Source organism: Mirounga angustirostris, unplaced genomic scaffold (genome assembly GCF_029215605.1).
Source record: "Mirounga angustirostris isolate CCGP_5_RB_7025 unplaced genomic scaffold, mMirAng1.0.hap1 SCAF_3, whole genome shotgun sequence".
NCBI classification, from domain to species: domain Eukaryota; kingdom Metazoa; phylum Chordata; class Mammalia; order Carnivora; family Phocidae; genus Mirounga; species Mirounga angustirostris.
Genome location: NW_026991711.1, coordinates 5724175 through 5868353, shown reverse-complemented (window position 1 = coordinate 5868353; position 144179 = coordinate 5724175). Strand labels below are relative to the sequence as shown.

The 144179-nt window shown below is 43.6% G+C and overlaps 2 protein-coding genes and 1 long non-coding RNA gene across 5 annotated transcripts; 1 reads left to right on the top strand and 2 right to left on the bottom strand.

The window, feature by feature from the left end:
- Nucleotides 1-7531: 7531 nt before the first annotated feature.
- EFNB2 (ephrin B2) lies at nt 7532-52331 on the bottom strand. The gene is made up of 5 exons (XM_045869691.3): nt 51555-52331; nt 29058-29341; nt 13312-13404; nt 12461-12574; nt 7532-11219 (listed from the first exon to the last, which is right to left on the bottom strand). The coding sequence occupies exons 1-5, from the start codon at nt 51674-51676 to the stop codon at nt 10831-10833; spliced, it is 1002 nt and encodes a 333-aa protein (XP_045725647.1). The 5' UTR covers nt 51677-52331; the 3' UTR covers nt 7532-10830.
- A 7151-nt stretch (nt 52332-59482) lies between these two features.
- On the bottom strand, nt 59483-85564 carry ARGLU1 (arginine and glutamate rich 1). Of its 2 annotated transcripts, none has more exons than XM_045869693.3 (4): nt 84620-85551; nt 76345-76570; nt 73977-74060; nt 59483-60335 (listed from the first exon to the last, which is right to left on the bottom strand). In XM_045869693.3, the coding sequence occupies exons 1-4, from the start codon at nt 84964-84966 to the stop codon at nt 60171-60173; spliced, it is 822 nt and encodes a 273-aa protein (XP_045725649.1). In that variant the 5' UTR covers nt 84967-85551; the 3' UTR covers nt 59483-60170. The 2 variants fall into 2 exon arrangements, 1 of the variants encoding a protein (XP_045725649.1); XR_010409915.1 differs by having other exon boundaries at nt 60198-60335; nt 73977-74545; nt 84620-85564.
- A 266-nt stretch (nt 85565-85830) lies between these two features.
- Nucleotides 85831-120014, top strand: LOC135363811 (uncharacterized). 2 transcript variants are annotated; one of them, XR_010409917.1, is made up of 6 exons: nt 85831-86157; nt 96346-96432; nt 96909-97032; nt 113340-113434; nt 116040-116268; nt 117162-120014. It is a non-coding gene; the product is annotated as an uncharacterized LOC135363811 (long non-coding RNA). The 2 variants fall into 2 exon arrangements; XR_010409916.1 differs by having other exon boundaries at nt 85832-86157; nt 96905-97032.
- The last annotated feature ends 24165 nt before the right edge of the window (nt 120015-144179 follow it).

Here is a 144179-nt window from a genome sequence, read left to right as displayed (position 1 = left end):
AGGGGCCTCTGATCCACTCAATCACTCGGGACCCAGGCTGACCGAGCTCCCACTGTCTTTGAGCTGCACCCTCTGGACCTAACTGCAAGTGAGGCTGAGAAAAATAGGAGAGTATGCAAATTATCTGATGAGATCCGCTGTCTCTGCCTCAAGGTGTATTGTGTGTAGGAGCTTAGAAACCAAGTTTTGCTAGTGGGCGATGATCTAAAAGAACTATGGTTGTTAAAAAAAAAAGGGAAAACTGAATGTACCAATAAGGAAAGATCTCCAAGATGCATCATTTATTTAAAAGGCATCATGTAGAACAATGTGTATAGTGTAATCTCTATAGAGATTTTTTTAAATATGCATTTATATGTAAGAATATGCATATAATATTTTTCTGAACAGAGAGACTAGATTCTGTTTATGGTGGTTACTTTGAGGGATGGAGGAGGGGCTGGGAAAGGAAACACATATATATTATTAATATATAATATTAATATATATTAATTTTTACTTTATTATTTTTAAGGAAACATAATTTTTACCAGATGTAGGTACAGTACTATTTTTGTCCAAAATAAAAAAGCTAAAAAGATAAATTTAACAGACTAACTGATTATATCATGAAATTCTTGTTATTTTTCTCAAGATTGATCATGGTGTTAAGGTTACATGAAGGGGATTCCTTTTTACTTATATGGTAAGATGTGGGAAGGAAGTGTCAGGATGTCTGTGACTACTTTCCAATGCTCAGCTGAAGAATTGTGTGTGTGAGGGAGTGTGTATGTGTGTGCATGTGCGTGCACAGACCGCGTACATAGGGGCAAAAGGTTAACTGTCGCGTTTACATGGTAGATATATGTGAGTTTGTTGTTCTTGTCTTTCAACTCACGCTGTATCTCTCAATGCTCCAAGTCCAAAGCTAAGGAAAATAAAATGAAACAAAGTGACAAAAAGCATACCACTTAAGAGCAGAGAGGCTCATAGGTCTCCCGTCTTTCTACCTTAGGGTTGATGTGGATGGAGTCCAGAAGTAGCCGTAGTAAAATGCCAGAGATCAGACGTCAAAATCTGAAATCAAGACACATCACAGAAAACAGTGGTGACGATGGGCTGCCGTAGAATGAGTTCTCCAAGAGGATTTCTGTGCAGGCCCATAAAAAGCTGGGCGACCTTATTAGGCAGAACCAGACTCTTTAAACTGCTTAATGACCATCATAATCACGGTACCTGCTTGGCTGGCGATGTCGCTTAAAAAATTCCCTGTTTGAAGCACTTTTCCGAAATCTCTTGTTAAAGTCAGCATCAACGAGACTCTTTAAAAACAATGCATGGGGGGGCGCCTGGGTGGCTCAGTCGGTTGGGCAACTGCCTTCGGCTCAGGTCATGATCCTGGAGTCCCTGGATCGAGTCCCGCATCGGGCTCCCTGCTCGGCGGGGAGTCTGCTTCTCCCTCTGACCCTCCCCCCTCTTGTGCTCTCTCTCTCTCTCTCACTCTCTCTCTCAAATAAATAAATAAAATCTTAAAAAAAAAAAAAAAAAAGAAGTGTTTCCTATTGGGCGCCTGGGTGGCTCAGTCGGTTGGGCGACTGCCTTCAGCTCAGGTCATGATCCTGGAGTCCCTGGATCGAGTCCCGCATCAGGCTCCCTGCTTGGCAGGGAGCCTGCTTCTCCCTCTCCCGCTCCCCCCTCTTGTGCTCTCTCTCTCTCTCACTCTCTCTCTCAAATAAATAAATAAAATCTTAAAAAAAAAAAAAAAAAGAAGTGTTTCCTATTGGGCGCCTGGGTGGCTCAGTCGGTTAGGCGACTGCCTTCGGCTCAGGTCGTGATCCTGGAGTCCCGGGATCGAGTCCCGCATCGGGCTCCCTGCTCGGCGGGGAGTCTCCTTCTCCCTCTGACCCTCTTCCCTCTCATGCTCTCTGTCTCTCATTCTCTCAAATAAAAAATAAATAAATAAATAAATAAATAAAAACAATGCATGGGGGTGGGGGATGGAAAGCCATGGGACTCGACTCCCTTCTCTCGTGAGTCCTGGAGGTGGTGGTGACTCAGGGAGAAAGTATGTCCCCGCAGGTCATTCTTCGGGAGGTGAGGTAGGCTGCTATTCCCGCTGCGTGGGTCTCTCCCTGTGTCGGGAATGGTCACCACACACAAAGGTTTATGAGTCCTGCTCACTGCTTTATGCACAGTCTCTGATCCGTTTCCCACACTCCCCGTTCCCTGCAACCAAGACCCAGACCCCGCGCGGTGCGGTGAGGGAGCCCGAGAGAAGGAACCACCCACGTGTGCTTGCCATTGTCTGCCCCAGTGAATCTTCGCTTCCTCCTTGGAAATGGGGAACGGTGCTTCGACCACGGCTGGGAGACGTTTCTCACAGACCCACACGGGATGCTACACACAGTATGAATCGCTGACACACACGCTCCCGGAAAATGATGTGTGCTGGTCTTTTCTTGACCCTTGGCTAGCAGGACGGGAGGAATAAATTCGGTGACGTTCAAGTGAGATTAACACCTTCATTATTTTTATCTCAAATATTTAAGGGAGTTGGTAGGAGCTTCTTATCTTTCCTCCCCGCTTCTCGAGTAGGACACTTGAAAGGCAGAGACCCAGGCTTCTTCAGGAGCAGCCCCGCATCTGCTCGTCTGAGACGCTTATGTTGCACGTAACTTGTGGGTCCCTCTGGCAACCATCCCAGATGCTCAGACTTCATTTTTTTTTTCCCTACTGTTTTTGAGCTCAGTGCTAACTGCTGCGAGCAGACGTAAAGCTCTCTGCAATTCTTTCCTCAGAACTGGCTACAAGAAACCTACCAATTATAGCCAAGACACAGTCTTTCAAATACACATACACATGTAATGTGGGCTGGAAACCAATTGGAAATGTTTTGATTTGCCCTTTAAGGCCAGAGGCAGACACTTAAGGCAAACTCCTAAGATGTTCGGAAGAGCAGTTACACTAAATTTAGCATCCTAACCAGCCAGTTGGCATATATGTAATGAAAGATTTAAAAGGAAAGAAATTTAACCCGCACGAAGGGAAGAGACAGGTGGATGAAAAAAGCCTACTAACAGGCTAATACTTTTTTAGGAAGATGCTCCCGGAATAAAACACAGTCGCTGGAATCGTTATTCCTTCCTTTCCTACACACGTGTGAGATGTGTCATTGCTATTCGTGAAAGAGCAGGGCCGCTGAGTGGACTCTGGGCTCCCCATAGGAGGGATTTTGTCTTCCATGTCCCCCCGACCCCCCGTACCTAGCACACTGCCGTCCATACATGCAGTGCTAACTAGATGCACGTGGGATACAAACTGTGTGTGTGTTTACTGGGCAGAAGCTTCGAGGCTTGTGGATAAGCATGAGTCCGCTGGTGTGAGCTCCTGGTTAGTGTCTCGGCCCAGTCTGATGAAAAGGCTTCTGCTGAGGATGGCGTCCACCATCCTCTTCCTGCCCCTCGGTCCTCACCCTCTCCTAACCCATGTGCATTCACCACGGAAAAGCTAGATGGATACTATTTGCTGACTTGTTGTGTTTTTATAAGCTGCACTTCAAAACCAGGCACGTATAATTGAGTCAAAGCATAGGAAGTGCCCACATTCCGACGGGGTTGGCCTCGGCGAGGGGCAGCGGTGTGGTCGGCCTGGGGACCTGCCAGGAGCCAGGAGTCCAGAGAGAGGCATCCCGGCTGCCGCGGGTTGTAGGCTTTCTCTCAGAGTCAATGGTGCTTCATCACAAGGATATAAAGGAATCTGAACCGCACTAAGCTACGCACATACAACTTAGAAACTGGGAGTTATGTTTATTGAAGCCTCTCACACCGTTCTCAGCATCTTGAGTCATATGCAGAAGTAGCCAGGTGATAAGAACCGAGACACCAGATACTCAGGGACCCAAGTGAAAGATGTAGCAAGCCAGGACCCCCTCCTGTAGCATTTTGTTTTGTTTCGTTTTAATTTTCCCCACTTGCTGGAGCTTAGAGCTAGACATTAATGTCTACCGCTTTCTTTGGTCTTGCTGTAAGGTTGTGTTAACAAAGCCACTGAACACAGATGATACACCTGAAGAGCAATCTTGTTTGGGTTTTGCTTAAGATTTCAGTTGATTTTAAGCAATTTTTTTTTTTTATGACATTTATCTCCCCTACTGTTCTGGGACTTTTTAAGAGAGAGTCACCATGGCTTTAAAAACAAAACACACAAAAAACTCTAGTCATTTTATTAGGTATGAATGGCACTTGGGAAATAATAGCTCTATTATCAATTAAAAGATGTTTCTCCAGTCATACAATTCTTTGCCACAGACAACAGAAGCAGAAGTATAAGTAATAAAGGAGACAGACATAACAGGGATGTGTTCTAGATCACAGCATGGAAAGAATCAAATACGAAGCAAGTGAGTCTCAAATCTACGAGGAAGATGAAGCGAAGGTGAGCTCCCTTAGCTGGTGGAAGAGAGCACCACCCACACCTTACCCCTTGCCTGGCCCCTATTTAAATACTACAAGGTATTTAAATAGAAGTTGGGGGCCTGCTTGCAGTGACCCAAAAATGTCTGTGAGTGAAGAAAAAAGATCTACTCGACAATTAGGAATAAAAGGCCAAAACCACAAGAGCGCGGCTCCCCGTTCTGCTGGTATGTATACATTGCTAGTTATTGGATTTTTTTAATTTTCTTTCCATGCCAGGAAGGGGTGGTGAGCAGCAGAGCCCGGGGCCTGTGGGATCTTGTTGGAGGCAGTGGGGAGATGGTCAAGTGCAACCCAGAGGGGGCGGGGTGTGACTGTGAACCACCGTAGGTCTTCAGAGCTTAGCCCCCCGGGGAAGCCGGGATAAAGAGCAGCTTACATCAAGGCACTTTTGTACAGCTTGAAAGGCGGGGGGGCTTTGCTTCAAATCCTGCGGAAGTTGAAAGTGACCTTCAATGTGTTGGAGTCCTACCTTCTCCCCTTAACAGGGGAGGCCCCCAAGGCACAGAACTGGATGGGATGTGCAGAGAGACCACAGAGCCATGGGTAGCAGAGAGCCGCGAGCGAGGTCTCACCTTCCCTGCATTTAACACCTTCAGCGGTGATCTATGATTGGTCATAAACTGGGTTGGTATGATTTCCTTCGCGTGGTGTCCTTATACATAGGGGCACTTTTTTTAATGAGGGTGTTGGTTTTTTTTAAAAAAATATAATTAACTTCATGTGGAGAATTGTTTTGAAGAGGCTTCATTAATCAATGCATCACAGCATAAAAATCTTTTTTTTTTTTTTAAAGATTTTATTTATTTGACAGAGAGAGACACAGCGAGAGAGGGAACACAAGCAGGGGGAGTGGGAGAGGGAGAAGCAGGCTTCCCATGGAGCAGGGAGCCCGATGCGGGGCTCAATCCCAGGACTCTGGGATCATGATCTGAGCCAAAGGCAGACACTTAACGACTGAGCCATCCAGGCGCCCCACAGCATAAAAATCTTGAGGTGAATGCGTCTTTAGCTTCTGGGGCAGAGTTTCATCACTAAAAAATTGATTCATCAACCTGGTGTGCTATGTTTTATTACAAACAAGTATATACTTTTTAAAAAAGATTTTATTTATTTGACAGAGAGCGAGACAGCGAGAGAGGGAACACAAACAGGAGGCGTGGGAGAGGGAGAAACAGGCTTCCCACTGAGCAGGGAGCCCCGGACGTGGGGTTTGATCCCAGGACCCTGGGGCCATGACCTGAGCCGAAGGCAGACACTTAACAACTGAGCTACCCAGGTGCCCCACAAATAAGTGTATTATTTTAATCTCTCCCCGTCACTGATAAATGCCCTCCCTACCCAGAAAACCGAGTAGAATAGGCAAGACTCTTCCATTACAACACTGAGTATTTTGTCTTCAAGTACATCTGTAGTGTAAATACCCACAAACATCATCCCAAATCAACTGGAAACAAAAAAGCAGCAGAACACCCAGATCAGTGTCTTTTGCACAGTAGCAATTATGTGTCCTTTTGAGCCACCTGAAGACCTATTTGCCACCGAAGCCAAGAGGAGGATAATCATCCTTTTGAATATCCATTACGGAAGTGACTTTTCCTCCTCTGGATTGTTTTTGCCTTTGAATGATCCTTCTCTGGGTTGGGTCCAGAGACTGACAGCAAGGTGCATGACAGATGGTACTGATATTATATATATATATGTATTTTTTTTTTTCTCCTTTCCACTGGGAACCTTTCTCCCAGGGTTTGAACAGGCAACCGTTTTGCCGACAAGGACAGTGACATTAGAGAGGAGTGGACAGCAGCGGGCAGGGAGAGCACAGTGACAGTGACCGCAGGAGCAGGCTGACCCTTCAGACAGAGAAGAGCATCTGCGTGACAAGCTCTGCGAGAAGTTTCTGTAAGTTTCCTTCTCGCCAGTTAAAAAGGGTAACAACTGGGGTGCACTTTCATTTCTTCCTGGAGTTTGGCCTGCCCAGTTTGGACAACTTAGTTTCAAACACCAGGTGGGAACAATGACACGGTGTCTTTGGTCATTTAAATTGCAATAAAGGCGGCCCTGTCAGTTGAAAATGGAATCCTTGGCTGTTGTGCTTTTGTTCTAGCCTGGACTGCTCATTAGCAATATGGTACGGAGGGTGGAGCATCCCGCTTAGTCACTCGGCTGTAAATTGTGTCCTGGAACTTGGATTTGCAGTGATGGGGCGATTAAGTGTCTTGGAATAAAGAGATGGCGTAGACGGAGCTATCTATCATTCTGGCATCACCTGAAACTGTGGGCTCCTGGAGAATTTTTTTTTTTTTGAAGGAAAGCATTTATTCCACCAACCTTTCTTTAGGACGAGTAAGTCAGGAAGATGCCTCGGAGATCCCTGCTTCTAAAACCAGCCTTTCATGGGAACCTCTAGGGGGGGAGGTGGGGGGAGGTTGAAACCTACCAATTCTTCACTTGGCTGGGGCTGTGATCTGGGGCAAGTCAGTCTGGCCTGGAGCATCTGGCTCCTGGGTTGGGGCTCTTTCTCAACCCCCCCACACCTGAAGTACCTCCCTCCTAAGGATGATTTCATCAGTGTTAAAGTTTGACAGAGAACATTGGACTTTCTTCCTTCCTCCTGGGATTATTCCATGAAGAACAATGAAGCGGTCTATGGCAAACTGCTCTGCTTGAATGGAAACTGGATCAATCTGGAATTAAGTGTTGAGATAACAGAAGTGCATCTCCTTCCTTTTCCTCTCTCACCTTAATGAGGTCACGGCTCAGACGGTGTGATCCAGGTGAAACTAGAGATGCTTGCTGGTTAGGACGCTTACTTAGGACTTGATGAAACCTTACGATAAAATATTTGTGAAATGTGAGTTTGAGTTTTACGGGGAAACCAAGGGGCTCGTGGCCTTTTGCAAGATTAACAATCACATTACGTGCATGCCCTGACTTGAAAAATGGGCACAAGAATGCCCACGGGCAGGTCCCGGATAACTGTAATTATAGAGAAAACAGAGTAGAAAAGCAAATTAAAATAACAAGCGAAAAGAAAAAAGAAAAAAAATAAGAGGGAAAGGAAAAGACTTTGAAGGCGCTTTTTCCATAGGAAAAAAATATTTTATTTTTTTAAGAACAAATTCAGTTTGAAACAGACGTGGAATGTGACCTCACGGGTTTCGTTTCTGGGGGCTGACTGCAATGTGGAAGTAAAGCGGACTGAAAACCTAGGACAGGCTATTAAAATAAAATGAATAAAGAAAAAAATATTTATAACTCAAGCATAATACTGTGTTACTTACAAATTGGACAACGAAAAAATTTTAAATAAATATCCATGGTACATAATTACGGCACAAATATGCAGCAATTTGGCAACCTTTTATACCATTTTTTCCTCATTACAGTGCAAAGGGGGAATGACACTGCCGTTTAACAAGCTGTAGCTAAATACATTGCAAAATTCAGATTTTATACAAAACATCTTGCTTAGACTTTATAAAAAACCAACATTGCTCTATGTACACAATCTGGGTAAGAAAAGCCATTTCTGTCTTGTTTTCATGTGTATTTTTATTAAAAAGGTGAATAAGGCTACTGTAACACCCCAAATCCATATACAGTAAAATCTGAACCTATTTACAGCATCTTCACTTAAACATTATGGTGCAAATTCCAAAGTCAGGTGACTAGGGATGATAATACAAGCAAGGCATTTACAGTAACTTTTCCAAAGCTGAACCAACTTCAAATAAAGGGACAGTTGGTAGATTGTCATATTCTGCACCAGACACAAAACAGACGCACAGAACACTTTTCAATTGGTTGCAGGTAACTCTTCATCAATTCATCTGATTTCACAGTTTAGCATATAACCAAAACGTAGCCAACCGATGAGACACATTTGATTTCATTAAAATCAGACTATTTCCCATTTTTCCCCTTCTTGCCCCTCTCCCCCATCCTAAAGGTTAATTTTTGATGGCTTACAAGAAAATCTTGTATGGATGCACGTAAAGGAGAGGGTAGGGTGATGGAAAGAATCACATATGTACTGTGGCTGGTCGCCATGACAACCCTCCACAGACCTATGATATAGATATATATAATATATATTGTAGATATATATTATACATATATGTACACATGTATACCACTCACCCACTCACACATACACACACGCACTTTGGACCAACATCATTTTCAGGTTCAGGAAATAGAGAAGGAATAATTTTCTGTGACAACTCATTTTTGCAGGTATTCGCTGGAGGTTTGAGAACCTTAAAATGCTGTTGCTACGTTTCTTTTCTTCTTCCCAATTCAGAAAGCAAAGTGTTACCATGGTAACGGGACTATGTTAAAGATGTCTATTTTGCATAGCACATAAAAAGTAGGTTTCCTGTTTACTCGTTTTGTTTCCCAGAAGGGAGGGGACGAGGGGACTGGGAGGGCAGCGGGGAGAGCGGAGGGGGCCGGAGCTCAACTTGCCGCCGTAGCCCCTCCACATGACCCGGTGGGTGTTGGCGAACACTTGCGCCGTAAGGCAAGGGCAAACACAACACAGAGAAGAAATGCCCGGACATCTTGCCACTGTTCAACATATGGTGCGGTCACGTCCATTTCCTGGTGTTTGGGGCTTGCATTTCCTAGTCTAGGTCCCGTGAGATGCCTTCAGAGGACGGGGTTATTTTTGTATTTACTCTCGTTATTGTTATTTGGGGAGTGATGATGTTTTTCCCAGAAGGAGCTGTCCAATTTTTTTTTTTAAGCACTGAGCGCTGAGACCACGCAATTGCCACAGGTGAATTTCACATCCTCTGGTGTGATTTGTGTGCAATCTTAAAATATATATTAGTAAAAATCTTTCACTTTCTACCCCTTGTGTTCTCTATACCTATTATAAATACGTGCTATCTTCCTTCTCCCCCTCGACATCATCGATTTCCGGCTTAAGGACTCGAAGAGGTTCGCCGTGTGCTTCACCTAGACACAGAGCAGCTGCGCCGTGGCCTCGCTCAGTAGCCCCCCCGGGCCAGCACAGCACCTCCCCAAACCAAAGTGTCAGGGAGGCTCCGGGGGGGGGGGGGGGGGGGGGGCGGGGCAGGTGCACTGGGGAGGGGAGGGGGCGGGGAATCTGACCTACCTTTTATATAAGAGAACTCCTCAATAACATCAATGATGATGGAATTACAGCCTGTTTGACCTTTGGCTTTTCCACTTGTAGGTCAGATTTGGCTCTCTGCTATTCTCCTAAATGCTTTCCCTGTGTTTAATAAAATGTGATCAGTATAGCAGCTGAGTCTGCTTTAAACATCATCCAAAGCAGAGCGACTCTCCTACAGCTTCGAAGCTGTACATCTTATTGCCAGTACCACAACAGTCCTGCCCCAATCTGTCATCAGCGGCCCACCGCCCCCTTCCCTCCTGGCCTGTTCCTCTCCCAACAATGCCCCTTTGTTCTCCCCAGCCAAGAGGGACGCTGGTGTTCCTGCACGTTGCCATGTGATCAGAGCGCATTCCTTCAAAGGCACCCTCCTCCACTGCGAGTGGTGGTGTTGCGTCTCCTACTTGCCTCTTAAAATCTCAGCCAAACCAAAGTGCTGTGCTCCCTAACTGGGTTCTCCCCGACCCGACCCTCTGCTTCGCAGGCAGCGGCGTTGAACTGCATTCGCAGACAGCCCTCTTCCCTGGCCCGCCCCCTTCCACCAACTCCTCGGCTTCCGCGCTGCCAGCCCAGCCTGGCGTCTGGCCGCGAGGCTCCTTAGAAGCAAACACCACTTCGAGAAGCGTATTACCCATCCCGCTGTGGCTGCGCTTGCAAGTGCGCGGGGCAGGAGACCCCCCAAGGGGCAGGAGACCCCCCAACGTGAGCGTTCCAGCAGCGATGCAGAGTGTGGAGGGGGAGCCGGAGATCGGCAGGGGGGCGGGGGGGGTGCCACGGTGAGGGTTGGAAGCTGGACCTCTTGCAAGCCTCCCCCAGCCCGAGGTCTGTGTGTCAAGTCCGGACGCTCCTCGGGAGGGACAGCCGAGGCAGAGACCGCGTTTCCGGGCGCGGCGGCCCGGGAGGCTGGCCCGGCCCCCCTCCGGGCGCTCCATCTCCCTCGGCTCCCCGCGGGCCCGAGTGCCGCCCACGGCTTGGAGGTGGAGGGTGGGCGGCGGGCGCCGCAGCCCCAGCGGGCCCCGCCCTGCGCCCGGCCCCCGCTCCCGCGAGCGTCTGTCTCCAGCGCGGCCGGGGCGCTGCAGACGGGGTGGGCTGTGCAACTCAACAGGCTCTGCGAGACGCGGCGTTCCCCCCCCCGCTGCGCTCCAGTCCAGTCGCGGCACCGGGTCATCAAACCCTCCTCGGGCGGCAGCGGGTCCGCAGCTCCCTCCGGGAAAGCCAAGGCGCCGCCGAGCCTCAGACCTTGTAGTAGATGTTGGCCGGGCTCTGGGGGGGCATCTCCTGGACTATGTACACGGGGTGCCCGTAGTCCCCGCTGACCTTCTCGTAGTGGGGGCAGAACACGCTGTCCGCAGTCCGCAGCGGGATGATAATGTCACTGGGCTCCGAGCCGTTGTTGTTGCCGGGGCGCTTGGGGGTGGCCAGCGTGCTGAGCGACAGCGTGGCCGTGTGCTGAGGCGAGTGCTTCCTGTGCCTCCGCCGGTACTTGAGGAGGAGGACCACCAGCGTGATGATGATGACGATGAAGATGACGCATCCTGAAGCAATCCCTGCGAATAAGGCCACCTCGGAACCGAGGACGTTGTTCCCGGAATGGCCGGCGCTGCTGCCGTCCGTGCTCGACCCTGCCGGCGGGGCGACACAAGGGGCAGAAGGGTCACGGCGGGGCGCCGGGCGCGGCCCCCACATCAGCACGGGCGACCCGGGGGGCCTTGCTGGCGCCTCGCGGCCACACGCGCCACGGTCCCTCCACGGCGGGGACGGGCGGGGACGCGCGCAGGACGCGGCCCCCTGCCCTCCCGCCTTCCTCCCTGGGCGCTGGCTGCGTGGGCATCTCAAAGCCCTGCGCTCCGAACAGGCGGGCCCTGCCTACCGGCGCCGCGGCCCGAGCGAGCCCGGGACTGCGGGGCCCGGGAAAACGCTCAACTCGTACCTCGTTTGTGTTACTTGATTTACACCCAAAATATATTTGGAAGGCGGCAGAAACTCTCACACTGAACAGGCTGCCAACCCAAATGTTAAGCACGGAAAGAAAAATCGCCTGGCATCATTATATGATCCATTTATCAGTTTGTCACAAGAATTTGACACATCTTGTCATTGAAAGTTAGAAATAACAACTTCCCTCCTTGACGCTTGGAGAGACGGGGGCATATCGCTGCAGATGCTAAATTCACACGACTACCAACCAGGCGCACAGATCCCGGATACAAAACTGCTGAGGTCTGCCCAGCACCCGCCACATAAAAATTTCATTAGCGTGCAAACAAATACATAGCTATCTGTTCAAGGATTGTTAAGAAAATGAAGTTAAATGACAGCCAACTTTCTCAGGTATTCTAAACTGTGGCCCAGGATCCGTCCGGTATTTTATTTTACACTGAAAATGTGAAAAAAAAATTCAGCGGTATAACCACCTGAAAAACGCGGCATTATGCAATATTTCAAGATGCTGCCACCTAAAATGTAGAAAGCAGATCAATCGGGCTCTTTGTGGATTAGGTATAATTAGAGGAGGGATTAGAACATTAATTATATATACATTAACATCAGCTCTAAGCTAGTGTTGCAACCAGCACGATTAAGTGTCACCAATAAAAATAACTTGGGTCTGAATGAGTGGTGCTCATAACTGACACCTACATCTGATGAATTCTACTCCTCTGAATGTGAACCTTTCGCGGGAGTGAGTTATTTTGTTCTGATTGAGTACATTAAGAACAACTAACTGAGAGCAAAGATTACCGACTCCAGGAACTACAAGTTAACCCAACTGGTATCCAAGTGCTCGGACTCTGTTCCACCTCTTGGGACCCGAGGCGCCCAGAACACACAGACCTATCCACACACACTCATGCTGCTATACCTGGATTTGGTTTGACAAAGGGACTTGTTGTTGAACTTCTTCCATTTGTACCGGCTTCTAGTTCTGGGCGTCGTGTTGGATCATTATGCCTGGTTGACCCAGCGGAGCTTGCATCTATATGAGAAAGAACAGATTACTTACAGCCCAGGCGTCTAATGAGATCTAGCTCTAGGAGCTTTTGGATATATATCTCAAGAGGCATAAATAGCAATGAACGTAAAATTCTTTATGCAAAGTACTGTGACATACAAGAATATAATTTTCCTTTTAAAACAAAACGGTTATACTAGTTATTTCAGAGGTTTAGATTGTGAGGCCATCTGTGCAAACTATAGGGATTCTTGCATTTGGCAGGCAGAGCATTGCAGATGACATTTCAATTTAAACGAGCAAGTTGATTGACTACTATACCAATTTCTAATTAGAAGAATAATTCTGCACAATAGGTTATCTGTATGTGAAAAGGCTCAGTGAACTAAAGTCTTCTGTAGTCAAGATGCAGAAATGGGCAAAATGGCAGAAACTTAAGTTTTCCACTCTGGATATCTTAATTTTTGAATCAAAGAGGCCTTCCGTTTTTAAGAAGAAAAAAGAGTGCATATATACATATATACACTATATGGCAATGGACATCGGACCTGGCTGACCTTAACTTTTAGAGGAATCTCCAATAAAAAAAGTGTGTTACATTGACTTGAGGCAATCTGTCAGTGGCTCAAGGTACAGAGAAAGGTCTGCTTTCAAAACTACGCTACGAGGGACCGAAAGCGGGCATTAACAGCACCAGTGTTATACTCGCTGGGGGCCGAACCAGATTACGGTGGCTTCATGAAGCAGCAGATGGTCTTTACCTTGTCCAACTTTCATGAGGATCTTCATGGCTCTTGTCTGGCACACCCCTCCCTCCTGGTTATCCAGGCCCTCCAAAGACCCATTTGATGTAGCTGATTAAAAATAAAATGGACAAAACAAAAAAATAAAGAAAAATCAGGAAATCAATAAGCCAAGTTTACATGAACATGAAATGTCTGAAAACAATTTGAAAAATAAGAATTCACTCTTAGTCACAAGTTTTCTGAAAGTATGGAATGCTGAAAGCCAAACATAAGAAAAAAACAGAAAAGAAAGAAAAATGGAGACTGTCCACACTGGTGCGCATATGCTATCTGGTTTCAAGTTTACTTAAGCGCTTTCTCCTTCCTTCAGAACCAACTGATTTAGTAAGTAGTCCACATACATAAAAGGGACAGCATCTTCCAAAAAGCTTACTGACTATTTCAGGGTCAAAGTCAAAAGAGCAAAAGAGTTAATACAGTCACTTTAAAACGTGGTAATCATCCCACAACACCTGCTTCCTCAACTACAGATTTCCTGCTTCAAGAACAATTAGCTTGATGCTCCCTGTTTGCCAAGCATCCTAGTTCGGTAAACACTAAACGAGGAGACTCCCACACCCCCTCTCCTTCTTTGCCCAGCCTTATTTGAGATGAAGAAGGCGGCTAGGATTCAGGTCTTCAAATTCTGAAGTTTCTCTCCATCGTTTTGTACTGGACCAGAAATAGCAAGTGTGTTCTTATTACCGAGATGGACCTCAGGCAAACCCTTCAACCAAGCTACCTGCTAGAAGACAACTTGACCGACAGAGGGGACCACACATGTCCTCTGCTCGGTCAGGGCCCCGCGGCAACAACCTTGGGGTATATGGGGAGGACGTCCTGCAGCCATGGCCTCCTCTTCACCAGCTTGATTAGCTTCCCACTTCAAGAGGGAGGAGGAGGAAGAGGAGAGAGGGCAGAGCATTTGACCATTTTCAGTACTTTTTTAAAAAAACAACCTATGCTCTCCTCTCCTGAAACACACTGCCCGTCTGTCTCCTTAGGATGGTGTGTCCTCTGAATAGCATTTTAACTAAAGCTGCGAGAAGACAGGCTGCCAGGTACTTCACTGAGGAAGAAGATGTAAGTTACAGGTCAAGTTCCAGAAGAGAAAAGAAGGTGGAGAGTGCTAGACATTTTCATTCCTCCAAAGTTCAAGGGGCAAGGAACAGAAGTGTTTCATATACATTTCTGCACTGTAAGTCATTCTCTACTTGGATTATCAAAGGCTTGTCTACTAACACTGTACTTTGCAAGGCACGGAAACAGGGACAGCATTTCTGGTAAAAATAAATCTGAAGACATTGTTTTAATGGGTTGTTTTCCAAATGGCAAACAAGGACTTCGTGCACGCATAGAAATATGCACGCTACAGATAATTATTTTAGCTGCAAAATAAGGCACTTACTTACTTGTCTTTGTGTTCTTGAGTTACCAACTTTTACTTTCACTGTTTTCCTTAAAAACAATGGTTGCTTCTCGTGTGTATAAATATCTCTTTGCTTATCTGAGTGTTTCCTTAAAGTTTACAGTCTTACAACCACACCTCACTCCTCTGCTGATGCTGGCACTGAGTTTCTCCTGGGAAAATGGGCAACACTGCCATAATAATTTTGGGGGGTAAAAAGTAGACAGTATCTTCTCGTAGACTGTTGAGAAAATATCCGGCAGAGGAGTTAAGACAAATACCTATAAACTTTATATGTCTCTGTGAATCGAATAAAATCTGTTTTTCTCCCCATTTCTCCATCTGCTTTCCCTTTTCCCTCCTCTACACAGATTCCTAAATTTCGAAGTGTCTTTTCCTCCTAAAGGCATAAAACAGTGTGGCTATCTATGACCAGACACCATTTTGGGGAGCGCTATAATCTTCACTTAGTTATTTCAAGTTTTCTCAGTTGATCTTTCTCAAAAATTAGGATATGTTCTCATGTAGAAAAACGCAGAAAGCTGAGGTCTTTATTTGGCTAATGGCTTCAAAAGTTTAGTTTACTTAATTCAAATGGAATCTCCATGTTTTCTAAATCATATGGGCATAAATGTGCCCACATGCAAAAGTGCACCCAAATGCAGTTAAATGACTAACTTTTTCTGGCTAACAGCTTAACAAATACGTTAAAAATAAGATCTGAAGGATCATGCACAGAAAAGGGGGAGGGTACAGGGGTTTGTTTATCTTAACCTTGAGGTAATAAGGTCAAAGATTCAGATCTAAAAGGAAAAAATAAAGGAATGAATACCAGAACGGGTAAGACAAGGTAAAGAAGCATCACCTGGGAACAGAATTCAAAAGTGCTGACTGCTTCTCCTTCTTCAGTTTGGAAGCAAAATCACATTTGGGTGATTTTTTTTTTCTTTTGATTTTAATTTGTGGTCAACGCCCTTTCTGAATATCAATGCTTTCATGCAGAGCTCCTTTTGGTTTACGCCAAATTTTGTCCAAGTAACCCCCCAACGTAAAGAACTCAAAGTATTCAAATCAATTGCAATCTATAATCGAGCATCCACAGACTCTAAGATGGGAGGAGGAAAATTGTGCAGCAGGAGAATGAACCTGCTTTGCATCTTTAACAGTTGAAACTTTTTTATTCCTTGGGTGAGGGGAAAAAAGCCTTCTGGCCCTGAGTTGCATAGAGGGAAATGGAAGCTTGTGCCTTTGTAGGGTTCTTGGGGTTCTTGGACACCAGAGGCTGCTGCTGGTTGGGAGGGGGTGGGGCTGGTGAAGGGGGAGGGTGGGCCAGGAGGCAGAACACTGATATGCTTTCCAGACTCTGCTTTATTCCCCTTTAAGTCAACTTGGGAGCAGCAAAGGTTACTGGAAGATATTGAAAAATTTATTACTAATGTTAACATGGCATCCCCAATACCCGGTTGCTTAAGAAGGGGATAAGCTATATAATACAGTGAGATGTTCTGCCATGAAAAGGTTTTTGCCCCGCCCTCCGTTAGAAATGACCTGAGCGGTCACAGAAAACCCGGTTTTCAGATGCCAGCAACCCACGGAAACTTCAGACCGTAAACTTCAGAGCAAGTCTAAAATAATTTAGAGGGACTCGAACTTATTTTGATGCCATAATGAAAATTAACCTCACTCTTCCTACCATACCTCCTCATCAGGGAATGTAGGGAGTGTGGTTCTCAGTGTTGAGGTCCCCCTGAGGTTCTCCTTGCCTTGACCAAGGACCCTGACAAGTGTCCCGTCCTGACTGCCCCTCCTTATGGAGGTGAGCTTTGAAATAAAGCCACAAGATTAAACTCTGATTTCTGCCATAACACCCAGTCACCAAGAAGCTTTAAAAAACAGGCTTAGCAGCTGACTTTGAGAAACAACAAGAAATTGCTAATGCTTTGGGATAAAAATCTACTTTCATTTCAGCAGACAATGTTGCAATGTTTTTATTGTTGATTTGAATGTATTAGGAATTTTTAACTTAGAGAGTAAAAATAAATTGTTACCTCATTATACTTCATTTTTTTTCTTTGTGTCTCTCTGCCGGCATTAGCTAATGCCACCACAATTATAGTACTACTAAATGGATGAAATTGCATTTAATCATTTAGAGACGGGAAAAAATAACACTGCTATACCTAAGCTTTTAGTGCCCAGACATTTTTTTCCCCTTGGCCTAGAGGAAAAAAAATAGACTTTATAAAATTAAAAATTACTAGAAAAGTTTCTCCATCCAGTTAGAAAATAGGCTTAATAAAGATACATGGGCATTTTATGGCCTGCTTTTAAAAGCTTCTGCTTCGGGGATCTAATTGCATGTCCTAAGTATACTGAAATCACTAGATTGCTCCCCTGGGGCCTGATTTTCAGTGGGTGGAGATCATTGCTCAGCAAAAAAGTACCCGGAGTTCACACTGCCTGAGAGTTCTTCACATCTGAAAACTGCACCAGCCAACAGCTGTGGTTGCCCATGAATTTGCACACGGACTTAAACTTAGCTGCAGTTCTGACTCATTGGCAATCCTCCGCTGGTTATCGGAGCAGGGAAAAGAGAACCAGTGAATAAAACAGACTAAAAGGGCAAGAATCTTTTCTGGCTGTGTTTTCTAGACTGTGCCCACGGAGAGGAAGTAACAGTGCATTTTAACCTGGCTTCTTCTGATTGTTATTGCCCTGCACCCAGGGGGCTACGCAGCAGCATTGGATTCGGGCTGTTTTCAGTCTATCACATCGGGAACACTGTGCTAATCAGATGGAGAATTCGCTGCTGGGTTTGTGCCGATATATGAGCCTCATTCAAAAAGAGGTCAGGAATGAGGGCAGCACAAAAAAATTCTCCAGGATAATATATAGCTTCACTATGAAGCTATGAAGGAAAATTCTTGGTTATGCTGGAAAGGATGAAAAAAACACTGCTACTCTGGAGAGTATTTCAAACTATTTTAAAATGTAGCTTGTTGGGATGGGGCGGGTGACTGACACTCAAAAGCAAATATTTTTATCCACTTCATCAAAGCAGTCGACCAAAGAGAGACAGGTAATAAGCTATATAGGGTCAGTAAAGCGACAGAGTTCAGTTGTCTGATAAGAATAAAAACCATAATTTATATAAAGCTACACGGGACACATTTGTCTTATTTAATTATGAAACAAACAGCATTTTATGACAATTCTCTATCACTATCATCCTCCCTGTACTATTCTCTTCCACCATGTCATGATATGCTGGCCCTCCTACTTTTGATTTCTTTAGGCCAGTTTTCCTACACATCGGTCGGTCTCTCTTCTTCAGCTTAACACAGACTCAGAAGAACCAAAAGCCTATCACCTGACAAACTGAGGAACAAAAGAAGCAGAATCAAGTGAGAAACATGGAAAGTGAAGCCGTGAAATTCAAACATGGCACACAAACTAGGTTACTGCCTTCCACCAGGGCTAGCAACTCTCGGAAAAGACAAAAAAAAAAGAAAAAAAAAAGATGGAATGAGATCTGCAAGTTGGAAAACAAGGAGCCTGGTAAAAATGTAATCAGTTACTGTGAACATACAACCCAGGAAACTAAGATCTATCTCCTTAACCCCCTGACATCAATTCATATTCACAATGTGGACTACGGAAACAGGGACTCAATCTCCAGATCTCAGTGCAGATTTTAATGCCTCAAGGATGAAGAGTATCCTTTCATATACTGACTGAGGAGAAAGATTCCAAACATGGAGATGATAATGCTCACTGAATGCCAAAAATAAATGCCTTTTTCTGTAATTTTAATAAAAACTTCTGAGACAGAAACAGCTGTATAATGTGCCAAAAGGAGGAGGAAAAATTCACTTCTAGCTTCTTTTTATGCGTTTTTCTTTGTGGACTTACAGTGTAAGAGATGAGGAATGTGTCATCATGAGTTTCCAAGGGCCTCGTTATTTTTGTTTGGCAGGATGTTAAAAAAAAAATTCAGCATTATTTCAAAGCACATGGCATTTCATCCCATAACACCAAATTTGCCTTATCTTTGCTATATAAACACTTCTTAAAATGGCCTCAATTTGAAAAAGGAAAAATACAAAGGGAGATATTTTCAAAGTGAAATATAGATCCACAAAAAGGTTTTGTTTTTGTTTTAATCCCTACTTGATGAGATAGCTCCTGCTGGCATTTGATTAACTGATTTCAGTGTGTGGGGAACAGGTCACAGTTTAAACACTGTATAAGGGACTAGTGAGGTAGGATGTGTGTGTTTCTCACCTAAGGAAACATTGTTCCAGTATGATAAGAAGAATCACTCGAATTAAAACCACATCACTATGGTTGTGTTTTGAAATTTTAAAGCAGTAAATCATGCATTAAGAATTAATAACTGGCATAGCCCCAGTGACTTCTACACAATTAATTAGTTTCTCTGCTAGACAGAACTGTTTGGAAAAATGAATTTAAAAATGGAGTTACAATTTAGACTTTCCCTGTTGCATTCTAGTATTAAAATGTGAATAAAGATAGCAGGTATCAAATATAAATGGATGCTCTTGAATAAAACAGTGTAATTTAATTTTCTCAGTTTCAAAGGTTCATCATGAACAATGACAGGCTATTCTATTGACAGCTCAGAAATAAGACGAGGTATAACAACCCTGAAGCAGTCTGGTCAACTGTCTTTGTACATTTACTGGAAGATTTAACGACATATATTACTCTGCCACTTTATATTAATTTGGGGGAAAGAAGGGGGAGACAACAGGATACTATGCAGAAGTGCCAGTATATTCACTCTATCTCCTATTTCATAGATCCCATGAGACTTGGACATTGAGGGAGGTCAACCTACTGAGAAAACAGTAACAATATAAAGTAACAGTCACCACATCTAGAGCGTAAGAATTCCATCACTGCTTACTCATAAAATCTTTCAGCCATCAAGAACTGTACACAAAGATGCAGTTCGTGACAATCATTAAAGATGCTAAGAGCCACAGTTACCTTTGAGAACAGTCCTGAAGGATCACTGATTACATACCAGGCTGAAAAGGATGGGGTAAGAAGCGCTGACTGTGTGTGCGTGCATGTGCGTGTGGGTATGTGTGCGTGAGCATGCACGTGTACACACAGGGACTATATGTCAACGAAAGATCTACCCTCCAGGCTCCAGCAGTGCAGTGACATTTTTCTGAGAAAGATCAAACAGTCCTAGCAATAAATGACCAGTCCCTCTTTCCTTTCACTAGAGGCACGCTAACCACATGAGACTGATTACGGAGTGGTTTCCTCTATTTCCCCTGAAAATATTGCTTGTAACGCCTTAGTGTCTTGATTTCTAAGGAAGTCTGTTGAGGGAAAACACTTGTTTCTAAGATTTTATGGCTAAAAGTTAGGATGATTTATGCACGTGGAATCTTCCATTAGGTAAAAAAAAAAAATTGCAATAAGATCTCATAAAAAAAAGTTTTCATTTTTCATCACAATTACCTTTCTGCATGAGAGTCAACCTTAATATGGGTCAAAATCTACTAAAAGCAATTAGGTTTTAAAAACAGGTGGCTAGATGACTTCCATACAATGACCAAACTCATGTTAAAAAAAAAAAAAAATCACAGCAAGAATGATGTAAGAGTTCTAAAGATAAAATGTTATTCCCTATTGTCTATATTAGCCTTACTTAAGCGTTCAGATTTGTAAAACTGAGGCTTCCCGGTCAAGAGACAGTGATAATATCTCATGGAAACATTCTGAACCATGAAGAAGCATGTGCTAGAGTGAATTATTTCTAGCACACAATCCACTGCCCACTCCTGGCTTTTTAACAGTCTTAATCATTAAAATATCCATGCGGAGATAGGGAAATGTCTAGATAGCAAAGGGTTGGAGTAAAAAGTTCATGGCGGGGAGGGCGCCCATCCCATAACTTCTTGCTCATTCTACTGTCACTAATCGCATGCAATGATATTAATGGCCCAGTAATTGGGCATCTGCAGCACTGAAGTGGAAAATACCCATCTGAGGCTGAGTTCATCTCTGGGTGGTAGGACTTCACTAGTGACTGAATTAATGTTTGCTGACAGTTTCGCATAGAACACTGCAAAGGAGAAAATGTGCCACTGTCCACGGCATGAGAGTTTAGATGGACATGATGTTATTTGCTTTGACCATCCAGAGACCAGTGGTAACCCCAATAAAGTGTCCTGTCTGAATGTGCCCTACACATGAACCTTATTCCATTCAGGGGACACGTTCTATTCTCTAGGAATCCAGAGCAATTTTCCACATGTTTGCTTCAATCAAAGAATACCTTCATCTCCTTGTTGAACCTCAGGAACGATGAAACCGGGCTACATCACTAATGCAAAAAGCCATTTTCAAAGCAGAACTCTTGTTAGTAACACACAGCCTGGGTCCCCCTATGACGTCATCAATGCTCGTGCCTGCCGTGCTGCCCGCCCATCTGCCCATCCATCCATCCACCTCAACCACAGCACTTGTATTTGACTAAGGAAATCTGAAGTCTCATTGCCTCAGTTTGTATATTTGAAAAATGGAACATTTTGATAATTTTACTATTTAGCAACTTTCCGTTGAGGGGCTTGAAGGACTTGATAGCTTTTTAAAACCGCACGGTAGCATGTCTTAATAAGACATGGCATTGATGAAAAGATCTAAAGATAAAGAGGAAATGTGGAAGACCTGACACGCTGCTATGCAACCCCCTTCCCCGCTGACCCTTTCTCCCTCCCGCCTGCTCCTGTAGGGTTTTCTGAATTCAGCTCTGGGGACTACGACTGAAGTCAGTTCCAGGTTACACGATACAAAAGAGGGCGTGGGCCCCACACGTTTGGACAAGCCCAGCGATCATCAGGTGTCTGAACCGTGTGAGCTTCTTTGTACTTCTACGTATGTGCTGTTTGTACACGTAAGTGTCTACACTGTCCCTGTGTAAGTGGGGGGGGCATGCATGTACGCACACTCCCTTTACTACACCACGCATGGGACAGGACACGTATGTACACCTTTCATCTCACGAGGTATGCCTCCGTATGCTTGCTGACCCAGGGGCACTGTCACAGGCTGAAGATGCTGGTCTGAGGGTCCCCTAGCCCTGGCTGGAGTCTTGACTCCTGCGTTTCACGGCAGGGTGAACCATACATGTACCACTTAGGAACTACTCAGACTAAGTTCTCGTGTTCTCAGAGTGATAAAAACTTCTCCACCACCTGTTTTTGAGACTGCAAAGTGACACAGAGCATGTCACGCTGTGACACTCCCCCCTCTTTTTTTTTTTTTTTTAAAGATTTTATTTATTTGATAGAGAGAGAGAAAGACAGCGAGAGAGGGAACACAAGCATGGGGAGTGGGAGAGGGAGAATCAGGCTTCCCGCGGAGCAGGGAGCCTGATGTGGGGCTCGATCCCAGGACCCTGGGATCATGACCTGAGCCAAAGGCAGACGCTTAACGACTGAGCCACCCAGGCGCCCCAACACTCCCCCCTTTTTTTTTTTTAAAGTGTTTTTATTGTCAAAGGTATTACACTTTTTTTTTTTTTTAAGATTTTATTTATTTGCGAGACAGAGAATGAGAGAGAGAGCATGAGAGGGAGGAGGGTCAGAGGGAGAAGCAGACTCCCTGCTGAGCAGGGAGCCCGATGTGGGACTCGATCCTGGGACTCCAGGATCATGACCTGAGCCGAAGGCAGTCGCTTAACCAACTGAGCCACCCAGGCACCCCCAACACTCCCCTTTTTAAGTGATCAAACACCTAGCCTGGAATCTCAGAATTTCAGGAACAAATGTGTGACTCTTAAGAACTACATAAATAAGTTTTCTCAAAGTCATCTTTTTTATGTCTGTCTATGCCTCTTGGCTATTTTTTTTTTAAAGTGCTTTATTTTGCTTTAAGTGTTGATCTTCAAGGTGAATATTTAAAGGCTATTAAGAAAGAAACTATGTCTCACTCATTCTCTAGTATTATTCGATTATTTATAAGGCTAAGTAAATACAGGCACTAGAGATATTGACATGTATTTTATGAAATTGTAAAGGCAGTTTTACTCTGGGCAATCTGTAAAGAAATCCTTTTTTTCCCAAGTAATCTTCATTTCTCACCTGCTCTTGCTTTGCTCTTATTTTGTACATAGGGTTTTTAGTCTTTCCTCTCCTTCGTCTTTCCATTGCTTTAGGAAGCAGTCATCTTATTCTTTCCTTAGTGACTTCTGGGAATAAGGAAGAGTGTTCACAGGACTCTCACTACTGCCCAGCTGAACAGAGCCAGAAGTTTCTCAGTCCAATCTCCAGTTAAGCAGAAGCTGAGACTTCGTAACTTAAGTGTAAAGAATGTAAGCTTTATTCATATGAAATTCAACCAGGAGTCTTACTGATACACTCTGAAAGGGCCTTCAGTACTGTCAGAGGAGGATTTCACATGATGTTAAAAAATAATAGAAACAACACTTCTGATTATCAGACTAATGAAACGTTCTTTCCCAGCTAGTCTCAGTGACAAGGCGACCCTGACACACCTTTTTTTTTTTTTTGTCTAGTAGAATATTTATACTACATTAGGATGCTGCCGAAATTATCAATAAAAATACAGTGTTTCCTTTGTGTGCGGGGGAACTGAGAAAAAGCTCTGGCAAGGTTGGTGAAATGACAAGTGGGGAAATGATTATATGTATAGAACACTCCTCCCGGTCTGTCTCTTTTGGGTCTTACAGAGGATCTGCTAACAAGCTCCGGCAGTTCCACCAAGAAAAACATACGTAAATGCATGCTTCTTGGTAAAGGAAGCCCAAGGACAAAAGAACTTTTATAACACTCCAAGAAGACAAAGAGCAGAGATCTTACAATTAAGTTATGCAGCATTACTGAAACCTGCAAACTCTCTGGAGTTTCATTTTAGGGATGGTTTGCAAAAACATTACATTTTGTGAGTACATCTTCCCCACCCGCTAGCTTGTAGGAAGGCATCACTTTGCCCTTGGTCTTCCGCCACACCCCGCTCTGCTCCAAGGGGACCCCTCGGTTGTACTCACTAGGAGCCGACCTTGGAAATGAGCACTTGACACTAACACCCATTTAAACTCTATCAACCTCCGAGGCTGACACTATGCCCAGTTCACAGATGAAGAGCTCAAGACAGAGGCTGGGGAGTTACTTGTTGAAGGGCATTCAAGAACCCTGGTCTGCCTGACTCCAGACTCCCACCTACCATGCTCATCTGTCGCCCCAACTGGTGTGTGTAGATAATCCTCCAGACACCCAAGAATCTGGTGGACATTCCATTACAAAGATGACAGTTGTAGGTGAGAAATAAAAATGTGTTTAAAATGCTGGAATTCAGCAATTCTATACAAGGTCTAAAACATAAATCCTCACCCCGAAGTCAGAGACAGAAGTGACAGGCTGATACTGTCCTATCACTAAACTTAAGGGAAATGTAGCACATAAATTAATTCGTGACAGAAAACCCATAATCATTACACAGGCCACACATTCTTATATATCTGAAAAGAAATCTACATGTCAAAGGATATTCAAAAGCTCCCACACTATTTTGCTGAGGAGAGGTTAGGGTACATCCAGTGTATTTCATGCCAGTTGCCATACCTACTTCCTGAAATAAGTAAATCGGAAACCCAAAAGGAAAACAAACCCAAAAGGAAAACACACCTAAATAAAATATATACATATATACATATATATTTAACAAAAATGCAGGAAATGGAATCTGTTGTTCCTCTGTTTTGATTCTTGAAGAATAGTGTTTTGTTATATTTGCATGCAAGCATTTTAAAATTTATTTTTGCGATTTTGCTCTGAAGTGAAGTCTATGCCTAAGAAACAGCAAAGCAAAGCTGACTGTGGAGGTTCCAATTTCATGTGGTCTGATTTTTTTAAAAATTGCTTTACAAAACTAAACCAATGGCCTAGGAAATCGTGACTCAGTCAAACTCGTTGACTACTCCTCAAGGAAGACTTTCCCAAGACCAAGAAAGAGACAGGCAGCTTGGAAAGGCCCACTGTGCATACGGCAGGGTGTACATAAAAGGACAACCTTTAATCAAACAATTGTTAGAAACGATGACTTTCAGACCATTCCACAAGTCCAGTTCTCGGCTATGGATTTGAGGTAAAACATCGTAGAAGTTACAGGAGGCTACACTGGGAGGGGCCTCGTGCCCATGGCCGCCTCTGTCACGCGGCCCTGCTGTGCCCACTGTTCACCTGAAAAGTATCAACACAATGGCACTCATTTTTCATCCATCTCTGACTCACATAATTTTGGTAGAGTGATGAAAACTTCTTTGTAGGTATTTTGCAAGCTTCCATGCTGAGGTTGGATAACCAACCTACAGAACCTTCATAAGGCTGGATGTTGCAAAGGGCCGACAGACCAAAATTGCTGACTCATTCACCGCTGGGTGATGGTCTCTCAAAGAAATTGTAAACCACGCACAGATAGTGTCTACAAGAAAAGTCAATGACACAAACGCGGACGAAGGCTGAGAACACAGGAATGCTCTCCTATTAACTGGAGTGTTTCCTGAGGTAGAGCTTCCCTTGAAAATGGGCACTTGAGGACAGATAGTTATTTCATAAACTTTAAAAAATTTTAAAGACTATAAACATAACTATAGGTTATATACAATGCTTACTATGCTTTTAAGGCAATTAAGAATCTGAACGTCGTAAAAAACGGAGGGGTTTTTTTCAGACCAAATGGCACTAACATCCCTACTTTTGGATCATTTGAGATTAGGAGATTTGATGATGCAAATCAGGCCTAAGGCTAATTACTGAAATAGGTCACTTGAAAAAGTCAATTCTAAACATTAAGAAAACCCACATAATATCACTTTGCCACATGTCAAAGCAAATAATCATCTATGAGAAGAACTAATGAGGAAGCGTATCATTTTGTCATGTCATTTCCTAAGGGAAATTAGTGGATACTTGGTAGGTTTAAAAATACACTTGCAATTGAAAGTTAATATTTACTTCCAAAACTCCAAAGTCCGATGACTATATTCTAAAAATCTGGTAACACTGTAAATCAAATTAAATGTCTTTGGAGAATTCATAGCAGATCCCACCCATTTCAATTGGAGAAGAGACACACAAACCAGACATCCTACACAGGATGTATATATCCAACCATGAAATGGTTTGGAACTGCAGACGTCCGTCACTGGCCATAACAACAACGATAAAAGAACTTTCTAGAAGTCAAAATTCAAAGAGATAAAGTGACTTTCTCCTTAAGCACAGGCAACGGGACTAGACCTGAGGTCTCCGGGCTGCTAGCCCAGTGCTCCTGGAATCAGTTTACCTGGGGAATTACCCAACACCTGGGCTGTCCACTGACAAACTGGACTGTTCCCCTTGGGGGTAGCACTACTCCACACCATCACTTCTCTGGTTCCTGCCCATGACAAGGAACCAGCCATTCTCTTGGCGCTGAAGGTGCTTGGACAATGGAGATTCGGAGTTGGATACATGTCCTACAGCCGCATCTCCCGACCCAACATTATTAACGGTCTCAAAGTGAACTGAGGACCTGAGGTGTTCAAAATACATTTGTGAATCTGAGTGCTCTCCATCACGCCATCTTGAATGATCCTCTTTCAAGTCAAGTGTGACTCTGGGGTATATGTGAGTGATCGTGTGATGTGGAAATCGGCGACTTTTAAAAATCTTGGAATTCTCAAAGAAGCAAGAATGGAAGGCCAGCACTCACTTTTTAAACTATTTTAAAATGTGTTCTGCTCATCTGTCTTCTCCTTTCGAGGGAAAGCTGTCTATCATTGAGTGCTGCTGGCCGGGGGCGGGCGTGAGGAATGAGCTTCTGGCTTTTCCAAGGTTTCTGCAGTGTCTTCCCATGTCTGTGACGCGACAGAATTGCTCAGGGGTCTGGTGACAGTGTCCCTGGTTCCTGGCTAGCCTCGGAGCCCTGGACACTCACCTGGCCAGCAGCGTTCCAACAGCCTCTCACTGCTTCACACTCGAAACCCTTAGCTCTATTTTAAGAAAGAGTCTTTTATCCCAGGCTACCATGAGGTTTTACACAGTAATTGCCACTCTGAGGCGAGTTCTGGAGGCCAAGGGAGCTTGGCTACCTGTTACTGAAACTAATAATGAGTTTGTTTGTTTGTTTTTTAAGATTTTATTTATTTATTTGACAGAGACACAGTGAGAGGGGGAACACAAGTAGGGGGAGTGGGAGAGAGAGAAGAAGCAGGCTCCCCACGGAGCAGGGAGCCCGATGCGGGGCTCGATCCCAGGACCCTGAGATCATGACCTGAGCCGAAGGCAGACGTTTAACGACTGAGCCACCCAGGCGCCCAATAATGAGTTTTTTTTTTAAGAGATGCCATTACTGTATAGATTAGTATTATAACTATAAATTGAATCGTGCTTCTAAATACACACCTGTCACGTATGGATGCCATGTAGTTGCTAAATGCTCACTCTGTTACACACAAAGGTGTTGCTATCAAGTGCAGAGCGTTTGCATTCCTGCATCCTACCTCAGACCGCAGGCTCAACCCACCATGCTTCCTGAAACCCCGCTTGCACTCAGGGGGGACGCAGATTGTACAAAGCCATCTTCGTGAAGTGACGTCATAAATGAAAATAAGAGGACAGAATCTGGATCTGGTGGCTCATCTCCAGGGAGGAACCGGCTCGTGGACTTGGGCGGTCCACATGGCTCTAGGGACACACTGAGCACAGCAGGTGCAGTAGGTGCTCTAGAGCGCCCCCCTCAGGCACTGTGCATGCTCTCCCCCACCTACCCAGGGGGGCACAGCCCTCCGTGGGAATTCATCAGGTCCCTGCGCTACACGTTAGTGTCCTTGGCCAACAGTCTTGCTTAAAAGGTCTTTAAAATAAATAAATAAGCAAACCACTAGGCTTCCGATAGCTCCACTGATTTCACCTAATAACTATTCTCTACTTTCAAAGATTTCTCTATCATTTTGTCTCCTTTACCACCCTGCCTCCTTGTTTCATCCCTCAGAATGCTTTTATTTTCGTTTTATGATAATTAGTCCTTTAAATCTGTAATTCGCCACTTTCCCTTTCTCTGTGGTACCGACTCTTGCTAAGCCACTCTGTGTCAAGTTGGCTTCAGAACAGGGTTTTAGTCCCTGGTGTTTCAGGAATGCAGCAAGGACAAGATACTTAGACGGCTATGACCATCTTTGTTTTCATGACTAACGTAGTAAAAAACAGTGTATAACTGAGTACTAAGTAAGCGTTCGGTGAATTCCCGACTTTGCACTCTCAAAAGCGGCCAGAAGGCTGAGAAAGCCATTTCCATGGATCACCAAGAGATGAGACTGGATCACCAGGAGAGAGCAGTTCTGCATTTGCTGACGAACCGAAGCCCATGGTAACAAACGCGTGCACACTCCAGCCCAGTTATGGGCATAGTTTTACACCAAAGGAACTAAGAAAAAATATTTCATTGCTTGAGTGATGTAATCATCCAGACTGCACTCTGACAAAACCCTGGGCCTGGAACAATCCTACCTTTGTGCCCACATACTGTTTGCTCCTAATGGGCATGTGCTTGGATGCGAGCACCCTTTGCCTTCACAGCCTTCTGAAGGGAGCAGTAACGCAGATATGACCCGAAGGATATCTAGTACCTATTTCCTGCAACAATGTGTCATATTATTATGTAGATGGAAGAAAAAGGTAATTCACTGAACAAATCCAGGTTTTCGGTCTTCCTCTTCTAAATCTGGTTTTAACACGTCAATGTGTAATTCTGGATTGCCTGTAACCCCCTCCCTCCCCCATCCTCTGAATCTATGAGCTCCACAAGGAAAGGGCACCATTACACCACTTTGTTCACTGTTGAATCCCTAGCACTTACGGTTTCTGGCATAGAGTAAATATTAAATTACTAAATGCGTAAGTGAACGTATGGATGGATGGATAGATGGATGGATGAAGAGAGAAGTCATCGCACAAGATTTACCTATGAGATCTCACCAATGGTCCTTAAAAATGTTTTTGTCAGTAGAGATGCTGAGTAAATTCAAAAATATCCACTTATTTCAATACTATAAAAACTCTAGGAGGCTTTTTCCTCTTTGGGTATTTATATTATCGAGTACTATTGATACAGGGTCCCTCATTCAATTAAGGTTTCTTTAAAAAAAATGGACAATTTTCAGCAAAGACTCTCACCAAATTATTTGCCAGAGTAATAATTTAAAAAATTGATACAAACCTATTTAGCTTATTCTAATTTCTATAAGATAAATGAATAAAATCATACTTACATATAATGTAATAATCTCTGTTCTTCTGAAATTCTAGACCCCAGAGGTTAGGGCTGAACTCTTGAAACTTGATAGTGAATTTTACATCTTGGTCTGGTCTGGCACAGTTGAGAAGAGGGGTATTTTCCTTCTTAATAGTGCATCGGTCTGCTTGGTCTTTATCAACCATATAAACTTTATAATATTCATACTGGCCAACAGTTTTAGAGTCCACTTTGGGGCAAATAATATCCAATTTGTCTCCTATCTGTGGGTATAGTACCAGTCCTTGTCCAGGTAGAAATCTAAAAAGCATTAAAAAAAAAAAAAAAGCCATTGAGTTGATAAAAATTAACAATATCAATGATAATTACAATATAGCCAATGTCAATAATTCCAAAGTACAACTATATAAATCCACATTTGTATTTGTCAAAAGTATCTTAGTTCAGATCAGCATGGGATGAATGTATTTAGGAATTAAGCTTTAAAGAAAAAAGAAAAAAAGAAAGAAAGAAACCACTCTCCTTACTCTATGCAACAGGATCAGTCAACCTCCTGACACTCCATTCTACCACCCCCTCACTTGTAATATTTCAGTACTCCTTTGTATAACTTCACAATAACTTTTCCTAGGTGGTGAGTCAGGCCTTCACACCTGTTTGTTTTTTTTTTTTTAAACCATCGGCAGCTTTGGTTTATTGGGCATGCCATAGAAATATGGCGTCAATTCCAGAGAAGAGTGGGTGCGCTAATACTTTGTTGTCCTCTTAGTTTCCATTTGCTGTTGATGTTAATTAACAGGCAAGTTTCATCAAGAATGTTTCAAATTACTTATCATAATTAGTCAGTCACTGATCAGACAATGGGTTTTTTATTACACTGAACAAAAGAAATGTCTTACAAACCCATAAAAGATAACCAGAAATAATTCCCTGTCATATTGATTCAGCTGCAAGATGAAGAGTCCCCATAGTGCAAGGACAGCAACTACTGTCCCTACTCCACAAACCATTTTTTCTGCCTTGAGATGTATTTGCTCCAATTAATTCTTAGAAGCAAATCTTTAGAACTAAGACGACTGATACAATATCCCCTTAATGCTTAGAGCTAAAAGCTTCCCTCCTCTCTTTTCTCCTTCTTGCTTGCCATGCTGCTGAAAGATCTTTCTTAATGGGGAGTTTCTCTGAGAAACTGAAACAAGAGCTTTCTAATGAACATCCATCTACAAGTGCTAACACTAAGAGCACACTCAGAAACCCCATCTCGTTCCTCCCTCGGTAAGCAGCCAAGCCTGCAGGCTCATTAAAATATTAAAGCCCAAGAACAAAGCATCACATCTGAATTCTTCCAATCCAATCCTTTATTTAACCAGGGAAGCCCACCAGCCATGACAATTAATGGGTCATAATTCACTGAGAGAGAGAGCAAGCGAGCTCCTGGATGATGGGGCACCCCTAATTTCAAGCACAGACTGAGGAAACGGGTTATGATTTATGCTAATGAATGGTATTAATTTTCTGAAAAGTGCAGGAGGTTGTTATGAACCATCACAGAACAAATTATACTATAGATTTATTTTAAAAACCAATGCTCTTTATGGCAGGAAAAATGCATGCTGCACAGTGGTTTGTCTTCTTCTTTGGGAATGTGTCATTTATAATCCCAGAGAGTGTGGTCCCCCCGCTTTTTTTCCCTGAGCTCCTTTAGCAAGGACATAAGACATTTCACTGACAGACAGAAAGAAAGAAGGGAAGGAAAGAGAAGTGAACCAGAATCATTTAACAAAATTTTTCTCAAAATGAATTTTTTTTTTTTTTTTGGTAACTGACAAATTTCAGTCAAGTGTGCACCCTTGAAGTCTTTTCTAAAACTTTTGACAAATGAAGAACGCCACTAGTGAGAGCCTCTCTGTGACTTTCTTGGCCATATATACAATTTTCTGGGGAGATGCTTTGAAAATTCAACTCCCAGCCTCCACCTCCCGAGTGCCAGCGTAGTCTCTGTAGGCAATTCTGTCTTTCTTGCAGGTAAAACACAACTCTGGGTTCTGGGGAATGGACTGAAGGGCTGAATCAGAATGTCTGTGGATGAAGCTTTGTCGCCTTCACTCCTGCCCCTCACAGTAATTCTATGTGTCCTTTGGGTTAAGAAGTGGGGGCAGGATGCCTGGCAGTCGGTATGAAGAAGTGTGGTGACCATTACACTGCTCACCTTCCTAACACAACCTTTTCCTCGTGTTTTATTCTTTGACCTTATCAGGAAATCTTCTCTGCCTCCAAGAACCAGAGGACAATTCCTGCCTGGGGGGCCCACCCCATGCCACACATTTTCGATCCTAAATCTGCTCCTTTGGGAGCTGGTACAGAGCGAGCAGCACGCATTAGCTGTGTTAGAAGTGCTCCTAAACCACAGCTGAGGTCTGCAGCCTGCAGGCCTGTGTCTGCCTCCTCTCAAAACTCTGGTCTTCACACCCACCAACTTTTACTTTGGACCATTTCTCCAGGGGCTTGCCCAGGCACTAGAGATCAGGATCCTTAGCTGCCAGATGGACCCATTTTCTTGTGCATCCAGTCAATTTCCTTAAGGAAATGCATCGGACCTGCCCCACTCCCTCTCAGCCACATATGATGTCTGCGTATCTCAGAACTCTCCCACATCACACCCCGTGTGTCTGGCTCACTAAGCTCTTTCTTCATTCAAAATGCTCCCTAGATCCTGTTTCCTTCATGAGAGGGTTTTTGTCTTGTCTGCCCCCCACCCCCCGCCCCCTGCCGCCCGACCGCTTAACCAAAGGATCACGGGAGATTTCCAGCCCGCCATGTAAACAACTGCTTATGACTGTCTCCTCACTCACCAAATCTGAGTAACAGCTTCTGCTGCCACGCTGAAAGGCCTGAGATCAGGAACCTTCCGCACATGGGCCAGTCTGGCTAGGAGGACCGCCATGTTTTAGACTGTACTTTCAAAAGGCACAAATCATGTAAAAAGTGGTAACTGTCAGGGATGGGGGAGTGATGGATGGGGAGGGTAAGCCATGGGATGGCTTAGCAAAATGAAAGGGAAGAGGAGAAATCTCCAATTTCAATAAGCATATTTGATATGCTCATAAAAAGTAAATCCCACTATTCCAAATGCCTCAAAAAGTGTCTGTTTGCTTTTCAGAATACATTTTGGCAAAGAGTAAGGCAAGGATTTGATCCTTTTCCCTGAAAAAATAATTGTTTCAATAATTCCTTAAAAAAAGACCCAGCACTTGAGTGCTTTAAAAGTTTACTTAAGCATATATATGTATACACACACACAAGATATACATATACATATTTATATATAACCTGGTTTACATATATACAATATGATTTATATATAATGCATATAAGAATATATAATATATATAAACAAACACGCATATATAAACTGGTTAGCACACCAGTCATTCAATTGATGAGATTATAGTTTCTCAGCGGATAAAGAGTGTGGCTAAGCTGAGAGCCTGAATCATGAATTTCTTGCCTACATTACCATTGTGCACAGTCAAGCCCCCAAAACCCCTTTGCTCCCCAGGAACCCTGTTTCTAAGGCAACATGAGAGCAAAAAGAGAGTCAAGCGAGTATAACAAGTAAAGCAAACCTATTTTGTGGCAGATGCTCTGAGTGACAGAAGCGTAAAGTGCTCGTGGTCAGAAGTGTACTCTCTAGCTCCCTGAGGGCAGGCAGATCCCATGTGTCTGGTTCAATGCTGAATGCCCAAGGGCTGACATATGGTAAATGCTCAATAAATAATGTACTCATTAAAAAAATATGAAAGAACAAATGGAAGGGAAGATATACACAAATAAATTTAAGTCAAATTATGTGCCATAGACTATTTGCAGATGACAGGCATGGACGAATTCTGTAGACAGGACCACCTAGTGTTGGGAAGACAGGGGTGTGCTGGGGGAGCAGGGATGAAATTTCTAAGACATCATTCCAGGCATGATGGGTGTTTCTGGAGAGCAAGGAGCAGTGCAGACAGAGCTTTGACCCATTCTCTATGGAAGGATCTGGGAGTACAGCAGTCTTCCACAATCCCTTCCTATCTAAAATGCAAGGCAGTTAGCCCCTCCAGAACCACTAACAAACACAAGGCTGCTTTTGAGAACTTACTCTCAGCTAAGCACTGATCGAAGCCTCTTCCACCACATTGTCTTGATTTAATCACTGCACACGTACGTAACATGCAAAACAGATGAAGCCCCGCTGTGCCAAACAGGAGACACGACAGGAAAAGCCCCCTTTCCTTGCACACTTTTCAGTTCTCACTGCATCACATTAGAGCATAAATCTGGTTTTGTGAAATGCAATTTTTTTCTAAATTGAGCTTTGCATAGATAAGCCACAAAGTTAAGGAAAACGAAGGGAAAGTGAATGGCCATGCAGGCTTGCAATCGTCCCGTGGAGTCTAATTCCACGCCAAGCATGTGCCTACAGCGGAGGCTGCTCCAGAAGTAGTCACCTGAGACCACGGCTCACAAAGGTGGCTATCGGGTAACCCCACCTTGCCCCAGGAGGCTGAGAGCCAATAGGTGAAGAAGAAACTGGCCAACTATGTGAAATCTGTGTTTTAATTATAGTACTATGGATGGTCTCCTGACAATTTATGAGAATCCAAAATGTAAATGAAAATAAAACGGTGAATTTCTTAATAACACCACTTTTGATTGGAAAGCACTACGTCCCATATGTTAAAAGCAAGTCAGTAACCACAGACTTAAAAACACAGACAAAATCCTAACTGTTTTTGAAGCTAGGTCCTTTACAGTGGGATTTTATTACCTCAAGATTACTGAGAGGCCTTAACAAGTCAGACTACACAGCAGAACAATGTCCTGAATATTTTGTAATATTCAGAATTTACCTAATCCTGTTTTGACTTAGGAAGTATTAAAAAAAACAAACAAAAAAACCCAAAAAACACAGAGGGAGAATTACGGTGGTAACCAGCGGCTCATTTCAAATTTCTAACCTGGCTATCCACGGTGGAAGTCAAATACAGATTTCTTTCCATGTGATGAAATAACATTTATCTTCTAACCAAAAGGAGCACAGAGTTACAACCCATACCACACAGGTGAGGTTGTTTTTGTGAACTCTACCCAAACAAAGAGTAGTGATAGGCATCATTTCATAAAGTCTGCTGGTGTCTAATCCAAAACAAAAACCAAAGAAGGCCTACAGTGCTGCATGTCCTATAGAGGACAGAGAACAAAGCCAGGCCACTTTCCTTTCTGAGCCAGGCTACTGAAGGGCAGAGCAGTCACCTGCTGCCGTCCTGGGAGGGAGAATCATACCCTCCTTTCCATCAGGAGACCTTGGCTCAGGGCTGCTTCCTTGAAGTCAGGGCTGGGTCTGTGCTGCTCACTGCAGCCCCCCCGCCCCCAAGAATGGTAAGAGAGGGTGCCTGCTGAGCACAAACAGGCAACTCCTATGGTTTTCCCCAATGAGTCACTTCCAAGCAAGCAACAATAGATGTGATGACTCTGAGTCAAATATGGAGACAATACGGAATAAAACAGTTAACCTGCCTGAAATGAAATGATCGGATACAAGAAAGTTTTTATCTTCTGATTACCTATCAAATGTAATCCAAGTTTTTTAAAAAAAGTTATTCACCACACCAGACTCTACTACTTCCCACAGGGAATACTCTGAATCAATCTAATAACCTAAATTAGACATTAATATTTAGTAATCTAAATTAGATCTCTAATAATCTAAATTAGACATTTCAACTTCATACTCATTATTGTAGAAACTATTTATAATACAGTCCTTATGCGACATGATATTCTGTAATGTTTTAATCCACACTAGGAATCCATGCTTTAAAAAAAAAAAAACAAAAAACAAACAAACAAACAAACAAAAAAACCCTAGCACAATGCACTTAAAGCACAAACCAGCTACTTAAGAGCTCAGGGGTCACAACACGCAATTTTCTCTGACAGACCAGAACATCACACGTGTGATCTGAGGTCTGGATTCCTCTGTTGACTAGTATTGCATTACCAGGTCTTGCGGGTGCTTGAGAAATCAGATGGGGGCAGTGGGTGCCCCATCAACTTCTCACCCTGGCCAGATGGAGGAGGAGGGTCCACGGGAAGCCGGTGGCTGAGATTAGTTTAGGGATCGCTGTGTAGGGGCGACCCATAGCTGCACTCCCAACCCCACCACAAATGGTCCATTTTCTCCCCTACCTGCTCCTGCATTTGTCCCTGATTGGGACACCTACACCTCAGGACAAACATTCAGTGACTTCTCATGCTTTTCTTCAAAGTTGTCCAAAATTAGCCTAGAAGAAAGGCCAAATCGCTGAGGGGCTTCCTTGATGCTGACAGAGTCTGTGAAAACACACGGAAAAACAGGAGGCCTGGTTCTCCCGAGGGAAGGAATACATGGAGGTAAATGATTGAAGGATATGCCAGACCACCACATACACAAGAGTAAGTGGTACCCGAATGCAAAGTAGCAAGGTGACAGAGAATAAAAGAGATCAGAAGACAGACAGGAATGATCAATGTCCATGTCTAAACAAATGACCGGGTCAGGCAAACCCCCCTTTAACCAGACACGATGACAGTGCTCCTAAGTTAAAAAGTGTCAGCTCAGATCCAGAGCCGTTTCCATTTACTACTAGGTACATCAAAATCAATTTAAATATCTCGTATTTCTGCATACTGACGGCAGGTATCACCCACCTGAGAACGGGACCCTGGTGCTCATTAACAGGACCAGTGCCAATCCGGCCACTATGTAACCTGGGGGGACAGGGGACCCACACATGGTATTCTACCTCTGAGCACACTGTGGAGCAAAATAAGATTCCTAAATGCACAGGTACTACTTTTTTCACTGAGGATTGTTTTTATTTTCCTCTCCAAGTTACATCGGAGTATATGATTATTGTAAGTACATGGCTAATTTCAATTGAAAACATACACATAGACACAATGTGTGGTACGTGATTCTGCTTATTCTGACAACACAGAAAACATACGCAGATGATCAAACTTGGGGCTGTTACCTGAGACAGCTTTGAGATACTGGGTGGTGGACCCAGCGTGATTTTTTGCTTTCCATGTTTTTCGGAATTTTCTACGATAAACATTAAATGCTTCTGTGATCAGATGGAACATCATTTTCAGTGCACAGTTTCAAAGAACAAATGATATCATGTTCCTGAGCCATCTTTCATAATTCTGGTTTTAAAAACCAGCACTTAAAATATTTAAAACCTGTAGACGTTTTAACTTTTTTGATGCATTTCCTTAGAAATAACTAAAGTTATTATGGTTGGAACTGTGGCCTACGTAACAAATCAGCTTCTGAGTCCACAAAACCCTAGTAAAATAAATGAAAAATACAGGATGGATACAGTTTAGGCTTAATCACTGCACTGGAAAAATCTGGAAGTTGGCTAACATTTCAGGGGATCTGAATGCCGGCTTTAGGAGGAGGTTCACCCTAGCAGTTGGCACCCAAAATCAAGTCCTATCACAGAATAGGTTTATTTGCAGGCCAGAGTTCTATATTACGTATACTTTGAGTTTACTACATTTTGGAAAACATGCACTTTTCCCATAAAACGCTTCTGTTTTACTTTAATTAAATTTCAAAGGCTTCAGGGAAGAGGAACAGTCCAATTGTAAATTAGTCAGTCCAAAATTCTGAAGGAGGAGCACTCTGCAGCTGGTTGGGCTTTATGGTCACCTCCTGACAAAAGATGCAGGTTGCTCTGGATAAGCCCAGACCCATGACCCTGAACCTCACCATGCACTGGGGGCCTTCCACGTCTCTGGGGGGCTAGAAGAGCATGAACACAGAAGCCCAAGATTCCTTTCAGAAACACCCTGTGCACTGGGGAACAGAAATACTGCAGAAGCAGGACTTAAATTCGCATGTGAATTTCAAAACCAGGCGGGATACTCCTCCGGTATTACTTCCGTTGAATACTACATTGCTGCCACAGCTTAATAAGATCGTCTCTCTCTAAATGCCCCAAAGAGAAGAGTTTGTTAGAAAGGGAATAAATAAAAGCAGGGCCCACAACAGACACAGGCAATATCGAGACCCTGAGAAATACTTGGGAAAAGTTTCCTTTTGGTGGATAGCACTTTACTGCCCCCTTTTGCACTTTCCCATCAGAACAAGATTCTGCACGAACTTTCTCTGAAACCAGAGAGAGTGGGGCGTAGCTACAGCGCGTCAGCTTTATACAGAATTAGGTCACCAGATACCGATGCTCAGAGCAGCAAGTAATTACCTTAAAACTTGAAGCCAGTGCACCACTTTGTTCTCAGTGGCTTTAAACGTTCAAGAAATAAGGTAGTAACTGGAGGAGTTAATTGACATTTTCTGCTTTAATTCGAAAGTGTCTGGGGTGCTGGGACAATCGCTGGTTTTCACAGGTGCCCCTTCTTTCACACTTTTCTCAAACAAATATCATCTGCAACATGAACCCGATTTATTCAAGGAAAAGAAAAGGGGCATAAAAGCAGGCTATACTATCTGGGGCCATTAAAGTGTTATAAACCCGAGAACCAGGGGGTGTATGGGGGGGGGGGCATTTCAAGCTTCACACCAACGACAAGCAAAATCTTTTCCAGAAAAAGAAAGATGAGAAGCACAGAAATTCAGAATGCACTGTGAGCCGATGGGTGTGCAAACCAGTTGAGCAACTTTTCAAGGTGAGGCGCCACGGTGTTTGTGCCTCTTTTGTCTACACACACACTTGAAAAAAGTAGTAAACTACAGTCTAAAGGGAAGTTTTATTTATAAAATCCTAATCTGAAGAGCCAGGGCCCTCACTCTGGCCAATGACCTTGCCTTGCATTTGACGGTCTGTGTGTAGTTGCTGTGTGCACTCGTATTTAAACTTAATCCATTTCCCTGTCATTCTACAATTACTGCACGAGTCAAAATAATATTAAGTTTCACAGCCTACAATGCTGCACAACTGAATGAAAACTGACTCCTTTTGATGTTAATCTTGTTTTTTATTTGTGACATAATGCTCAAACGGTGGTGGCTAAAGTAAGTTTTATTTTAAAACACTCAAAGATAATATTCCCATAGTTTAAATTTTCGTTGAGGAAAATAACACAAGTTATTTAAGTTTCCTCCGCTCCGCTGTAATAAAAACTTCCAGTGCACAGGCCAGCCTAGAGCCAGCTGAGGTTGAAACAGCGCCAAGTGGTGCACAGAACTGTTCAATCACTGTATTGTACACCTGAAACTGCTATGTTAACCATACTGGAATTAAAAGAAAAAAGAAAAAAAAGAAGAGATCTACATCTGTAAGTCAAGACGTTCAGCACATGACACACAGCACCATTTTCTTTGCATGGGTTCAAAGAGACTGGTTGATCTCGGCTGTGGAATTAAAAACAAAAAGCAGCCACCCACCTCAAAACAAAACACAGGTTTTTATTTATGGCACTGATCTAAGCACCCCTGCTCCCCCTCAAAACTTTCAGAAGAGTGAAGTTTGTAGCCAGATAAGGCCAAACTCGGGAGCTGAAAAGAGTAAGGCTGGGGTGCCGGGACCTGCAGTGGGAAAGCAAGAGGCAAGTGAGTCACTCCGGCCAACTCCGTCTGCCGTGCTGGCTCATCCACGCCGGCCCCATTATCGAAACAGGGATTTCATAAGCCGCGGAGGCAAGAGACGCAGCGAGCTTCTTTCCCAACTATGATTTGTTTGCACCTGCACGGTCTTGTTCCAAACCATGCTTCCAGCAAGAGTCTATAAAGGAAGGTGGAACGCTTGTTACTTACAGGTGAGGCGCCCGAGAGGAAAGTGGCCTTCATACAGAAAGAAATTCAAGGGCCACTTCCAGGTGGTTCTCACGATGTTGTCTCAGGTGGAAGCTGCAGATCCATCTGCTCCTCGGCCTGAGTGAGCACATCACAGGGCTGAAAGGTACATTAACTCACAGGGGAGTGGGCGGGCTGCAAAGGAATGGAGCTGAGATCTCCATGCACAGCAAAGGGCGTCTCTTTTCTAACAGCCTGCCCATTCCTTTCGTTCCTATCATCACACTTTTTTTAATTCCAAAGAATCTCGCCTGTTTAGAAAAACAATTCACCCATGTTTTATGGGTGAATGAAACCTCTCCCCTTTGGTGGGGAAAACAGCACTGAGAGAAAGAGGCACGCCAAGGGGTCCAGCTCCTGCTCCTCAAGCTGGAGTGGGACCCTGGGACGGAGCCTGTTGTGTTTCCTGCTGGACTCCAAGCCCTCCACCCCCGTGCCTTGCACAGAAGGGTGCTCCACGGGCATCGGTGTGATTACAGAATGAACACTTTGATAAGTACGGTTGAAGAAGAGACAACACTCTTAGTTCTCTCTTGATATAAGAACACATATAAGAACAGCTTCTCCCTGCCAGTCAACCATAAGCCTGCCAACAAAAGTTACAAGGCTGTGCGAAATCACTTTACAACCAACCACCCAAACACCTGCCTCCGGCACACTTCCCCTTCTTCCCAGGCTCGGGAGCAGGGTCAGGGATGAGTCTGCTGTGCAGAAGACAGGAGACATTTTCCTGCACCTCTCATGGCTTTGGGACAGTCCAGAAAGGAGGGAAGAGGAGAGAAGAAAAAAAGCAGGCTGCACATCAGTCAGGTCTGTCCCGCCGACAGCACAAAAGAGTCAAGCCTGACCGGCTGGAGACTTCCACACAGATCACCCCCAAACTGTCCCTTATAAAAGTGTGCGTGGGGCACCACTGTAACTGAGGACGGTATAGTTCCTGCTCGGTCACTACAAGCAGCCCGGTAGAGCCTCACCAAGACATAAACATGCACAGAAATTAAATACTCTTAAGTTATTCAAACAGGCTGTGACTGAATTAAACTGAAGGGCACAGGGCATGGAGAAACTAGGAGGGATGCCGTGGGTCCTGAGCTCTAAAAGGAAGGAAGACCTGGCTGACACCTCCAGCCGGCTGCTTTGTCAACAGGTAAGCGGACACTAAGTCCTGGAGAAGAAGCAAGCCGAGAGGCTCATTCTGGAGGCAAGAGGACACCGGGCTGCTTGGCTTCCTGAAACAAACTGCTCCAAACTTGCAGAACATCAAAAGCCAGATGGGATATACTGAATGAATCCACAGGCAAGAAGCCAGAATCCCAGTTTGCTGTAGAAATAGGCCTGGACTTGATTTGAGTCTTCTCAGCTCTGACAAGCTGGAAGCTGGCACAGATCCCAAAATCCAAAATAAAATGGCATTTAATTGTGACTAGACTCTAAAAAAGATGTCATACTACCTCCTTAGCTTGACGCATGCTCAGCACCTAACCAAATGCAACTCTCCTCGAAAATCTGACCTCTTTTTCTCCCAAAGAAACCATCAAATGTTTAACATTTTAAAAGGAAGATGTTAATAGTCAAAGGAATAACACTCAATAAATGCATTAATATTATATACTTTCATAACTGTCTAGTTTCCATTGAGTAGAACCTCGTTATCAAAGATTCAAAGGGTCCATCGAGAACTGTGTATCCATCATAGGAACGGTTATAAATAACGACTGACAAAGGGAAGAATTACACCTCAAACTTTTTTAATCCATCTTGTATGCTTGGTTTTCCATGAACGTATGTATGCTTAATTTAGTTATTCGATTTCTAATTACTCCAAGCAATAGCATAAGAGAGAGAGGCAGAGAATTAAGAGGACAGGTTCTGGAACCAGAGTAATCAGGTTCAAATGCAGACCGTACCACTTATTAACTATAGGACTTCGGGCAAGTTCATTAATGTGCCTTGGTTTCCCCATTGATATTATAGGAATCATAGACTTTTGGTAAATAAACTGTGTCCACCAGGTGAGTTGGTTTCTAAATAAGAAATAACATGTAACATTAACACAAATGAGGCTACTATGCCCATCCCTACAGGCTGCATTCTTTTATGTTCAACAACACAATCTCTTACTGTATCCAGTACTAGAACACACAAAGTGGATTCAGCCCAGGCTCTCCTCAGTCCATGGTAGGGAAGCGGATTTCTCCAGTGTTATAAATGTTACAACAAAGCATTAGGGGTAGGGAGCAGAGGGGAGAGCATGGAATTTGCAGTAGAGGGGAAAATAAAGTGCTTCACTTAAGAGGAAAGGTTTAAAGGAGGAATAGAAGGGTGGCAGGTGAACAAAATCAACAAAACAAACTTTAAAAGGTGAACATGCCATGTTGCAATCTTTATTAACATGTGGTTTTTATTTATTCTTTGTATATGGTAGGCAAAATGAACCATAGCCAGGCACACAGATATTCAATTAACTTTATTAACAATAGCGGACATTTATTGCTTCATTGTGCCAAGCACAGAACTAAGCTCTTTTAATCCTGACCACAATTTTATTACTCTTTTATTCAGCGCTATTAGACTACTGCCTCCATTTTAGAGTCGGGATAACTGAGACATAGAGAGTACTCCCCCTAGTTACACAGTGAAAAAAACCCGGCTGTGCTGGGATTGGGCTCGAACAGCCAGATTCCAAAGGAGGTACTGTTTGCTAAACTAAAATAGCATTTGCTTGGTCGTCTTTGCTAAATCGAATTGCCTGACCCTTCCATTATCATCATATGCATCTTAAAAACCCATCGGTACTGCTGATTCTCATATTCACAAAGGTAGCTGAGATCACTGGGTTAGCTATCCCACAGGGTCTATTTGCCTCACTTGTGGGATCAGTCTTTGAGCTATGCTCAGATGTATGAAATACTGTGGATGCTTACAGACGTGTACTCGATACACACATACTGCTCATAGCTGAACTGTTATTACTTTGACTTGCTTATTACGGTGTATTTCAGGGACCTACTGTAACCATACTTCCGCCAGGCCTTCTCTGTCCCCACCCTAGGACTTAAGTCTCTTGAGGGGAGAGATTGTTCTTTCCATCATCAGAGCCTAGTAATGGGCCTCACAGTTAACAAATGCTTGTTGAATAAATCAATGCTTTATCAGCTTCTCAGGAACCTAGATGATCCCCTATGGCCTCCAACAAGGCAAGAATGGGGCAGAAAGCAGCAAGACAAGGACCACAGATTTCTTCAGAGATTCCAAAACAGCCTTAGAGGGTGATGAGCTAATGTTGAGCTGTTTCCAGGGGGGAAAAAAAAAAAAGAAGTTAATTTAGGGCAATGGTTCTCAAGGTGTGGTCTCTGAGCGGCAGAAGCATCAGCTGAGGGCTTGTTAGAAATGTCAATTTCGAGTACCACCCAGACTTCAGGAATCCGGAACTCGGGGGTGGGGCCTGGCAAAGCCCTGTTTTAACAAGCCCTCCAGGTGATTCTGTGCCCTAAAGTTCTAGAGCCATTGCTCTGGCAGGGGGCGGGGAGTTCTCTAGTAACAGGTGACAAGTTAACACACCATAGGCAGCCATAAATATACGTCTAGATTGTGTCTGTTCATCGGACTGATCCTTACTGGACGTCACCACTAGCTAATAGACAGGGGTTGCCAAAATACAACAGCTCTTGTCCCAGCCTCTTAGGGACCGGGAGGGCAATGATGGGGATTAAGGCTTGCATATGAATCATGACGCTGCAATGTATAATGTTCTTTCTAGACCCTAGGTATTTAACTAAAGTACTGTGGGATTACAGAGAAAAGATTTAAAGAAATTATGTTTGATCTATGTCATAAAGAGGGCACTCATCTAGGGGAATTTGTAAACTTTATTAGACAGTCCATTATAATGAAGATCCATTTTCCCATAGACCATGGGGGACTCAGGGCTTAGAAGAGTTTATTTGCATCTGAAATGTACCCCAACTTTAGTTCTGGTAGTTACATGAAAACTGGCATTTTCTAACTTCTTTGGCAGGCCCATTCTGGGCCCGACCCCACTCACAGACAGTTCTAGTCCAGGGCAAATGTTTCAGGCCACAGTGAGCCAGCTCAACTTGCAGGAAGAACAAGGACCAAGATTCAGATGCATTTCACTCTGCTGTGCCTCCAGTCCTCAGATGCTGGAAAGGGAAAGGAGCACTTCAGACACTCTGAGGTTAGGGACCCTGCAGGGAGTGTGGCTGGGGAGCACCAGTGGGCAGACAGCAGGTGTTGCACCCGAGAGACAGACACACACACACACACACACACACACACACCTCCCCAACTACCAAACAAGCCAAGGCCTTAGGACCATCCGTCATCCCGTTCCTCCAATACAAACACGTTGACTCTACTGGTTTCAAAGATGAGAGTAGCACTCATAATTATTCTGGGGTGATTTGGGAGGAATCAGTACATGAAAAGCACAGGGGAGGGCGCCTGGGTGGCTCAGTTGGTTAAGCGACTGCCTTCGGCTCAGGTCATGATCCTGGAGTCCCGGGATCGAGTCCCGCATCGGGCTCCCTGCTCAGCGGGGAGTCTGCTTCTCCCTCTGACCCTCCCCCCTCTCATGTTCTCTCTAGCTCATTCTCTCTCAAATAAATGAATAAAATCTTAAAAAAAAAAAGCACAGGGGAATGTCTTGGGGGCCACAGAGACTTGCCCAGCAAGTACTGGGAGACCTATATACAAGGACTGTAATTAAAGGAGGCAGCTGAACTTAAATTGAGAAAATACATTGGAGTGTTTAATCATTTCTATATAGGAAACATGAAGAACCTATAGTACTGAAGAAAAAGTTTTCAAAGCAAAGCCGATCATCGGTGGTTCACTCCGAGCATCCTGAATGTCTGCCCACCACTGAGTTGTGAGAACCTTCCTACCCGTACTTTTAGAGGAACAAAACAGCAAACTATTAATACTTCACTACAATCCTTTTTTCTTCCTTCATGTTCTGCGTAGAGATACTAAAGGCAGAAACAACTTGTTTTTCTTTAATGGAGCGTTCTCCTACTATGTTTTGTTTTTGTTTTTTTTAAATCAGCAAGTATGCACTCACCAGTCACAAAATGCTTTGAACTAGAATTACACGTTTGAATTTATACGGGAAAAGGAACATAAAGAACCACTACTGATTCTCTGTGGGAGCACGAGATATAGGTTCACCTGGCATCCAGTGTGCATGGAAAACACTTTATCACCGATCACCTCCTTTTCCCCCTGGTGCACCCGGTCCAACCATCCTTATCTCCAGCACCTCTGCAGTCGTTTCTGCAGGGAGACCGGGAAGCTGAAAACTGAGGGACGGTCAGTAAACTGGAGGCCAGACTCCCCTGCTTCTTTCTCTAATCACTTTAACCCTGTTCCTAGTAGAAAGCTGGAGGCCAGGGCAATTCAGCGTCTTCTTTTGTCATTTGCCTGCCATAAATATGCACCAGTCTGCATTTGAAAAGCTGAAGGAGGCCGCAAGCTTGCTGGACATTTATCATGCTCTGTTCCCTGTTAACAAGCAAATACTTTAGCTGAATGGGCCATTAGCAATCATTGTCAAATGTAGAATGCAAGGTGCTTGGATGTGACCAGCTTGTAAATTAGGGGGTGTCCCTTCTCTTTGGTGACTCTAGACAAGTGCAATGGATCTTTTGATATAGGTTACTGAATTAGACTAGAAAGGAAGGTAAAGTTGCTGGCACTGGGTATGGCAAGTGCATGGGCAATCATCTTTAAATGTTTTGGATCTGTGAAAGCTACATTGTAACGACCAGAAAAGCAGCCAACAAAGGCGATAAATCCTTGCCCCAAACCGAGGGTCGAGTCAGCTGAGTATTAGGAACCAAATCAATGCAATGGGTCTGAAAGAGAATACTGAGATTTGATGAAGATCTCAGACACAGAACGAGTTAGTCTAGAAAGGCCCCACGTTGCTCTTAAGAGAACAGCACGGGGAACTCCCTTGATCCACTCCATCAAGACACTGGGGGTGTCTGTAGTGGCCAGTATTGTCCATGTGTCTTAAGAGTTTCCAGACTCTCCTAAGGAAATGCTGAGACTTTTCTAAAACACCAAGTAGGAGGCAATAAAGCAAATATTTCCTTTCTGGCTTGACCCAATTGTGGATGTCACTCCAAATGTAACCCAATCATGGTTTCAATGGCTCGTTTTGTGTAATGACCAAAATGGAGAGTGTGGAAGGCAAAAACAAAAGTCCAGTTGATTCACAAGCTTGTTCAAGACAGAGGGCAGTAATGGGTGCCTGGGTGGCTCAGTTGGTTAAGCGACTGCCTTCGGCTCAGGTCAGGATCCTGGAGTCCCGGGATCGAGTCCCGCATCGGGCTCCCTGCTCGGCAGGGAGTCTGCTTCTCCCTCTGACCCTCTCACGCTCTATCTCATTCTCTCTCTCAAATAAATAAATAAAATCTTTAAAAAAAAAAAAAAAAAAAGAGGGCAGTAAGATTCCAGGCATGCTGATTCATTTTTGGTTTTTTACTTTAAAGCCGAGCAGTGCTAACATTTTCTACTCCTGTCTTTACACGAAGGGAGCCCATCCCATTCAACTCCAAGGTTAAGGCTCACATTTACGAGTACAATACAGAGCCCCTTGGTTTGGTCAGATTGGATTACCGCTGATTTGAATGAAAACAACCCCCCCTTTTATTTATTTTATTATATATTCTTTTCCAGGGCGGGAAGGACAAAACTCGGGGAAGGGCTCTCTGGCAGAGGGAGAGGGACAAGGGGTACTGTTTACCTTCACTTCTCCCACGCGGTGTGAGATGGCGCTGGGTCTGAAACATGGCTACAGTCCAAAGGTCTCTTTCTTTGCGTGGAGCTCCAGCCCTACCTTCCCCTCTGGCTCCTGTTCCTGCCCAGCATGGCCCTGCCTGAAGCCCAAATAGATTAAGGCGAGGACCGCCAAGTGCAGCTAATCCTACAGAATGGTTGCCGCTGTCAGGCCAGGAGTTAAAAAGGAAAATCTTGCAGGCCTTAACAACTGCAGTGATCTGAAGTTTTAATCAGCCCCATATCTCAACCTCTAAAAAAGGCAGCCAATGAAATCTACCTTCGCCATATTATCCGCCACCAATGAGCAAGAACTGAGCAGCTTTTCTTTCCTGCTTTCACCATCCCGGGCCACAAGTAGGGCTTTCATACTTTCTAATCCGAGTTTCCAAGTCTGTGTGGTTCTCACATAATAACCAACAGCCTGGAGCAAGGATCTTCGCTTCTACACCCTTTTCAGAGACGTGTCATTTCCAACATCAAGCTAATCTATATGTTGCCATGGCTTCCCCCTTTATCTGCCTTTCCATCTTATGAACTGCATGGATTTACCACATTATTTTTATCTGAAAGACAGAAAATGGTGGTTTTATTGCCATACAATCAGATTACGGCTGCCAGTTCCTCTATGCCTTTTTCCCGTACTTCAATCAAAAGGGATCAGTTTCTTTATACTCTGCCCTTGATTTACATTACATCTGTAAAGACCGAGTCTGGGTTGTAATCCCCTTATTAACTATGACCAAGGTTGATTTGCCTAAAAATAAAAGCAAATTGTGTCAGACCCTTTCACTTTGTTTTTGATTCAGAACTACAAAATGGATTACTAAAGAAATCTTCAGAGTTCACACGGCTAGCGTAGCACTGAATTTAAAACAAGAATTAAACAAGTTAAACAGGGGGCCATGTCAACGGTTTACATTTTCCATCATGGGAGAAGGGCTGAGTTGCTTATGTCTTTGTATTCTTTGGCTTTACAGAGACAATGAAGCCACAGGAGTTTTTCCAAGCTGTTCGAACACTGTCCCATTTGCCATCCTTCCCTCTTTGCTTTTCTTCTATCCCTCTCCCAACCCCATTCTAATCCCACCCCTAAAAAAAAAAAAAAAGTGGGGGGGAGCTCTTCCCTGAAAGAGCTAATTCCTGACTAGAAGCTTATAGTTCTATGGGTTCTGCATATTTTAATCAAAATATTTTAAACAGTTGAACACTCCTATTTAAGGCTCTACTCTGCTACACAAAGGCCGAGCTCATAAGCAAATCTATGTAGATGAATGATAAGTGACCTGAAAAACAGGCTCTTTATGTCAGCAGCTAACGAAAGCAGAGATTAGGCAGACAGGAGTACCATTTTCATCATTATTTTGCTTACAAGAGCCCTGCTTTTTGTCTACTTTGTGATGGAACAGTTTAAGAATAAAGTTTTCGTAAAATGTTAAAGAAATCACCTTCCTTAAAAAAAAAAAAAGTCCTTTTTGCTGAGGGTCTACAGTCCGTATTTCCTTTCCCTGCCACTCCCATTCCTATGACGTATGACTGCAGTCATGCTGGGAGCTCAGACCGAGTCCCATTAGGCAAACGCTCTGAGAAACATCACATTAAGGTAGATGTCACACTCAACCTCCTGGGAGCTACCCAAAGCATCTCAGTGGAAGGCAAGGTAGCCCGGATTTAGTTGCTCCAACTGCCATGTCCCTCTGAGGATTATGATCGCACTGACCCACCAACCAAAGCATTTCCCTCAGTAAATTTACAGACAAGAGGTTTTACCATAAGTAATCCAAATATACTGATTATTCTTCAGCTCACTCCACCTGGAGAGAACATTCCAATCTGTAGTTTTTAGCTGGTCTGGGGATGATGGCTAATTCACCTGTCCTTCTACTTTGCCTGCAAGAGTCAGAAACGTTCAGGCAGTCATTTGCATTTCTTTACATTGGTAGGACAAGTGTCAACAGCTACGCTTTGTGAAAGATTTAGAACCAAGTGCTTAACAAATCATCTTAACCTCCAGCTCCCCGTTTCTGAGGCTTGAAGCTATAATTGCCGAGGTTAAAAAGTGCAGTCCCTAGACACACGATTCCCAAATAAATTCTCTTCTCGCCTGAAAAGAAGGCGACCAAGCATGTTGTGAGCTATCACTTCAGCTCCGTCTTTGTGTTCTCCCTGGCTCGGCTGTCCTGTGAAACGACACTCCATTACCTCTAGTTTATCATCCTGACAAAATGTGAGGAATGTGGATGGGAAAGGACTAACAATTCCACCCCTGGTGCTTTGTGCTTTTTTCTCTCTATATTAAAACCGACAAGATTAACCCAAACGCAAACTGTGGAGCATAGTTCAAGAGGCTATTCAATCAGTGTTGAATGTGCATTTGTTTACCTACAAAAATAAGAATTTCAGACACAATGGAAGGCAGGCTGGCTTGTATATGGTATTGAATGGACTGTTCAAACAGCAGTATCCATTGTAGTTTATTTTATCAATCTCTGACAGGTCCGTATTTATTCAGAGCCTGACTGTGGTGGGGCCCACGTATTACAGGTTATCTGGATATTATCCAGCCATTCTTTTGTATCAAGTCAATCAATACCAGGAATTCAGTATTATGCAGAGAAAAAATGACATGGGAAAAGCAAAATGCTTTGTTAACCAGCTAGTATATGGTGCACAAGAAACAGTACCCCTAGACAGAAGAAATTACGGCTCGACTGAAATTTCCAACAAAAGTCAGTGTAATTCATTATAGAGCACCATACTAATACAGACTCGAAAGTGGATATTTTTTAGAGGAGACAACTATTCATCATGCTTGGAAAAATTGTTCTACATCAGTTAATTGAAAATGAAAGCCAGGCTTTGCTATTCTCTGCCCAGTTGAAAGGGGGGGGGGGGGATAGGCTTCGACAACCTAACGGACCACAACTGAGGCAACACCACTGGAGCCTGATGTGAGTAATCCACCTCGCAGGGTAGTTGCTAATGTTTCAGCACACAGAACTTCTTTTGATTGCGGCATAAACTCTCAGGGATGGGAGCAGTAGACAGTGTGATTAAAGTAGTTATGGAGACGGTGAATTTACAAAGGATTTTCTGGACACTGCATCCAAACAGCTGCTCCTGCTTCCTACGTCGACCACCTGCTAAAAAAGCTGACCTCCAAATGAAACAAATCTAATTACTGATGGCGGCTTCATTACAAGTGAATTGTTCCACAGTTCGTAGGAACTGACGTGAAACCTCAGTTGCATCTGATCACCTTCCTGCCACATCACATTCACGGACTCAAACTTTTCCCTGGAAATAAATATGCAACTTCCCCAAATAAAGCAACCCCTTGGCACTAGGGGTTTTTATTCATTCCCCAACTTAGAAAAGGCTCTTTCATATCACTCCTCCAGGAAGAAACCTTTCTGATCTCTCGAGCTAGCATTCAGCTGCATACTTTAAGTAGACCTTTTCCAGGGACAAATTATCCAGTCCTCCAGGCAAGCCATTATCATGAGAATTTTAAAAGAAATTCTACTCTTGAGAACCGGAGCAATCATGGCAACAGAAACCTCATCAGTGCAGGGAGGCAGGCTTCTCCAAACTGCAGGCCTCCAGCAGGTCTCCAAGTCTGTGGCTACAGCACAGAAAAACCGAGGAATGCTGCTCATCAGGACCGTTCGTAAAATAGCAGTCACCTCCCCCCACCCCAAATACATTAGGAAAAGAAGATATTAATGTCCGTGCTGGGAACAGTTACTGCTCTACCTTTTCTTCCAAGTAGGTATTTCTACTCTGCCTCCTGATCACACACCAAGTAGTAAGTAGTTAGCGCAGAGATACATACACGGGGCTGAGCAATGGACGGGTTAATGGGAATGTCTTTTTTTTTTTTTAAGATTTTATTTATTTATTTGAGAGAGAGAGAATGAGAGAGAGCACATGAGAGGGGGGAGGGTCAGAGGGAGAAGCAGGCTCCCCGCCGAGCAGGGAGCCCGATGCGGGACTGGATCCAGGGACTCCAGGATCATGACCCGAGCCGAAGGCAGTCGCTCAACCAACTGAGCCACCCAGGTGCCCTAATGGGAATGTCTTAAGTGTAATGTTAAATCTTGGTGGTGGTGGTGGTGGAGAGGGGAATCAGCCTCCCCAAATAATCCGTCAGGGAAAGTGCAAAGCGGAGCGGAGCAGACAGCCTGGGGGAAGAGGTGAGGCCTGGCGCCGCGAGCATTGCGCGTGGAAGAGTGACCTCTGTAGGCGCAAAGCGAACACTGGCCGGCCTCTTCCCCGGCCCGCCCAGCCCGCCCAGCCCGGGCTCCCCGCCCGCCTAGCCCGGCGCTTTCCCGCACCACCTGGTGCCTCACAATTCCAGACCGGTGTAAAGATGTCACTGCAACTACTTTCTCGGCAAACACAAACCTTACATCAATCAAGTCAAAAGAGTGGTCCACACGAGGCCGGGCTGCATAGAGGGAGGCTGCAATGAAGTAACTTTTAAATATGAGCCGTGTTGGAAAGTGCCATCCGGCATCATGCAAGAATGTGTTTAATCCGATTTACAGCCGTGACGTTTCTTGCCCTTATCAAGGGGAATTCTTGGTAAAACATGTTGGTGAATTTGAAATTTACCACTTTTAAAAGAATGGACATAATTCTTTAATTAAAATGTGATTTGTAAATCAATTCCCCATCTCTTTACTCCTAAATCCATGGCCAACTTGCTTGTCTTCAGTTAGGCCACTGATTTTCCCTCTGATCTCAAACGCTTACTCCAGGAGCCAGCCAATGTCTCCACACTTTTCCCAAGTTTCCAAAGGCTAAAATTCAATGATTCTGTAAAGTATTTTTGGATCTAACTAGAAACGTATTCCAAGAAGGAGCTAAGATGCAAAACTGAATGCACAGGTAACTACTTAGGAGCCACGGCCGTACATGCTTACCGACGAATCGCCTTTTCTAAATTCTCAATGTATTCTATTTTGGTAGCTCACACTGGAAGTTAATCTCCACGAGGCCTGGCTTTCTCCTGGCTACACGGTTTGGTAAAAGCAAGTCAGATCCAAGGATCCCATTCCTGCCCAGGCTCCCCGAGCGCCAAGGCGTCAGGAGCTGTATCGACAGGGCAGGGCCTGAAGCTTTTGCAGAAAGCGTCCTTAAAATCAAGTCAACTACCTGGACCGCACAGAGTTCGGGGCCACTGGTTTAGAAACGAAGGGAGAAGCCGACGTGCAGAGGGCTCTCCGGGAGAAACCTAAGACCCGTCTCCCCGGCTGGGAGGAGAGGGCTCGCCGCCCGAGTTCTCCGGCGGAGCTGGCGAGCTCCCCGCGCACACTCGGGCAGGCGGCGCGGCGCCGGGGCGCTGCGGACGGCGAGAAGGGACCCCAGGCTCTCTGCCCCGGGCTCAGAGCCCCCGCCCACCTGCGGGGATCCGACCGCACTCCGGGGCTCCTCGAGAGCACAGTATCCCCACCTCTCCCCGCAGCCCGCCAGCGCCCACGCGCCGGCCAGCCCTGTTTGTGGCCATGTTCTCCGTCCTCTAAAAGAAACGAGGGTCAGGTATCGCCATCGGACACTTTCCCGAACGTGACACCCGAGCCGAGCCGCCAGGGGTTTCCTAGAGCCCCGGAGCTCATGGGGAAAGGAAGGCGGGGAGGGAGCCCCTTAGAACCGGCGCTCCGGCCGGAACGCCGAGCGAAAAGAGTTTCATCAAGTAAAATGTGGCGAGGGTGGGGGACAGGGAACTTGGGGTGGGGGACCCGGGGTTGCAGAAACAGACTCCGAGGCTCCGCGGCCCAGCCCTTCCGCCCGCCCGGACGGCGCGACGCGGCGGACCCCAGGCGGGGACCGAGGGGGATCGCGGATGCCACTTACTTGGAGTTCGAGGAATTCCAATAGATGGGCTCTAAAACTATCGACCTGGAAATCGCAGTTCTGCATAAAACCATCAAAACTCCCCAGCAGTACTTCCACACGGAGTCCCTCCTCGCGGCCATGGCCAAGCCGCTCCCAGCGCCGCACACTCCGGACGACGGAGAGATGGGTGCGGGCCGGAGCCCCACTCCTCCGGGCAGACAAGGGGGAGAGCGCAGGCAGCTCCGGGGCGCGCCGGTCAGCTCCAGCCGTCGCCGAGGTCGGGCCGCTCCACTCGGGGCCCTCAGGGTGCGGGGCGGGAGCGCACGCGCGAGGCGCGGCGGCGCGGCGGGCTCGGGGCTCCGGGGCGCCGCGCCGGACGCAGCTTTGACGGCCGGCTCCCGGGCGGCTCCAGGGTGCCGGGCGCGGGCTGCGGGGAGGGCGCGCGGCCGGCACACGAAGGCGGAGAAACGACTCGCGCGGGCGGCGGACGCTGCGCTCCGAGCGGGCCGCCTCGCTCTATAGATCCAGGGGGGCGGGCAGCGGCCCGAGCGCGCGGGCGCCGCGTCGGCGCGGCTCCATGTCCCAGGGCGCGGAGCGCGGAGCGGTGAGGGGCGCCTCCGGGCGCGCGGGAGCCTCCTCAATCTTCGCGGCTCCCGGCCCGCGGAGCAGGCAGGAGGGGCTCGGTCCCCGCCGCGGGCGCCGGACGCGCACGGGCCTTTGTGTGCGGGGAGGGCGCCGGGACCCTCTCTGCGCGCAGCTCCCAGCTCCGGCCCGCGCCGCCGTCCCCGCCGAGGAGAGTCAGCGCGGCCGGCGCGCTGTCAGAGCACTATAAACGCGGGGCCCCGCCCCGCGCCGCGCAGCCTATTGGCCCGCCGCCCAGCCGCCGCGCGCCGGTTGGGCGGCCGGCCCGTCCGTCATCCGCCTCCGCCCGACATTGGGCGCCGCGAGGCGGGGCGCCGGCTGACAGGTGAGCCCCGCCCCCGGCCCCGGGCGGTGGCGCAAAGGGAGCGTAGCCGGGACCGCCAAAGAGGGGAGGGGTGGCCTGCGCGTGCACCCGGCGCCCCTCCAGCGGCGGGGTGGGGACGCAGTTAGGGACGGCCGAGAGGCGAGCTGGGACAGCACGGGGCCACCTGCCCCCGAGCGCAGCACGCGCCTGCACTGCCCGGCAAGTGTTCTAACTCCATCGGAGGGACAGCGTCGAGGGCGAAACTTTCCCTGCGGAGCGGAAGGCAGTGGGTTTTCCCGCGGGTCTTCCTCCTTTCAGTGGAGCCTCTCCTTTGCAAGGCTGGCTCACACCCCTGCACGCGCATCCCTCCGCTGCCCCCAGCAGGCCTCGGAGCGATGTGTTACACACCTGATTTCGGTCCCTAACGTCAGCTGCGGCCGGACCAAAGCCAACGGGGCCGAGAGATGCGAAACGACCCCCGGGGACGTGGAGCCGGTGGGGCTGCCGACAATGGGGCACAGGCATCCCGGCCCCGCACCCTCCGCTCCTCGCTTCCCGGGAAGGCAGAACCTCCAGGCGTTCCCTGCCGAGCGTCGCTGGCATACCCGCGCCCGCCGCGGGGCCTTCTCCTTAATTAGCCTCTGGGACACACTCACGCCGCCCCAAGGGGACCGAGAGCCTGGGGGTGACGGTGACAAATAGCGCCCAAGCGGAGAGGTGGCAGGAGTTCTTCACTGTGGTTCTCGGCAAGTGCTTGCCCTTGCCGGAAGAACGCCTTGGACGAGCGCCCCCGCGTCGCCGGCGTCCACGGACCCACAGCGCCCACTAGCGGCCGGCCTGACTTCCCCGCGAGCGCACCACCGCCCGCCCACCCGGAACCAGAACCCCGGGACCCAGGCGCGCAGAAAGCCCGAAGCAGAAGCTTCTAAAATGACCGACAGCAGGGAGAATTCGGCGGCAGTAGGGCACAGTACTAATGTGCAAGTCACCGTTTGAAAAAAATAAAATATGCCGTATACCCACAACACGCTTTAAAAAAATCCCGTCTACTCCAGGATTTCTTTAATGTTTCAAACGCAAGGAACCACACGGTATTCCTACAAATTGTCTTTCTTTAGCTGAATTATCTACTAAGCTAAATTTAAAACATATATACTGCAAAACATCTCATTTAGATACTAGTGTTTCTCTCACTCTTCTTTGTAAGTTCGAAGATTTTTACGGCTTAGTAAGTATTCCTTTTTGGAAATAGTAAACATAAGCTAATGTACATTTCACCCTGGAGTGTTGACATTTTGTTAGGACTAGTTTGCTGCGCTCGAAAACACTAAGGCACGGGAGGTACCACATGCATTTATACTACTCCAGGTAAATCTTTGAAAACGACTTCATTTTCCCTATTGGCTAGTTTAAAAATAAGCCTCCAATTTGAGGAAATAATTTTTTTTAAAAAAGGCTCAAAGATTGCAAACCGATTTGAAGTCATGGGCATTCCCATGAGGACTAAAATACCAGGAAGGGGCAGGTGGTATTATTCATAACTTTGTCACAAGGGTAAAAAAGGAGTGGTTTTTAGTAAGCCTAAAACATTTTAAGGAATTCGTTTGAAATTTAATGTGAAGCGAGCTTAATATTCTACAAGAAATGAGTATCTCAGTACCATGTTTCATAGTTGGCGAATTTCTTTTGTGAAGTTTAAGTTGGTGACCTCTTAGCTCCTACATCCTCTCTCCAAGTAAACTAGAGGAAATAAAGGAAATTTGCATTGTCTGAAAATAACCCTAGCTTCCATTTTTAGTAAATCAGATATTCACACACCCAAAGCATTTTGCCTTGGGGAAAATGTAAATGTACATGTAAAAACTGCTTCTTTTTTAAACAAAGTGTATTTGACCAAAAAATAAAGTCCCACACAAAGATTCCTATGGTATAACTAGAGTGTGAATATTCATCAATTTATTTTCAGTAAATAAGGATTAATTTATCTGTAGAAGACTAGGTGAAAAACATCAGCAGTAACAACTTCAAGATAAAATGTTCCACTGCTGTTGAGATGGTAATTTCAGTTCCGTTGACCTGGGGACGAGGGAGAGGGTAAGGAGCATCAACCACCCCAGTCAAAAATCCCTGTTTAGGGCGCCTGAGTGGCTCAGATGGTTAAGCATCTGCCTTCGGCTCGGGCCCTGATCCCAGAGTCCTGGGATTGAGTCCCATATCAGGCTCCCAGCTCAGCAGGGAGCCTGCTTCTCCCTCTGACCCTCTCCCCTCTCATGCTGTTTCTCGCTCGCTCGCTCTCTAAAAAATAAATAAAATCTTAAAAAAAAAAAAAAAAAATCCCTGTTTAACTTTGGAGTCTCCCAAAACTTAACTACAGAACTCTTAGCAATAATGTAAAATCAACCAACACATATTTTGTTGTTTTATGTATATTCTGTATTCTTAAAGCAAGCTCAAGAAAATGTTAAGAAATATAAGGAAAATACATTTGCAGTACTGTATTATATTTATTGAAAAAAAAATTCCTGTGTAAGTGGAATCATGCAGTTCAAACCCAAGTTGTTCAAGGGGCAACTGTAATTAAAAGCATCACCTCAAGCCATCAGGGTCTACTACTGTACATACAATGCTACGCAAAAACTGTTACATCAGCATGTACAAGACAAAAGGTGAAATTTTAACGCATGCCAAACCAGAAAGAACCTATCACATCAGCTTAATGCATGTTTGTACTTTGACTTCATTTTGTGACTAAATTGTCAGGAGAAATGTGGTAATTTCTGAAAATCCATGATTTTACCAGCACATCTTCACCCACACATTAAAAAAAAAAAAAAGAAGTTTTATCTCAGTTGAGCAAGTTACTTCAACTGTTTAAGTCAAGTTAATAAAAATTTGGGGAATCTCAGATAGTCAATAAAAGTTGATAGAAATAGGTTTGAATAAATGTATGATGAAGTAGCAAATGTAAAGCTAGGTAATTTCGCTTTAAAAAATTAAGATGGCAGCCAATTTCGCCCTAGTACATGCACCTCAGTAAGGTCATATTCCTGCCCCTTTTGAGTTCCTATGCATGCTTTAGTCTTTAGACCTTATGGCTGTTTCTTGTAGAGTAATCCATCAATTCTTAGATGTACTTCAAAAGACATCTTTAACATAACTTCTGTAAAACAAAGAACAAAAGCCTTATCTAAATGTAACATTACAGAAAAATTACTGAAATTTGATATACATGTTGAGTAAGTGTTGTCCAAGCCATACACTTTCTATGTAGCTGTAAGACTCTACTAAGATTTCCTGCCATTGCATGCAGTTTGTTTCAAAAAAGTCACCGTTAATTTTCAGGACTCTTCTGCAAATGATACTGCTCAAATTCCTCAAAGGGAAGACCTTTCAAAACAAAAGTGAAGTCTTTTCTCAGGAAACTTTGCCGTACACTCCTGCATCATGTGCTTCTAAAGTTCAGCTTACACACTGAAACACCTTAAATTAGCATCTACCTCTATTTAGGAGTTTGGTAGGGATAGTTACTACATTGCGCTCTGGTTCAAAATAACATCATTTTTCCCTTTGGGAAGTTTGGTGACAACTGACCTTCTCAACTGTTAACAATATATCCCTTATGGAACTAAAATACCATCATTTTCCACTACAGTAGTCATTTAAATCTCTAGTTTATAATCGATCATTGCTTCATTTAAATCTCATTTATAATCGATCATTGCTTTTATATTATTAATGCAAAATGAGCATATGTGGAAAGAGTACAGTTATGGCTCCAACTAACTTAAGCACTTGGCATGAAATCTCACTTCCTGAGTTGCAAACCAACAGGTTTTAGAGAACGGGCCAAACTCCTGTCACCCTTCCAAATTGGTTTAGGTAGTTTGGAGATAAACAGGTTAAAAGCTGTGCAGTTTTGGTTTTACCACTCACAGGATTCCCACTTTGTGGACTGACAATATAGACACACCATTATAACAACAAGTTAAATTCTGCTTTGAACATATAAAGGATATCACTAACGGAAATCGTAAGGAGATTAATAGGTTATGGGTCCATAAAACCATTTTTGTGCCCTCTATCCCACTTTACAGTAAGATATTCAACAGCACTTAGAAGAGGCTGCAATTATGCATTCCTTTGTTAAAATTCCTTGCTACTTTTTTTCTCAACCCATACTGCATTTCCGTAAGCCTGGAAAATGAGGAAGAAAATCATTATTCAAACATATACAAAAGAATAAACCTATTGTATTCTAATGCTCCTAAGCCAGGTTTAGTAATCAATCACCAGTTGTAGTGACACTCCTAAACACACAGCACCCACCCCCCCCACCCCCAATTAGGAATTCCTGAGCGAGCGTGAAACTGCCGGACCATTGAAAATTTTACTCTTTTAACTTACTGGATTCACAGTAATATGTCTAAAGAAATACATATATAAAATACAACTGTTCCAACATCTTCTGATCCAACCACTGGATGCTTTGGAAAAGAACAATCTTCTGCGTATCAGTTACTCTAGTAACTACAGATACACAATATATCAGATCAATATGATCTCATCATCTGAAAACCAATGACAAATCTGCTTCAAAATGTACTGTGCAGTACATTAGCAAGTGCAAATCTTCTAGATTACTGAACCAGTAGCAACTCTAATTCCAGACAACTGAATGTTCAGAAAAACAAAACCAGAGGAGTGAACAAAAAACAGGAATAACAAAGATAAAGGCATCTAGGCTAAGTGGCCAATTCAACCAATGAGAAAGTAGGACCTACTGCTTGGGCTTCAACACCCATTCGAGACTCCTAGATTGAGGCTCTTCTCCCTTTAGTGGTCCTTTCACAAATTAATAACATTCTGGCATTTGAGTGTTCCTGAGACTCCTGGAGAGAATGGCAAGTCTCAAACATGAAGATATCCTGTCTTCAGAAAATTCTCATGGCTAGTAATCCAAAACGGATGGTTCTGGGTTTAAAGAGCAGAAAATTAAGATAACTGAAATCAGAAGCTCTAGTTAATAGTAACAGCTTTGGAGAAATTTTAGTTAAGTGGTAAGTGGAGGATGCTTAATATAAAATGAGGTATCAGAAATGATACATGGGCTTCAACAAGCCAGGATTCTATGCTTATTTTAATCTGGAAAATTAAAAAGAGGTGCAACATCACTGAAAATTTTTAAAATACTGGTGGCCATACAAAATAGCTGTAGACCTATACTAGGCGTAACTACATGACTGGGTAGTTAACTGAAGACAGGGCCTACTTTGCTACATCTTCATAAGGGAAACTGGAGCAGTAAATCTTTAACTACAAACCCCTTCCCCTCTTTGCAAGCATTAAAGAGTCCTCACACCAAGCTAATTTAAAGGTTTCGTTTATATAATTGATAATTCTGCAAACTCCACAATAAAAATCCAATAACTACATATTTTAAATACTGGAATAAAAATAAACAAGAGTCATTAGTTAATTCTATAATGCATTAAGAATAACCTAAAAAACAAATTGTGAATAAAGGCATATTTAATAAATTAGGGAACATCTGAACTGCTAATAAATTGGGAGAGAATTTGAACTTTTATAATACGTATACAAAGGCAGTGGAAACAAATGAAGAAAACAAATTACTACACATTGTTGCAGCACAGAAAGATTGGGTGTATTTTATTAACAATTACATCCTCTTTCCTGTAGCCTGGCACAGGAACAATTTCAATATCTGATGAGAGTCTCCAACAGCAAGCAGATACTGCGATGTCACTAAGCAACTTACTGTGATTTCACACCATATGTGGCAGTAAGAGATTCTTTAAAAATTAAAAGGCACGCATAAACTAATTTCAAATATTAAGTCCAGGCTACTCTCTTAGATACAATGTTTATAACACTTGAAGAGCAAAACAATTTTAAGTAAACATTTCCCAAAACTTGAATACACAGCCTAAGAACAATGGATCTGCAGCAAAAAAAAGTTACATTAAAAAAAAAAAGAATCATGAAATAATTAGAGCTAACCTATATTTAAAGGTTAAAAAAAAGATTCATAAGCAACCTACATTCTTTAGGTAAATAAAGTGATTGTTTTAGAGTAATAGGTATCATGTTTATAAGTCAGTTCTCACTACAGTTCATGCCTACTTAAAATTCTACCTTTAAGGATATTTAAACTGATAGTATTGTTCCTTACCACAATTAGACTCACTGAAGAGCTCTAACTAAAGCAATAGCATTTTCTTAACATGCACACACAAAATAATCTACCATTTAGTCATCTCATTAACTTATGTTTCACTTGGAAAGAGTGATCAAATGGTCTTAAAAATACTGGAGAACATTCTACTTTGATGACATGTTTATGCATCTCAGGTATATCGCTTTCTTCAATAAATGTTTTAATACCAGTAGACTTAAAACAAACATATGTAAAGATAAATGAGGCAGAGTCTAGTGTATAAAAGTCATCCATAAGGTTTCACATGCAGAAACAAAACAAAAACTCGTAAGAAGTTTAAATGTGTTTGTCCTGAAAATAAACGTGCAGGTACCCTATATTGAAGAGGATTTGACTACCTTAGCCTTTTGTGAAAGTACAAAGCTAAGTTCTTTCTGATGGCCCACTTTGAAAATAATCTAAGATTCTATAAATTTTTAGAAGCATTTTTCTAGTCTTTTATTAAGTATAATTTGTGGTAGTAATACTTCTATCCTAAAACAGAGGCACAGGATTGAGAATTTAAATCATCTTCTGGGTGCTTAGTCTTTCTTACAGGTAATACTGATGTCTTAATTGCCATAGCAGCATAAATTAGGTATTTGTAAAAATAGCCATTAAATACTAGTTCATGAGTATATTTAATGTACATATAAATCCTACATTAAAAGTATAAATGAGGAAATATAGCATAGTTCTAGGATTTCTAAACTGTTGACCATCAAAAAGTAAACCACCCTCTTTAAGACTTAACAGAACTTTAAAAAAAATTGCTTCAACATATGAATTTAAGACTTTACTTTATTCAGCAAAATCATTTATTTACACAATGGGGAATGCTGGTTTGATTTTGTCAATGAAATAAAAACAGACTGAACAGACACAATACTGAACTGTATATATATTTTGTACCAGAGCTGACCAACTGTTTCCTTACCTGTTATCAGGAACATCAAGAGCAACAGTATCACAAGGACACTGGTTTAACAATACACCACATAGGTCCAATAACACCCTGGGAGCTTCCAATGCAATTTCCAACTTTTTCTTTTTTTATAAATATATAAAAAAACAAAAAGTCAGCAAAACCAGCATTATGATGTAATAGACAGAGTATAACTCTGAAGTCAATGGGTCAGTAAAAACCTTATCAGACCATCCACAGTTTACAAAGTGATCTGCTCTTCTTCAGACCACTAACACAGAATTCAAACAGGTGAAAAATAGATCACTTTCTAGAAGACAACAATGATCTGATAAGGATCTGACTTAATGGAAGTTAAGGGGGGAAAAAAGGAATGCAGAGCATAGCCCCTATTAGAACAAGCTAACTTTTCCAGATTTTCCAAATTAAAAAAAAACAAAAACAAAAAAACAAAAAAAACAAAAACAAAACAAAAAACCACTTCAACATGAAGCTACCATACAAAGTTTTTCCATTTTTCTTTGTAAAAAGTTCAGAGTTTGCAATTTAATCCTGGGTTTTTAGTGAGAAGGACAGTTTGGGCCTGGACTTCCCCTTGCCCAGGATAATTTTTTGTTCTTCTTTTTGCTGACGTTGCCGCTCTTGTTCTAGTTTCATCCTTTCCTCATGAATCTTTCTTTGTTCTTCAACAATTCTCAACTGCTCTTCAGCCTGAAGGTGAAAAGTAAACATTAAAACTTTCTATGAATTTCATGTCTTCTATTAGTAATATTGGGAGATCAGGCGACAGCTTACAAACAACAGTATGTTGAATAAAACCTGCGTAAGGTCACACAAAAAGTGATCAAGGAAAAAACACTGAGGAATTAGAACCCCTTATTAATTCTGCCTAATTTTCTGATTTTGTTATGAAAAATGTTTTAAAAAACTGCAAAAAAGCACTTAACACATTTTCAAAGTGGAAATTTCTAAAATCATGTTTTAAGATCAGCATAGATTTTGTCCTATTACCTATTTTTATCTACACCTTCAGTGTATCAGATGAAGAGATTTTCAATTATGAAACAAGGAATCAATTTTTCCAAAGAGCAAGTTATCTACCAATTACCATAGATTTATCATTAGAAAGACGAAGTTGTAAGAAAAAAATCCCTACTGGGGCTACATTACACTGTCAATATACAACCAAGAAATACTAAAGACCCTTTTCTCTGAAGAAAAAATTAAAGACCCTTTCCACCTAGCTGACTATGAAATGCTTTTCACTTTCAAGTGGACACTGGCATAATTAACTTCTGCAGGGCCTTTAACTCCTTCAGTCTTATGCAACCAACTTCCTTCCTGTGCTGTCTACACATTTCCTGTCTTCACCCCCCAAAAATTCAGGCCATTCTCCTTCTCCCTCCTCATCAAGTCTCTCGTTCTGCCTCCCCCAAACCCCATGCCCATGTCCTTATTTCTCACCCACATGCAGTTTTACCCCTCCTCTCCCCTCCCAAGAAACATTAGGCCATGTGTGCTGGTGATTCTGGTTGTCACAAACAGGAGGTGGCTCCTGGCATCTAGTGGGCAGAGCACAGGCATGCTATTAGACATCCTACAATGCATAGGTCAGCCCCCCACAACAAGGAATTATCCAACCCCAAATGTTAATAGGGCCAAGGTTGAAGAAAACCTGCTCAAACCTTGAATTTTTAAATCTCAGGAAAATCACTATCTGACCCTCAATTTAAAACATTCACTGCAACCACTGAATGCTTTCCTATTCCCAAAGTCAGATTTTAAAGTCATTGCTTCCATCTCCATTATTCTACTAAAATTATTTCCTAGATGGTCAGAACTACAACGCTTAACGACCTCTTTATTCATTCTTCTGTTTACTTGAATTTAGGTCTTTTAAAAATTTTCTCCCCTCCCACATGTTCTTTAATACGAAACACTGGTGATTCAAAACATTAAGGCTCTCCACCTGTTCACTCCGGTTTGTCTCCACTGATAGGCTTTTTGCTCAGAAACAGTAACATTCAATGTGACTGCATCACAGGCTTTATGCCAGAGTATGGGAAAGGTGATGGACTCCGGTATGCAACATAAAATGTTTAAAAACAAAACAAAACAAAAAACCCCTGACTTTTAAATACCAAAGTAACACAAAGAGGTTTGTTTTACTTCAAGATGGTGGGGGGTGTAGACAAAAAGGTAGAGACATCCACAGTAATCAAGTAAAGGTCAAAGATGAGGAAGATCGGTATTTTTTTTTTTTTTTTTTTTAAGATCGGTATTTTAAAGAAGTGGGAATGTGGTCGGCAGGCAAGATGGAAAACCCAACAGAGAGGTAAAATAGATCTCCCATCTCTCAGACCATTTTTGTAAGCTGCATTTCCTAAGCTACAGCTGGCTAGTAGGACACATACCAGGGAGACCTCCGGGTACCTTCAAAATTCAACATGTCCAAGATTCAAATTCCTCAAACCTAACCAGAGAATAAATCAGCCCTTTCTAGGACCTTCTCTACCACCACCCGTGTTCTGTAGCTTTCTTCTGTCTCTTCCCTTCTCCCTGACACAAGCAAATAGCCAACCAGTTGGTTATTACTTCCTTCATGCTGTCTTTTCCACTAAGATGTCTCATCTGGAGCTCCACATGCACAGCCACCATATACCAGCGCAGGGCCCCACCTCCCTTAGAGACCTCACAGGACTTCCCTGTTCCCAGTATCCTCATCCACCCTACAGAATGCTACCAGTCTCACCATTCTGGAACATCATTCTGTTCTCGCATGCCCTCAAGCTTCCAGTGACTTCTACCATGCGCAGAATATGGCCTAACTTCCCAAATGAGCGTACTATTTAAGACTTTCTATAATCTGGCTCCCACTGTGTATATACTATTCTTTCTCAAATTATGCTTGGTTTATCTATCCTACCTCCCCCCCTGCTCATGCCATTCTTTCCACCTACTGAAACCTTACCTGTACATCCATTTCAAACCACCACTTTCGTGCTTAGACTTCCACTGATAATTACTGAAGAAAAGAATTAACTGCCTTTGATCATCTTTAGTGAATTCATATGCCAATTACTTTATCCAGTTTTAACAAATTATCAGACATTTGGATAAGAGTTTGGCAAGTGCAATTAAATCAAGGTAAAGACTCTTGATGTGTACATGTGCCTGGGAAACCCTTAGGAATATAAACACCCAGATTCACTGTTCCCTACTGTTCTAACTCAGCCCTGAGAAAAGCAGATTAGAACCTTGAAGAGGGAAGGGTTTGAACATCACAACCTAACCCTTAAGAGAAATCTAATTTAAATTACACAGTATTTTTCACCCTACCATACTGACAAATTCCAAAGATACACAATACTATCTCGTGAAGAGTACTCTGGCACTACTTACCAAAAGCTCTATCTTCATAATGCTTTTACCCAGCAAATAAATTTCCTGGGATAGATCCTATAAATAACACTTGCATACATGCAAAATTGAACAAGGTTTTTTTTTTAAGATTTTATTTATTCATTTGAGACACAGAGAGAGAGAGAGCATGAGCAGAGAGAGAGGGAGAAGGAGAAGCAGGCTCCCTGCTGAGCCAGGAGCCCGATGTGGGACTCGATCCCAGGACTCTGGGATCATGACCTGAGCCTAAGGCAGACGCTTCGCCATCTGAGCCACCCAGGCGCCCCTTGAACAAGGTTTTTTAAAGCAACGTAGCTTGCAAAAGACTGGAAAAACCTAAATATTCCCAAAGATGAGACTATTAAAACTATGGAAAATACATATAATAGAATACTGTGTAGTTAAAAAAAAAAAAAAAAAGGAATCCCTACATATTAAAATGGAAAAATCCCTAAGTTACACTGTTAAGAAAAACTAAGTCCCAAATAGTGTATATATAGTATACTATTTCTCTGCAAAAAGGGGAGAATAAAAATACATGTATTTGTATCTGCCAAAATACACATTTTAAACACTAAAAAAGACAAAAAACATAATCGAATATACCTTTTGGACATGGCAATGAAAAGTAGGTGGATGGGGGAAAAAGAGATATAACCAGTTATTTTTCTAAAAAATAAATTTGAATGATGTGATCACATTACCTAAATTAAAAACAAGATTTTTAAAGCAAAGTCATTTCCTTCATAGATAGGAAATACTAATTCTGCACTGAAATTAACTTTAGATTGGGTAAAGAAAAAGCAAGTTTCAATTTCATTTAGGTCTACAAATAGAGGAGATAAAAGTGCGTGTGTGTGGAAGGGTTGCTGTAATTTCTCTGCTTTTCCCTTACTGTTAAGCATATAGTGCCTATTGGAAGTACCTGATAATGAAATGATTTTTAAAAATAAAGTGGGCAGGTGAATATCCCGTCTTTACGCGTAAATATTTGTAATTTGTTCCATTATAGCTTTAAAAGAAGCATAAATGCTATTCAATTACACCAGGGCTAAAACAAACAGACTAGCTAGGCAAAACCCAAAGCCATCTACTATTTTAATATAGTGCTTCTCAAATGATGAAAATCAATCTGTGAGGTTTGACCCTATACCTTATCTGCTAGGTGTTCTTCTAAACCCTAGCCTCCCTCTGCAATCTGTCTGACATGCCATTTCCTTCCTGATGACTCCACTTGTCAGAATATCCACTACTCCCCCTCTACCCTTCTGTTGTTTCAAATGCTAAAGAACTATTCCGAATAATGGGGGGGAGGAGGTATGTATATGGTATTCATACAGATAAACAATACTAAGCTCTCCTACAAGGATTACATGATGGACATCATGGAGGCCCAAGAGAAAGCTAACATCCACAATCCTAGAGCCATGAAATTAGGGTCGGCCTTCCTAGGCCATTAAGTCCAGAACCCTCGCAAAGGTGGCTTTCAACCTTACACCTCACTCGAGTGATTGGTGAGATGAAATACATGAAAGCAAAATACACCATTCTAGTAGAAGGACCTATTTACTCTCCCAGTACCTTTTGTCCCACTCCCCCTTTATCCAGAGGGCCCAGTGCCTTTATTAGAATTACTCATTTTCTGGGGCACCTGGGTGGCTCAGCTGGTTAAGCATCTGCCTTCAGCTCAGGTCATGATCTGAGGGTACTGGGATCAAGCCCCACACTGGGGAGCCTGCTTCTCCCTCTCCTCCCCGCTTGTGCTCTCTCTCTCTCAAAAAAAAAAAAAAAAAAAAAAAACCATTAAAAAAAATTACTCTTTTCTAATAAGCATTCTCCTTCTTACACTGTCTATAATACTGTACATCAAGGTGATCCTTAGCAGCAGTTTCTTTCAGTAAATAAGGATGCTGAAATCTACTACTCTCTACTTAAAAAATATGTATGAAATTTTACAGAATTTTAAAAATACAAAGAGAAATATTTGTTATCAGAAGTGATTACGGAAACGGTAAGAATGAGAAATATTACAATTAGGAAGTCATGCCACTACTCAGAAATGTGGATTTCTGCATTTTAACTTTCCCACACACATCCTGTTCCACTGTGCCATTTATAAATTTTAATTCTTTGATTCATCTTCCCCTCTATAACACGTGTAGCCCACTTTAGGTAAGCAATGAAAAAACATTAAAACGAAATCTGATATAAATTGACCCTTAGCAAACTATGGATCAGTAAAATTTTCTAAAGTTATTAATGTACAAAGTTAAAAAAATAACACACAGGATTAAAAAAAGCAATCCCTACCAATGGCAATTTGGTTATTCTGATAGTTACTCTCCTTACAGTATATACTACCATTACAGGATATTATTAGCTACCATCTAAAGAGAATTCCTACCCCCAGCCACTCCTCCTAGCCCCTTTCCTTCTCAATTTAATTACCCAATTGTTAAATATATTTTTGGAACTTCACTACGTAATATCTCCCGAGAGCCTACATTTACCTGACATGGAGACCACGGCTTAAGAAGGAACTGACAATTGAGAGTGGTATGGGATACTCAGCATAAGAATCCCTGTCCTCCAGAGCTCTGGAGAGACTGCTCTGGAAAACTGCCGAAAGAGCAATCTCATACCTTCAGGATTTTATCATTTATGTCCTAAAATTTCACAAAAAATGATCTCATCCAGATATGGTTCTTTTATTCTTCTATACCCTAAATTCTCTTTTCTTTCAAGTCAGTTCTGTTTGTCTTGGTCACTCATTCCCTTTTGTGGAAGTTTTCTTAGGTGCCTGCTGACACTTGGGTTGTCAGCATGATGACATCTTCTCTGGTTCCTACACCAGATTTTCTCCCCTTCCTTTTTCCTCCACTTCCTCCTTCAGTACTCCCCTTCCCTCTCCCTTATCACTCACCAAGTTCATTCTCTCTTTAGTTTCTACAGCCACCTTATCAATTCAAGCCCCATCTTCTGACGGGCTTTCAGAGGTTTATGGTTGACATTCTGTCCTTCAAGCCACCCTATACGGCGCCAATACACTAATGCCCAGGAAGTTTTAAAATAATTGTTGCCCAAAATACATCAACATAACCTTAAATGAGCTTTTTATCTTATCAACTGGAAACAAGCCTCTCACTGATTAAACATCCTTCCATAACTTCCCCACCATTTCATTTCAAATTAAAATATTTTTTAAAAGATTTTATTTATTTGAGAGAGAGAGAAAGATAACGTGCACGTGCATGAGCGCACACAAGCAGGGGGAGCAGCAGGAGGAGAGGGAGAAGCAGACTCCCCGCTGAGCAGGGAGCCTGACACAGGGCTCGATCCCAGAAACCCAGGATCATGACCTAAGCCGAAGCCAGAAGCTTAACCATCAGAGCCACCCAGGCACCCCTCAAATTAAAATATTTAATTGACATTTACATTTGGCACCACTCTGTATTTGCCTGTTTCTTACAATGTATAAATATATCAATATTAACTATCCTAGATACTATGCTCTTTCAACTTATATACCCTCACTCTAGTATAAACGGCCCATTTTTTTTCCAATTTTTTTTTTCCATTAGTTTCCTGTAGCCACTCTAACAAAGTAGCACAAACTGGATACCTTAAGAGAACAGAAATTTATTCCAGAGGCAGAGAAGTCCCAAATCATTATCACTGGAACAGGTGTTGATTGGGCCACCTTCCTTCTGTAGGTTCTCGGAGGGAATCTGCTCCTTGCCTCTTCAAGCTTCTGTTGGCTGCCAGGATTTCCTGGCTTGCACGTGTATTGCTCCAGTCTTCAAGACCAGCATCTTCAAATCTCTCTCTGTTCTGTCCTCATATCACTTTTCCTTTATGAGTGGAGTCTGTTGGGAGTCTGAAGAGTCTTTTTATCATTGTGTCCTCCCTCTGTCCTTTTCAGTCCAAGTTGGCAGTGTTTCTGCAGATATAGCATCCTTGAAAACACTGTGGGTCTCCCACATCTGGCAGGCCATTAGACAAGAGGCTCCTGGATAATCTCATTTACTCCTGCCATTTGCTAAAGTGGCTGAGGGAACCTATGAGTCACATGCATAATCTCTTCAGCCCTAGCAAATGGTTGTCCAGCCATACCCTTGGCCTTCTTTCCAGAGAGTTTTCTAACAGTAATAACCAACTTCAGCACCTTTCGTAATCCAGACAGGCTAAAATTTTCTCCAAAACATCAAGTGCTCATTCCTTTTTACTTATCAGTTATTTCCTCTATTTATCTCCTTGAATTTAACTATAAACAACCAGAGGAAAGCAGACTGTACTCAACACTTTATCTAGAAACACCTTCAGTTAAATATGAAAGTTCAACCCTTACAAGCTCCCCCTTCCACACAACTGTAGGGCACAATTCACCCGGGTTTTCTACCACTAGACAACGAGGACCTCCTTCCCTCTAGCTTCCAGTAACATCTTCATTTGTGTCTAAGCCCTAACCAGAAGCACCTTTAAAGTCCGTATTTCCACCAACAGTCTTTGTTAAAGCAGTCTAGGCATTTTCTATCATATGCCTCAGAATTCTTCCAACCTCTAAACCTCCAACTTCAAAACCACTTCCACATTTTTAGGCAACAAATTTCCACAAACTATGTAGTTCGAAACAATATAAAACTATTCCGGAGGCCAGAAATTCAAAATCCGTATCACTGGTCCAAAATAGAGTGTCAACAGAGCCACGCTCCCTCAGGAGGCTCGAGGGGAAAGTCTACTGCTCGCTTCTTCCAGCTCCTGGTGGCTTCAGGATTCCTTGTCTTCTGACTCCATCACTCTAATCGTCAAGGTCAGAATCTTCAAATCTCTCTCTGCTCTGTCTTCAGCCTTCTCCTGTGTATGCACTGTGTGGTAAAAAAAATCTCCCTCTGCCTCCTTCTTATAATGATACATGCAACGGCATTCAGGGCATAGTGGTTAATGCGGGATAAACTCCCAAGCTCTTTAACTTAATCGGATCTGCAAAGACCCTCTTTTGGGGCCACATTAGGTAATATTCACAGGTTCCAGGGATCAGGACACAGAATACATAGACGGGGGGGGGGGGGGGGATTTTCCAGAAATATCTCTTAATTGCAAAGTGAGATCTAGCTTAAGTATGTGGAACACATTTCACATATAAATCAACTTCCAAACGTGGTACTGTTTTTTTCATTTCTCAAAGGAGTGATGAAGGTAAATCTCCCTTTTTGGCAAGTAGGTAAAGAGAAAACTGTTTTCAGTATTAAAGAGCAGAAATACACTGTAGATCTCAAACTTATGATTTGCATATATTTTAAAACTTCGGGGACATCTGGGTGGCTCAGTCAGTTAAGCGTCCAACTCTTGGTTTCGGCTCGGGTCATGCTCTCAGGGTCAGGAGATCGAGCCCCGCATCAGGCTCCGTGCTCAGCATGGAGTCTGCTTGGGATTCTCTCTTCCTCTCCCTCTCCCCCTCCAGCTTGTATGCACGCTCTTTCTCTCTCTCAAATAAATAAATAAGTAAATCTTAAAAAAAAAAAAACCTCAAAGAAGGTTTCCCAGTTAAAATTAATTTTACCTTATCACCATAATGTAATAATTTTTATAATTTTATTAGAAATTGTCAATCTATTATAGTTCAGGTATTTACACGCAAATTAACCAGGTTCCATTTTACTACCTAACCTTCATTCACCAATGGGTAATTTGAGGGTCATTTTTCTACTGATACAGCCTCCTGGAAGGACATTTAATTCCAAGCAACACCTATCACTTTTCTTCTGTTTCCCTTTTTGGATAAATTCTCACACATTTCAGAATAATACCCAGGCCTTCCCCAGACACATCACAAAAAACCTGTATGGAAAAGAGGAGCTAAAAAAATTTTAGGTACCATTTTTAGTATTTTTTTTAAAAAATTAAAATTTGGGCGCCTGGGTGGCTCAGTGGTTAAGCGACTGCCTTTGGACTCAGGTCATGATCCCAGAGTCCCAGGATCGATACCACCACATCGGTCTCCCCGCTCAGCGGGGAGTCTGCTTCTCCCTCTGGCCCTCTCCCCTCTCATGCTCTCTCTCACTCTCTCAAATAAATAAATAAAATCTTTAAAATAAACAAATAAAAAGTTAAAATTCTCCGTTGTATTAACAGCCTTTCAAATATCTGAAGACAGTTGTGCACTGCCAATACTAACCCAGAACTAGAAACCAATCTGCCAAAAGGCCAAGTCCAGTCAAGCCAAACCACATGTGAATTAATTCATGTTTGAGGTTATAAATCAAACATGTCTGTTGATTAATATTCTTTTGCCTCCTTTTGGACAGATAAAATCAAGTATCTTCACAAACAATTTGGAATGTGAGCAGAAACTACCCTGGTCTGGAGCACCTCATAAGAATTTCATATACGAGGGGCACCTGGGTGGCTCAGTCAGTTAAGCGTCTGCCTTCGGCTCAGGTCATAATCCCAGGGTCCTGGGATTGAGTCCTACATAAGGCTCCCTGCTCATAAGGAGCCTGCTTCCCGTTTCCTCCCTGCTCCTGCTGTCTTCCTATCTCTGTCTCTATCTCTGTCTCTCTCTCTAATTAAAAAAAAAAAAAAAAAAAGAATTTCACATACGAGAGAGCCCATGTGGCTAAGTTAATGCATTCCTTATTACAGTCATTACTACAATCAATCTGAACTTTTGTCACAAGGACCTACTTAAAAGTCCGTTAAAGTGTGGTTTAAATTTACTTTCTTTAGTAATTATTTTTATGTGATCATGAAAAGTGATGTATGTGAGTTGCATAAAATACAGAAACTGGAGAAAAGTATAAAGTTACATTTAAGTCTACCAATTAGAGATAACGATTTTTAGCCTTTTGGCATATTTTCCCATCTACTAAACTGCGCAAATATACTTCTCAAATTAGCAGGATAGTATATACATAAGTTTTGTATTTAGCTATTTCCCCTGTATTACCTTCAAATACTTTTAGACTACAGAAAAACTGTAAGCACATGTTATAATTCATCTAAAAATCTGAGAAATTTTCACTATTCTAAATAATATGGTGAGAATTTTTTTCTGTATTACCATATTTGTATCTGATTCAGTGTTCACAAGATAAATTCTTAGAAACAGATTTAAGGTTCCTGATATTTACTGATTCAGTACTATTTTCTAAAATGGTCATGGGCCATTATAAACTCCTTCCATCACCATATAAAAGGTCTCTTTATACCTTACTCTTGCCAACACTTGGTGTTAATGAGGGAAATAAAGTCTTTTCTATTGGTATTTACTGTTGCAGAAAAAGGAAAGGGGATGGGGGAGTCATTTCTTTATTTTCCTTCAGAAGTTGAGAGACTGGGATATATTTTCAAGAACTGATCATAGAACTTTTCATTCTACTTGTGTGAATTCTCATTTACATCTCTCACTTTTCTTTTTCTATTACGGAGTCGGTCTTCTTTACTGACTTGAAAGAAACTGATGTATTATTCTCTCATGGTTATGATGTTTAAGAAATCTCCCCCCGGGTACTGTCTTTTCCAACCTGTCTTTAATCTGCTTTCAGACCGCATCTACCGTTACTTACCCCACAGACTTGTTACACTATGCAGTAAGCCGGTTTACTACTATAGCTACTACCACCCAGCCCACCACCCTCAGAGTGCCCACACACTCTTGTCTTTATTCTAATTCTGTGAAATCCCGAAAAGGCCTTTGCCAGGCTTCATTTCCTCACACTCCTGCATCCACGGTAAATTCAATTCCTAACTGGCCACGGAGGCCTGGCTCATGGCTGTCTCTTCCAGGAAGGTTCCCAGGCCACCCTGGGGCAATTATGTCAATTACCACACATCATCCATCCCACTCCCAAATACTTTCCTATTACTTGTTAACTTTTCTTGGGATTGTCCCTGTCTCCACCATTGATACATTAAATAAGAGAACTTAATGTCTTGTCCATTTTTATTTCCAAATTGCTTTTTACACATAATTAACTTCTCAATATAGGTTATGTGAATAGTTAAGCTTGGCTACTGCCTCTTCCTCCCTGGCCTTCTAGAAGTAAGAATGCATCGCATTCTTCTCGCCATACAATGAACCGATCCACATTTCTAGCATATTTATTATGTCATAAAGCGAACAGAACTGCTGTTGCAACAAGATAAACGACCAATACTGACATAACCAGGACAAGTCCCATGCTATCTACAACACTAGCACACTCCCCTTCCTTTCTTAAATATCGATTCTTCTAATGGGACATTCAATATAGTCCATGTAATATTTCCTAATAAATGTGTAAAAAGATTAAAGAACTTGCTCAAAATTGAGAGGACAAGGAATGGAGAACAAAAATTAAAGAAATCTCCATTTGTGCCTGGCATCTTTATGTAGCAACATTTCCTTGTCTTTCCCAACACAAAGGATGCTCCACTTTCCCTGCAAGCATATGACTCACTACCAATAGAACCAAATAAAAATTAATTTTCTCCAACATGGACGATTTCTTAAACTTCCAACTTTATCATACACAGGAAATAAATGAGTTACGCCCAAATCCTTACCAAATATTCTCAAATTCAAACTCCTTTTCTCCAAGATACCTTTTCACTGAAGTCTACCGATAACATGCAGTCAAAACAGTGTCACTGTACAATCTATTCTATCAAACTCAAATGTTCTAGAATAGTGCTCGTCTAAGTATGGCTCATGAATCAGCAAACAGTCTGCAAACTGTAATGGATCCATAACATGATATGTAGAAACCAGGAGTGTTTTAGAAGCTTTTACAGCCACTTGACCTCATTTTTCTAGTAATTCATCTTAATTGTATTTTGCAAAAGTAGAGGTTTGAGACAAATTAGGATTAAAAGAACAAAAACTGGCCAATTACCACCACTTGAGAAGCACTGCTCTAGAATAAGCTTGCTAATCTTTTCCCAGTAGTGACACACAAAGTCATATTTTTAAGGTCCATGTGGGTAAACAAAGAAAGCTGCCAAAAGGAATATAAAGAGCCCAACCAAGTTTCCCTAAAGGCACCCAGTTATCCCAGGATCAGAAGGGATCTTGGCAGGGCCTAACAGGTTGAGGAGCTCTGCTCTATAAGTCACAATCTGGCATTCCAGGTGACCCAAAAACTGAACTCACCATGCTAGCCACTCTTTTATCATGTTCTAAGAGGAATTCCATTCCACCTGCTTGGCAATTCTGGTTCACCGTTTTAAATACCAACTATACTGTTCCTCCCTTCTGGAAATATCCATGCCTTAAAAACCACACTATATTTACCTTTCAAAGCTCAACCTTCCAAACTCAAATTAAGGTTCCTAGTTTCCATCTTACTTCCTCCTACCTGCACTGAGATCTTTTTCTTATACAGAATCACTAAAAAAGGCATTATCATATACTAATTGATAAACACGTAGGGATATACCTTATAATGACTCCTACTCCATTCAGAGTGCATCATCATTCACAGATAGGGCTTTTTCTACCTTAAGAGATTTTAAGATCTTTTCATTGATTGGGAAAGCAGGATTAAGTCTCTCCCTTTCATGACGGCCTTTACAACAGCCAGGACAGCAGTAATAGCTAAGAATCCACGGTGTCATGCTAAGTTGCTTCAGATATTTCCAGTACTGGCTTTTCTCTGGGGTATGCTATCTTTTAAAACCTCATGCTTTAGAACTAATTGCCCCATAGTTTTAACCTTATGTAAAAAGTTATCACATTATTTATGGTCCTCCTTCATCCCTACTCTCCTTGGGACTGGTTAGCCCAACTCAGATCTTTTTCTGTGCCTTTATAAACAGTCACAGAATTTCTTTTTTCTAAATCACTTAGCTGGAGCTTACAACTTGTGCACCCCCCTGCCCCCCGCCCCGGTCAACAGTATGACTTGGCAGCAAATGTCCTCCTATGACTGTTTTGGTCTCAACACATTTCTAACTAGACAAAACTTCTGTAAGATGTCTAGAACCCAGAGTCCCTCCTGGGTCATGTCTCTATTCCTGGGCACTAAATGGCACTCATCCCACATTCATCCTAAGTAAATTTCCTTCCATCTCTGACTTATGTTCCTACTTTGAAGCAGAATTCCTATACGCCACCTTCACGGAGAAAAGAAAGTTTTTCCTTCCAAAGCCTAGCCTCCTTTTGTTTTTTGGCTTCCTTATAGCCACAGTCCTTTAATTCTAGCTTTCTTCTTCATACAGAGACTGCTTCAAAATACATACTCTTAAATGGAAAACCCTATGACACCAAAATTTCTATTCTACTTCTTTACTCCACTTTAAATGCTAGTCTGTGCTAAAAACAAAGAAACAAACCAAAAACTCAGAAAGTACTAAAAAACAGAACTGGAAGGAAAAATAGATTAGTTCTTTTTTTATTTTTTAAAAAATTACCTCAATATTCTTACACTGGCTTCTTCATTAAAATGTTTAAATTGCTCTGCCCTAGATCATAATTACTTCAGTCTCTGTATTCCTTGCTAGACTACAAACTTGGAACAGGTAAAGAGCTTATTAGTCTGGTACACTTACCACCAAACACACGCTATCTACTTCACCTAGTAATGGGTAGGGAACAAGGTAACTAACGTGAAGTGAAATGCTGCTTCTATCTTTTTTAAGTGTTTAAACACTTCCGAACTTTTGTTGTTATTGGTTAGGCATAAAAATGTAAATGAGGTTAAGACAGAAAAACTTTAGAGTGGGGTTAGTCCAATTCTCCCAGGAAACCGGTCTTAAACCACTGCGAATTTCAGAATTTTCTCTCCAGAAAGTAGAATTTCTGGATAGCCCCAACAGATTCCTCTGGAAGACACTCACTAAAATCTAGTCAACCATTCCTGCTCTTGCCTCAAATCCCTGAAAAGGGCCCTGAAAACTCTAAGAAATCATTCCACAAAATCTGAAAAAAATAAAGCAAATATAAAGTAATTTTCATATATACTTCATACATACCAGTTTGGCTTGTGCTTCTGCAATTTTTCGGTTATTCTCTTCCAGTATTCGCTCTAGCTCCTCACGTTTTGCACGTTCTTCCTCCTAAAGGGGAGGACATGTTAAGATGTTAGAAAAATAAAATGTTTATTTTTACTGATAAATATTTACTAATCTTCCTCTGAACTTTTTTGATCTGACTTAGAGGGCAGCTTTATAGCTACCTTCTGTCTGACAAATGATAAACTGTGCAGCCACTAAAATTTGTTTCTAGCATGAAATTTAAATCATCCCTCCCAGTCCAAACAGCAACCGACTAAACCCTCCCTAATGATAGTTTCCTGGCAATTATTACTAATACTTTAATATCACACAAATCAACAAGGACAACTACAAAACTGGATAGTATTTACCAAATTAAAAAAATAATATATAAAATATAAATAAAGTGAATATTTGTCTCACCAATTATGTATACCTACGTATTCTTTACCTATACTCCTTTAATCAGCATTAAAAGTTGAATATTTACTGTCTTGTCCAGTGTCCTGCAGAGTGTGCTCCTCGGCTGCCATACGCGCCAGCTTCCTCTTTAAAATGATTTGTACTGTTAGCTTGGCAATACCTGCATCAGCAGCTCAACCATTTATAAAGAAACAACATACAAGGAAGGCTGAGCTGAGGAATGCAGATGTTTATGGTAAGAAGGAACAAAAAATGTAATTCATCATTCCTAAGGCAAACAATTAATAAGAAAAATACATTTACTGTTAGTGAAAAATACAAATGGTAATCCATACTTCATGGAACTAAGGGCTCTTCCATGGGGAAAATGGACTTAACATTCAGATGTTGACAATTTCTAAAGGCAGCTTATCTTGTCATCTACAGTCTGAACTGAAATTCAGGAATCCAGGGGGTGCATGGTCCGGAAATAAAATTCTGTAATTTATTTTTTATTGGAGCATTTAATGAAATTTTATAATGCAAACTGTATGAAGATTGCTTGATGGTTTGGGCAGTGTTCGGATCACAGCATACATATTCAAATGATTTTAATATTTGGAAAGACTGTCAGAGGGTTGTGTCCGTGTAAAAAAAAATTGTTAACATGAAACAAAAAGCAAACGAAGAGAAAAAAATCTTCCTATGATTAATAACTCGCTACAAGACAGCACCATTACTCCAAAATTATCATTATTAAAAGCACTGACATAAATAAAATTTCATACATTCAAATTGCACAGTCTGTGATAGCTCCCAAATATAAACACGTGTACCTACTTAAAGACAGCACAAGGGAAAATGCATTTGAAAAGCTAAGCTTACTGGAAAAAAAGAGATTTAATATGATGCCAACTTGTACACAATAAGGCCAAGATTAACAGTGATATGAGACACATATTTTGAGTCAAATATTTAAGTTCAAGAAAATGTAACTACAGGATTTTCTATGGCATACACCAATGGAATTCACATTCATTATGCAAACTATGTCAAGGGACACTCAGGGCCGTAAAGTAATTTGCCTTGAGTGTTTCAGTGACTTTCAACAAGTTTTAGGAACCTGGAGTAATCAGTGCAAATAAGCCATTAAGCTTCAGTAGCAAATTACTGTCTCACAGAAAGACATTTTCAACTTCTGCTCCAGCTGCTGATAAAACAAATCATGTGTTTAGCTTGACTCCAGACAAGGACAACCTGTTCCTTCATAACTCTCTAGAGAAAAAAAGGAGTTGTTAGTAGATACTAAAAAAGTGGATGAATAATCTGGACATTTTTCCTAAAAAGATTCTTTGAAACACATTAGGAAAATGGAGGGCCTTATGATCAGAGTGCTAGAATTAGTCCACTGTGTTGAAGCAGGATTTGGGGAAGGGGTGAGGGATAAAAGGAGGACAAAAAGAAGAGCAAGAAAACCTATGTATCAAAAGCAGGTGCGGTCACTCAATGTCAGGCCCTGCTCTGTAATCTGACTGAAGGCAAACAGCCTCTCACAGTCCAGCAGTTAAGAATGACACGCAGAAAAGAAGATGCATATCCACGGTGGATTTTAACCTTTTCCCTTGACCACTCCCTGTCTCCCCCCACCCTCCCAAAAAAGAATGTAAGTCCTGCAGCCATGGCAAAAGTTTCAAACACTTCTCAAATATGTAAGCCAGTTCCATTAAATCAAAAAGTATCCTTGAATACGTTTTGTGAAAATAACTTTTAAAGATCAGTCAGCACTTCTGAATAGGCTAAAAAATTAACTTTCGCAGCAATGTTAAGTTTAGATGAGAAAGGAATTAGTCTGTATTCCATCTCTTTCCGAACTGAGCAGGAGGCACACCCAACACTGAAAGTTTTGCCATGGACTGTCTCTACTTTCCAAACGACCGAGCGTTACCTCTCTGGCTTTTTGTGCTGCAAGCTCAGCTTGTCTCTGTCGCTCGAGTTCTTCGAGCAACTGCTTTTCCATGATGCGCTTGGCTTCCTCCACCCTTCGGAGAACTTCTCGCTCAATTTCATCCTTCCTTTTCTCCAATTCTTCCTCTACCCTTTTTGCCACTAATTCTTCCACTCTTCGTGCTGTTTCTTCCTCGATGAGTTTTTCTTCTATTTCCTGCTGCCGACTAGCAAACAAAGTAGAAAACAATGACTTAGATAAGTAAACCTAACAAAACTAGTTATAAATCTGTCAAACATACAGCCTGATTCTGTAATTCTGTAATTCATTTTCATGCAACATTCAAGGAAATATCAGATACCAACATATTAAGGAATACAGAAATTCAAATATGAAATACTTGTTTTTATCACTTTCCAAGTACAAAATGACTAGTATGTATATACAAAGAGCTTAATTCATTAGTTTTAATTTAGGAACTGTAGAGTAAATCTGAAATAAGAAGTCTACTTTTTTGGTACCAACTTTGTAATGAAAGGACAAGCTGTTGTTAAGTGTACGGATTTGCTCATTTGCCAATGCACTCAGTCTAAGGGCTGAGCTACAGAGAAGTCAGGAGAAAATATTACGGAGCAAGCAATTCAGATTGACAAAGTTCACCCCCCCTCCCCCACCAGCAAAATCAAAATAAATGCAGATTCAAAGAGACTCAGACTGCTAAGGCAATGTAGTGTAGCTTTTACTGAAAATACAGACAACTTAATTCAGATTCTGAACCTAACACCTTTAACTGTACCTTTTCTTTCTTTGGTTAATTGATTTTCAATTAAAAGCTCTTCAAGAGATGGGAAAGTGGATGAAAATATATCATCAGTTCTAAGAAAAAGTTCAATGAAGCATGACACTGTTTTAATTCTTTTAATCACATTTAGATATTATAAACCAACTTAATTACTCAAAATGAAATTCCACACTGAAAATACTGACATTTATCAAGGCTCTGTAGTGGAAACAATGCACATTTTATACCACTGATACCCAGTATGATAGCTTCTTGGCCACATCTGCCTAGTCTGAACTGAAGATTAGTATAAAGAAAATGTATAAAAAATCTTTTAATTATTTTTATTTGGTTACATGTTAAAATGACAACATCTTAAAGACTGAGAATATATTAAAATTAATTTCACTCTTTTCTTTTTAATGTGGCTACTGGAAAATTTTAAAATTACAGATGTAGCTCACATTGTATTTTCTATTGAACTGCACTAGTTGAGACAATAATTTGTGCTAAATTAATAAATTCAGAGGCTCTGGAAATATATCTAAATCCCAAGAAGCCAATTTATTATTAGTAATGCTTCAGCTTTCTCACAACCCACAAAATTAAATACAACCTGTAACCTTTTATCTTTTGATGACTCATAAATATGTATGAGCCAGTCATTCAATTTACGTGTTTAGTAAAGACTTTATAGTGTCTAAGTGACCTTTAAAGACCCCAATCCACTTCAACTAAACTCTATTTTGGGGGGTTGATTCAATTCCCACTCAAGTGCTTTCATTCGCAACTCCTGTTACTTATTCACAGTGATACCATACGAACACCAGTGTATCTCTAACATTCTGATTCATTTCAGTTTCTGCATTTATAATCCATTTTTCTGTCAAGGAGATAGCAGCTATTTGAAAAAACACAATTTTAGGTTCTAGATACATGCATTACCCATTCTGAAGACTACTGTTTTTTCTTAAATATTTCCTCCCAACTCTCAATTATTGGTGATTCTTTTTTAAGATTTTATTTATTTATTTGACAGCAAGAGAGCACAAGCCGGGGTAACAGCAGAGGGAAAGGGAGAAGCAGGCTCCCCGCCAAGCAGGGAGCCTGATGTGGGGCTCGATCCCAGGACCCTGGGATCATGACCGGAGCCGAAGGCAGACGCTCAACCATCTGAGCCACCGGGGCACCCCAAATTAATGGTGATTTTTATTTAAAAAGATACGAAAGCCTAATATGTAACAATGCTCCTTTTCCTTTTGAAATTCCAAAAAAAAATACAGTTTAAGGTAGTTTCAAGGAGGCTTTATCTATAGCAGCTCAATAAAAGAGAATAGCTATCTACTCCAACACTAAAATGAATTGCCAGAAATATCTAAAGGAAATCAGGCAGTAATTTCAGTGGAAATTAAACTACATTTCAAATATAAAAATTTTGTTTCTCTACTTCATCCAAAGAGAAATATGAGCCGAAATAAGTGTGCCTGGTAACTGCTGAACAGGGATGATGGGTACACTAGGGTTATAATATTCTCTCTACTTTTGCATACATCTGTAAGTTTACATAATAACAAAGTTTTAGAAGTATACAGCACCCCCACAAACATGCATTTTGCTAGTTGGTTCTTATGGTATTAATAAATGTAAAGAAGCCTAAGAAGAAATCTTATTTTAAGATGTCAAAAATGGTACAATTCAACTGTTACGGACAATGTAAAACAGTTTCAACTAAAACTTTCAATACAAAGTAAAAAGGAGAGCGAAGACTGGAATAAGGCTTTAGGTTAGCTTATCAGTAGAAAAGTTGCCAAACAACTTAGGAATTTGGTAAAGATGGAAGACCCTTGATACATATTCAGGGTTTTTTCAAGCAGTCCCTAAGTAATAGCAGTAGCACAATGGCTAATGGGGCCACATTTCCACCAATTTGGTCAGTAAGGAGAAAATAAGCCTAAATAAATTAATTCTTTTGTTACTTACAGCAAAAGCCAGATCAGCATGGTGTGAGCTCTGTCTCTTGTCCCCTCCCTCACAGACACCAAACCAGAGGGGCCAGATGACACCCAACAGAGGCACAGGCAGTGGGCTGGTCTGCTGCGATGGAGTCAATTCTAAGAACTGCTCAGCAGTTTTATAGCCCAGAGGGGAGGGCAAGTGGAAAGTCCCAACCTCAAATGAAACTGGGAGGATAAGAAATGGCCTAGTGGGGTTTCTCACAAGGCTGCTTATCTCCCTTTGTTCCTTATTCTAGGAACATGAAGGACGTACCATCATGACTGTAATTAAGGCTTTCTGCTGGGTCCCACGTGGAGACAGGCAAGGTGGGGGGGAGCCACAGCAGAATTGTTCCCTACAAGGTTATCAAGAATGTAATTTTCTGTTGTTGCAATTTTTCTCAGTAAGGTTAAAATTATTACTTCGGTAATCAGAAAAAAAATTTTACAGAAATTTTTCAGTTTCTGCCCTGAAAAGCTATTGCTTCAATTCCTCTCTCCTCTCACTGAATTCAAAAAAACAATGGCCACATGTACAACTGAATTAAACATGAGTCTTTACTGATGACAAATTTATTATCATAATCAATGATAAAGCAGCTGTAAGGCTAACTTTCATAAGAGACACTGAAACTTTCTTGGAAAAAAAAACAACAAACACTTCTGGTCATTAGCACTTCATAGAAGACCTATCATTTAATGTCACTGCCTATTCACTCCTTCAAACTTTCCCCATAGGAGTTGTCACTTTCTTGATGTTTAGGGTCCCTATCTTTTCCTCAGGCTACTCTGCTGAATATATTCCCTTACCAAGAATTTGTGCCACTGATGAAGCTTCCGTTTTCAATGGAACAGTATATATAACATTAGGCCCCCATTTTCTCCATGCTTTCAGAATTTTGTAACACACTAGTAACAATCAATTTAAAATGGCAACTATTAAAACAGCAAGGGCCAGGCAATACAGCACAGAGTATGACTTTGTATACAGCAACCAGCAATATAATTTTAAGTATAATATATATAGAAATATTTTTAAATGAACAAACTCAACCCTAGGAGCTTACTTTGAGGAAGTGCTTCATAACATCAGCAAATAGCAGTAATTCAGTATTGACTTGGTACCAAATACTGTGCCAACAGCTTTATGCACCATGTCATGTTACAGCTCTGATGGTTCTTCAAGCATAGGAACAATTTATTAGTGGGGCTCCAGCTCATTGCATTTTGCTAAGATGACGCCCACCCTAGGTAACCTGACTCCAAAGCCAATCATCTTAAGCACTATACTACCCTACACTGTTTCTCCAGGACAAAAGTGAAAGGGAAAAGCATGCACAAAGATTTAACTACCAAAATGGTTATTTTAAAAATTCATAGGATTCTTATCAACATCAGCTAGATTTTATGCCCTGATACTTTGTCTTAAAGCCCTAACTTCCCCAAAACACACAGTTCCACATACTGAATTTGCTCTTAAAAGCGGCTCTTTGCCCTCAAAATGAGCTCTTCAAGTATTCTAAGAATCACTCATATAGATCCCAGCTCAGTTTAGATACTTTAATTTAGAAGGCTCTCAATCTGTCATGTAGTTGAACATAAAGCATAATCATACGTAGATTATCACAGGCTACAGTAAATTAACAGTAACCATTAACATTTCTTGTTTTGCTCCAAGACATTTACAGCTGCCCATTTTTTCAACATGCAGTTAATACGACATTCACAAAGCATCTCAAAGGAATATATAAGAAAATGATAAGGAGAGGGAACCACACTGAATGGCTGGTACACAGAAGAGAGAACTTTTGAACTCAATCTGAAACATGTGAATTAGCTATTCAAAAATGAGGAAAAAAAAGGTTTAATGTTTAGGTTTGCCTTTCACAGTATTAATACATAACTCATAAGATCACTTCTAAACTCACCAGGCTCAATCTGGTTGCATGTACATAAAATTATATTACCCAACATTATTTAGTGATACCCATTATATGCCAAGTATGTCTAGATACTACAAATGCACCACTTCTGATCTTCGTAATAAGCAGGATCTGTATCTCCGTTTCAGGAAAAAGAAATCAGGCTTACAGGTGATTTATTCAAGGCCTCACAACTATAAAGAGCAAAGCAATCTGGTTTCCAATATTACCCCAAACTTTCTAACTGGTTAAGCCCAACAGAACAATCTAATTTTGCTGTCTTGCAGTCTCTCATCTTACACTGAACCTCTTCAAGGTACACTGACACTATGCATTCTTCTGACGTCCCTTCTCTGCTTCCAGGAAGCTTTTGTCTTCCTCCAACAAACATTCCCTAAGGTTCTTTCAGTCCTGTGAACCAACTGCTCTTTTGCCTCCATGCTCTTCCTGGGTCATTTTATCTACTCTCAAGATTTCCTGCAGGCTTCAGTCTCCCTTATCAACCTTGAATAAACTCATCATATCCAAGTATAAGTGCCCACAGTGGAAGTGACAAATGGACGCTCCCCTTGATTTTTCCTTGTCCTCTACCCACAGGGTTTCTGACATTTTAACCACTGTCTGCCACACAGTTACTTAAACATTTGGTAGCTGAGGTGCAACAGCCACAACATAAACATGAGAACCAACATTAATGTTTTATTTCCCTTATGTTCCAATCCAGTTTTATTTGCACTAAATGTTTCTTAAATCTGTCCCTCTTTTCCATTCCAATAACCATCCCCTCACTGCTCTTGTGTGGCCTTACTGTAACTACTTATCTATCCAATACAGCATTCCGTGCAGTTTTTTGGGGGGGGGGGGGAGAAGAAAAAAAAAAAAAGCCCACGCTGTTTACCTCCTTAAAACTTTTCCTGTTTCTGGGGCGCCTGGGTGGCTCAGTCATTAAGCGTCTGCCTTCGGCTCAGGTCATGATCTCAGGGTCCTGGGATGGAGCCCCACATCAGGCTCCCTGCTCCGCGGGAAACCTGCTTCTCCCTCTCCCACTCCCCCTGCTTGTGTTCCCTCTCTCGCTGTGTCTCCTCTGTCAGATAAATAAGTAAAATCTTTAAAAAACAAAACAAAACAAAAAACTTTTCCTGTTTCTATGATGAAATAAAACCAAGCTCCTTAATATGGCACACAAGACACTTCTCATGATTCTCAGCCACTATGTACCTCCCCAGTCACTCCACGATTTTAGTACTTACACACCTTCATGTTCCAGTCAATGTCCACGGTTTTACCTCTCTTTAGGGCCATTCCCACCCCGTCTTCCTTTATTCTGCCAGGGGTGGAGGGGACTCTGCTTTGGTCCACATGTACTTTCCTATGCCTCACCTGACAGTCTCTTATTTTCTCTTTATCTACCACCCACATTCCTTAGAACTAAGGTGGCTTACCTATCCATGATCTTTCTTTTTAGTCACATGACGGTCACTGACTTTACCACACTGTGTTATTATGTAGCTACTTATAAATCTTTAAACTTCTCGGAGAGGACTCAATTATCTTTGTATTAACAGCACCTAGCACAGTGTCTGGCACTTATTAAATGCTCAATAAATATTAGTTGAATGAATGAGCTGACCAACAGAGACATGTAGACATACAACTACGTACGCCCATTTTCATGGCTCTAAAACCTAGGTCTTTCCATTGTTCCCTGGGTTATCTCCAAGACATTACATCAAATTAAGGAGTGCCTGCTGCATGGCACAGAGGAATTCAGTGTATGGGTGGCTGCTAGCTCTGCCCCCTCCTCCCTTCATAAATGCTAACGGTAGTTTGATGCTTCTGTCAACTTGGAACTATACAGCTGTCCAATTTTCTCATGTAATCCCTGGATTTTGTTTCTGCTATTCATGTGTAGCTTGCTAAATGCTTCTAATTATTCTTTGCATACCGAGGTTTCTTTCATTTTTCCTACAAGTCTTAGCTTTCTAGTGAATGGCAAATCATTTCTCTTTGGACATCTGTTTTCAAATGGGAAAATTATCTCAGAGATGTCTTCAGTAATCTTTCAAATGTTCCTCTGTTGACATTTGAGAGCTGCATTTTTACAGTGAAGGATCTTGTTCCAGACCAAAAAACCTGGATTCTACATAATCAAGGTTTGTTGCGAAACAATTACTTGTATTTGGTGTGTGTATGTATGTATTTGTGTGTGTGTATATACATATATATACACATATATATATATATATATATAAAATCAACAGTTCTACATAAAGGAAAAATAAAGGTATGCGACAAAATAGCTCTTCCGGTACTGCTTCCTCTGTAATATTGTTAGTGCCCTAGTCCTGTACGTCTTAATAACTTTGCTTCTCAGAAACACTCTGCTGGAAAATCTACATAATACAAACCCAAACACAAAAAAATTTAAAATCCCTAGACAGTTCAGCACACATGTATTTGTCCCAGAAAGATCCTAAATTCAGTTAACTTTACCGCCTCATGTGCCCTTTCTAAACATGAACTGAAGAACTGAGGAAGACGGCTGGTTAAACAGGGAGAGTTTGCAAACTAACTTTGGGAAATGAATACCCAGAGCATCACAGTACCATGGTCTTAAACCAAAACAAAACCCTACATTTTAAAACCAAAAGATCATCAGTTTGGAATTATTTGCACCTACTCTTGGATCTAAAAACACCTGAGAGGTGACTCTTTCAGAAATACTTTCACCCTAACAATATTTCAAGTTGGGAACCTTACTGTGACTCTGATTTCCCCCAAATCTAAGTCCTGTATGTGAGCAATGCGAAAATAAAAGCAAATACTCAAGTGTCTTCTAAACAAAAGTATACTAAAAAGGAAAACGAATAACAGGATTGCACTTAAGTTTGCTACAAAAGAATATAAATAAGAAGTATAAAGATGGAGTAAGTTTTGACTGGGATGGTGGTTAACAGCAGGTGAACTCAAGTGTCAAAACTCATTGTACTGCATGCTTAAAAGCGCGTGCATTTTGTTTTTACAGCTCACAAAACAGCAAAAACCGGGCAGGCCCGAAAAAAGAAGCGCAACCACATCTTTAACAGAAGAAGTGCACAAACAGAAAATGCATGTGGGGGTGTCCTGCTGGACCACCTACAGCGTCTCATTCCCGAGGGAGCCCGGTCCCAAACTGAAGCTTCCGTCCAAGAATGCTCGGGCCGGCTGCAGTTGGCGTCCCAAGGGTCAGTTCCTTTTCGACGCTTCGCCAGCCGGCCCGCAAACGCTCCCCACCCGCCGCTCCAGGCTCGCGTACCCCGCGCCCTCACTGGCCCCAGCAGCTCTCCCACCTTACTCCCAACTCCGCCCCTACGTCCGGCACTCAGCTCCTCTCGCGCGCCCAAATCGCCTTCTCCGCTCCGAGCCCTTCCTGCGCAAGCCGCGCTGCTTTCCTTCCCAGCCAGCTCGCGGGTCTGTGCTGGGCCCGGCTTTCCAGCTCGGGCGGGCTCCTGCGACCCCTCTGCCCGCTCCCACGCCCCTCCAGCCCCCCGGCCCCCACCCCCGCCAGCCTCCCCGCCCCTCCCCCCGCGGGCGCTCACATTTTCCGTTGCCGCTCGAACTCCGCTTTCTTCTCCTCCTCCTCTCGCTTCTGCTTCTCGTCCAGGCTGCTGCGCTTGCTCACCGTGCGCCCGAAGATGTCGATGCGGTCGGGCGGGGACGAGGCGCGCTCCCGGTCCCGCTCGCGCCGGGACACGGCCGTGTTGGTGGAGCGCGAGCGGGACCGCGACTCCCGCCGCCGGTTCCGTTTACTCTCCCGGGATTTGGAGCGCTTCCGCACGCGCTCCTTGTCCCGGGACCGCGACCGCGACCGGCTCCGCTTCTTGTTGTGTTTGCTGCTCTTGGTGTGTTTGGAGCGGGACGAGCTCCGGCTCCGAGACCGGCCCATCCTTCCGGGCGACGCTGTGGCGAGCCGCTGGCCTCGGGCCCCGCACGCGTCCCACTGCGCTCGCCTCCGCCTCCGGACCCCGGCTGGCCGGGCTGTCGAGGCCGGGGGAAGGAAAGCTGTCAGCCAGCTGACTTTACACCGCTCTCTTAGGTCGACGGCCGCCACGAAGGCCGCCTCCAACGACAAGGCCGCAGCGCCAGGACTTGCAAAGATGGCAGCCGCGGCTGCACCGGCCGCCCTTCCCACACTGCCCCGCGCGGAACGCGCCGCTACGCGAGCCCCGCCCCCTGGCGATGGTTGCCGAAGGCGAAGCGAGTGCTTCCGAGCGCACTCGGCTCCTTCCGCCGGCCCCGCGCCCGGCGGACGCTCCGGAGCCGGAGTCCCCGCCTTAGCTTTGGTGCGCTTCTGCTTTCCGGTCAGATGCCAACGCCGGGAGGATGAACCCGTCACGTTTTGGTGAGAATGAAATCGTGCCTCCGCAGGAACTGACCGACTGCATCATTTTCTAGGAGCCGGATTGGTCTCAGGAGCCCCACACTGTATCCGAGTGACCCTGAGCGGATGACCTGGGTCTCTGAGCTTCGCTTCCGCGTTTGTTCGGTGACGATAACCGCGCCCTGTGAAGTGGTTGTGAGGCTTCCAGGAGGTGACGTCGGCTCTGATAAGGGGAGGCCCGTGCTTGGTACAGGGCCCCACGTGGCGGGAGTTGATCTCCGTGCTTTGCGTTTCTTAACGGGCTCGACTCGCGGTTAGGGGTGGGGACGCTGAGGTCCAGCAGGTGCGCCAGCCGGTGCGGAAGGTGGTTGTCCCGGTCCCGCGGCTGGCAGGGGGCAGGGCAGGGCGGGCGTCTGCGGGCGGGCCCCAGCCGGGCGGTCTCGGTTCCTGCAGGGCACAACCCGGACTCCTTCAGGGAGGAGACCTACTGTGCGCAGGGGTAGAAAACCTTGAGAGCCGGAGTGCCTCAGTTTTAAAACCTTCGGTAAGAGGCTTAACTCGAGAGAGGTAAGGAGAAAATTAAAAACCTCCCTTTTGGACAAATAATAGCCTCTCACAAATGAAGCAATAAAAAAGATTTCCTCCGCGACCTCTTACACCAGAGGTACAAAGTACTTAGGGGCGAACCTCAGCAAGTTACAAGATCCTCAGGATGAAATCCCTCAACCTTGGCCGAAAGGCAGAAACAAGACCCGAGTAAGTGAAAAACAGGTGCCACCTCTTTGGATAACAAGTCAGTATCAAAATCATGCCAGTTCTTTCCGAGTTAAGTCACAAAATCGGCGCAGTTTCCATCGGAGTCCCAAGTTCTCTTGGGGATGTGTTAGAACTAACGGATTTTAGATTTTATACAGAAGATTACATTGTTGTGAATTATCAGGAAGCCCTTTAAAAAAGAGGAATAAGCATTTGCCCTACAAAAAATAACTAAACTGAACACCAAGATACTGACACAGCAATAGGAAGATAATCAATGGAATAGGAGGATAGATCTATTATTATTTTTCTTCAGATACCTTCAAGTAAAAGAAAAAAACTTTTAATAATATAGATGGTAGAGCATTATCGCCATGACAGTGTAAATATTTTTGTCACTCTAATATGTATACACACACGTGGGATGACACCCGTCTAATGTTAAAGATAAGTTATTTCTGATTAGTTGATACATTGGTTTCCTAGAGCACCACGAACGGGTGGCATAAAACAGAGAAACTTAGTCGCTTATGGGGTCCAGAAGTCCTAAATCAAAATGTTGGCAAGCTTGGTTCTTCTAGGGCTCTTGGGGAGAGTCTGTTCCACGCTTCTCAACTTCCGGTGGTTGCTGGCAATCCTTGGCATCCCTTAGCCTCCAGTCTCTGTCAGTTTCATCACATGGCATCGACTGTGTGTCTGTCCTCTTATAAAGACACTAGTTACTGAATTAGGACCCAACCTAATCCAACATGACCTCATCTTAACTTAATTATATCTGCAAAGGCCCTATTTCCAAATAAGATCACCTGTCCAAGGTGGACATGGATTTTGGGGGACACTAGTCAACCTACTACAGGTTGGATTTTTAAAAAACTTCTCCTTAGTGTTTTTTCTACATGCTGTGAATTCTTTATAAATAGATGATATTTTAGGAAAAAAATAAGGGATGTTTCTTTTAAAAACTACAGGAATGTGGAAAAACTCCACCATATATGACCAAGATGATGCTTTAGTGGAAAAAATGGTTTATTAAATACTGTTGCTGTAATTAAAGAGATTAAAAATAAAATGCAGTTAATTTAAAAATTTTGCATCCTAACAGGAGCAAAAGTAAATTTAAGATGGATTGAAATCTAAATATATTCAAAAGCATATGCTTTTTTTAATAATCATGCAAGATATAAAAATAAGAAAATGAAGCAATGAATATACCACTTGGAGATGTAATAAGACACGCAAAATCCTGTGTCTTACCCAAAGCTTCTCATATAGTGCTTGGGCCCTAGAATTTCCATTTTTAACAAGTACTCCACATTCTCTTGTAGGTATTCCACCAACCACATTTTGAGAAACACTGGTGTAAATGAATAGGTTAATACATTTGTCTATATAAGTAAAATTTGAGACTTTGGGAGAACATATAATATTTAGCAAGCAAGGCATTAATATCTCTACTGTATAAAGATTTCTTAAAAAGAGTTTCTAATAATAAGAGAAAGACCACTCAATAGAAAAATGAGCAAAGAATATACACCTGCAATTCACAAAGGACATACAACCAATTAAAAAAAAAACTGATAAAAGAATCTAAACCTCACTAATAACCAAGGAAATGCAAATTTAAATAACAATTATTTGTGTGTGTGTATGTTTTCCTTTAATATTGACAATTATTTTAAAAATTACTAATAAAGTGGTATGGCAAAGGGTTGATTTAGCCATGCCTATCAGCACTTTAAGCTTTTACATCCCATAAGCTGGCAGTCTAACTTCCAAGAATTTGTCTCACAGATATAACACAATATGCATGATATACTGATGTATAAGAATATTCATTGGGGCATTATTTGGATGTCAGACAATTGAAAACAATCGAACATGGAAGGATGAGAAGTCTGCGGCACAGCCACAAATTTAGTATGATACAGATTTATATGGACTGACTTGCAAATATGTTCTTACTATAATTATGGCTGGTAGGTGAAAAAGGAAAGTTGTAGAAGAATGTGCAGGTTGCAGTCTCATTTTTGTTTCTCAGAACATATGTGTGCTTATATTTCTGTGTGTGAATGATAGCTACATATTTACATAGAAGGATCTAGAATTGGAGGAGTAGTCTGGGGATTTATTCTGGTTGCTTGCAAAGCACGTGATCTATTTTATTTAGGTTACACGTATTCTGGGGTTGGCTTAAAGATCATTTCTAGAACTTTTTTTCAAATTTTGTTAGTTAACATACAGTGCAATTATGGTTTCAGGAGTAGAATTCAGTGATTCATCACTTACATACAACACCCAGTGCTCATCATAGCAAGTGCCCTCCTTAATACCCATTACCTGTCTAGCCCATCCCCCACCCACCTCCCTCCGTGAACCCTCAGTTTGTTCTCTATAAATAAGAGTCACTTATGGCTTGTTTCCCTCTCTCCTTTTTTTATTTTCCCTCTTGCCATATGTTCATCTGTGTTCTTTCTTAAATTCCACATGAGTGAGATCATATGGTATTTGTCTTTCTCTGAATTATTCACTTACCGTAATACACTCTAGCTCCATCCATGTTGTTGCAAATGGCCAGATTTCATTCTTTTTGATGGCTGAGTAATATGTTGTAGTACATATAATTACCATATTTTCTTTATCCATTCATCAGTTGATGGACATTTGGGCTCCTCCATAGTTTGGCTATTGTTGATAATGCTGCTAATTTATGGAACTTTTAAAAGAAGATGATATATATCACACTCAAGCCATGTCTTTTTGCTGCCCCTGGGTGGGGGGACCCCACACACAAAAAAAAGTGCATCAAGCACCCTACCCCCAGCCAAATTACTAGGGGTTGTCTCTGAGGGTGCAGGGAAGGAACGAGGGGCATACATATTTCATGCCTCCACTTTATAATATAGTCATCGAAGTCTCAGCATTTAACACTCCCTGAATTACCTTGTTTCCTTATATATTTACTTGTTTATCGATTCTCTTCACCAATGAAATCCAAATTTAGGGCCCTTTGCTGCTTTGTGTTCACTGACACCCACAGGTTAGTATGCTAACCTTGATAAATGTACACTGAGTACATGTTGAATGATGAGGATTTGAGTGTGTTTTGCTTTGAGTTTGGTTTTATTTGTTTTGCTTTTGGCTTCTGTTTAAATTTCCAGATGCCCGCCTCCTCCAATCCTTTCTCCCAAAGTGTTCCCTCGGTTCATTTTTGAATAATCACAATAGCCAAGTGTAAATAACAGATCCTTTAGAAGCAGATCATTCTGAAGCACGATCTCCTAATATATATTAAAAAAAATGCCAAGGAACTGCCTAAATATATCTTTCCTCCTAATTCTTACATTAGTAATCCTCAACTCCTTTTGCCAGCTTTTCAAAATCTGAGGTGTATCCTGTAACATGTTGATGAAGCCCCATTTATTCAGGTCATAAATATTGAGTACATAGTTTGTGCAAATTACTGTGCTAACTGCTTATAGATTCATACCTACACTTCAAGTATAGGCAGAGCTGTGGACACCAGGTGCAAATCTCCCCATAGTTCATGTAACAACCAATTAGTTTTTGTTGTTTCTTAGAAGATCATCTCCCTAACTTTGCCCTGAGCTATCTGACACACTCATCCCTTCCTGCCCCACTCAACTGCTTACCCCTTGGCAGGTTAGTTCTCCTTAGCAGAACTTTACATACTTGTAATTAAAAAAAAAAAAAGTTGTTTAGTGAGCTCCTCAAGGCAGGGGGACCACGTCTGATTTGTTTGCTGCTGTTTTCCCATCATGCCATGGGACTTTACATGGGGGAGGCATTTAACAAAACAATCTGAAGGAGTAAATAAACGTGGGATGCGTTGTCTGGTTTCTCCTAGCAACCATAAAACATGGCTTCTTTTAAAACTGCTTTTGACAATTCAAAATTACAGAATGTTACATACTTTGAATATAAAGTAAACTGATTTAATCACAGTTCTGGTAATAAAATCAGCAAAACTTTAGCTTCCGACAACTATCTTGATTCAATTAAAAATGTTCAGTTCTGTACAAAACATATCGCCTTTTTTTGTCCTAGACAAATGTTACTCCAATTCTCCACCTAAAAGTATTGTCAGGAGGCCCTATGCTAAGCAAGGTTAATTGTAAAATTGTAAGTGCGCCTCTATGAAAAAAAAATACAGTATTTGCCTAAGAAACAGGGAATTTTTTACTCAGAAAGAAAGAAGAAAACCTTCAGACTAAGCACGTACAGATAGTCAGCAACAGATGCAGATTGCCTTTCTGCTCAAATGCTTGAAGAGCAAGGCTGCAAAAAGTCTTGGTGTTGTGAGCACAGAAGGGCAAAGAAAGCCCCTCCAGAAATTTGCCCAAACTAGACAGTGACTAGATCCCATCTCTGAGAGATGGCAGCATGCGATTGGCAAGCTCTGACATGGAGCCAATGCAGAGCAGAGGCCAAATTTCATGTCATATAAGAAACAAGTCTGAACTTAAAAAGGAGAGACTTTATTCAAAAGGATTATTGCAAGGAGTGGGGTGTAGCATGTGGGGGATGAAGCCCTGTTGCAATGGGATGTGGGGGACCATGGAAATGGGAAGAATGTCATGACCATAACACCTGCAGGCGTCTCCAGAGTTAGGCAGATAAGGGTTTTCTTTGATAAAGAGGGATAAACAAGGATAGAAATACCCTGTTGTGGGGGGGGGGGGGGGTGAACGCAGAGCATGATTGGATTGTACATCAGAGAATATTTTAGTCTGAGGTCAGCCTAGTCTCAGGAGGGGTTGTCAACTGGTCAGGCTGAGGGTGGACCAAAGTTCGGGCACCTGGAGGCAGAAGAGAAGCTTAACCAAAGTTTGATGAACAAGCATTTTGTTCCTATTGATCAGTGAAGACAAAATAGTTCAGCTCATTTTTGAGGCAAAGAATGGGAATTTGGAAGGGTCTATGTCTGGTCTTGTCCTAGGTAATTAAGGTGGGGAGCTGCTTCTGTGAGTCTTAACTAAGTCGTATGTGGAGGAGGGTTTTTTTTTTTTTTGCAATATGCCATTTCCAGAAGGCAAAATATGGGTGAGATATCCTTATTCTTTGTTGTTTTCCAGGAGCATGGGGTTCAGTTCAAATTCAACGCTATTGGCAGTGAGCTTCCAAGGACAACCTCAGAGTCTCCTTTATTCTTTCTCTGAGTCCTTCTTTCTTTACATATATCTGAGTTTCTGACTCCCTTATCCATTTCCTTCTCTTTGAAGAAACTTTCACATTTCTTATAGTGCAGGTCTAATGATGACAAATGCCTTCAGGTTTTATCTGAGAAAAAGTATTTCTCCTTTACCTTTGAAGGATAATTTTGCTGGGTACAAATTTCTGAGTTGGTGTTTTTATTTTGTTTTGTTTTGTTCCTTTTAAAAATCTGGGTATTTCTTTCCATTCTCTTGCTTACATGGAATCTGATGAGAAATTTGGTGTAATGCTTGTCCTTATTTCTCTATATGTGAGGTGTCTTTTTTTCCAAGTGGCTTCTTCCAAGATTTTGGCTTTGGCTTTGGCTTTCTGCAGTTTGAGTACAATATGCCTAGGTGTAGATTTTTTTGTATTTATCATACTTGGGTTTTTTTGTTTTTTGTTTTGTTTTGGTTTGGGGTTTTTGGTTTTTTTGAGCTTCTAGAGTCCATGGTTTATTTCTGTCAATAATATTGGAAAATTGTCAGCCTATATTATTTCAAATATTTCTTCTGCTTCTTTCTCTCACTTCTCTTTCTGGAATTCCCATTAGCTTATGTTATACCTTTTGTAATTGCATCCACAGTTCTTGGATATTTTGTTCAATTTTTTTTTTTTCATTCTTTTTTCTCTTTGCATTTCAGTAGTAAGTTTCTATTGACATGTCTTCAAGCTCACTGATTCTTTCTTCAGCTGTGCCCAGCCTACTAATGAGCCTATTAAGAGCATTTTTCATTTGTTAGAGTTGTTTTGATTTCTATGATTATCTTTGAGTTTGAGTCTCCATCTCTCTGCTTACATTACCCACCTGTTCTTGCATGTTATCTACTCTTTTTATTAGTGTGCTTAGCACCTTTATTTATGGTGATTTTAAATCCTCAATCTGATCATTCCAAAATCTGTGCCGTATCTGAGTCTGGTTCTGATGCTTGCTTTGTCTCTTCAGATTTTGGTTTTTTTTTTCTTGCCTTTTGGCAAGAACTTTTTGTTAAAAACTAGACGTGATGTATTGGGTAATAAGAATTGAGTAGATAGGCCTTTGGTGTGAAGTTTATTTTTATCTGGCTAGGAGTCAGGCTGTGTTTATAGTGGCTGTAAGTATCAGAGACTTCAGTTTCCTCTAGTGTCCTGGTTTTTGTCTCTTCATTGTCTTTGGGTTTCCCTAGGAACTCCTCCTTAGATAGAGTCTGGGCCTTGCAGTTCTTTTAGCTCTAACCCCCTGTTATTATACAGGGAGCCTATTGATTTGGTGGTAAGGGGGTGGGGAGGGGAATCATTCTATAATCCTATAATTAGGTCTCAGTGTTTCAGTGAGTCTGTACCCCTGTCTGTGACCTTCATAAAAGTTTCTCAGCTAATTTTCTTTCCCCTGAGGTGAGATGGGAAGGCTAGAAGTGGCTGGCTGGAATTGGCTAACATTCCTTTCCCTAAGGAGGCTCCTTTCTCTTGCTGGGTAAGTGTTTATTGTGATGTATTTCAGAATGGCTACTCCCCTGCCCCACCCACAGCCAGACATGAAGGGTTTTTCTCCTGTCTTCAACGTGAGAACCCACTGGGGGTGCTGGAAGTAGAACTCTGTGAAAATGTGGGGGATCCCTGCTTTAACTGGGCCTCCAGGAGCTTTTAACTCTCAGGTTAGTCCATCCTCAGCTTCCAGCAATTTCTGAAGCACATACATGTTCCTGCCAATTCTGGCTCCAGCAGCTTCTGCTTTAGGTCAGCTGGTCCGTGGTCTCTGTATTCACTTGTCTCTCCAGTTTTCAGGGTGCTGGTTTATCCTGTGACCTCGTTTCTCTGGTAAATGTAAGAAAAGTCATTGATTTTCAGTTTGTTCAGCTTCTTTGTTGTTCTGAGGGAGAGAAACATGACTTCCAAGCTTTGGAGTTTTTTTGTTTATACATTTAAATAATTTTTAAAATTCTCACAAGAATTACACACCGGTAATCTCCAAATTCAGTTTCTTTCAGATAACACAGTCTTTTAAAATATATATATTTATTAGAGAGAGAGAGCACATGAGTGGGGGGAGGAGCAGAGGGAGAGGAAGAAGCAGACTCCACACTGAGCAGGAAGCCCAATGCAGGTTCTGAAGTCCAGGATCATGACCTGAGCTGAAGGCAGACGCTTAACCAACTGAGCTACCCAGGTGCCCCTCAGATAACACGGTCTTAAAAATGTATCTGAACCCTCTCCCCTCTCTGGATTTCTTTTTCCCACTTAGTATGAGCAATATTTTCATAAATTAAAAAATATTTTTCTTTTTTTAAATATTCAGAGTCCTAAAGTTTAGTATCTCACTACCAGCCTATTGCTAGTCAACCAGTTTCTTTTTGGGTAGTTTAAAAATGGCCTAACCTTGTCCTTTCTCTCTCTTTTTTAATTTTAGTCCATAGTTATTAAATTAAATGTTAACTCAACTGTTTTTTTAAATATTTTTTTTATTATTTTTTAATTTAAATTCAATTAATTAATGTATAGTATATTATTAGTTTCAGAGGTGGAGTTCAGTGATTCATCAGTCTTATATAACACCCAGTGCTCATTATATCACATGCCCCCCTTAATGTCCATCACCCAGTTACCCCATCCACCCACCGCCTGCCCCTCCAGCAACCCTGTTTGTTTCCCACGATTAAGAGTCTCCTATGGCTTGTCTCCCTCTCTCATTTCATCTTGTTTTATTTCCCCCCCCTTCCCTTATGCTCCTCTGTTTTTTAACTCAACTGTTTTATTGAACTGCCTTTATATGATTTTGGGGATGGGGTAGCATTTATTGGCAAATTATGTCCCAAGGACTGTGCTAAGTGCCTCTCAAACTTCACTGTGCTTCTGAGTCATCTAGAGATTTGTTTGAAGTGCAAACTCCAGCTCAATTTGGTCTGGGCTGGGACCTGACTTTAGCATTTCTCACGAGGTGATGCCCAGGCTGCTGGTCTGGGACCACATATGTCTCAATTAATCCCCACTTATATATAAGTCATCTGAGACTGAGGGAAGACATAGCTTTTACACAGCTTCACAGCTAGTCAGTATTTGAATCCACGTTCTTCAGACTACAAAAGAAGTAGCCACGGGAAGTCTCCCAGTTTATTATCCTGCCATCCCTACAACCACAGCCCTCTAGTTAGATCTCTGTTTAGGACACTGCTATGAGTTGGAACTGTGTTTCCCAAAAAGCGTGTGTTTGGGTCCTGACGTCCAGGACCCACGAATGTGAGCTTATTTGGAAATAGGATCTTTACAGATACAATCAAGTGAAGATGGGGTCATCCTGGAGGAGGGGCCCTAAATGCAATCTGATGGGTGTCCTACTAAGAACTGGAAAGGAGATGCAGACACATGCACAGAGAAGAATGCTGTGTGAAGACAGAGGTAGAGAGTGAAGTAAGGCTGCCACATGTCAAGGAACACAGGATTGCTGGCCGGACGCCACCGGAAGCTGGAAAAGCAGGGAAGCCTTCTCCCCTCGAGGCTTAAGAGAGAACGTGGCTCTGTCTGTACCTCCACTGAGGATTCCAGCCTCCAAAACTTGAGAAAATAAAATTCTGTTATCGTAAGCTTCCAAGTTTGAGGTAATTTGCCAGAGTAGCCCTAGGAAACTAGTAGAAACACTTAACACAATACTTTGCTTTTCCGTGTTTCTGGATGGATTGTCATCTGGGAGGTTCAGGGGCTGCTCAGAGCACTTTAGTCCCACTCTAGACCTCGCCCCACTTTGCTGTTTATTTTGCCCATGAGAATCAGGAAAAAGTAAGCACGTTCACGTTATGAAAGTAAATCGGCCATATTGGGCTTTAGAGTAGAGAAGCCCCTGGTTTGCTTTTCTTTTCAAACACTTTTTTTTTTTAATGTTTTATTTATTTATTCATGAGAGGCAGAGAGAGAGAGAGAGAGAGGCAGAGGCAGAGGGAGAAGCAGGCTCCCCACTGAGCAGGAAGCCCAATGCGGAACTCGATCCCAGGACTCTGGGATCATGACCTGAGCTGAAGGCAGACGCTTAACCCTCTGAACCACCCAGGCGCCCCCTTTTCAAATACTTTTTGAAGCAAAGCTGTATTTTCCAAAAACAGCAAAATTTTCTCCACAGGAAAGATCTTGTCTACTTGTGATTAATTGCCTGGGTATTTGCTTGGGAACTGGATTGCTGATCAAGTGTTTATCATCTGAAAATCTCCTGACCTTTAAAAAAGAACAACTTCCTGGGATTGCCTTATATTTGTTCCCCGAAGACTCTGTGCTGCCGAAAGTTAAAATTCAAAACCAGGTTTTATTTCATTATCTTCCCAAAGCAAAAACAGTATTTTGGCTTTTGTTGGCCTCAAGTGAAGATAAAGTAGACCAGGAATGACTTCTGTTCTTCACTTCCCATCTAAAAGTTATTAGCAGTAGGAAGGAAACGTTGATGCTGGTGCTTGCCTGGAGGTGGTCAGCTGTCTCACCTACATGTGGCCGCCTCCTGTGGCCTAGGCTTCCTCACTACATGGCAGCCTTGCGGTAGCTCTGCTCCAAGCCGAGCAAGCCGAGAATGAAGGCGGCAGAAGCCAGCCAGCCTTTTCTCACCTGTGTTGCTCACCTGTCAAGTTGTGTCGCTCATTTCTGCTACATGTTATTGGCTACAAGGGAGTCACTAAGGTCGGCCCAGATGTAAGGTGAGGAGTCTAGACTCTGCCTCTTGATGAGTCTGAGGAATGTGCAGGCGTGTGTACAAATCAGCCCAACACCCTTTACGAATAAGAAACATTTCACGTGGCATGCAGTGACAGTGGGGATGCACTGAGCTGAGGACATTCAACGGTTTCTGTTTGAGCTGAGCAAGACACTGCCCGTGCCTGGCACTCACGTTCCTCAATCCTTAATTGCAAAAGGAGGGGCCACAGGAGGCCCACCCCAGAGCTCCTGCGCCGAGCTGTGATTTTATGGTTCTTCCTTGTCATCTCACTAGTCAAAACCTTAGAGGTTCTTGTTTGAATTTTGCAGTGACGTTCCTGCCACTTAAAGCTGTCTGGGGCAGAATGAAGCAGAAATGCGTCTGATCTCAGGCCTTCGACTCTACTTCTTCCTATGGTGATTACTAGCAGACATGGTTCCGTGTATTGCAAGTGCTGGAGGCCGCTTCTTGGCCTCGCTGGCTCTCTATACTCATAGCAAGCCCAGCCTCGGTACTTCCTGAGGGGTGGATCCGCGCAGGCCCACCCCTCACTGTGGAGGCCTCCGCTCAGCCAGGGACCTAAGGCTATGATCACCTGAAGCACCGCTGGTGTGCTTATCAACCTAGGAAGCGGTCAGGGGCAGGAGGGTGGGCCTGACCTGACTAACCAAAGTCCTATGTCAAGTACCTTGCCACAAACCTCTAACCAGGGGGTACTGAGAGCATGTCATAAATACTGCAGGGGACCTCCTTATTGCAGGGGACATATGTATACCAAAGTAATTCATTGTGTATCTGAAATTCAGATTTAATGGGATGACCTGTATTTCTATTTGCTAAATCTCGTCACACTAACAGCACATCCTTCCTGGTTTTCTTTCTGTCAAGGCAGTTCTTGCTGTACCCGTGAACCGTGGGGGCCTCCTGATCATACTTCACGGACACCACAGAAATCCCTTCGGATTTGCCAAGGTGACCGCCTCCACCCGGAGCATTGTGATCATCCCACCAGCTCTGTAAGAGAATCGCTTTCCCACACAGTATATTGTAAAAGTTGGGAATCTGGTTCCTGTTTGGTGAGAAACTGTGCATCACAGTGTGATTCTTAGAACTAGTTTTCTTCTCGTGGCTGAGGTTGGGCAGTCTTTCGTATGTGTAAGGGTTATTCACCTTGGTGTTGCTGTGAGCTGTCTATATCCTTTGCATGGTTGGTTTTCTTTCTCTTTTTTAATTAAGTTTTTGTTTTTTCCCCTCAATTTCTAGGAACTCTTTCATATCAGGAAGCTCAGTCCTCTGTCCCAGACATGACTGAAACTATTTTCCCCCAGTTTATTGATATTACTCTGTCTTGATTATAGATGCCTATCGTTGTCCCATGAATCTGACCTATGCTTACAGGTGAATTAAAACCTCTCCCTGCTGGTGGGTTGTGTCTGTTTCCTCTTCGGTCTCCTACCATTCCTTGTGAATATTGCTGCTGGGTATTAGGTCATCACAAAGTGCCCTTCATGTCATTTCTAATGGTTTGGGGGCAGAATTCTGCTCTGTCTGATTTTCCTATGAGGAACACAGTGTTCTTTTTTATTTGTATATGCTTTGCTGTACTTTGCTCATCTCTTTAACTGAACTGAATCACCTTTATGGGGTGCGTCTCTTGTGCACAGCATACAGTTGGATTCTGCTTTGGGATAAAACCTGAAGATCTTTCTCTTTTAATAAGTGATTTAATCCTCTAATCATTTAATGATTAACACATACATTTGGTATTAGCTCTGTCCCATTATTTTATGTTGTATTTCAGTTTCTAGGGCATTTTTTTTTTAACATTTTATTTATTTATTTGAGACAGAGAGAATGAGAGACAGAGAGCATGAGAGGGAGGAGGGTCAGAGGGAGAAGCAGACTCCCTGCCGAGCAGGGAGTAGGGCATTTTTTAAAAAGTTTTTCTCTATATGGTTTGTTTTCTTTGCTTTTTGTACAGAGTTTTTATATTTAAGGTATGTAGTCTCATTTTATTGGCTACTTGTATAAATATAATATTTTTTGGAAGATTTATTTATTATTTGAGTGAGAGATTGGGGGGAGAGGCAGAGGGAGAGAATCTTCAAGCAGACTCCCCGCTAAGCGTGAAGCCCAAGGTGAGGCTCCACATGGGGCTCGATATCACACCCCTGAGATCATGACCCCAGCCGAAACCAAGAGTCCGACGCTTAACCCACTGAGGCACCCAGGCGCCCCTTGTATAAGTATGATATTACCCACACTTTTGCTCCTTCATTTTTTTAGACGGCATTGATGACGTTTGAATCTTCCCCCTCCCTCTTTTTCATCTATAACCTGATTTTGTCAGTCATTATATATTTGTCAATATTTATATTTGAGCAGTGGAGCCTGCAACAGGCAAAGCTCTGTGTCACTGATTATATAAAAAGGGAAAAAGAAAGAAGAAATATAAGTGTGTTTGTATATGCATAAAATATTTTTAATATAATATTCAAGAAATGGTGACATTGGTCCTCCATGTGGGGAAAAATGCATATTTGGGAGACACTGGCAAAAGGGAGAGTTTTTTCATTTCTATGCCTCTTGTAACTTTGGAATTTTTAACCATATGAATGTATGATCACTTCAAGTGAAATGAACTTGGTACAAATAAAAATAAAAGAAAAAACAGGTCAGCTGGAAATATATGTGTTAATTTTTAAAATGAGGACTAAAAATAATGTTAGCAAGGTGTCTCCTGCTTTATCAGACATTGAAATCTTCCACAGAGTTATAGAGCTAAGTGGGTTTAGGCAAATGTCCGAGCCACAGATGAATGGGATGGAACAGAAATGAAAGAAACGTCCTTGCCCTGAACACAGCTCAACCCCCTGATGGGTCCAGATCCCACCCCCTCTTGTTCCGGCCCTTACCCCTCTCATCTGCAGGGTTAGCTGCTTTCTCCTGAGTCAGTTCATGAACGTACAAACAGGATGAATTAGCTCCCATTAAAAAAGCAAAACAAAACAAAACAAAGCTCCCTGAGTCTAGGCACTTCTCCGCACACTTCTCCAGATGCATTTCTTTTTTCCCTATGTTTGTGTCTTCACCCCTATTCTCTTCAGCTGGGAGCCCTTCTCCTCCACTGCAATGACCAAACCCAACGGTCCTTTTGCAGTGCTCATGTTACCCCTCAGCCGCTTTGAAGGAGCAGACCTCCCCTCCTTCTTAAAGTGCTTTCCTCTCCGGCTTTGGGAAGCCGTCCCCCTGGGCTCCCGCACTGGCTGTTCCTCTGCATTCTCCTTTCCTCCACTACCCCGCCCCCCCATTTACACTTTCTGTCCAGGAGACCCTTGATCCCTGCAGACTCAGGAACGCTAATGACCCTCCCAAACTTGTATTTCCAGCCAGAACTTTCCTCCTGAGGGAGGTCCTACCATCTGCTTAATGCCACCACTTGACAGCGAGAAAGAATTTCAGCCTTAGCTTACTTAAGACAAAGCTCTGGATATTCCTACCTGGAACTGCGCGTCGCCAGGTTTTTAGCACCTCAGTTACCATATCCAAATTCCCTTCTCTTATATCCAGCAAATCACCAGGTCCCGTAAGCTTGAACATAGCTACGTTTGAGTTTGATCGCTCCCAACCGTCCTCAGAACTGCTGTCTCTGTCCCTCTTGGATGACCTCAAGTGCTTCCTAACTGGCCTCTCCAGTCCTGCTCCTGTTTCTCCATGCCTGTCCTCCACGCAGTGCCCCCCGAGGGTGCTCTTTTCATCAATGGAAATCCAACCATACTCCCTAGCTACAGAATCTTCATCCCATGGCCTGCAAAGACCCCCATTAAAATCCCTGAACTTCTGCTCACTGATTTCCGTCCAGCTGCTTTAGCCTTTTTGCTCTCCCTCCCCTCCCCCAAATACCAAACCTGATCCTGCCTCAGGGTCTTTGCACTTGCTGTTCCTCTACCCCCAGACTGTCATGGTTTTTTTTCTGTACTCCATGGGGGACTCCCTTGCATTTTTCATGTTCCTTTTGCTTCTTTCAGGTGTCTGCTCAGTTACCATTCTTCACAGAGGCTTGTGAAGCCTTTTGCTAAAATAGCTGTCCTCCTGTCCACAATGTTACTCTGCTGTATTACTTGGCATCGTTTTCTTCTTCCTGCTTATCCCAATTTGTTCATTGCCTGTGACTACTTGTTGAACAGAAGTCAGGAAAGGCAAGGATCTCATCCATTGTATTCAGTGCTGCTGTATCACTTACAGTGCCTAGAACATAATATTTCCTTAATAAAAATTGGTTGAATGAATAAAGGAAGGAAGGAAGGAAGGAAGGGACATTCAGAAATGAACTCAAGTTTATGTAAAAAATTAGCATATAATGAAAATGGTATTACAAAACAGTAGATAGGTAAATGATATTTATTTATTGGTATCTGGATAATTAATTAATAACCATATAGGGAAAAATAAATTTCATTTCCTACCTGTATGCATATAAATTAAGTAAGTAAGTGATTCCAGGAGAATTAAAGTCTTTAAATTATGTTTTAAATTTATGTTTTTATGTTTAGTGCACCCTGGTGTATTTTTTTATTTATATTTTAAATATTTAAAGGTAAAAATCAAAACTCTGCTAGTGCTTTGAGAATTTATATTTTCTTACATGTATATTTTGGGTGATTGTTTAAACCGTGATCCTAAGGAAAAAACAATAAGGGGACACATTACTTAATTTTAATAAATAAGAACTTAGAGATAATGTTTAAAGTTATATGACCTAGTAAAAAAGATTCTGATATATGTTGCAAAGACCTAATAACCTTAGTATATAAAGAGAGCTTATATATCAATAAGAAAAATAAAAACCCAGTAGGTAAAATGAATACCCATGAACAGTTACTTCACTAAAGAATTAAAGACAAATATTTATATTGTAAATATAAATTTACTTATAGTTATTTTTCTTTTTTTACTTATAGTTATAAGTAACATTTTTTTACTTATAGTTAAAGAATGATACATTAAAACAACATGATTCTATTTCTCTCTTACCGTATAGCAAAGATTTTTTTTAAATGCTAAAGTGATTCCTTGTATTGAAAGGGGAACGTGAATTCCTATACACTACAAATTTAAATTAGTGCAACTTTTCTGGATAGTAACCGGCACTACTGTAGCTTTTTAAAAAAACATAAACTAATCAAATCTAAACTTATATTTCTTAAAATTATTACATTAAAAATTGGACTACAGGGGCACCTGGGTGGCTCAGTTGTTAAGCATCTGCCTTCGGCTCAGGTCATGATCTCAGGGTCCTGGGATGGAGCCCCGCATCGGGCTCCCTGCTCGTCGGGAAGCCTGCTTCTCCCTCCCCCACTCCCCCTGCTTGTGTTCCCTCTCTCGCTGTGTCTCTCTCTGTCAAATAAATAAATAAAATCTTTAAAAAAGAAAAAATTGGACTACAATATAAATATCTAAAAATAGGACATTGTAGGATTTTAATATATCTGTGCAAAGGAATAAGACAAAATCATTACGAATACTGACGTAAAACTATGATACTTACATGAAAAGATCTAATATGTAATTAAAAAGTATGCAGATTGCAAATAGTATAGTTCGATTTTTGTTAATAAGTGTATGTTTATTACATGAGATTAAAGCAAAAAAAAATCAGGCATGTTACTTGTTACAGTAAAAATATGTTATCAAGGACAAATGGGAATTATGAAAAATTAATTTTAAAAAGGTAAAGTAAAAAATAAGAAAAGCAAACAGGAAATTAAAAAGATGAACAAAAATATGAAAACTTACCACAAGTACATAAAACATAAAAAACATCAGTTGGCAGCTGGAAACATTTGCTTTATTTTTTATCTACCCAAGTAATTTGTGAATGCACTCTTGTTGGAAATATTCAAATAATATGGATGAAACATGGTCTCCTTGGCCTTTCTGTTTCCAGAGATAAAATCTATTATATCTGGTACACAAGCTTCTAGGATTTTTCTTATATTTATCAAATATATTTTTTTCTTTAACTTTTTACTTTAGCCATATGTCTTAGAGTTTTTGCCTGCCAGTGCACATAGATTTAAGTCATTTTTTTAATGCTACATAATATTTCAGAGTACATATACAGGCTTATTACTGAGCTATTTTCTCTTTACTGGTTTTATTCACCCAACAAAAATGCACCCTGGACTCTGCAGACGAAGCAGTGACAAGAAGGACAAGGCTCCTGACCTCAGAAGTCATTCTGCTCACAGAGTCCATGACGGGGCTAGAGTTGGAGAAGCCCAGAGCCCTTATTTAAGTCCATCATCTTTTCTTTTCTTTTTTAAAGATTTTATTTATTTATTTGAGAGAGAGAGAGCGCAAGCAGGGGGAAGGACAAGGGGAGAGGGGGAATGGCAGGGGGAAAGAGGGAGGGAGAAGCAGACTCTCCACTGAGCAGACCTGGGACTCGATCCCACGGGATCATGGGATCCCTGGGATCATGACCTGAGCTGAAGGCAGACACTTAACTGACTGAGCCACCCAGGTGCCCCTAAGTCCATCATCTTTAAAAAAAACAAAACAAAAGTGAAATGTTGTTTTTTTTTTTTTCCCCTCCAACTTCCTGGAAACTCTCTACAATACCCCTTCTCACACCAATTCTGCCTTTTTTTTTTTTTAAAGGCCTTTACATTTCCTGTCAGCAGCACCCCTAAAATCAATGTTGTGGGTTCATCAGTACCTTCTTTCTGGTATTGCTTAATGGGGTGTGTGTTTGCAGAGAGAGTGGAGGGTAGTGGGTAAGGGAGGAAGGCGTGAAATATCTGAGTAAGAGTGGTAGCATCAGCAGCTTTGGAAAGCCGACAGTCGCTTCACCGTTGGAAAGCCTGGCATATGGCAGAAAATACCGCTTTAAAGATTCATCTGCAGGAAATACTGCTTTAAAGATTCACCTGCATGGTGTCCGAAGGCAACAGCAAAACCAGATGCTCTCAGAAATTTAAGTCTATGATTTTCTTATTTGTTTGGATGAGTAGGGACTCCAGCTCATTTTTAAATAACTGACTTTTCTTTCCGTTGCTTAAGTTGGTTTAATAAACGTTGGTTCCACCCGATAGTGACAGGATTAAAATGCAAAGTCACGCATGCTTAGAGTCAATTTATATCTGTGTGGAAAGTTATTATTATTTCTGCTTAAACAGACTGTATATCATGCTGGGCACTCCTACTGCCAAGAGTCTGAGATCATTTTATTTGAAATGTGGTTCTCCTTGGTTGGTCTCAGAAGCTCTGCAGTGCATGGGGGTGGGGGTAGATATGCAGGTCAATGCTTTTGTGTGCGTTTATTGGGAAAAACTTAGAGGTTGGATTAAAAGCAAAACTTTATGCAGATAAGAGGGAATAGGTTTAATCATTACTGTTACCCAGACCCCTTTGTCATTTCCACATTTAGAACTTATTTTAGAGGCTTTGTTTAAGTAGGAGGAGTCGCGTAGGTAATTAACAATCCCCACCCACCTAAACTCCAACAGAATGGCCACAAAGTCATTTTAATGCAAAGGTATAAAAACAAAAAGATGAGGAGAGGGGACAATATCAGGTGAGTGATCAGAGCATTTTTAGAAGTGGGAAAATGGAAGCCAAATAGTAACTAGTTGAGTTAGGAGAGGGGCAGAATCTGGAATCTTAGTATTTCTAGAGGGGACCTCAGAAGAAGCAAGCCAGTGGCAGTGGCGGGCGGCGTCGCGGATGACCCAGGTCTGGGCCGAGGAGGAGGAAGGGCCGACAGGAAGAAGAGTCGCTCGGCTGGTTTCCTCTCTTGTCACAGACTGCAGGAGGTACAGCCCGGCGGAGGGGAGGGCAGGGGGAGACATGGCAGATGCAGACAAGTACCTTGTGACAGAAGTGCGAATAAATTAAGTTCTATTCCAAACAAGTGTGATTTGTCCATAACAGAACTTAACTTGGGATCAAGGAATTAGGTGTTTACTTTGACTTTATGCTTATGATTTGCGTTGTGTGTGATGTGTGTGTGTGTTTTGTATGTGTGGCATGGTGTGTGGTGCATGTGAGTGTATGTGTTGTTCATGTTATATGTATGTGTATGTTGTGTGTGTTGTGTCTATTGTGTGTGCTTAGGGTGTATGTTATGTTTGGTGTGTGTTGTGTGTGGTGTATGTATTGTGTGTTTGTGTGATTGTATTGTGTATGGTGAGTGTTTTGTATGTGTGTGTTATGTATGTTGTGTATGTTGTGTGTGGTATAGTGTGTGTATTGTGTCTGTTGTGTGGTGTGTATGTTGGGTGTAGTGTGTGTGTTGTGTGTAGTGTGTATATTGTGTCTGTTTGTGTGTGGTGTGTAGTGTGTATTGTGTCTGTTGTGTGGTGTGTGTGTGGTGTGTGTTGTGTGTGGTGTATGTGTGTGGTGTGTATAGTGTGTATATTGTGTCTGTTGTGTCTAATGTGTGTCGTGTATGTTGTGTCTATTGTGTCTGTTGTGTGTTGTGTGTATGTTGTGTGTAGTGTGTGTTGTGTCTGTTGTGTCTGTTGTGTGTTGTGTGTGGTGTGTAGTGTGTATTGTGTGTGGTGTGTGTGGTGTATATGTTGTGTGTAGTGTTTGTTGTGTGTGTGGTGTGTATAGTGTGTGTTGTGTCTGTTGTGTGTTGTGTGTATGTTGTGTGTAGTGTGTGGTGTGTCTGTTGTGTGTAATGTGTGTCGTGTATGTTGTGTCTATTGTGTCTGTTGTGTGTATTGTGTCTGTTGTGTGTTGTGTGTGTTGTGTGTCTGTTGTGTGTAATGTGTGTCGTGTATGTTGTGTCTGTTGTGTGTGGTGTGTGGTGTGTGTGGTGTGTATGTTGTGTGTAGTGTTTGTTGTGTGTGTGGTGTGTGTGTGTGTAGCATCTAAACCTTGCCACCCTTACCTCTCACAGCATTTCTACAAGAGCATTCTTTTCATTGCTCCTCGGTTTTCCCAAACACAGTGCCCACGCTTCCATTCTCTCTTCCTTCCCCGTCATTTCAGTGAGGCTCTGGCTGCCCGCCCCCCACGTCCGCCTTGACCTCACCAGGGCTTTGCCCTCTGCACCTGCAGCCTGTCTTCCCTGGCATTCAGTGTGTGTATGTCCTTGGGCTATCATTTTCCTTTAAGTTAATGTGTTTTCTGTTCAACTAGAACTTGTGTCTTACCTTAAACGTTTTATTTTATCACTTCCGTGTCGAAAGGTGAACGCTATTTATTTTACCTGATTTTATAACAGCGTGGTTATGGGAGCGGGGGCAATTACCTCTGTGTTTTAGCAGGCAGAGGCTGACCCCAAATCTAGGTATTCCAGTTGGACATGCATCCTAGCTTTGTGTCTTCCCTCTCCCACTCCCCCTGCTTGCGTTCCCTCTCTCGCTGTATCTCTCACTGTCAAATAAATAAAATCTTTAAAAAAATAAAAAATAAAAAAAAAGAATAAAAAAGAATTTTTGTTCAATTCACAGTTGTCACTGTCAGTCCACAATTCTTTTGGTTGGACTTCTTTGAGTAAAGGAAACCACATGTATATGAGGCATTCCCAACAATGTAGGTCTATAGAAAAAGCCCCATCGGGATAGACCTCAATAGTACATAAATATATTTATAACTAAAAATAGAAACTATATATTGTTTTGCAACTCTTCTTTATTCTAAAATGTATGTATTATTTGTATCAATAAGTACACACTATATGATTATTATTAATGGCTGCAAAGAAATTACTGGTGGGCCGTAATTCATTTAACAAATCTCTTAATTTGTTTAGGCATTTATGCTTCTTATAACTTTTTACTATTTAAAAAAATGTAGTGAAGCTAATGTTGTTAAATATTTATATATTTCCCAGTGTATTTTCTTGGTGACGATTTCTAGAAGTTACTGAGTTAAAGGGGAAGCATTTTTAAAGACTTCCGACGCTCTTGCCAGATTGCCCCACAAAGCTTTTGTCTTCCCACCAGCTGCACATGAAAGTGTTTGTTTCATTTGACTCCTAACCACATTGGGCATTATCTGTTTCATGTTTTTGAACTGGTTGCCAAACATTGTGTTTTCCCTTTTCCATGGATTTGTATGTTTTCGGTGACTAGTGAGAGTGAACGCTTTTTTTTTTTTTTTAAACATTCAGTGACTTAGTATCAGATGTTAAGTGAAACCCTCTCGCCGTGGTGAGTAACACAGTGCCAGTCATAGAAAGCATCCTAGGATGACCTTCAGGGCATTGGGGAGATTGGGGCTCTGGTAGTTGGGGTCTCAAGAAACAATAATAGACAAATGTGCGAGCAGACTCTGGGAAACATTACAAAAGGAAGAGCCTCCTTCCAGCCAACCTGAGCTTGACCCTGGTTAACCCACGGACCCAGCCCTCCAGCTCATGTGCACCTTCACCTGTGGGAAGTTACAAGTGATCTGGGGAAATTATACACGAGGTGGGAGGGTTTCAGTGAACATTCATGACCACAAGCTCCATGTGAGCACTCAACACTCCCTCGGGGTTCTGCTACACTCTCCAAAATGTTTCCCACTTTCTCAACTCTTCTCGAAATTCTTATATCCCCTCCTCTCCACTTGCTTCTCTTTTAGTAGCCAGCCTTGACTTATTAGATGGGCAACCCCTCATCTTTCCTTCCTTCCTTTCCTTCCTTTCAAAGTCCCACACTTGTCTGGCCCTACAACCTGTTGTAAGAGTGAGACATCAGTGCTGTTCTTCAAGGGCAAGCTCCTCTCCTTCCCATCTGCGCTGCCTGCCCGCTCCCACCTGCTGGAGGCTTGTACTTCCGAAGCTAGTCTGTCTCTCTGCTACACATCGTCCATTGCTTCTGCTTTACAGGCTCATTCCCATGGGCACCGGAGCAGGCTGTGTGGTTTCCCATTTTTAGCACCTGGGTGGCTCAGTCATTAGGCATCTGCCTTCGGCTCAGGTCACGATCCCAGGGGCCTGGGAGCAAGTCTCCCGTAGGGCTCCCCGCTAAGCGGGGAGTCTGCTTTTCCCTCTCCCTCTGCCCCCCCCCCCACTCCTGTGCATGTACTCTCTCTTTCAAATAAATAAATAAAATCTTTAAAATCTCAAATAAATAAGTACAATCTTTAAAAGGACCTATTATTGACCTGTCATACTCTCCTAGCTACACCATTTCTCTGCTGTCTCATAGCAAAACTTACTGAAAAAGTCTACGTTGCTACTGTAGCTATTCAATTGAGTAGTAATCCTCAATTGCTAGTCACTTTCACTTTTTAAAGCGTGAGATTTCTTATGAAATAGAGCAGGCATGTGAGAGTACATAAAACATAAATGTATTTGTTTATATATAAACGTATGTGTTACTTATATAAATATAAAACAGGTTTAGAAATCTATGTCCAAACTAGAACATCACCAGAGCCTTAGAAATCCCCCATATGATGTTCCTGAATCACATATCCTTGCCCCATGGAAATAACCACTTTTCTGGACTTTGTGATAATCATCTCTCTCTTTATGGTTTTCCCTGCTTTTATGTCTCCCTAAACTACACTATACATTTTCTAGTTTGCCTGTTATATAGGACATATTATTGTATACATCCTAAACTAGTTTTCTTTTTTTGTTTTTTGGGGGGTTTTTTGCTCAACATTATGAATTTCTATTGTGTTGATGTGGGTAGCTGAATTATGTTCAAAGTATAGTATGGCATTACATGAATATATCCAGACTATTTATCTTTTGTACAGTTGAAAGATATTTACGTTGTTTCCAGTTTTTCCCTCTTTTATTGCTAAGACAAAACATGCTGCTATGAATATTATTGTATGTAACTTACTACAAGAGATTCTCTAGGAATTTAAATGGTGGGTAATAAGCTTGTCCATTCTCAGGCTAATTAGATATTGCCAATTTTTCTTGAAGGTAGTTCTACAAAGTCCATTGCCCAAAGCATTCTAGAAGTGTTTCCCCTACTCTGTACTCTTGGCAACCTTAGAATCATCAGACTTCTTCATTTTCCAGCTGTTGGATATGAAATGCTGATTCATTATGGCTCTAATTTGCATTTCCCATATTGCTACTAAGGTTAATCGTCTTTTCAAACGTTTATTGACCATTTGAGTTTGTTCTTTTGTAAAATTCCTCGTTTACATTTTTTTGGTTGTCTCTTCTTACTGAATGATGGGAGTCTTCTTATCCTGTAGTATCCATGATATCATATGTATTGTACATACGTTCAGCCACTTTATGTCTTGTATGTTTACCTTCTTTATGGCATCTTTTTATGAACAAATGTCCTTAATTTTAATATAGTCCGATTTATCAATCCTGATTTTATGAGAAATGGTTTTTGTCTCTTGTTTTTTAAAAAAAAAAAAATCCTTGCTTACCTCGAGGTTGTAAATATCTTTCATATTTCTCTTCGTGTTCCCCAATTTTGCCTTTTACAGCTAAGCTTTAATTTAGCAGTCGAATGCAGGAGAGGCAGGTGGTCCGGCTGAAATACGAAGATTGGAATTTTAGAAGTCCAATCACATGCCTACATTGTCAGAGTCTAAAATTAATCAACGGCTTCATCCTACAGCTAGACAACAAGAGGACTCAGAAGATTCCATCTCTTTCCAAGCGTGCCCCTACGGTCCCCCATGTTGCCAGCTTGCCCATTCACTTATGTACTACCATTTTGCTCTTCATTTCTTCTTTCCTCTCCATCTGGATCACTTTTTCTGCCTTTAGGCAGAAAAGTCCTCAGACATGTTTTCACTGCCTTCCTTGTTCTTAAGAAATACTTGGACTGGTCTACAATTTCAGGGGGAGGTTATTTCTTGAAAGTACCACTCTTCTGTCCTCTGGCCTCCATTGTTGCTGTTGAGGAATCATCTGAAACTCCAACTGCCACTTTATTAAAGATACTCCGTCTTTTTTCTTCTGGTTCCTCTTCGTTTAAACATGTTTTTCTCTTTGTCGTTGATGTTCTTCAGTTTTTCTATAATGTGTCCAGGTATGGATTTCTTTTTATTTATGGGGTTTGTATGTATTGGGTACTTGTGTGTGTGTGTGTGTGTGTGTGTATAAAATATAGAGAGAGATTTTGTAATAAATTGGACTATATTAAAATTAAGGACATTTGTTCATAAAAAGATGCCATAAAGAAGGTAAACATACAAGACATAAAGTGGCTGAAGGTATATACATACATATGATATCACGGATACTACAGGATAAGAAGACTCCCATCATTCAGTAAGACAAGACAACCAAAAAAAATGTAAAAAAGAAATTTTACAGAAGATAAAAGAGAATTTTTACCAAAGAGAATTTTACAAAAGAGAAAAGATATATATATATATGTACATATACATATACATATATATATAGGGAGAGAGAGAGAGAGGGAGGGAGATGTCTTTATGAAAGGTCCTCAGTAAATATATCTCCAGATATTCCTGTTCCTCACTCTTTCTCTCCCCATTACTTCTGGAACTCCAAACATATATTACTCATCTCAGTGTACCTTCTACTTCTTGTTACTTCTCTTTCATATTTTATAAGAAATGGGAGCAGGCGTTAATGGAGCAAAGAGGGCAGGTGTAAGAGTGTTTCAGAGGGAAGAGTATGTGGTTACTTGAGCAAAGCCGAGAGGAAGTTTGCGTGGCCAATGCTCACGGAGTGAAGGGACAGGTGTGAGACATGGTGGGACAGGTTGTGGAGGGTTTGTGCCCAAGAGCAGTGGGGATCATTGCAGGGTTTAGAGTGATGACAGCAGGATCAGATCTGTGTATGGAGAAACTCACTCAGCTTTTGGAAGAGAATGGACTGGATGAAGGCCAGCCAGGATGTCAGGAGACTAACTACGAGGCTGTTGTAGTGTCCAGACCAGAAACACCAGCTTGTCCTCTGGTGCTGGTAGTGGAGATGATGAGAACAAAGTAGAATGAGAGATATTTAGGAGACAAAAGCCAACACGAGTTTGTGTCTTGGAAAGTTCTGGCTAGAGAATGAGAATGTAGCAGAAGTAAAGGTCATGCTATGACACAGAAAGAATATGGGAAGTCGTTACTTTCAGACCGTATCCCCAGGGGATCTCAAATCAACTGACAATCTGTTTGCATTAAAGAAGTGATTTGTGAACCGAATTTTTCTTGTCGGTGCCTGTTGGCCCTCTGTCCTCTCCTTGGACCTCCATCACCTTTGCTCTCTTCCTCAGGCTCCCGGCACCCTCACTTTCTGCGCACGATCATGCTTTCTGGTCCAGAGACAAGCTCACAGCAGCCCAGAGGGGATGTCCACGCGCCTGGTCGCCATCCCCGCCCCATTGTAGGCCATCTTCCCCTGTCCGTCCAAGCGCACTGTCCACACCAGGGTCATGCCCGCCTCCTGTGCACTGGCTTCTATTCCCTTTGCCCCCTCAACTCTCACTTTTCTCTCGGTATCATCATCTTCCCACTCTCTTAGATTCTCCCTATCAGTAGAGAAGTATGATGTAATTGTTTTCATTTAAAGAAGACCCTCTGAGCCCATGTGCCCACCCAGCCACGCACGAACCCTCTTCTCTGCTTTCGCTTGCAATTGTACTTCTCGAAAGAGTCGCCCGTACCCACTGCCTGCAGTTTCTCACTCCCCGTTCTCTCTTGAACACATTCCCACCCCACCACTGGACCTGGTCATTAAGGTCATAAGTGGTAGTCCTGTTGCTAAAGCCACATGGCCAGTGACTGACTGAATGGCCCAGAGGTATAAATCACTGCCCTGGCCTCAAGGTAGGACAAACTCTGTGCGCAGGCTCCACTCCCAAGCCTCCCTGTGGCGCCAGCCTGGAGCCCGTCTCCAGGAAACCACATTCCTGCTTTGCTTTCGTCCTGCTCTGTCCTGGCGCCTCTGTTCCCCTTTCCTGACCGAGATCAGCAAGTAAACCTCTTGAACCAAGATCCTCTCTCAGGCTCGGCTTCTAGCAGTCCAACGTAAGACAGTTCCTCTGTCCCATACTGGGTGTCCAGGGAAACTTTCCACATCTGGGTCAAATATTAAATGTTCCTACTATTGTAATTAACCTTGACCAAGACGTCGGTCTATCGCGTGTCTGAAATTTTTAGTTACTTAAGAAGTTCTGCCTGAGTCCTTCTGTCCCCCTGACCTAGTTTCACACAGATGAGGGTATCTTGCTATTAAAATTTTAACTAGCCTCCAGCACAGTTCCCAGTAATTAACACAGATCTGGCCCAGAGAAGGTATTCAATAAATATTTTGAATGAAGGACTTCTTTAACTCAACCCTCTGATGGGTCGTACCCATTTGCTTCATATTCTCTTTGTCTTAGTTGGTACCTTCTGCTTCCTAGGATGTATAAGCTTGGTGAGATGCTGACTTCTGCCTCCACATAAGTGGGACACATGAACTAAAAAGACAAAGCTTCTCTTCTGAAAGATAAGCTCCTTGGGAATGCAAAAAGCATTTAGTGCAGATGTTTTCTTACAAGGATCTCTTGTGGTTGGGAGGAGCCTTAATGGCCCTTTATTCCAGCCACTTCTTGTTCTAATCTTGCCATCACGTGATAAGGCAGCAGAGGCGTAGGCCCGACGCAGGCACGCAGTGAGGTAATAAATATTACCCTAAGCCACTAAATTTTGAGGTAATGAGTTCCTTGGCAGAGATACTAACGGTCCACGATGAACTGGCGAGATGCATCTGTTTCTAGGGAAGCATTTGGATTTAAGAGATGGAAGATCAGAAGTCACTCTGAACAGAAAGTTCAGGAACAGGAAAGAGCAGAGATCCAAGTTGACACTGATTAAAAACCAATGTTAGATTAGAAACTAGCTTTAGGAAAACCAGAGCTACTCCAATGTTGACCAAAAAAGAAAGAAAAAAAATCAGCCCCTTGACAGCCAAGCGATCTTCATGCCCTGTACTCTACGTTAAAAAACTAACGATGAGATCCTGGGATTTCGCTTCCCTGGACAAGCACTGTGATTTATTTTTAGAACCTAAATGTTTTCCTGAATAGATACTGTAATCCTTTGAAAATGCATATTTCCAATACTCTTTTAAATGCCTTTTTTTCCCCTCCAATTGTGTGCAAACTTTTCACGACAGCTGCACCTTTTCCTCTCTGCTGAGGATCAGGATGCCCCATCTTCCTTGTTGATTGTATGAGGCCCTTCCTTCTCTGATGACCACGGGGAAAATCTTGCAGGGGCCTCAGAGTCTGTGGTCTGTTTCCCACAAGGGCATAAAACACGAGGATGAGGGAAATACCCTTAATTGGAGTGGATACTTGATAACATGTCAAGACACGTTACAGCCGGAGACTCTTGAAGTGAAAAAATGAGGAAGTATGGTAATCTTGTAAATGAGCTCAGCTTTATTTTTTGTAAGTGTAGGGGCAAAACAATTTCTTCGTTATGCTATGGGTCAGGGGTGACGACAGTATCACAGAAAACAAATCTCTTTGCAACCCATCTTGTTGTAGAGCATATATTCGGGCTTAATTCTAGATGAGCTGTATGGAAATTGTGCAGGACGCAGGCCTATCTTCTCTTTCAAGCTGCCCCATATCAGGCAGGATATCTGGCGTCCCTGGCTCCTGCCCACTAAATTCCCCTTTAATAATCAGAAATACTCCCACAAATTTTTGAAACTGCCTTCCGGGTGGCGGTACCGTCGTTGGAAATCACTGCTCTATTGTTTAAAATTCATCGTCAAGTCCTGAGGACTATACTGTCAAAACAAATCCTGCCATTCCTAGTATATGACTAGTCCTTGAGCAAGACTCCGCCCTCAGCTCAGGAAAGGAGCATAAGACTTAGCCTGAGTCAATCAGTGTATTGTATCTTTTGGTGACAACGGTTGGTTTAGGGTACATGAGTCCATTGGAGCCAATGACACATAATGGAACTTCAGCCTACCAACCTGGGAAAGAGCCTCTGGTCCTCCTCTGGCAACTTGAATGGCAGAGGTTGTAGGGTGTGGAGCTGCTATGGTCATTTTGCATCTTTTAGAGCCCGGAGTAGAAATCCACCCAGTGGAATGCATAGTTGGCTCTGGGTGACCTGTAGATGGTTCTTTCCGTGCTATAACTCCTGCTAGCTTTGAGAAGGAGGAAACTATATTTCTACTTTATGGTTGGGTTGGGGATTGCCTAACAGCACGGCCCAGGAAGAACTTGTATATGCAATCTGTGGTCCTGGTACCTTCACAGAATATTTTTCTCGTACTGCCTCGATCCCTGAACCAGTTACGTGTCACCAAGACTCCATCCTAGACCTTTATGGGAGGGAGGGAAAGGCAGGGTCAACACAGAGGTGCACAAAATCACTTTTCCAGTCCTAATTATTTTGTTTATTGTCTGTCTCCCCCGACCAGAATCTAATTTTCATAAAGGACAAGAATTTTCACCTGTTTTGTTCACCGCTGTATTCCCAGTGCCTAGGACAGTGCCACAGAGAGATGAGGAAAAGGTAAGTCTTGGTTTCCTGGTTTTCTTTTTTTTTTTTTTTTTAAGATTTTAAAAATTTATTTTAGAAAGAGAGAGAGTGTGTGTGCACAAGCAAGGGGGAGGGGCAGGGAAAGGGACAAGCAGTTTCCGAGCTAAGCGTGAAGCCTGACAACCCTGAGATCATGACCTGAGCCGAAATCAAGAGTCGGTTAACTGACTGAGCCACCCAGGTGCCCCAGTTTCCTGGTTTTCTGTATTTGCCACCCAGATGGTATTGATAGTCACTCATATTCACTCCGTTTCTGTTTTTTAACTTTTCATTACAACATATTTCAAATATATATAAAGTGGAGGAAATATAAATGAAACTCCTTGTGGTCGTCACCCAATTTCACAATTACAAAAGCCAATCCAGTTTCCTGTTTACCTGCCTCCACTTGCCCTCTCTGCCCCTCTAACTAGATTCCATTAAATAAAATCCCAGAGACTTGCACACACTCCTTTTAGTAACTTCTCTTGATTCTGGGATACTACTTCCTTGTTTATTATACCTTTTCTTTCTAACCACTCCTCCTTAGTCTCTGATCTCATGGGGAGCTCTGGAGTTGGATGGTTTTTTAGAGTAGTCTCACCTTGAGGTCAGAGAGGGGTGGGTCTTTATTATTCCTCTGCACTCCTGGACCAGTCATGGAGTCGGGGCTCCCCCCACCCCAGGGAGGGCATGCACTTGGGCGGCGCTCTCTTCAGCTCATGGAGGGTGGCTCTGCATGGCTCACAGCACCCATCACAGTCCACGCCTCATGCTATTGCATCCATTAGCTTCCTCAACACTTTGCTTCTTCTCTTTTCTTAGAAGTTACAAGAGGAAGGTTGGTGGGATGTGTCTTAGTCCAGTCAGGCTGCTGTAGCAGAATCCCACTGACCAGGGGCCTTATAAACAACAGAAATGGACTTCTCACAGTCCTGGAGGCTGGAAGTCCAGGATCAAGCCTCCAGCAGATCCAGTGTCTGATGAGAGCATCCTGGAGCATAAATGGCTGTCTTCTTATGGTGTCCATATATGGTGGGGGGGCCTAGGGAGCTCTGTGGGGTCTCTCTTCTAAGGCACTAATCCTATTCGTGAGGGCGCCACCCTCGTAGCCTAATAATCACCTCCCAAGGGCCTCACCTCCCAATACCACCACACTGAAGGTTAGGTTTCAACATGGGAATTTTGGGGGACAAAGACCTTCAGTCCACGGCAGGATCAAATACAGACTCTGCAGCTGATCTTAAGACTACAACGGATAGTCATCATCTCCTCCTCTATTACCAATTCCAGACGGCCTTCCCCCTCAATTGGCTCCTCTGCTGGGACAGGTAGCTTACCTGGTGATGTGACCTCCATTTCCGAGAGGGTTATGTCCTTGCTCACAATGCCCTTCTTCGGCTGTGACTCCTGCATCTGTCCACTTACCTGTAGCACTGGTCATGAGGATGCAAAGAGCCACCCAGTGGATTACCTGGGTATCAAATTTATTCTTCTTTGTCCCCACTGTGTCAAAGCAGGGCACTGCCTGTTCATGATCAGGGTCAAGGCTCAACCCCTCTGCCAGGATGATCTCTCCTTTTCTTGCCTGATGGCCTTATGGCATGAGATTAAAGTGCCCAGGCACTTCTATTCTTGAGCATTCTACTTTTCCAGTACACGATTTCCTAAATAAATGACCGGAGATCTCTTTGGCAAAGGACTGTGGGACCATTACTGTATTTGCTTGCCATCGGGACTCCTGAGGACCCAACCTCCCTTTCATTAGTGGGTTCTGGGTCAGAAAACTGGCTCAAGGATTGAGATTGATTTTATCACTTCTTCCACCATCTGTGTCAACCATTCTGGCGTTTCAGCCTTGCTTAGTATGGACCATGATTTTGTCCAATGTTCCAAGAGTCCTCCCCATAGCATGATGCAACCATCTCCCAGAGCCCTTGCCAGGGTGGCTGGCCAGCTATGGCAGGAGACAGCTCCCATCCAACCTTATCTCCCGCCCCCTTTGATCCAGCACCCTCAGGACCCAGCCCCGTACACCGTCTCCAGCTTGGCCAGTCCACGCGGGCTGGACCCCACAGGCCCTTGGGGCTTAGTCCCTCTTTCCCCCCGGCCGCCCAGCACTTCCCACCATGTGTTGCCTGCCCCCGAGTCTAGTTATTGGTCTGGTGGGAGTGGGAGTGGGGGTCGATTCTTCGGGGGCCTGTGTGGTCTTGCAGTGTGGAGACCTCTCTGCCTCGTGCTCGAACGAGGGACGAGTGCAGCCTCAACAGGGAGGATGGGGCCCATGTGGCTCTGCATGGCGTTTCCAGGCTTCAGCCATCAGCACTAACTCTGAGGTCCCCATCCAAATCCTAGGGCCCCTCTCCCTCCAGCCTGTGGCAAGGAGGAGCGGATCTGCCAGGGCTGGGGGTTCCGATTCTTTGGAGCGCTGCTGTCCTCATACTTAGGCCCTGCTCCTTATCCTCGGCCTTTTCTGCCCTCCGGCTGCGTAGGAGCTCTTCAGGTGCTTGCTATTCATGAGGCTTTCTAACTTCCACGCCTTGCTTCCAGTGGTGATTCATAGCCCTGGGCCTCACTCGGTCTTTCTGTAACATGGCAGTGACTCAGCAAAAACCACCGGTTCCGTCGTTCTCATGAGTGGCAGCTTTTCAGAGTCTCCCAAAAGCCTGGATATCGTACGTCCCAGCCTACCAGCACATTCCCTCCACCTTGTAACCCATCCCAGCTGATCACCAGTGAAGGTCTGAACAACTGTGCTTCTCCAGAGAGTCAGGGATTGTCAGGATTTCGCTTACCACCAGGGATGAGTCTTCATTTCCAGTTGGCAGGTGAGTGATCCCGCTCTATAATTCAGTTTGAGAGGCTATTCTGTGGATCCCTCCTGGCACCAGCTGTCTTAGGTCAGGTTCTCTGGGAAACAGAGGTAGATTTGAAGATCTGTGTGAGACAAGTTTATGCAGGAGTAACCTTGGTATCTATATCTATAAAGGAAGGACGGAAGTAACCCTGGGCAGAAGGAGAATCTGAATGTTGCTGTTGAGGTCATAAGAAGGGCCTCAACCAATCCCACTGGGAGACCGATCAGGGGTGGCCTTTCTGAGTGTCCTACCATAAGGGAGGGGCCAGCCCCTTATCATCCACCCCCTTGGTCGACCAGTCATTGGATGCCACTGCTGTGAACTTGGGCAAGGTGGCTCTCTTGCCTGAGGGCAGTTCCCAGAGAGGGGCTCGGCAGGGAGCCCACAGCCACCAACACTCCCAGCAGCTGGGGGACGATATACAGGACCTGGGCACAGTGTAGCAACCACCGTCTCTTTCTGAGCTCCTCTTTTTTTTTTTTTTTTTTTTTTTTAATTTGAGATAGAGCGAGAGAGGGAGAGAGAGAGAGCACAAGCAGGGGGGAGCGGCAGAGGGAGAGGGAGAAGCAGGCTCCCCACGGAGCAGGGAGCCCGATGCGGGGCCCGATCCCAGGACCCTGGGATCATGACCCGAGCCGAAGGCAGACGCTTACCCGACTGAGCCGCCCAGGCGCCCCTCTGAGCTCCTCTAGATCCATACTTGTGGTTCAACTGCCTGCCCTGCCCCCCCATGCCACGGACTCGGGCTTCTGTCCTCCATCTCCCAGCTCCAATAGCACAACCCATCTGGGAGTGGAAATGAGATACATTACGGCGAGTGTCCCACTTTTGGTCTCAGTATCCAGTTTTTCTCTCTCCTCCAGAACTACAATCCATCATCCATGCTGCTGCTGGAGGACACTTGGGAATTGTGGTCAACAAAACAGATGAAGTCTCTCCCGCCATGGGACTTACCTTTTAATGGGAGAGACAGGAGGTAACAACGAAGAAATGAGCGAGCGAATAGATAAATAAATATTAGGTAGTGATAATTGTTATGCCAAGGATTAGAATGATATGATGGGGTGCTGACAGGGCTGGTTTCTAGTAATATCCACTGCCCGACTGAACACCCCCATGGGCTTCCCATTGTCTTCTGGGTGCAGTTCAGACTCCAGTTTGGCACAAAAGACTCCCGTGGAGGTAAGTTCTGGGCCCGTGGTGAGGATTGGACTGGGGTCCTTATGGCCCCTTGGATTCGGGCATTTGGGTGATAGGCTCTTCCCGGAGGGTGAGGCCATCTGCTCTGAGTACCTCCTTCCCCATTTCCTCTTCCTTCCCTTATCCCCCCGGGATCCCCAGTGCTGGAACAATATTGCTTATGAGCTGAATTGACAAAAGCCAGCTGCCTCAGCAGGTTTATTCTTATCAGTGACTGAACCCAGACAATTAACAATCCATTTCAGTGGTGACTTTTGCCATTCTTTTTGGGAAGTGCTGAATGGGACATGGCTTTTGGGAGGAGAGATTCTTTTTTAGACCCGGAGATGCAATGCTCATTTCTACTGAGCCTGTCGCTGGAGCTTGGTCGGTAGCCCCCATGCTTCTCACTGTCCCCTCCTAGCCCAGCACCCAGTCTCTAATCTAGGTCACTGAGGTTATGGAAGGAGCTTGTGTTGAGTACAAAGACTGAACAAAACCGAAACGCAACCAAGCATGTTCTCAGTAGTGGGTTCCGTGTCATGGCTGATAATTCTTCCATGATCCCCGTTCTTATCAGGAACTGTGACTTCATTTCCCTGCACTCATGGCTGGTGAGCACCGATGAAGGAGGGAGCAGAAATCCCCCTTCCCTCGGAAACAGAAGCTCCTGGCAGTCTTGCTTCGGCTCATTTATCAGGGCTCCTAATCATTCATCTGAAGAAATTGGTGAATGAATAAATAAATATCCCTGATGTCCAGCCAGAGCTCTTCTTCTTCCCCCAGCCTCCTCTTCTCCCCTTGCTGGAGCAGTGGTGTTCACCACCTTCCCTGCACTTGCCCTTCTCCCTCCCGCAGATCTGGGTCACTGTTTACCTTCACCTCCCCCTAGCGGCAAGCTGGGTAAATCACCCGCCGGAGCCTGGCTTCCAGGAGCCAGGCTCACCTGTTCTGATGCAGACTGCAAAGAGAGTACTGCTGATGAAGACAAGCATTTATCACTCCGAGGAGGTCCCACTCTCATCTCAACCACCACAGACAGTCCTATCGTAATACCGAGATGATTATCCTCTATTAATTGATTTAAATAGACACACGAAAAAGTACGACTATATAAATCAGACTTTGTAATTTACACAATCAAGCCTGAGGCACTTTTCTCTTATTAGACATAAAGTATAATTGATGAAAAGCAAAAAGCTTTCATCTGAACGTTTATATTTGCAATACACTGTAAAGGAAGTAGATTTCATAAGGTTGGTATTGGTCATATGGATTGCCCTTTGAGTGGAATCAAAAGGGCTTTACTGAAAAAAACTGTATAACCCCAGGTTAAGTCTGTATATCCGAGGCTGAGAAAAGTCATAAGAAGGATGGGGTAAGCCATATGATATAAAAAAGGCTAGGAAGACCCTTGCTGTGCCTGAAAATTTTACCCTGCGTCACTCAGCCCGAAATGATAGAATTACCTTGGACTCAAGTCAAATGTTCATACTGGTAGACAGATGTCATTAGAATCCATTAATTATCAGCTTTCTGTCCTTCCCCTGGTTAAACCTCTGAAAGCCTAATGCCGAGCCACCAAAAAGTGGGGGAAGACAGAACTGTAAGGAGCTGGGTTGACCGTCACCCTATGGGGAAGCTAAAAGACCGAATGAGCAGTGGGGACAGAGGATGGGGCACATTCTCGGAGGTGGAAAAAAAAGTGTGGATAGCTTTACCTCCAGTTCTCCTTGGGTACAGCTTCTTAAAATTGATGTTTCATGAGTCCTTGGGAGAATTTCTCTCCCAAAAATGCCAGCGGTATAGTTCAGGAGCTGAAAGAAAGACCTTTATTCCTTATTTTAGCTCCCTGTTAACTCCTTAACCCTCCCAACAGCCTGGAGCTAGGCGCTGTTACACTATTCACTGCACAGGTAAGCAGCGACATGGAGAAGTTAAGGGACTTGCTTATTAGAGTCACTTAGCCAGTGAGCGAGAGGGCCAGTTCCAGCCCTGGAGGCTGGCCATCTGCAGTAACTTTTCTGACAGTGGGACATCGAGCCAGGGGACTCAAGCATGTTACAGTGGGTCCACCAAGATCTTTAGGTAACTGTCGGTGCTGCTGGGTCTGAAAGAAGACAGTTTTGTACTGAAGCTTCATTTAGCACACAGAACTAAATCTTATCCTTCGGGATTCTCACCTGAGTCGGAATCTGGCTGGCCTTAAGTTCTGTGGGTTTGTGTGGTTCCTGCCCCACCCCCATGAACACCAATTTCATGAATTGCTTTATGTCAAAGACAATAAGATTTCTTTAGAAAAGTCTTTTCGTGGTGGCTTAAGTGTTTCCAAAATGATCAGTTTAAAAATTTCACAGTAGCTGAAGACAAGAGAACTCAGTTTGTGGCCTTGACTATATTTCAGTACACAGCACATTATTCCGGTGGGGCCGAAGAATGATGGAGAAAGAAACCAATTCTGATGCCAAAACCCAAACTTACTTTGCATATGCAGGCAATCCATTGAATTAAAAGAACAATTAAAGAGAGCGCAAACTCACTCTTGTTATGGTGATTTCTTATGCTTTTTTTTTTTTTCCAACTGTGATTTTATCTATTATGTGAGCATAAACTCATGTGGTTAGATTTGTTACCAAGGGTGGGAAATCTCATTCCAGATCAACCAGTGAAAGCTGGGTAGTTTTAACCACTGACATCTGCAAAGCTAAGTAAGACCCACGTTGCCTCTATTATGCAGTGTTTCCTACCGTATTTCTGAAAATGTGCTCAATTGTCACATAGTAAAAGTAAACATTGGGTTAGTTCCAGGGATGTTGGTTCTCTTGAAAAAAGTAACTCCAGCTTCTATGTTCTTTACAAACAACTTAAGTAAATATATGAAGTAAGATTCCAATCCTTTCACCTCTGATGACTGGTCCATCTAAGATTTCATGCACTGGGAATGGATGAGGAGATGAATGGTATCTTTGGAAAGATTGTGAGTCTAGACTAGGGGGCAGGTCAGTTTTATGTCTTTGCACAGAAAAAAACCTTTGCTTATGGAGCCAGATGGTAGACAGAATTGCTCTACTTAATTCTGGAAGCTGTTCGTGAAGGAGCGTGCCCTGGATACACTGACAGAGATGAATGCTTTGGAAAGAGCGTTCACCGAAAACAGAAACTTGATTTGCAAGTGAGGAGGGTTTGGCTGTTCCCTCAGTGACTCATTTTCAAGGATGGCTTTAAGAAAGGTGTGAATTGAAAATTAGATCTGAAATCACGGGATAAGAAACATCTTCCTGTATACTTACATGTTTGGGCATATGATTAATTTTTGGCCATTTAGCAGGACTGTTAGAACAAATCACAGTCAGAAATAAACTCCTCATACTTTGTGTGCTATGATGCATTTGCTTAGCACCCAAGGATTAGATTTTTGCCAGAGTTTGAAACAAGGAATAACTAAGATTTGCTTTGCAAAGAAGAAATTAAGGGAGCTGGTATATCACCTCTGTAAACAATCCAGATTAATATTGTGCTTAATATTGTGTAGGATTAGTATTTTGCATTATGTGTTCACATACAGAAATTCATGTATGTAGCATTTCTCTTTCCAGAAGTAATTAGGGGATTCAGGTAAAACAAATTTGTGTGTGTGTGTATGTGTGTGTGAACACTTTGTTATATGAAAGAGTTCTTTGTGTTGAACCACACACTGGGAGATGGTAAATTAGTGGTTCCTTCCAGGGTGTGTTATGTTTGATTACACTTAGATTCCATAATATTTTACCCTTTTCATTTTGTGCTCGTATTTTCAGTGGTTTATGAAGTAACAGTCTCTAGATCTCATTCCAAATGGAAAGTTGGCATGAAAACTCTCAATCCAATTATTCCTGTACACATTTTGAAACAAATCATTTTGGCTTTTTTGAAAAATTTACAGGAGGTGATAAAAATAGGAAATTTCATGTTTCGGATGTTTTATTGCATTCTTGTAGCATAATAACAGCTTCATTAAAAATAATTTTGCAATACAATGGCAACTTTGTGAGATGTCTAAAACACATTGGCTGGCTCTCTTTTTAAAGCTTTGTTTGCAAGAAAGTTGTCTTATTTTACATTTTATGTTTCATTTTATTTTGCTAAGATTTTGTGTGAGATATGGAATGACTACCCCCCAACGCATGACTGTAAGGATTAAGGCATCTGGGATGGGGTACTACACTTGAGGGGGAGGACTCACTTCCCAGCTGGGGTCCCACACACACAAAGATGCTAAGATTGGTCTCAGGGCCCATTGCAATATCCTAACCTCAGAGCCCTTCAGCTTGTGGGACGGGCTGGAGGTGGCCATTCCCTAGAGCACTTGCATTCTACACAGCTTTTTGCTCAGTCTTTACGGAGACCATGAAGGGGAAAGCAAAACCATCCCTCTCTCCTCCGAATCTGGGAAATGATTGTTTCACAGACTGAACAAATTTTAGGAGGGTGGAAAGAAATCTAAAAGCTCACTTAACGCAGATGTACTTGTGCGACTCGATTCCCTTCTCCAATATCCCCCTCCCCAACAATGCTCAAATATCCCCAGCAATGGGAAATTTAGTCTCCAAAGGCAGGCCTGTGAACAACCCGTGTTACAAAGTTCTTCCCGCTATCGACCTGAAATCTGTCTTCCTGTCATTTCCACCCATTGTTCCTGGTTCTGTGCCTCAGACCCCAAAAGAAACAGGCCTGTTTTCCTTTCTATGACAGCAGTTCAGCTCTCAGAAGGGAAGCAAGGGGTAGAATGAGAAGGGTCTGTGGTCAGGCAGGGTCCTGTTCTCTCTGACCCTCAGTCTTCTCTTCTGTGCAAGGGTGATTCTAAAACCTGACTTACAGAGTGGTGGTGAAGGTTTGAGAAAATGTGTATGAGCCACCTGGCGCAGTTCCTGACCGATACTCAGTAACAGATTACCAGTGTCTACTCTTGAAGGTGCCTAGTAAATTCCTCTAGGGTTTCCTTTTCTTTGGGCTGCAGCCTCTGTTTTTCATTTGTTTTCCCTGTTTTCGGCCTGGGGTCCCCGCATCTTCTGGGTCATTCTGGGTTTGCCCAGGACATCTCTACCCTTGTTTAGGCATGGTGCTTGCCGGAGAACAGAATGGAAATGCTGCCCAGGAGCCTGGCCACTGGCCCTTGATGCTTCACTGGGGTCCACAGGGCATTTTATTCCCATCCTTTCATTCAGAGACCAAATGCTAGCAAATGTCCTCTAGGGAATCATAGGCATTTCGTGCAATAAGAACAACAAAGAATCAGTAACAAATCCACACTCTGCACTATTCTACTAATAAATTGCAGCCTGCTTCTCGTGTGTGTCTTGCGCCAGACACCTGCAGATTTCTTATCTGACTCACTCCTCACACCAGCCCAGCGATGCCCAATGCCAATGCTGTGTCTACCTTCCTACCGAGGAGGCAAGCCGTCCAGACCCCTCCCTTCCCCACACCACCCCCAAACTTCTGCTTTGCGTCCGTCCTCACTGTTTATATCTGATTCTCTTGACTGTTTTCCCAGCACAGCTCGGAGCTCCCAGGTCCCGAAAGGGTATTTCATAAGACAAACAGAACTACCATTTCTTGGGTAAGAGTAATTATAGTATCTGTGGACCCTTTTAACATTGCTCCAAGTGGACACTTCCAAATCATCTGAGAAATATTAAAATTTAAAAATGCAATAGAACCTCAATCTAGGGTTAAATGTTTAATAATATATAAAAAGCAAATGGTTATAATGGGAAAAAAGTGCCTATAGCCAATGTTCCCTGTAAAAGAGACTCCCAGGCAAGTTCCAGAGGTTAGCCTAGAAAGGCCAGGGTGGAGGCATCCAGCTTATAATAAAATTCCTCTTCTCGGGTTGCTTCTTTTCCAGGTCCTACGAAAACAAGTATAATAATACACTTTGCCTTTAGGTGCCAAGACTTGTATTGTTCACTTCCAGACACTTTTCTTTATTACGTTTGGGAACAAAAGCCTGGCTCTAGGGTGGGGGAGGGGGTATTGGGTGGAGACAGGAGAAGAAAGAAGAGCCGGACGTGGGACACTGCCTCACAGGATTGTGAGACATTCCGTGGCTTCACAAACTCTCAGGAGACTCTTCCTTTGCTCGAACTCGGGCCATACAGCTCTTGTCTTGCAGAAGCCCCATGTCCAGCGGTGTCCCACCAGAAAACCACTGACATTTCGAATCAGGATGATCCGGGGAGGGTGAATAAGAGACTGTTTTCAAAGGTGTGGGCGGACTGTTGGAAAGTCCCAAAGAGCAGTGCAGTAAGCAGAGTTCATGAAGCAGAGCTGCCTGCCCCTCGGCCCACTGGGACATGGGGTGGGGTCGTTACTGGGATGAGGGAGAATCACATAGCAAGGACCACCTTTGGAGAATGGGGGGGCACAGCCAACTCCAGGAGACCCCACAGGGAGGGAGCCTCTTCCCCATCAGGACCCCTCTCTGGCCAAGCCTGACTGGAGGGCAAGGGAGCCCCCTGCTCTCCAAACAGGCCGGCCTCCCCAGGCAGAGAGCACAGTTAGGGGGAGGGGGCGTGGGTTTGGAGGGCAAATGGGTGCTATCGGGCACAGCCTTGATACCCACAGCACGCTGCGCAGCCGGATGTGTCCTGCCGGGCTGATCCGTGTTTTGTGGAGCAATGTAAACTGTAGTCTTTACCAACATGCTGTTCTTGCTGAATCATATGCAGTGTTCTTTCACCCCTGAATCATGATTTCAAGTGCCCTAAAATTAATGCTTGTTTTGAGAGGGTCTCTGTGTGTGTGTGTGTGTGTGTGTGTGTGTGTGTGTGTGAATTCTTGCCTAAGCCCTTACGTGGCATGTTGGAAAACTGGACCACGGCATGAGGGACAAGCAGGCCTGATGTTTTCTTTCCTTGTGTGGGGGAAGGCAGTGAAACGGGGCTCAGTACAGAGTTTCTGGAATGGGACCGGTGCATTCCCACACATGGTGTTACTTAAAACTGAATAAGCCAGACTTGGGGTATTGCTCTGTGAATTATTGTCATTGTTTGGCTCAGGCTTTCCAAGTTAGACACTGGAGGGTGGGACATGGGCTGCACCTTCAGGGAAATAGCAGTGACTACTCTCCTTGAGAGGAGCCTGGGCCCGGGAGATGGACTCTCTCTGGGACCCAGAGGAAGGTAAGTCTGGATGCAGGGGGTTGGAGCCAGCAAGATTCCCACGGATGGGGGTAGTTGTGGCCTCCTCAGGTGGGCTCGCTGGGCCGGGGAGGCTGGGCAGGGATGCTGAGGTCTGGTTCGGATCTCAGCGCGCCACCCCCCCAGTAGCATCTGTGACATAGAGTGCCGTCGTCCTGCAGGCCGTCAGCCTCGCGCCCACTCCGGGAGCAGGTTACGGCTGCTGTCATTGTGCCGGGGGATTGGAGAGCCGAATCTCGTCTTCAAGATGGTGGAGGGTATCGGGAGCATCATCTTTGGGAGATGCGGTGTCCAGAAGAGCCGAGGCAGCAGCTTGGCGGCAGGGACAAGTCAGTGTGGAGGAGCCATACCCACTAGGCCTGTAGGCCCGGAGGCTTTGCCATCATTTCTTGGGTGTTAGAAAAAAGCGTGGTCTCGTTTCACGGTCACAAGCTAAGGAAGCCGCTGTATGGGTGAACTGTAACACGAACAAAGCACAGCTACTTCTTCTCTAGTTTCAGGAACTTGGTCCCACCAACTACTTGCTCTACTTCATAGAGCTCTTCACACGTGGGTAACTCAGCTTAGTGTAGAAAACGCCCCAGTGGACAAACTTTTCACTGGGGTGATAGTGGGGCATGCCAGGCTCATCTGGAAGACGCGTAGAGATGAGAAGCAACGTGGCAGGGAAACCATAGTTTGTCATGGGAAGTGTGGGCATGCAGGGCCAGGCCGGGGTACCGGCTTCGTGGTCTGGCCAAGTGGGGGTCAAACCTATCCCGGAAAGTGACTGTTCGGCTTGGTGGCTTTGCACAATTATTTGGTCCCTCTCTAGTTGCTCCGTCTGAAAGGCATAGCGATAGTTGCCACGTCATGAAATGAGTTGCTACACGTAAAGTACTTAGAAAGCAATCTGGAACTTACTAAGTTTTTAGTGCATTCACTCATTCACCGTTCAAGAAATTTGTATTGAGTTATGTGGCAGGAATGGTTTTAGGCCATGGATGACACGGGCGAAAGTCTTCCCCAGCATGGAGCTTTCTCTTCGGGGCATGGAGCCATGAAGATCTGTATGCTTTCATCCTTTTCTTCACATCGCATACTTCTCATATGTTGAAAACGTGGGCGGGTTATGGGCTGTCTGGGCCTCACGAGCTTTGCTGATGTTAGACATTTCTGATTCCTCGCTGAGACTGAAGGCGGAAACGCATTCCTACAGAAACTGTTCATTCTCTCTGAATTGCTAATGCTTCCTTGAGGACTTATGGGTTCGATACTGCTAAACTGGGCATGGGAAGTTTAACTCAATGACTGACCTATTTAGCCACCATATTGGAAAGAAAAGCCCAGCTCATAATGGAACTGAATTAGGAGTTAAGCAAGAAGAACTTCCAACTTTTGAACTTTGCAGTAGGAAGGGGTCGAAATTGAGAGTTAGTTTATAATTTTTTTTTTAAGATTTTATTTATTTATTCATGAGAGACAGAGAGAGAGAGAAGCAGGCTCCCAAGGAGCAGGGAGCCCGATGCGGGACTCGATCCCAGGACGCTGGGATCATGACCTGAGCCGAAGGCAGACGCTTAACCATCTGAGCCACCCAGGCGCCCGAGAGTTAGTTTAAACGTGGACATTTTCTAGAGGTTTCATAGCATTTTTATTTTGGGAGGTCGGGGAAGGGCCTTAGAGCAAGGGCCTGCAACCCCAATTCAATTAAAAACCATAAAGAATCTCGCTGCAGCTCCATGCCACATGGCTACAATCCACTCCGACATATGCTCTTTGGCATCACGTCCTGGGTTAAATGTTTACAAATGCTGCACTTTGTTTGGGGCTCTCTCCCAGAGTTCAGCTCTCATGTACTTTAGTTGTAGTCACTGATTCCAGGAACAGAAACTGGGAGCAAGACTTGCAAAAAGCAAAGAAAGAAAACCAGCAACAGTTTCTCATCTTGAATCGTGACACTTGGCATGGGAGACCCTCTGCTTTTTCACGTTTATCATAGAAGGTGTATTAATTCATTTATTCAACAAGTGCTTTCGGAGAGTCTGATCTGTGCCAGGTGTTGATGTTGGAGATAACACAGTGGGTGAGGTGGTAACAACAGTACAAGAAATTGTGCTTCCGGCCCTTGTGGAGTTTGTGTTCCGTTTAGTGGGAGAGACAGACAGGAGTAGAATCTACCGTGATGATAAATAGGAAGATAACAACTGGAGTGTTTCTAAGAAGAGGTTCACAGTTCTATAAGAATTAATAATAGGAGAAAATGCCACAGTCAGGGTAGGCTTTCCGGAGGAGGTTCATTAGAGCTGAGCTCGGAAGGAAGAGTAAAGTTTGCCTTGGTGAGGAGGGCGTGAAAAGAAACAGCGGGGTCCAGGAGAGAGAGCCCATGTGCGAATGTTGCCTCGTGGTGCCTCTCACTCCCAGACGGAGATGGGCAGGGACGGAGGGAGCCGCAGGGCCAGCATGGTTGGTGAGGAGGCTGGAGGGCATGCCAGACGCCGCCATGCTTTACAGCACACTTTAAAAATTTGATCATTACCCTAGCCAAGAGCCATTAACCTATTTTAAAGGGAGATGGGAAAAGTATGGGGGTACCACTTGTTTGAGGTGAGACAGGAAGACCTGTGGATTGCAGTGCAGACTTGTTAGGTATGTAAGGAAAGAGGGGGGCAAGCAGGACTTGGCAGGAAGAGCCTCTGACCCTGATGGAGGGGTGACAGTTGTCAGATGACTGGGAGCTGTCCTAGTCAGCTGGGGCTGCTCTAACATGGTAACCTAGACTGGGGGCTTAAACAACAGAAATGTCTGTCTCACCTTTCTGGAGGCCAGAGGTCTGAGCCCAGAGTGCTGGCATGGCTGGGTTCTGGAGAGAGCCTTCTTCTTCTTGTGTCCTTCTGTGTGCAGGCATGCAGGGGAGAGAGGGGGAGAGAAAGACCGAGAGGGAGAGGGGAGAGAGATGGAGAGGGAGAGGGGGAGAGAGAGAGGGAGAGGGAGAGGGGGAGAGAGAGGGAGAGGGAGAGGGGGAGAGAGAGAGGGAGAGGGAGAGGGGGAGAGAGAGGGAGAGGGAGAGGGGGAGAGAGAGGGAGAGGGAGAGGGGGAGGGGGAGAGAGAGACAGAGAGAGGGAGAGGGGGAGAGAGAGACAGAGAGAGGGGGAGAGAGAGGGAGAGGGGGAGGGGAGAGGGAGGGGGGAGAGAGAGACAGAGAGGGGGAGAGAGAGACAGAGATGGAGAGGGAGGGGGGAGAGAGAGATGGAGAAGGAGAGGGGGAGAGAGAGAGATGGAGAGGGAGAGGGGGAGAGAGAGGGGTAGAGAGAGAGACAGGAGAGGGAAAGAGAGAGAGAGATGGAAAGAGAGAGACAGTGGTGGGGAGAGAGATCTCCTGTCTCTTCTTTTTTAAAGGGACACCAATCCCATCTTGGGGGCACCACCCTCATGACCTCATCTACCCCTAAAGACTTCTCAAAGGCCCCACCTCCAAATGCTATCACTTTGAGGGGGGAGGGTAGGCCTTCAATATCTGAATTTGGGGAGGACACAAACATTCAGTGCAAACCCCCACTGTGTGTCAGGAGCTGCATTCCTGCTGTGAAAAGAGGTGGATAAAACTTACTGTCTTCGTGGAGTTCACACACAGAGGTAAGAAAGCCATGAAAACATGTGAGTAAGTCTGGAATCCTGAAGCAAAGATTTCTCACTAGAGGAGTATTGGGCAGAGACAGCCAGGCCCTGGGACCCCTGTTGTGCTTGTCCACTGGCTGGGGCCCCCCAGAACAGCAGGGCGTTGGTCAGAGCCGGGGGCTACTCTGCAGGTGCCGCAGCCAGACCCTGCTGACCACACTCCCATTAGCACACCCGGCAGGTGTCTCTGGAAGGTGCAGTGAGCGGGACACTGGCAGGTCACCACTCAGGAGCGAGGGGCACCACTGGGATCCCCTGAACGGAGCCCTTCACGGGACAACAAGACAACCACACTGCTCGAACACCGGACGGAACTGGCCGTTCTGGTCAAGCAAATGTAACACGCGCAAACCTATCTCTCCGAAACCTACCATATCATAATCTGATAGAACAGAAGATTTCAGCGATAGATTTAATGTAGTAATTTGAGTACTAGATGTCACATTGGAAGTGATAGTTGCCGAACTTCGCGTGATAATAATCAGATGCTTTTTGCTTACTTATTCTATAGTTGTTTTCTAATAAATGGAGTCATTTGTATATTTGTAATAATAGTAGAGAGAAATGAAATTTAAAACGTCAGTAGAAAAAAAGTGAAAGACAAGGTTGTTACAACTTCTCTTTACTGTGTCATTTAATAAAAGTTTATGCAGAGTAAAATTATTAATAAAACAATAAAGCACAAATTACACATTTTCTACTTCGGTGCCTAAAGTAGATGACCTAGTTTACCCCCTAAGATAAGGCCTGGAAGCATAACAGACCATACTGTACATATTTCACATTCACTGGTGAATAATATTGTAAGAAGGTGACTAGCAAATTAATGCAAAATTCAGAGTATCTTATTTTATACTTTTCCGGACTATTTATGGACAGTTGGTGTTTAAAACGTATGCTAAGAAGTACTGATAACGTATCATGTTATTCTAAAGCGAAAACACAGGTTGAAATTTTCTAATTGAGGTAAAGGCTAACAGAAATGAGTCACTAAGATGGCTACAAAACCAGTCCACTCTCCAGTGTAGACCCCTTCCCCGAGCCCCAAACTAGAGGACTTGGCCCGTGGCTGTGAAAGATCTCTCTCACACGAGGTACTAGAAGTCTGTCTGGTTGCACCTGTTTGGCCTCCTAGGACCATTTTCCCCATCACCCACCATCCACTGACATAGCTGTTTGTGCCAATCGACCCAAGTAGGAAGCTGGAGAGCTAGGAGGTACGTCCGGCTCCCTCCCGCCTCGTCACATGCAACCGGTCACCAGATTGCCCTTCCGTGCTGCTCAGCCCCAGCCCTCGCTCAGGCCCGATCACTGGTAGCCTCTCCTCCGGCCTCCCCACCCGCGGACCCTGGCAGTGGCTTTCAGAGGGACATCCCGAGACCAGCCACAGCGGCTAGAAGCTGATTAGGAATGCGAGTGCTCGGGCCCTGCCCCACACCTACTGACTTAGAAACTCTGGGGCTGGGCCCTGCAGTCTTCATGTGAACAAACCTTCCCAATTAAATTCTTCTGTTGGTAAAGATTGAGAACCTCTGCCCTCATCCATCCTCTGTGGTGAGCTGTTCTTCAGATCCAAAACTGATTTTGTCTCTTGGTTTAAAACACTTAAATGTCTCCTGTTACTCACCAGATAATGTTCACATTGGGCATGAAACAGTTCCGAGCCCTTGGTCATCTGGCCCCTGCGTCCCCCCACCCCCGCCCCAAACAGCTAGGGTTCTATTGCCCCACTCCCCTTGCCCACATCTGCTCCCCAGTTAGTAGAAACAAATGGCTTTTCAAGCTTCTGTGGCTCTTCCCTCTGCCTACAAAGGCTGACCACACGGCTATCTCTGTTTTCCTCTTCCACTTTCTGCCTGGAAATTCTTTCGTTCCTCCTATTTCCTCCACCCTGCTGATGATCCCCGTGTGGTTCCCCCTGAACCCCTTGATTGGGTGGGCCACCCCCTCCCAGGACGGCCACTGAACCATGCGCCCACTTCCCTCCTGTAATGTCCACACACATGCTTCCCTCTTACTGTGAGTTCTCAGAGAGCAGGGAGACATTCGTCTCCGTGTCTACCTCTATGCCCTTGTTTTTTAGGACTGGCTCTAACGATTCCTTGATTCTCAGTAAGTGTTTGTTGAGCCAATTGAACTGAGCTGAGTGGGGCCCCCCGACCCCCCACTCTGCTGACATTTGTAGTCATACCATCTTTGACCTTGGCCGTTGCATTTGGATGGGCACTGGGTAAGTCATCATTTCCTCAGTTGAAAATCTCAGTTTGTCAATCTCATAGGACTTTTGAGCATCAAATGAAAAGGTTCAGCTGAATTATATCCCTTTGGATACAGACCCTGGCTCGAGTCAAGGCTGAGTCTTCTCTGCCTTTCTGGACCCTGGAATTTGGACAACTTGCCATCCAATGGCCGGCCCTTGGTTGCTCAGCTCTGGCCATGCCCAGACCTGCTGTCACCCACAGTACCAATGCCTGGGAAAGGGTTAGTTCCCATTGATGGTAAAAAGGGAGGGGCAGGATGGTGAGGAATTGCTGTGGGAATTCCAGGCCTGACATACCGTAGGGCAGGGCCCATCGGAGGACAAGCTGTAGAATGGCCCGCGGAAGAGGTCAACGAAGGACACGAGCAGAGTGTGCCAGGGTCAAAGGAGGGAGACAGCAGTTAGGTAAGAACAGGGCTGACCGGTCGCGGCTCAGCTGTATGTGGGCTTGCTCGCCCCACCCTCGCACTGCGCTAGGAGGTGGGGACTGTATTTATTTCTCAAGAGGAAACAGAGGCTCAACTCAGAAGTTGAAATCTTTCCGCAAAGTCCCAGAATGAAGACGTGCCAGAGCCAGGGTTTGATGCCGGCGGTCTGCACTCACACCCACCAGGTGCTGTGGCCCGATCTGCTGGTTTTGCACGAGCTCAGACTGCAGGGTATTCAGAGCTGGTGGCCTGTGGCAGGAAGGACAATCGCTCGGCCCTCGTTCCGTCGTTCAGGTCTGTGTATGAGCGCCAGCAGTGTCCTGGGGCCGGGTGTGCCTCCTGACCTGGCTGCGGGGATTACAGGTGCTTGTGCGTGGCGAGATGCCCACGGCGTCCAGCACAGAGAGACCGGGCCGTTTCTACCAGTGATCCGCAGCGGGCATCCCGGCTGCCTGTCCTTCCCTGCAGGCCCCCATGAAGGCACGACAGGGCTCGTGTGCACTGTGGGGACGCCCGGGGAAACGGGGGGCACTGCTGATTTCTCTTCCCCACAGGCAGGGCACGTGGCAGGTCGTCCGCTAGAGACCCGTGTCCTGGTTCCACAGCAGGTGGAGACGGGCCCCCCGCCCCAGGCTGGGGAAGGAGAACAAGGGAGGACCGAATACACCGTTACTGAGAAGTTAGCAGGTGTGTCCGTTTCCTCGGGCTGCGGTAAACTACTGTAAACTGGGAAATGTATTCTCTCATTGTGCTGGAGGCTAGAAATCCAAGATCGAGGGGCCCGCAGGGCGCAGTTCCCATGAAGGCTCCGGGGGCAATCCGCTGGTTGTCTCGTGCAGCCTCTGGGGCCCCAGGTGCTCCCAGGCTTGTGGCTGCCTGGCTCGGATCTCTGCCTCTCCTCCCCCTTCGTGTCTTCTCTCTGCCTCTCTGCCTCTAATGAAGACATTTGTGATGGATGTAGGGCCTGCCCTGGGAATCCAGGATGATCTCATCTCAAGATCTTTAACTTAATTAATCTGTAAAGGCCCTATTTCCAAACAAGGTCACAGTCACAGATTCCAGGAGTCAGAAGGAGACATAGAATTGGGGTGGGGGCCACCATTCAATGGAGGACAGCAAGTATTTTACACAAAGTATCTAATTTAGTCCTTACAACAGCTGTATGGTTTCTCCATTTCATGGCTAAGGGTGGGGAGAAAAAGAAATTGACTTCCCTTACCCCGGAGCGCAGAGCGCGGATTCAAAGCCTGGTGTTGATGACCTGCCGGCCCATCTCCTGCCCTCTCCCCATGCTCCCAGTTAAGCAAACTGTTTAAAACCTTCTAGAGAGTATCACATCTTGCTTTAGGCCAAAGGCACCTCGACACAAGGGTCACAGATGAGAACGGAGGAAAGAATGGTGCTCGTGCTTCTTTCCGAAGATACCAGCTGCATGAGAAGTACAACCTTCTTTGAAACCGACAGTTTTATGTTCTTGCATTTATGTTTGTATTCACAATGAGGACATTCACTTCTAATATTTAACTTACAGCTGGTAGGAAATATCTTTGAACTATTGTGAAGGTTTGTGCCAAATATTTTAAGATTCAAAGGCAGACCAAAAAAAAAAATTATATTGTCATTTTCCTTAGCAGACTTTTCCCTCTGGCATTATTGCCTGCTTTATTCACACGTGCCTTAGAACGAAGACATTCCAACAGAACTCAGCTTTCTGGTTTTTGCTGGGAAGCTCTCGTTTCTCTTCATCCATATGAAAAGAAGAAGAAGAAAGAAACAACCCCAAGCCAGTGTATACAGTCTTCAGTTTAATTCCTTTGCGTTTTCCTCTCATGCACTGATAGGCTTTAATCCGGATGCCAAAATTCCACTCTTCTTGCCTCAGCTGGGGAGTTCTGAGAAAAAACCAACCAGAAACAAAAAACAAAACCAAAACACTAAATCTTCAGTTAGGAGTTTGGAATAGGATTCTTCCACTCGTCAGCTCTGTGACTTGCACAACTATGTGTGTGTTTTCTCATCTGTAAAATGAAGTCTCTAATACCTGCTGGGCTTCTCCTAGATTGCAGGAGGACCCGGCATTTAGATATTTAGATCAGCTCGGATGTTGCCCAACATCATGCACCCTTACCCCCTACATGCTTCCCCCCTCCTCCCCTTCCTGCATTTCTTCATTTGGTTAGGGTTTTTCTCTCTTCTGTCTCTCGAGTGAGTTTTCCACTGTTGGCAAAGAAGCTACCTTCCAAGCTGTTTTGAATTCTAGGACAATCATTGTTACTTGGTCTTGGTTTCTCTATTTTTTAGAAAAGTCAGCCCTTTTCTTTTGACTTTCTGCCCTCTAGGTTTTCTGTTTTGGCATCCTTACAGTTTTACTAACTCCACAGTTTGTTTCTGGGATGAAGTTTGTGTGTAAACACCAGGCAGTTTAGATCAGAGTCTGTTTCACGGCCCAAGCGGGCCTTTCGGTTGCTTTTCCCAATGTTTGAGTCAAACGTTTCTCTTTCTGCTTTCAAATGATCTGACAAGTTATAAGCCCGAGATTGGGACAATGTTACCCTTTTGGAAAATGCTTACCTGACCTTTATCCCACTCTGGATGGGAGCAGCTAGGGACAAGAGCAAATCCGTGGCCCCCGAGTGGGTGAGGGGAGCCCACGGAAGGCGAGGTGACTTCCCGATTTGACTGCTTGACGGGAGGGAAGCCTGTGCATCCTTACGGATCCTCTGTAAATTCCATCCTTGAAGTAATCCAGACACCCTGAGAGCTGGGTTTGCTCCAGAATTGCTCTGGACATGGTCTTCGTTTCCTAGGGCTTCTGGAACCAAGCACCAGGAATAGGGTGGCTGTCTTAACAGGGTCAGCACAGCCCTGTCCCACCTTCTGGTGGTGGCCACAGTCCTCGGTGTCCTTAGCTGGCAGCCGCATCATCCCGACCTCTGCCTTCATCACGTGAGTGGGTCTTCATGTGGCCCTCTGCACTCTGTGTTTCTTTGTGTCTCCTCTCTTCCTAAAAGGACACCGGTCATCTAGGATGAACTCTCCATCCTGTTCTAGTGTGACTTCATCCTAACTTCCGTCTTATTTACATCAGCAAAGACCCTCTTTCCAAATAAGGTCACGTTCCCAGGAACCAGGGGCTAGGACTGCAACAAGTCTTTCTGGGGGGATTCACTTCACCCCACAAGAGCCATGGGTAGAGCTGAGTTTACCAGCCGTGGGAGTGAGCAGCACCGAAGGTCACCTGCATGGCTAGTCCATGTGATGAGGGGAGGCTGCTAGAGATGGGGAAGGTCGGGGGGCTGGATCTGAGGCACACACCCGCCGCTCAGTAGCTGTGTGGTCTGGCCTCTCAGGGTCCCTGTCTGTTAAAGGAAAGGGATGGTGTATTTCCCATCTAGATGAGGTATTTGTTGTGTGGGTCAGATCATGTTTCTTTGTATTGTATTCAAGCCTCCCTAATTTGGCTCCGAACCCCCTTTATCATGTCATCCTGAATTTTGTCCTCTAGTGGTGATGCATGCGTACAGGGCTACTTCCCCAAACACACCACGTGCCCGACACTGCACCTCGCAGTCCCTTCAGGTTTCAATGCCTTGACCCCACGCATTCCCCCTGGGACATTCCCTCTCGTCTCCCCACACTTGCCCGGGTCTGAAGGAATTGCTTCCTCAGCAACAGCTCCACAGCGAAAACGTGCAATTTCATTCAGCCGAGCGGTCATGGCCGGAGACCTGGGTCCTCTGCAGGACTGTCGGGACTGGGATCTGCTTCCTCTCGCCCCTCGGGGTTGCTTGCGGAAGACCTGCTGCATTAACATTTAATCACACAAAGCTGTGCGGGTATCAGAGCATCATAAACAGCAAAGCAGAAGAGAAAATGATGATGATGACGATGAACACCAGACCGTAGAGTTGGGGAGGGGACACTGAGAAGGCCACCTGATCACCTGATGACAGCGATCTGTTCCTAGTCTGCCCCAGCGCCCTAAAATTCTGCTGTGGGTGCATCTCTTATCAACCTTCTGGAAACTTAACCTTTCCCATGGGCTGTCCACAAACTTCCCAGGAAGGACAGCATCTTATCATTCATTATCCCCCAGGGGAGAGAGGTCTCTGGGAGAAGGAGAGTAAGGATGGTCAAGTGTGACAGAAGGAATAAATCAGAAAGTGTCCCAAATGAAGGGGGGCTCAGGCCACCCCCGGGGACTGAGAAGGAGCAGGCATTTGGGGATCTCACCTGTGTGTGTGCTCTGTCGGGACACAAGGGCACATTCCACGAAGATAAAAGGATTGACCTCCGTGCACACCATCCTCCTCTTTCATGTCCAGCCCCTTCTTGGGGATCCCCAAGGAGCTGCCTTGTTACTATGACGATTTGGGTCCTGATGGTGCGATTGCCCATGATAAGCTTTTACATATGTTGAATATTTAGCATCTGATCAAAGGAAAACCTTGTGGGGCTGGAGCAGCTCAGACTGAGCACTGCATCCACCCTCCTCCAGCCTCACACTCAAGCCAGCGGCACCGGCTGCACCGGGTGGGCGTGAAATGAGGACCCCACTGCGGCAGGATGCCTTTCCTCCCCATCAGGATGAGAAAACACCTCTCCGCATAATGCAAGGATTTACGTGACTTGCTCACCAGAGCCCAGGACAGAACGTGTCTTTACGTAGAAATAAACCTCACTTCCACGAATTCCCGGTGGCCTAGGGATAGTCTCTTCTTTCTGAATCCTGATATTTGATTGCCCACCTCTACTTACTGAACAGCAAGGCCAAATTCACAACACTGCCCAGTTCCCCTCTCCCCTTGCCCCCAGCTTCCCTGATAAAAGATCTGTGTAAGGTTTTCAGTGTGCGTGGCTCATCTAGGTTGTGTGAAAATTACCATTTTGTGTGAAAGCATTTAGAAATCATTTTCTTTAAATTATTGCATGCTTTTTCCTAGCTGGAAAAACTCCACTTCAAAAAATTAGGTGCAAACTAAAAATGAATATACTCCCTGATTCTAATGCTTTGCTTACTCCGAAATCAGCAGTATAAAAATGCAATTGCTATCGATGTAGGAGTAAATTTTCCCCTCCATCTTTTTTATTTCTTTAACACATGGTGCATGGCCTTTGCTATATTACAGCAGAGTTAATTAAGTTTTAGGCTTTTAGCCTAAATCACATTGCCTGCTTGTTAGGTGTTACTAAAACCGTTTTTTGTTGTCGTTGCTTTACTCCTCTATAGCATTAAAAACAGCAACCAGATTTAATATCACCATAATAATAACCAGATATTAAAGTTCCATTTTAACTTAAAGAAAGCAAAAGCTATATGTAAATTTTATGTTTTCTATAGTATCTTAATCTCTCTCCGACATGGTTATTGTGGGTATTTAATAAGGCGAAAAATATATGTATCTGAGAGTAGTAGAGGAAAGAAGACAACAGAGTTAATTGCTTCATTTAGAGTATGGTGAGAGATTACAAATCCAGTCCCGTTAAGATCAACGTGAGAGCTGAGGGCCACAGCTTAGGGATGGCAGGCCATACCCTTTCAGCCTGTTCTCCTGCTGCATTATGTCATGTGGCTTTGGCATTGGCATCCTATAAAATTCTCCTTTCTCTCTCCGCCGTCTCCCTCCACCAACCAACATGCTGTTGCAGATACTGTATATTGTCTTTCTCGGCACCTGCTTTGTCTTCCTGCGTGACCCAGCCGGGAGCACCGGAGACCATGTGTCTTTAACTCCTTGCTGCAAGAGTTCCACCTGTTGGGGCGCCTGGGTGGCTCAGTAGGTTGGGCGTCTGTCTTTGGCTCAGATCGCGGTCCCAAGGTCCTGGGATCCAGCCCTGCATCGGGCTCCCTGCTCAGCGGGGAGCCTGCTTCTCTCTCTCCCTCTGCCTGCCGCTGCCCCTGCTTGTGCTCTCTCTCTCTCTCTGTGTCAAATGAATAAGTAAAATCTTAAAAAAAAAAAAAAAAAGTTTCACCTGTTGTGTAAGCGGCACCAGGCAGCTGCCCTTCCTTGAGACCTGGAGGTGGACGTGCCCAGGGAGTTAGATCGCTGGACCATGGGTGCCGTGATTAACCCGGATTATCTGGCTTGGTCCATTCTCATCACTGAGTCCTTGAAATCAGAGACACTTCCCCGGCAGGATTAGAGACGAAACAGGAGGAGGAGAGATCAGAAACATGAGTGGTATACCACCCATGTACCACTTTGCAGGTGGAGGAAGAGGCTGTGAGCTAAGAAAGGCAGGTGGAAAAGGCAAGAAGACAGATTCCACCCGAGCCCCCGGCGAGGAACTCGCACACCTTGATTCTAACCCAGGGAACTCATGTCAGACTTTTTTTTTTTTTTTTAAGATTTTATTTATTTATTTGAGAGAGAGAGAGACTGAGAGAGAGAGCACATGAGAGGGGGGAGGGTCGGGAGGGTCAGAGGGAGAAGCAGACTCCCTGCTGAGCAGGGAGCCCAATGCGGGACTCGATCCTGGGACTCCAGGATCATGACCTGAGCCGAAGGCAGTCGCCTAACCAACTGAGCCACCCAGGCACCCCATGTCAGACTTCTGATCGTCAGATAATACACTGGGGTGGTTAAGCTGCCAAGTGTGTGGTCATGAGTTTGGGCGCTGATGGAAAACCAGCACCCCTGTGTTGGAGTGGTAGCATTGAGTTTCTGAAGTCACTGATGCCAGGTGTCTGGCTATGGAGGCGGAGGGGTTCCGTGGCACAGTCTGTGGCTGGGTTGGGCTATTCTACTAGACAGGCTACACAATTGGCAGGGCCCTTGTTCAAAACGTTGGAAAACAGTGCTGTCTAAGGTGTCGAAATACGAAGCCTTTGTTTCTTCTGCCGCTTCTTTCCCAACTTGTCATGATGTTTTCTTATTTGCTCTTTCATATCCTTGTTAAGTTAGAAATAAAAGGTTGAGTTATTAGCATGAGTTTTGTCTTTATCTTCGTTTTCTACAACGCCAGTTTTAAGTGTAAATATAAGAGCATTTAACAAGGGTGCAGAATCACCAGCATGACAGGGTGTGATTCCTGGCCCATACACGCATGTGTGTTTTCAACTTACCAGAACAGTGGGAAGTTGCACAGACTGTTTTTATTTCCCTCCTCGGAACACGCGCTTGCTACCAGCACACTCTGGCTCCAGCTACTCATGAGTGATGGCGCGCTGTAGGGAAAGAGTGCCCTCTCTTTCCCTTTCCGTCTAAGTGGTCAGCTGGCAGTTGAGTTGTTGGCTGTCCCAGCCAAGTGGAAGAGAGCATGTGACAGGGTCCGCCATCGCTGGGCCTGCTCTCTCTGCTGGAGCAAGTTCTACTTCAGATGGAGCGTGTGGCCTGAGCTGTCGGGCTTACTCCTCTCAACCGTGCACTTGCCCCGAGCCTCCCTGAGTCACCACACAGGGTGGGCCCACCGGAATTCGGCGCTGATAAGGTGTCGGGAACACTACACGCAAATGAGGCCACTAAGAACAGAGCGCGGGCATATGTTACTTTTCTCCCCCGCACATGCGCGTTCTATCTGGACCTCACTCAACACACAAGCTCAAAGATGAGATTGTTAACATTTCAGGACAGTGAGAGCAGGGCGTTCATCCAAATGCAGGGGCCCTTCTGAGTCCTGGCGCACTGTGTGCTGAGGTCCCATGGCCCGGCGACCAGACCTTTTTCTACTAGATTATTTTTGGTGGCGTAGCCTCCAAGCCTGGCTCTTTGCTCACTCAGAGGTTTTGAGGGTCACCTCACGTCTTTAAATAAATTTATTTCGGTCTAAAAATTGCTAGAGGGGATTCTGTTGTTTGCCCTAAGAACCGGGAACCATTCAGTCAGGTCTTGGTTAACTTGTCTTGGGCCAAATGGTACCCCCACAAAGAGAGAAATGTTCAAGTCCTAACTTCCGGTGCCTCAGAATGGGACCTTATCTGGAAATAAGCTGTTAGGTTAGATCCTATTCCGATATGACTGGTGTCCTTATAAAAAGGGAAATTTGGACGCAGAGACATGCACAGAGGGAGCATACCATGAAGAAGAAGGCAGAGATTGGGCTGATGCACCTACAAGCGAAAGATTGGAAACAAGCCACCAGAGGCTGGGGAGAGACTGGAGCAGATTCTCCCTCACAGCCTCAGAAAGCTGCTGACCCTTTGACTTCAGACTTCTACCTTTGGAACCGTGAGACAAGAAATCTCTCTTTTGTTTAAGCCTCCCCAGATCGTGGTACCTTGTGATGGCCACCCTAGGAAACAAATATACGTTCAGTACTCTGTTATGTTTGGGGCATGGACTGTGGCAAAACATGGAACAGAGTTCAGATGCCCACTGCCCAGAAGTACCACACATCTGCATAGGACGAGGTTGATGCTAAGTACATATTCTGCCTTGTGAATGAATGAAGGAATGGGGTTGAAAGTCTTAGAACTTCCAGCAAGAATGACTAGGACAGTGATGCAAGAAGCAAAGTAGTCATTGCAATACTTCATAAACAAGCTGGCTAAAAAAAAAAAAATTGCAATAAACATTGCAAATGAATCATTAATAGGCTTGTAATACAAAAAGTAAGGCAAATCAATAAGAAAAGACATCAAGAGCCTAATATGTAAATAGCAGAGGGCACGAACAGTTTTAAAAAGAGGAAATATAAGAGCTCATAAACATGAAAATGTTCATCTGCCTCAGATATTAAAAAATGAAAATTTTATCAGTTATACACTTAGGGTTTTATTTCTTGGCCTTTTGTTCAACTAAGTGCAAATTTTCCCTGCCAAATTTCGCACATCTCATTTAATGAGGATGATTCTTTTTAATTTTTTATTTATGTTTCTATTATTCATTATTAAAATTATATTTTTATTATTTTATTATTTATATTTTACCATGAACAATTTTGTCAACAGTTGAACTTTTTATTGACTTTTTCTACTAATCGTTTTCATTATAAATTGGATGACAGACCCTTGTGTTTATTTCTTCAAAAATTACCTTTTGTTTAAGAAAATAATAAGAAACTTGTAGTCACATGAAGATCACCCTCGTTGATATTTAAAAAATGCAATATGTGTACTTAGTTAGAAACTTCCAATACTAGAAAAAGAAAAAAAACAAAAGTAAAATTCTCACATTCTACCCTTCTCTGTCCATCTCTTCAGAGATGACTACTTTACATTTCATCCATATCATACAAAATGTTTTGACAAAAGTTATATTTTTTTAACTTGTGTTTTTAGAAAATTTTGAACAATGGCGTGTGTAAAATGACAAAGAAAAGCAAAGAGACACATGTAGACACATGTAGGAGCACATACAGGGAAACTCTAGACTCCCGACATGTAACTTCATAATATTTGACAATGGGGCCTCAATGTTCTCACATTGAAAGCTGCAGGTCTGTGCATTCTCCTTCACAACTGTGAAAAACCATATTGTATCAAGCCTTAGAAGTCAGTCCAATTTTAAAATGTGGGGGAAAATGGTCTTAAAATCTAAGATCCTTTCTTCCTGAAATTTTGCTTCCAGGGACCTAGGGTAATGTTTAGAAGTGCAGATAGAGATTTATGAGTACTGGTATTTATGGCAGGGTTAATATAAGTAGGAAACAACCCAAATGTCGACTTTGGATAATTAATGTAAAGCATATCCATATGAGGAAATATTACGTAACCATTAAAATGTTTGTGAAGAGTGTTTAATGACCCACCTAATGATATGGTTTTAAAGCAAAACAAAAGTAGGATATAAAATTGTACATAAAGAATGGTCTCCAGCATGTAGAAAACACAGACAAATAAGACTAGAATAAATTGTGCCCATATGTTAAAAGTAGTTATTTCTGAGGGGTTGGCTGATGTATTTTCTAATTTTTCTACTGTACAAAATGGATTAATATTTAATTAAAATCAACATATAACTTTAAAAAGATTGCTATTACATCTCTCTGCAAAACCAAAGGGACTGTCAGTAATCACGGGGAAAGATATCCGAGGATCAAGGCTGACGCGTGCTGCTGACACCCGGCTGGGCTTGAAGAGGTGTAGAGAGTTGCCAAGCTTAAAGCAGTCAAATGACACCATAAAAATTCAGGTCAGATGCTAATATATCAAGCTATTTTTCTGAAATACTGAATCTTTAATTCAAAACTTAAGCAGTAATAAAAATGGGCATGAGTTGCCTACATTACCCACATCTCTTCAGAACTCAATCACTATCAGTGGTCCCTAGGGAGAAAGAATGAACTAAAAAAGCACATTTCCTTGAGTTTTAAGAGATTCCCTAGACGCTGAAGAGCACCACTTCCTTGTATGTGCACAGACCATGAGCAAGCAGGAGGTCAGGGAGATGAAAGCCCCAGACTTCCAGTGGGGAAGAGAGCTTTCTGTTGAGCCACGGCTGAAGAGCTATCCCAGTAAGACTCCTTTTGAAGGGGGCTTTACAAGTAAGGAGCAAGCACAGATCAAACGTTTACCACAGGGCCGCCTGGGTGGCTCAGTCGGCTAAGCGTCTGCCTTCGGCTCAGGTCATGGTCCCAGGGTTCTGGGATCGAGCCCCGCGTGGGGCTCCCTGCTCGGTGGGAAGCCCGCTCCCTCTCCATCTGCCCCTCTTCTGCTCATGCTCTCTCTCTCTCTATCTCTCTCTCAAATAAATAAATAAAATCTTAAAAAAAAAATGTTTACCACAGGTACACGAACAATCATAAACATCATGAACACAGCCTTCCTCTTGCACTTTGTATGTAAGTGATTAAGAAGCCGCCATCTTGAGTTTTCTTCTCTTTCCTGGGCAGAGGTAAATGAACACTAGGCTATTGTGGTTTCCTCATAGTCAATGTGTTCCCTCAAATGAGCAGAAAGGGAGAAGGAAGAGCTGAGTAGCCAAGGAAATTCTAGCAAACAGACTTGTTTTTCTTATTTAAGTTCTGATTTCTGGGAAAGATTCGTGTTTGTGTTAAGGTCTATTTTCAGAAATGGGCCCATTTGTAAATGGGCTGGTTGTGCTGAAAATGATATATAGGACTCTCCCAAGTGCAGGGAGAGGTGGGTCCAGGGTTGAGAAGAAGAGAGGTAATTTAAAAAACAAAACAAAATAAACTTTTATTATTTTAAAATAGTAAGATTCGTTTTTTTCCAATGTCTTTTCTTACTCAAAGGCTAACTACTAGCTTAATTACCTAAAAAGAGTTATGATACATTGATATTTTAGAATTCCCTTTCTTAAACTGGGATTAGAACCAATTAACTCTTTTTTTTTTTTTTTAAACCTTTCAGTTCATGGGCGTGTAAATGACTGCAGGGGTTTGGGACCTTAACTGTGTGGAGTGATGTTTGAAAGAACTGAGCCCATGGGGGCGCCTGGGTGGCTCAGTCGTTAAGCGTCTGCCTTCGGCTCAGGTCATGATCCCAGGGTCCTGGGATCGAGCCCCGCATCGGGCTCCCTGCTCAGCGGGAAGCCTGCTTCTCCCTCTCCCACTCCCCCTGCTTGTGTTCCCTCTCTCGCTGTCTCTCTATCTGTCAGATAAATAAATAAAATCTTTAAAAAAAAAAAAAAAGAAAGAAAGAACTGAGCCTGGGTGTGTTTGGGTCTTTATGCAACAGATTAAAGAGCAGGATGATTTATGTGTGGTTATTGTTATTGTTGTTTTTTTTACTCCTTAGGTCCATATATTTATATAATATGCATATATTCAACTATACATAAATATATATCTACTCCTTAGGTATAGTCCAGTCGAGACTTTGACTTCAGTGTTCTGTATGTGCCGTAGTAACAACAGATACCCATTCCATTATCCGTATTTTCTCACCAGTATATAACCATTTCACAGTGTGCTGATTGCCATCACATGAGGCCCCGCCGGTTTAAATGACTTGCCCCAAATCATCTGGACAGAAAGCGAAAGGTCGGGATTCAGATCCAACCCCACAAAAGCAGGCTGTGTGCACCAGGCCCACAAAGCTGGCTCAAAGGGCTCAAAATGAAGGACTGGGGAAGGAGAGCGTCGTCAAGATCGCTTCCGAAAATGCACTTCAAAAGCAGAGGGAAGGTCAGTTCTAAAAGGCTGGATTTAATCTGATCAGACTCAACCCAAGTGGCAGATGGGGGCAAACTCAGGCCAGGGCCCGGGCGTGCTGAGAACCAGGGAGACATCATTTACGATGGCAGCACATGACTCGGAGGTACCACCTGTGACCCCTTTCGGCGACTGCGGGGGCCGCAAGCAGAACAGAGACGCCTCGGCACCCCCCGCCCCAACCACAAGGCCGCTGATGGAGTGCAGGCCTGACGCCTGCCTAGTCCCCTGTGATCCCCGTGCCCTTCCCGCTCTCCCCGGGGGGAGCCGACCCATCTGGGCACGGCTGCCTGCGGCTGGTTCTTCCTGGAATGCCTTTCCCCGTCTCTTCCCACCCAGGCTCGGGCCTCCCCACCTCACTCCTCATCACTAATGGCTCCTAACTGAATTTTCTCTTCCACCCACACTGCATCCCAACCCATAATACCATCTAATTAATTTTCCCGAAACACTTTGATCGTCTAACCACTCTGACCTCAAAACATGAATAACTCCTCTGGCCTGTTGGACAAAACAAAACTTTTTTTTTTTTTAGCATTGCTTCCAGCTTACTTGCTGAGCTTCTGGACCAAGTATTTGATAGAAATGCCCTGACATCTTTGCCTCAGAATTTTTTTGTTCCTACTTCTTCATGCAGCAAAAGAAAATCTCTCTTTTCCTCTCTGTCCTGTCAATCAGACCAAATTTTCAAAGTCAAATTAAAATTTGCCTTCATTGCGAAGCTGCCCCTCAAGGCTTGGGTGCTTATGTGATCCAGTTGGAACGCACCTTCACGGGGTCACCTGCCGCACCGGAAGCCCAAGGTCGTCTTGTCTCAGCATCAGCAGGAACCAGAGTGAGGGCTTAATGAAGACCCCCTAGGAGACTACATTGGTGGGGAAGTGACAAGGAAGGAGGCAGGGTGGCGCTGTGAACGTCATGTGAGGATGGAGTGTTTGGTGAGATTGCTGATAAGAAGGGCCGAGAAGAGCGGGGAATGGGTTTGAGGTCAAGATGAAGGTAGCCCCAGGGAAGGGGTGGGAGCTATGGGGATGGGTTATAAGCCCCATTTCAATGGATTGTCTTAGATAACACTGAAGCAGTTGTTCCTGGTCCCAAGACAGTTGTCAGTGATGGGGA

Excerpts from the sequence above, each read along its gene's own strand:
- EFNB2 (XM_045869691.3), bottom strand. The coding sequence starts at position 51,676 with ATGGCCGCGAGGAGGGACTCCGTGTGGAAGTACTGCTGGGGAGTTTTG. Across the intron at positions 13,405-29,057 it reads CAGAGATTATTACATTATAT|CTACATCAAATGGGTCTTTG; the intron begins GTAAGTATGATT and ends ATTTTTAATCAG. Across the intron at positions 11,220-12,460 it reads CTTTGTCAAACCAAATCCAG|GGTCGAGCACGGACGGCAGC; the intron begins GTATAGCAGCAT and ends CCCCGCCGGCAG.
- ARGLU1 (XM_045869693.3), bottom strand. The coding sequence starts at position 84,966 with ATGGGCCGGTCTCGGAGCCGGAGCTCGTCCCGCTCCAAACACACCAAG. Across the intron at positions 76,571-84,619 it reads TTCGAGCGGCAACGGAAAAT|TCGGCAGCAGGAAATAGAAG; the intron begins GTGAGCGCCCGC and ends TTTGTTTGCTAG. Across the intron at positions 74,061-76,344 it reads CAGCACAAAAAGCCAGAGAG|GAGGAAGAACGTGCAAAACG; the intron begins GTAACGCTCGGT and ends CCTCCCCTTTAG.